The sequence below is a fragment of the Tympanuchus pallidicinctus genome, unplaced genomic scaffold (assembly GCF_026119805.1).
Source record: "Tympanuchus pallidicinctus isolate F22 unplaced genomic scaffold, pur_lepc_1.0 scaffold14, whole genome shotgun sequence".
In the NCBI taxonomy this organism is placed as follows: Eukaryota; Metazoa; Chordata; class Aves; order Galliformes; family Phasianidae; genus Tympanuchus; species Tympanuchus pallidicinctus.
The window spans coordinates 12,773,117-12,917,295 of NW_026294659.1; the positions used below are offsets into that span (position 1 = coordinate 12,773,117).

The following is a 144,179-nucleotide window of genomic DNA, read 5'->3' on the forward strand; positions in this document are numbered from 1 at the left end:
GCAACTTCCCAGGTCGAATTACTGACTGAGGACACCTAGTGGGATTTTGGTAGACATCAACGCCACAAACTTCTCGAAGCGACTGATTTATTAATAACCATTACTACCATTAAGCCTTTTAAAAACAAACAGTCAACAATAACAAAAAATCCTATACACATTAAAAAAATAATCAGTTACTGTTGCTATAGAAATATCCCAGAGTATTTTCCCAAATGTTTGCTAATCTTGGTCACTCCATCACACGCTCTTTCTGTTTCCTTTCCACGTTCTTTGCTCAGACTGCTATTTCTCAAAGTTTTAGGCCAATGGGCCGCTGTTACATTTTGATAGTGTTTCATGGACCTAAGCCCATCAGTAGAGTGGATAAGGACTAGCAAGCTCATCAGCACTACTGGTTAGAAGGGCACTGTGGCCTCAAACTAGCAGTGGAGCTCCAAACCACACGATGGGAACCAGTAATTAAAATTGTGGATGGGCAATACTTTCAATTTTTATCCATTTGTAATGAGTGGAATATTATTCTGTCAACAGTAAAACAGGACAAAACGAAACCTGGAAAAAGTCTTTTATTGTTGAATCACGGGAATAGTGAGTTCAGGTAGGTTACTGATGCAGGTGCAGTTGGGTGGGATTTTGCAGATGACACCATAAAAATCTGTTCACAGTTTCTATTGAGACAGGAATAACAAGCTAAGGACATTTTAGGATGTAATCTGATCCCTGACAGATTATTTTTTTTTTGTGGGCTGAAGCACTGTGGACTTCTTTGTGGTGAGCATTTTTGTTTGGGATTACAGCAGCGAGGACTTTGTTTTTAAAGCCAAAGTTAAATGCTGTGTTTCAGTGTGATTCTCAGCCTTCTTCCTGCTTCAGTCCTGAAACTGAACTTTCATTAGATCAGTGTTCTGGAAAAGTGATTTGGCTCTGTCAGAATATTGATTTAAAGTATTATCTGAAGCCATCAGACATGAGCAGCTAAACTAACAAACTTTATCTATTTCATTGCAGGTTTAATTAAAAAAATAATAATCCCAGACACCCCCTCTTCAATACCTGGTGGCTGTGCTCTGAGTACCCACACTGTTCTTTCACCTCACCAGATAGATCGTGCAATGATTGATAACCCAGCCTGTGCTCCAGCCTGCCCCTTAATTGCCTTAAATACCTGTTTCATCATATTCTCCCTGCTGGTTCCCATGTCTGAGAGGCAGGAAAAGCCAGGCAGCAAAGATGTGGCTTCAAAGTAAAATAGAAGCAAATAGAGACGGTAGAACTTCTTCCCACCCCTCCCAATCAAACCTAAGCATATTTCTGAAACACACTTCAATATAAGAGTGGACTGAATGGGGGAGGTGATTTCTCCTCCCTTATCTCCAGCGGCAATACAAAGCCAGCACCCCTCTGCCCCCCCAAAGTAGTATGCATCAGTCTGAAATACATCAGGGATAGAAAAGGGAAGAAGAAGCTGCCCTCTATTCTATATACTCTAATATATACTAATAGACTCTAATATACTGATACACTCTAATATACTCCATATACTCTAATAGAGAATTCACACTGGAAAACCTGGGATAATTTAGGATTTTCTTGTATAAAAACCAAGGAAAGCCAGTAGCTGAACCATGATTTAATTTCTGTCTTCATGAATTCACTCCAGTGTGCAGGAGAATTCACTTTTTGCATGAAGTCAAATTGCCTTTACTTTGAGGTAAGTGCTGAGTACAATGAGAGTCCAGGAGCCATCATGAACCCAGAAGCATGAGGAAGAGAGTAAGAATAGATGAGGCACCATCATGGCTTGCACACTGAAGCTCTATGTCTAGAAAGTGGGTTCATGTCCCTGAATATAAAGCAAGCACTAGATAAGGACACTGCTTCTTCAGGGAGTTGAAGGATGACGTATTTTCCATTCACTTGGGTGCTGGGTCAGCCTTTCTGAACCAGGAGATTTCCTATCTGCCCACGCTGTATTTGGCACTGTCTTACTGAAAGAATTTCCATTATCAGGCACTGATAAGAGGAATACAGGCTGTGCTGTTACCCCAAATTTTAATCCCTATTGAGAGATTCATATCATGTTATTAAGTGTGCAGTCTGTGCTAGGAAAATCACACACTCTGGTTGTCCATTTAGAAAAACAAACTGTGAAATTCACAGCTTTGGTAGAAAAAGCAGAGGTGAAATAATCTCATGAGTGCACAAATTAAAACTTCTAAGCACTGCTGAGCACTGTGAACACCAACACAATGCTGTTTCTCTGCAAGACATGCCTGTTCATGAGATGTGTGCTTTTGTGCTGAAACAGGCACAGCAGCAACATACCACTGCTGTTCTTCCCAGAACAGTCAGCTGATTCCCAATGACTTTAAAGCTCACCTGTAATTACACCACAATGCAAACCCAGACATCTGCTGGGTTATCTCCTTTTCAAACGCACTGTAGGCAATAACTCTCTAAAGCTTTGTTCTGGGTTATGTTAACAATCTCTGATAGAGGAACTTTTACTGTCCCTCTCCCTCTGAAGATTAGGACTTTTCTACCACTCTTGGTGTTAGGTAATAGGGTTGTCGGGGAAAGGGATTAAGCCTTGATCTGTCCCTTGTTCTGAGCAAGACAAGAATTACTGTATAAACAGTACAGCCCAATAAACAGTCAGCCCCCAGCCTCTTGTATCTACTTGGCACTGGGCAGGGTCCCAGCCAGCACGACCCTTGCCCCAAAATGTGCATGCACTTTAGATGTGGACTGCGATATGGCAAGATTATCAGCAGATAAGGAGCTGCTAGGAGGAGAGGTTTATCATAGTAAAGAACATAATACAAAGTAGTTTTCACAGCTGAAGATACCACTTTCCTGCACTTGCTCTGTAACCATCCCTCTATGTCTTACAAGTACCGTAGCTGGCCATAGCCCTGCATCATCAAGAAAGTCTCCTTACAGTCGGGCAGTTTTCTTCTCCTTCACAACGCTTCCCTACCTGGTGTAGAGATTTAAATACATTGCCAATTCTTACGATTTTATCACAACTGCCCCACTTCTTTTTTTTTTTTTCTTTTTTTCTTTTTTTTTTTTCTTTTTTAATTAAAATCCCAGCTCCCAAAGGCAAGTAATTATTCAAGAATCTCAGGTTTCATTAAAATATATATATATATATGTGTGTGTGTTTCCAGACCTCAGAAATGCTCAGGGAAAAAAAAAAAAAATTGAAAAGGAAAATATATTATAAAGGCTAAAAAACAGAAACAGAAAAAAAGGATCTTGTCATTCAGAAATAAGAAATGAAACTTCATTCCAAGGTTATTATTATTTTTAAAACTAATTATTACCTTCTTTTTCCCACAAAGAGGGAATAGGAGGTGATGAAGCTTGAGTCATTGTCTGGGACTACTAATATTGAATTTCACAGTTAATTTGACAAATAAAATCAGATTAGTATAAAGAGGTCAAAATCTCATATGAAGGAGGAAGGTTAATAATAAAACATGTTTATTGTTCTATTGCCTGTTATGAATGTCTCAGATTAATTGAAATTTAATTCTGTTTTGGTTTTGCTATTGTTTGCACAGCAAGAAGAGAACATCAGACACTTTACAAACACTGAAGGCTGACTTAACTGGAATACAAATACACGACCTTTATATAAGGGATGGAAGCTGAGCATTCTTTAATTACATTCTCCTATTGGTCCCAGGCTGTACCTTTTGCAAAGCTGAATAGCATTACAGTCACAAAATGCAGGCTTTGTGGAGCACTGGCACCAGAGGAAGACAGGCAGATTCAGTCCAACAATAGCTTTCCTGTTCCTACAGGACAGCTCGTGTCTTTACTGGCAAAGTGCTGAAGTGTCATCAATTCTTTGCATATGTCTTTACTCCCATGACCTCCTCTGACGGCGTCTTTCAAAGAATTTATTTATTACTACACCATGAACCTTTAGGAAAGGACACCACTACAGAGGACACCATATAAATAACCACTGCAGAGACATGCTGTCCAGAGAGGACCTGCAGATCACAGCTGAGAATTCAGGAAGCAATATCCCAGATGAGAAAGTGGACGAACAGGACTAGGTGGAGAGAATAAGGCCACAGACTGGTCTAGACATAGCTGAGTGGCCATTAATGAGTTTGGAATTTTATTTAAGTATTTATTTAACACGATCCACTGAAATGCCGCATTTAGATTAGATGTTGGTGGAAAATTTTTGCTGAGAGGGTGGTGATGCGCTGGCACAGCTGCCCAGAGAAGCTGTGGTGCCCCATACCTGGAGGCGCTCAAGGCCAGGTTGGATGGGGCCCTGGGCAGCCTGAGCTGGGAGGAGGCAGCCCTGCCCCATAGCAGGGGTTGGGGTGGGTGGGCTTTGAAGTCCCTTCCAACCCAAACCATTCTGTGATGCTGTGATTTAAAAACTACCTTAAAATCTGAACTATTTCAGTCCCATAGCAATGCAGTGTATGACTCCAATACTACAGTATGAGAGCAAATAAACACAAAGCTGGATAGATCAGAATTAAGCTCTCAAAGTGAGACTTGACTGAGGTGAACTTCCATCCAGGAACTTCCTAACTGAGGAGAAATTAATATTGCAGTCGCGAAAGAGAGCCACGACCTCCCTCCCCCTGCCCAGAGCGCTGGCGGAGCGCTGGGCTACACGCCACGTTCTGCGCCCGTTCTACAGGCGGGACGGTGGCGCCCCCTACCGGCCGTACTGCGCCAGACCCGGATGAGCGCGGGTGGCCCTTCGGGAAAGGCCCGTAGCGGAAGGAGGGGCTGCGGCTGCCCGGCCCAGGTGTCGGGTGTGGCCGAGAGAGCTCACAGGGGCGGGTTACCTGCACGTCCACCAAAAGAGGGGTGGCCAGCGGGATGAGAGGAGCGAAAGTCCCTCTTTGCCCTCGTGAGGCTCCACCAGGAGTACGGCGTCCGTGCCTGGGGACGGAGGAGGAGGGATGTGGAGATGTTGGAGTGAGTCCATAGGACAGCGCGAAGATGCTCAGAGAGCTGGAGCAGCTCTCCTGTGGAGACAGGCTGAGGAAGCTGGGCTTGAGCAGCCTGGAGAAGGGAAGTCTCCAGGGAGACCAGTGGCTTTGCTGCGTTTAGAAGTTTATAAGCATGGTCTTATAGTGATAGGACAAGCAGGAATGGCTTTAAACTGAAAGAGGGGAGATTTAGGTGGGATATTAGGGGGTAACTTTTTACTCAGAGGGCGGTGAGGTGCTGCCCAGAGAAGCTGTGGTGCCCCATCCCTGGAGGCTCAAGGCCAGGTTGGATGGGGCCCTGGGCAGCCTGAGCTGCCGGGTTGGAACCAGATGACCTTTCTCTTCTGTCTCTTCTGATGCAAGCCATTCTATGTTTCTATGATTCTATGAAAAGTTTATTGTTTGAAGAGATTTTCTGTCTTTTGTGGAACCATGTGTGTGTGATCTGAAACAACAGCTTATGCTGGTTCAGCAAGTGTTGGAAAGGACATGTGAAGCAATAGGGAAGCCTGTAAAAGTCGCAGCTGTGAGGAACTTTCCCATGTGATGGAGATTTAGGGGTTGGGCTCTGCACAAGAGAATGCTTTCAGCTGCATTTCAGATGAGCCACAGGCTTGAGTGGGGGGCTTTTACTGCATGGCAATTTTTTGTTCTATTATAGTGACCAGTATGAGCCTTTTGCTGGCAGGTGAACAAGTCCTGAGAACTTTCATTAGCATGGGGAGATACAGCCAGCTCCACTGCTGCTGTGCAAAATTTCTCCTGGTGCAACAATAAGTGTGACAGCTTGTGCAGATACAGAAGACAGCAGTTAGGAGGTTTCTGTGGCAAGTGACTACTGTGATGTGGCACTGCCAGCTGCCTCCCTGTTTCCAAGAAAACCTTGTGAAGTTGAAAAGCTATGAATTCTTCCAGCTGTGCTGAAACACTGTCCAAAATGAGAGACAATGAGAACTGACATCCCAAAGTAACAGACTGCAAGTAACTACACTGGTCAATAAAACCATATTGACTTTCGTTGATTTTTTGTCTAGAAAAAGTATGGGATTACTTTTGCTTAAGATCTGTAATCTTTCAGTACTGATAGGCCAAATAGCCCTCTTGTTTGAGAAGCCTTACTATGGGTAATGACTTAATTCCTCTGTTCTAGACTTGTTCAACATGAAGTCATTAAGGTTTCTTGTCGTAGCCTTCCTTTTTCTCTACACTGCTTCACAGTCATCCTTTTAGGTGTTTCTATCCCCTTAAACATGTCTCCCTTTTAATTCACCTCATCCTTCTCCACACAGCCACCTTACACATAACTTTATTCCCCTTGAACATTCTCCTCACCTTCAGAAAAAAAAAGTATTACTAATCCCTCTACCTAACTCTACCATCTCTGATGTTTCACGATTCTTAATGTCCAATTCCTCATCTTCTCCTACTCACTTTGCAATACCTGTGGAATAGAAACACATGGGACATAGGTCATTTAATTCTGAGGTAAAGAGTACTCCGCAGTTTAAGCAGATTTTAGTCAGATGAGGGCAGTGTTAGGAAACATGTTGGCTCCCAGTGCCACATTCACCACTTGTCCTCCCAGTGCTTACCTATCATGTTTGCATTATAAAATGATCCAAACTGAAAAAAAAAAAAAAAGAAAAAACTGATAAAGAAAAAGAAAAAAATTGAGGGATTTATGCCAAATCATTTCAGAGGTCTGGCTTATAGCAGGGCCATGCCTACAGAGGAAGCAGTAAGCTCTGTGGCCAGGAAGAGGGCAACCAAGGACAAGAAAATATTTTCTGAAGCAAAACTTCTCTACCAAAGGCAACATGATGCTGTAGCCCAAGAATCTCATGCTTCCTTTTAATCCTGAACTTTCAAATGTGATTGATCTGGTATTTAGAGTCACTTGCGCGTGTACATCACTTTTTTATCTGAGTCTCTAGCTCCTTTCCCTTCTCCCAGATCAGTGGCCACAAATCCTTAGGCCTACTGTAAAATGGTAATTTCTTTATCTGTGACAAAGGTAAAAATTACAAAGACAACAATTCTTGCCTCAGGATAGAGGTTGATGCCAGTCTGTAGCATATGATAAATATGTTGTGAACTTACTTGGAGAAGACGGACAGTGGGTCAACGGAAAGTCTCCTAGTCAAATCAGACTGAAAGCAGCGTTTGTCCAGGTAGAAGTTACATGTTGCCATCTACTTCCAGATGTGTGTAAAGAACAATTCACAATCCCCTACAACATATTTAAGTGTTGGGCAGGAAAGACTTCACTGTACAAAATGGTAAAGAAACTCACTTAGGTTCACAGCATCATGGAATTATAGAAGCATAGAATATCCCAAGCTGGAAGAGACCCACAAGGATCAAGTCCAACTCCATGCTCCACACTGCACCACCCAAAAATCAGACCTTACATCTGAGAACATGTGTCCAAACTGAACTTAGTTCAGTTAGCTAACTGAACTCCTGCACTGGGGGCCCACAGCCCTGGGCAACCCATTCCATGCCACCACTCTCTGGTGCAGACCCTTTCCCTAACCCCCAGCTGCCCTCCCCTGACACAGTGAGTAACAGAGCAGCAGAGAGCGCAGTGCTATAGAAGCTGGAGTGACTTGCTCTCTGTCATGATCAGACACATGGGAAGGGCAGACCACAGCTTTCCATCATCTGTTTGGAGCACTTCTTATCGCTGTAGGCTAATCTGTCACATTCCTTGCACCAGTAATTATTAATTAGTCTGGTAATGTATGATTAACTGATTTAAGAAATAGCAACGTCTCTTCAATAAAGCCATTCCTTTCATTTTTCCCTTTTACCTTGTACCTATCTGTGTGTTTCAAAACAGTCCTAAATCAAGGAAGCAATTGGTGCTTAAGCTTTTAGCAGCTATTAGATCAGTTTAGCTTAAGGTCAACCTTCAGCACAGTGTGCTTTTCTTACAGCATAGCAGCTACCTAGTGCTATTTCCTTGGAACTCAAAGAACTTTAAACGTACATCATTAATACTAACACAAACATAAAATTAAATAACAGTGAAATTATTAGCCAGAGGAATTCTTACCTAATAGTTTACCCAAAGGGAGAAAGTGGTATCTGTGAATTACAAGCAGGCAATTGATTAATGGTATCTCCTCAATGAAATACGGCACTAAGATCATTTCTCAGTCATTTCTCAGATAACGGCCTGCTGGCACTCACAGTACCTCTGCAGGCTGCACAGCTCCTATGTAGTTGCTAGGGAACTTGGCTGCAGCCTGAAGAGTGCAGCGATGCCCATTGTTCTGCTGCCATTCATCTGCTGCCGTGACACCATTTGGGGTTATAAACATTTATTCAGTTTGTGTGCTTTCTGAAGAACAATTGTGGATTGAATCCTCTTCAGCCTCCAGGCTGCTGGCTGGAAATGTGCATCAGACACAAATAAAAATGAACCCGTTTCAGATGTAAAATCTTGAAGTGATACTGAAAATAGGCATATATAAATATAACTCAGAAGTGGTTGATAGAACTGCTGGGGAAGTTACCTCGAACATGTTCAGTGACAGTCTGTGAAATTGCTTTTGCGTTTGAGAAACTAAAGTCTTGTCCCAAATCAGCATCAGCTGTACTTAGATCATTTCATTTAGACGTGGGTCTGGTGAGATGGATTACTACCAATAATTGGTGTGTGTAAAACCAGACTAGGCTCTTCCTGTTCTACTCTGACATCATTTCCTTAAGTCTCTGTCCTACAACTTCTGTGTTCTGTCAATTGACTGGTGTGGAAGGCATGCCTTCCAGCTTCTGTGCACCTGTGGCTTTTACATTCCACATCAACTTCATCAGCTTTAGGCTAAACAATGCTAAACTGTGTGCTATTTACCTGAAAGTCATAGGAGGGAGGTTACACTGGTGATTCTTCTCACTGTACTCCTTTGGCCTTTCTTTAAATGAGCCATATCAGTTCCTGATGCGGTGAGGATACCCCAGCTTTGCCAACACAAGAGCAGGGAGGAGGGATTCCTTCCTCTAATTGAAGATAATCTTCTTTATACTTCTAGACTGTGTTTATCTTTTTCATGAAGTTGTGTCATGGATGTCTGCTGCTCAGCTTTTGGCCTCCTGTAGCCCAAGAAGTCTTTTGTACAAAATTTGCCACCGTTTTGACAGTGAATCACTAAAAAAATGAAATTAGATTGTCACAAATAACAATGGTCTGTCTCTGTAACCCTAAATCAAGATATTACCCTTAGAAAAATAAAAGGAAAATTTAAAAAGCAATAGCATTCAATACTGATTTCAAAACCCTTTCTTATTAAACAACAAGCAGCAGCTGGAAGGCAGTTGACCTCATGCTAACATAGAAACTTAGCTCATGTGAAGTCATCTCCACTATAGGAACCTAAATTTAGGCACCTGTATCTGGAACCACATCCTACCCCTGTCTGCCTGTCCATCTATCTATGTCTAGCTGCTTTCCAAAAAGCCCGTTCCCCAGTCAAGGAAGGAAATCAGACTGATTTGCTGTGTAGAAGGCTCTCTGAGATTTGCTGATTTCAAAGGTGGGATTCTCTTTCCTTAAACCCAATCCTATTCACTCGGTGTGCCAACAGACTAAGCCGACAGCTAGGAAAAGCACAAAACCGGCAACAGAAACACCAGAAGGCTATGTGCTGTTATTTATACACACAGCAGCCCCATTGTTCTCACTGAAGACCCTGCCTTTTGTTCGAATCTGTTGAAATCTCAAATGCAGGTGCAAGGCGATGTGTGTGAAGGGCGGGGAAGTGGAGAAATGTAAATCCCCGATTAACCCTCTCCTCTGTCCCTACCCGGAATGGTAAGAGGGTTGAGGAATGAGGCTGCATATGTTGAAAGAGGAAGCAGAATTTATCACCTCAGCTAAGATTTAGTTCAATCAACCATTAAATAGGAGAAAATTCAGGTGCTACTCTTACCTGTAGAAGCTCTTCAGAATCACAGAAGGGGGAAAACATAGGTCTCAACGTGGTTACGTCTCCAAAATGCATGGGTATGGCTCCACACGTATCTGGGCAGTACCAAGGAAAAGAATCATATGATGAATTTCTATAGCTATTTTTTTTCATAATTTTTTGTTTACTGTTATATTTTTGTATATAATATTTACAGTTATTTTCTATAGCGAACTTGCAGTTTAAGACAGAGGGTTTTACTCATTCTTCTACTTCAAAGGTTATTAACCATGCTACTTGTTCTGGCAGTTGTGAGCAGAAAATTGAACAGTGCACAAGGAAAAGGAGAAAAATAGAGCAGAGCAGAGCCAGAAAGTCTAGTGCCAACAGTACAAACACACATGATAAATTATAATAAGATGTCACTAAGCTTTTTTACTCATTCTCCCGCACAGTGATTTAGATTGGAATTGAGGGAAAAACAATGGTTAGATGGATATCATATTCTCTTGATATAGAGCATTGTCTGCACAGTATTTCTGGATGAGAGGCACCAATATATACATCCTCTTGATCAGTAACTTCTTGTTGGCAGATTGGCCCCATTAAAGCCATGTAAACAGTACCACACAGGATTGTCTAACATGTACATAGTGCTGGCTGTGTACATTGTCAAGCCAAGTGAAGTCAAATTTCCTCACTCCCTATATTTCTTCTTTTGCTACAAGATCTAGCTATTTCACATGTATTCTCATATTAGAGACCTTTGTTATGGATATCTTTACTCTTACACCCATGTTTCTTCCCCTTGCTTTCTTCAGAGTCCATTTGAGTTCTAACTACAACCTCTTCCTTGTTTTCCACTGAAGTGGTAAGGAAAAAAGAAAGCTCAAGTCTTACCCTACTCCATTATAAAAGAAAACCTTTGCGTGCGCGCACACACACACACACACACACACACACACAAGCCTAGAGACTTGTCCAAATATACAGCCTTGTGTTTTCCAGTTACAGTTGTGTAGTCCACCTGAATACTATTCTTCCTCCTGGTGACTATTTCCATGAGCCCTTTGTTTAAAATATGTATTGTAAGCAAAATTTGTTCTGAGTAACTTGAGCTTTATGAGTCCCACAGCCCAGCATGTGATAGGCATAGTCTACTGGCTACATGCCAGAGAGGAACAGACTTGTGCAACTACTAATTATAAGATTATAAAATAACAGCAATCTGGTAGCTGAACAGCTTAAAGGAAATGCTACTATGCAAAGTTTGGGCTTATTCATATTATGAGGTATCAAAGGGCACCTTCAGCTCAGACTCTCTATTTTTAACTAAAAATATCCTTTATCACATTATGGTAATTTGCAAGAAAACCAGGCAGATGGGAGGAAGAAATTCTCTTCTTTATGACTAATTTTGAAATGATGTTCTCTAACATCAAACTTCAGACCAAATGTCAGTGTTGCAGGTGTCATATAATCTAATAATCTAATAATAATTGCAATGTACTTAGATTTTGATTTAGCCTTGTGCCAAAAGTAAGCTACTAGGTGCATTACATGCCTCTCATCCAGGCTGAACAGTTCCAGTTCCTTCTGTACCTCCTTGTGTCTGTCTCTGTGCTTCAGTACCTAGTCATCTCAATGGCCTATACTAGCTTTGTCCTTAGTTCTAAGTTCATGTCTTTCTTGTGCTGAGGAATCCCAAACTGGACACAGCACTCATGATGTAGTCTTACAGGAAGGAGTACCTCTCTGTGCTGGCTAGCTACACCTCTGTCAAAGTCTTTCTGAGCAGGGACAGCCCTGCCATTCAGCATATCAACCGCTCCTTTGGTGGAATGTTGCGGTGCCCTCTAATCCCATTGTAGAAGTCATAAACAAAGGCATAAAACAGTATTGATCCCAACAGTGATCCCTGAGGAACACTGCTAGTAACTGGTCACCGGTTGGACTTTGTACCACTGGCTAATTATGAACAACTCTTTGAGCCCAGCAATCCACATAATTTTCTACTTGCCTATCATCCACTTGTCCAATCCATATCTCACAAGCATGGCAATAATGCTATTGAAGAAAACAATTTAAAAGACCTTACTTAAGTTAGGAACATGATGTCCACTTCTCACTCTTCATCGACAGAGACAGTCACAACGTCACAGGATGCATTCAAGGTGGAAGGGTAGACTTTGTCCTCAGTAAATTCATGTTGCCAATCAACTTCTTGTCCTTCATGCGCTTGGATATGGCTCGTAAGAGGATTTGTTCTATCACCTTTCCATGGACCAATGTGGTGTTGATCAGTCTCTAGCCTTCCAGTCCTTGTTCTCACCCTTCCTGAGGATGGCTGTGACATTTGCCTTTTTTTTTTTTTTTTTTTTCTGTCATTTGGAACTTCCACTGTGATCAGTGACATCGGCCAGGTCCTCTGGCATCCTTGGATTCCTCCCATCTGGTCACAGGGACTCATGTATAGCTAATCAGCTGAAGCTCCCACTAATTCCATCAGCTTATGCTGTACAGTTTCACTCCCTCAGACTGCCAGGAAGTTCAAAAACCTCAGAGGTGGTTGCCAGAGGACAAAGCTTATCAGTGAGTGATAAACAAGGTGAAAAGAACACTGAATACCTCAGCCTTTTTTATCCTTAGTCGTCATGTTCCCATTGAATAGCTGGTCCACTTCTTAGTCTTTAATTTTCATTGAGTGCCCTTACTGAAACCTCTTTTGTCTGTCACTAGGTTCACCTCCAACTGATCTTTGGTTTTCCTAACCCTACCACTATATGCTCAGAAAATGCCTCTGCACTCCTCCTAGGTAGACTCTCCATACTTCCTCCTTCTGTGTACTACCTTTTTGTTTCTGCTATCTCCTTGAATTGGGAGCACTATACTAACATTTAGAGCATTCAACTATTTAACACTGGTATCCTACTGCAAGTTCATATGGCCAAGAGTCTCTTTGCATCCTAAATTCCTTTTGAAGTGAAATTTTCTGATTTTTCCTTTCCATTTTTGATTACCTTCCACATTAATTTCATTCTCTTATTTGTTGCTTGTGTCTTCGTTATAAGAGTCTTAATATCACATCTTCTTGATGTTTCATGACACTAACTTCAAGATTACATATCCTTGAAATTTCATGAAGTAATGTCCATATACTCTCTTGAATCTATACTGAAGTAGCCTAATTGCAGGGGATTGAAAAAAATGTATGCATGTTACATCACTATTAATAGATATATATATTTTAGAAGTTTGTAATGCTTTCCAATCTGAAAAGTCTTTAACAACTACACTTTACTATATACCAAAGAGACAATTCACGGCCTGTATTTTCAAGTATTGAATGCATCAGGCTGACAAATGAGAACTTCCTCAATTTTCCCTTTTAAACCGAAAAGAACACCACCTGCTTACACTTCTTTTTCCTTACCTGGAGTTAGTGTGGTGACCAACAGATTTACACGAGTTTTGTGGGGAAAAAAAAACAAGCTGGTGGATATTCAGAATCTGATTTTTAGATACGCTGAGCCACTCCTATCTCCACTGAGACTCTGTGGGCATTTGTGTTGTTAGTACCTTTGGACAGGAGGAGCTTGGCCAAAGGAGCTTGTCCTGTAAGTGTCATATAAGTGTGAGAGCAATGTCAGTTGCAATAGGGACCACATAATCCAGGGGGATTGCTCAGCCTAGCTAGTCACATATATCATAATTTGCACTTTTGGTCCTATAACCCTAGGGAGTTTCTGATCATGTTACTAAATGCAATTCTGGGGGAAGCGGCGAGTCCCAGTTAGAACCCTTCACCTCTCTCACCCCCAAATCCCATCCTGCAGTTCTCTTACATACCTGGAAACTAAAGCGAGGTCTCATTTCAATATTATCTAGAACTGTTATTATTCTGACTCTTGTGATTCATTCAGTTTACTTATATAACAGTATGTGTACATATTTCAAATGTAAACATGTTAATCAGAAGCAATAGTGCCTGATAAATCAGAAGCAATAATGCCTGATAGTTTAAGGGTTTACAGCCAAAACAAATGAAGTATAATGATGGGAATGGTAATACGCACTGTTCTCTATACATTACATTTTCAAATAACCATAAATCATGCATATGCCATTAAACTAAATCTGAATAACGAATATGAAAATCCACACCTCTAGATACAATTTTGATCATAAATTTCAATCTGTGATCAGGAGCTAGATGGAGGCAAAACCATCCTTTTTTTTTTCATCCTTTTGATTACCTTACCATGATACAAACTTTAACCTGATATACACTAATGCTATATATAATTTTTCACCTTTATGCAGGAAAGCTCTTTCAATGGGTAATATTGAACAACTAGAGTAGCATTGATTTTTCACTAAAGCCACACACTTTTGTTCTTCAAAAACATACACCTGTCAATGGATCTATTTATTTATCTACGTAGGAGTCAAACACAGAAGCTTTATCCCTTCTCTAGGCTTATTTTCACATTAAGCAAAATCAGTCTTCTTCACTTTATTAAAATAACTTTCTAATTTCTACTCCCATTGAATTGTTTTCTAAAACCTTTTTCATCTTAGATAAATATTAGTATTGATAATGCAGTCAATCAATAAATAAAATTGAAGAGAGAAAAAAATGGAGAAAATCTCACATTTTTTATTTAGGTATTTAAGAATGATCCAAATTCTATTAAAGATAGTGCCTCCAGCTATCTGGCTGGGTTTTAGTTTAAAGAGGAAAATCTGACTTTCTGAAAATCCTATTTCTGAAAGCCGAATCAATGTTGAGAATTTTGGCTCAGTTTCTCTTTGGGTCAAGCCCTTTCACAGTCACTCACTGTGCCCTCAGAATGATGGTGGTTTGAACGGCCCGTGGATTTTTGCTTACGTTTTAAGAAATACAATGTCAAATCATTTTCTGCATACCACCCATTTTCTGTATAGGATATACGCATAGCTCAACATAACACTGAGCGGCACTGTGCTGATATCACCCCACCGTGCCCCGAAGGGCTGCCAACTCCAGTCGGAGGAATGTCTGGGAGCTTATCTCTACCTGGAAAAGAATGATCTTAAAAAAAAAAAAGAAAGAAAGCAGAGGTTTCTCCAGGCTCACTCCATTGCCTTCTGCATTCCCCACCTGCAGCAGGGCTTGCCATATCGGCTGCACCTGGGGCACTGCCCCCAGCAAGGGGTCTTGGCTCACAGCGTCTGTTTGCACTTGGAAATTTCAGGTCTTAGAGCTGATAGCCTGAGCCACGTTGTGAATATTATCTCTACTTCACCTGTGTTGCAATTCAGGGCAAAAATGCTGCTCTGCAATCACAACCTTGTCCTTTTAAGCAAGATGTTCCATCAGATCAGTTGTGAATGGAAATGGTTATAAACTGTGCATCCATAGTGGGCTCTGTGAGGCTACTGTGAAAATGGGGGTATCTTACTTAAGATATGATGAAGAAACAAACTTGACTTTGAAGGAGCGATTGCAATTTACTTCCAAAGATGACAATAACAAATTACTTTGTGTTTGCAGTAGTCTGTGGTTGCTCATTGTAGTTCTATAATTGATCATACAAATACTGAAATATTATTTATATAGCGACCAAAGCATACTTGGCAGAATTTCACAACAAACAACAGAGAGCTCCTGATCTTAACTACTCTTTCACATTGGCAAGACACAGGAAGAAGTTGTTATCCTCTTTCTCCAGCATTCACTGGTGAGTTTTTATTATTGAAGTGCATTTTTAGGAGGTCTTGACTGTAGCAGTGTGATGATCTTGAACTCACTTGAACAGTACAGGAAAGAGGAGAAACTGCTGAGGTTGCTTGTTCTGTCAAGCAAGTCCCACCTCACAGTAGGTTAGTTGAAAAATAGGTCTCCTACAACCATCCTGGGAAAAACAACTTGAAGGAAAAAAAATGGATTATAGTTTATAAGCACGGAGTTGAATAAAACAGATAGAGATATGCCAGCAGCTGTTATGATAAGCAAATCACATAAAGCTGTCACTTTGTATATTGGGGATAAAATCACAGCTTTAACAGAAGTAAATTTTCAGAGGCAATTTAAGGATTTTTTAAATTGCAAGATTTTTAAAATTATTCTTTTCCTTTTTATTCATAGACATTAACATTTAGATGAATCATGGTGTTTCTCTTTGTGCACCTTGCCAGCATCTACCTCAGCTGAAGACTCAAGTCATCTGAAGACAAACTCCCTTTCACCCTTATAAGAGAGGGGAAATATAATAAATGGATAGATTGTTTGAAAAGCCTCAGTGGAAGATTTCTTCAAAGAAAAAAAAAAGAGGGAAGAAAGCAGCAGCTAACAAACAGAAGGTGTGAATGGAGAAGCCTCTTTTTTGTTAAGACAACCATGATGTGCAGAGAAGAGTGGGAGAGTGCAGGAAGGTGATTTCCAACAGCAAATCATGTCAAATCCTCAACACCTATTGACTATTACAGCATATCAGTACTTATCTCTAGCTGGGAAGTTCTTCAGTATCACCCGTCTTCAGTCCACTTGCTTATATGGACCTTAAGACCCCAAAACATGTATAATTTCCTACCTTTTCTTAAAAAAAAATAATTCCACAACACTTTGTCATCCTCTTGTTAATTTTCATTTTATCCAGGGGAGGTCTCAAACCACAAGCTGTACATAGCTCTTCACATTAATGTTTCTTAGTGGCTTGGAAGAACTGCTGAACACAAGCCTTGATGCTGAGATTAGCAACAGTGCCAGTCACAGGATAGCCCTTGTGCTTGACATGATGTTTGAGCTGGGATATGTACAAGTGGGTTGAAACTTTTCCTCTTCTGCCTCATTTTGCAAAAAGACAGCCACCAACGTGCTTTGCTCCTCTGCTATGGGCTTCCACAGAGAAGCCTCAGCAAGACTTGGTCCACCGTGGTGTGTGAAATGCAGCATCAGATCTCAGCTTTCTTAAGGGATGTGTTACACTGAAAAAAAAGCCCCAAAAGCTAACAACATACAGAGGCATGGGTGTACTTGTAGTAACATCTCACAACTCAGACAAAACTGTCTGACGAAAAGCTGTACAGAGATGTGTTTGGCAACTCTGACTTATGGTAAGCAGAATAGGTACATCATGCCCTAGTTTCTAGAAATCATGCTAGCTTTAGATTTGCTAACCCACATGAAAGAAAAAAGGAAAAGAAAAAAGAAAAAAAAAAAGAAAAAAGAAAAGTTTAACCACGTGACACAAAATAGCCGTTGTTTTGTCTGTTTTCCCACTCAGCGTTACTGAAACAAGTCTTGTAAGTCACCCTGTGGCAGACTGCTTTAAGCAATACTCCATTAAATATTTGTCAGATGAGGGTTGTTTGAAAAGTGTGAAAATCCTGTTCCAGCTGCCTGCCCTTTGCAGCTGATAGGTCCAATCTGCCTGCCCAAGAGAGCACTTATCTATCAGTTGGTCTCTGAAGAACATGGAAGAATTTTTGTAGTGAGCTCTCTATCTTCCATCTCTCAGACTATCCTGTTGGGACCTCTGATTCTCAGTTTCACCCTTTACGTAACTTTGAGTTCAGATGATCTGGAACAAAACCAAGCATGTAACAGGTTTGCTGCAGGCAAACAGGTGTCACAAATTCATCAATGATTTTCCCTGAAAAAAAAAATCTTTTTATGCAGGTTCTAATTGGAGTAGATTGAAGAGATTGGAGGAGGAGTTTCCCAGCTCTACAATGCAGAGGTCTGTGCTAACCCTACTCCACCCACCTCTCACAAGAACCTAGGCAGCTAGTGCTTGTCTCACGTGCAAACAGCCTGCTGTGAGCTGAGATCTGAGCCAGTGGGTCTTCAGGATCCTTTTCTTGCTCAGGTCAGCAACAGCAGGAAGGGATACTAACTTTGCAAGGATGGTATCACTGTGGTGCGTCTTCCCGATATACTTTTAGACACAGCTGTGTATGTTTCAACAGTGACTTACAGGTCTGACTCTTGTGCACTTCACTGCTATATTCAGTCTTCACCATGGACCACCTGTAAATGCCCACAGGGAAAATCACAGAATCACACAGAATCACAGAATTGTAGGGGTTGGGAAGGACCTCCAGAGATCACTGAGTCCAACCCCCCTGCCAAAGCAGGTTCCCTACAGCAGGTCGCACAGGTAGGCATCCAGGCAGGTCTTGAACATCTCCAGAGAAGGAGACTCCACCACCTCCCTGGGCAGCCTGTTCCAGTGCTCCGTCACCTCACTGTAAAGAAGTTCCTTTGCACATCTGTGTGGAACTTCCTATGCTGCAGTTTCCGGCCGTTTCCCCTTGTCCTGTCTCCACTCACCACTGAAAAGAGTCCATCCTTGCCATTCTGCCCCCAACACCTTGGATACTTATAGACCTGGATCAGGTCCCCTCTCAGTCTTCTTTTCTCAAGGCTAAACAAACCCAGTCCACTCAGCCTTTCTTCATAGGAGAAAAGGTGAACGTATCTGCCTCTTTATCCCATGGAACTGGGCTTTGAAACAAATCAACTTTGACAAATAGCAGGTTGCATTTGATCAGTCTTTCAGAAGATCTGGGACCTTGGCTAGCAGTACACAAAGCCCTTGCTTTGAAATGAATGTAGAACAGCCATCAGGAGTACAGTTAGGACTCACACTGCTGTAGGTGAACATATCACATAAGTAAGTAGATAAATATTAAGAACAAGGATGAAGTATATTGATCTCAGACTTAGCTGTGGACCTCTACACATCAAACAGCAAGTGTGAGGGAAAGAATTTCCCAGTATGTCTTCATAAAGTCATGAATCATAATGTATCTGACCTTCCATGGATATTTTAATAGCTTCCTAAAACAGGCCTAAGTGAACATCAGGCTGGGATGTGGTGTTGACATTCCTAAAGAAGTAGGTGAAGCAAATGCAGAGATGGATGGGAATGCCAGCTCTGCATTCATCTTCTCAATTTCAGGAAATAATTGTCAGAAAACCTGAGGGACTTCACAGTCTGCATCTCATCTTAGCTCAGAGATATGATAGGAGATATGATATGTCTGGATACGATAATGAAAACATCAGCAAGGGTACCACAAAAGTATGGTGGCTGCTTTGATCTGCACCAGGAAGGAGAACTCCTTATTCATTTGGCACAGATCTGTAGTCCTTTTTCCAGACCAGCTTTGAATAGGTCACACGAGATATCTGGTGAGGTTCTTTTAAGCTCACATATGAGATATCATTAGTAATCTGCCTACATTAACCATACAACGTGTGGGAGGGTAGTGGAAAGTTTTTGTTTCAGCTTTAAAACCTGACTGACTCCAAGCTCTCCCATAGCACTTCCATTGGCTAAACTAGGCTTTTTGCAGGTTGGCCATGTCCATCCACCAGCCTTTAAACCTAAGACAGAACATATTTGAATACATTTTGGCATGTTAAAAAGAAACCTACTTTATAGGTCTATTATTCCTATGAACATTATTATTCCCGGTAGAGGCTGGGAGGGAAGTCTCATTGAAGCCTGTGGCACCTTCCTAGGGGAATTAGCAGCAATTAATGTACATTGTACCACAATAACTTTATTCTCAGTATCTGTTTTATAGTTCACTAAAAACTGCCCTTTCAAACAGTACTTGTGGGTAGCAAACATTTCCTGAGTGGCTCAGTTGTCAGACTTCTATAAGTTTTATGCAAAAGCCAGCCAGGAAAATCAGGTTTCTGGCCCAGAATGCCACTAAAAAATTGCCTCAATGAGAAATAATTTGCAACTCTGTTCCAGAAGGAAATAAATATTGGCATGAGAACAGTATGTGCCACTTATGAGTGGCTATGAAGAGATTGTTTACGCATAACCAAAAGTTGTGGTAGATGAAAAACTTAACATGCATCAACAGTGCGTGCTCGCAGCCCAACTGTATCCTGGGCTACATTAAGAGAGGTGGTGAGCAGGGTAAGGGAGGAGATTGTCCCCTCTGCTCTGCCTACATGAGGCCCCACCTGAACTACTGTGGCCTTGGGGCCGCAGCATGAGAAGGAGTGGAATTGTTGGAGTGGGTCTAGAGGAGGCCACAAAGATGTTCAGTGGGCTGGAGCACCCCTCCTGTGAAAGCAGGCTGAGAGAGCTGTGCTTATTCATGTTGGAGAAGAGAAGGCTCTGGGGTGACCTAATTGCAGCCTTTTGATACTTAATGGGAGCTTATAAACAAGAAGGAAATCAACTTTTTACATGGTCTGATAGTGATAGGATAAGGGAGAATGGTTTTAAATTGAAGGAGAGGTGATGTTGGGAGAAATTTTTCACTGAGTCGACATTGAGGTACTGGCACAGCTGCCCAGAGAAGCTGTGGTGCCCCATCCCTGGATGCTCTCAAGGCCAGGTTGGATGGGTCCCTGGGCAGCCTAAGCTGGTGGGGGGCAGCCCTGCCCATGGCAGAGGTTGGGGTGGACCTTTAGATCTCTTACTCAGTGGAATAGTGTTCCTTACAGTTCCTTCAGTTGATGTCCACAGTAAGATGTAGCTCCTGACTTGGGCACTTTGGAGAGAGTAATCTAACAAAACTTCATTGTTCTTGTGGACATGCAAAAATATGAAATCTCACCACAAAGACTGCTATTCTTGCTCCACTCACAGCTAGCCAGGTAGCTTGTGTGTCCCACCTAGGTAAGAGTTTGAGCAAAGAGCCCTATTGTACTCAACACTTTTTAAATAGGATTGTCCCTCCCTCAGGAGTGAGGCACTTGCCTCTGGCTCACCCTCTACCCTCTTCCTTATTCTATGTTTAGCAACTCCGCTCATCTGAGGTAATCCAACTCAAATATTCTTTTGCTTGACTGCTTGAAAATGCTGTGGCTAATGATCATGAGGTCCAGCAGCACAGTGGGATCCATCTTTCCAATGCATTGAGTTCATCATAAGGTTAAATTAGACTGTGCCCCTCTCCAGCACCGGTATCAGCTGGCTTTCTCCATTCATTCTCTGTGCAGGGGCTTGGGTCAAGGCTGGCAGCCAAAAAGAGAGAGGAAACAATGCGCACCCTGAAGTCTGCATCGTAGCCTGGGCACTGCTGGACCTGTGTTGTCTCCCATTGAAGATAGGGCATCAGCATGGCATAACCCTGGCAGTGTATCTTGATATTGTTTCCTGGTCCCACTGGGCTCTTATTGATTTTGTAGCCTCATCATACAGTGCTACAGTTTTTGGATTAGTGCAGTTGGGTTGCACTGAAAGCTCACACAGTCAAATTATTCTGGGTGCACAAGGTGCAGTGGCCTCTTTGAAGTCTTTTGATAAGTAACTCAGTGTTTGACAGTCCGTGATTTTGTGTAGAATTGAATGACTAATGAGCTAATTTGTCACTTTTGGCATATCAAAGACAAATACTCTATGTCTCCTCAGAGAAATATCTAACAAGTGGTGTCTTGCTGAAGTACTGTCCTGAATTACTAGCTCCATACCAGTCCTTCTGGTAAGCATCATGGGCTGCTAAAGTCAGACTGTTTTGTGGATTCTTTGCCCTAAATCAATCTGGCAGTTCCCAACACTCACAGGGATATTTGGAAAAATTCATTCTCCAGAATAGTGGTCAGGAGTTAAAACAGGCTGCCCAGAGAAGTGCTGGAGTTGTCATCCATGGAGATGCTCAAGAAATGTTTAGATGTTGTACTTAGGGACATGGTTTAGTGGACAAATATTGGCAGTAGGTGGAGAGGGACTAGATGACCTTGCAAGTTTTTTCCAGCCTCGGTGGTTCTGTGATTCTATGATTCTATGATTTAAAGCATTGAAAATATTTAAAAAGCAATATGTTGTCTAGCTCACCTAAATATTACCATCATAAATGGCTTGTGCTGTGGGCAGGCGTTCAACCATGATTGTTTCTGCTGATCTTAGAGATTGTTGTGCTGTCCAACCCACAACCCTCTGTATTTATCTCCCAGGTCTGAACCTTCACCTGTTTCCCAACTTACTCTCCCAGCTCCTGTGCTCGTGCTCTCCTGATAAACCAGTCTCATCAGGACCAAGCTTGAAATGTGCAGCAAGTGGCAATGCACAAAGGCACAGAGATCTTGAATATCCACGAGCCTCAACCTGAAGGCATAAGTCTCTCTTGCCTCTGCACAGTCAGATTAAGTAGGGTTTAATTCCATGTTTTCAAGCAATAGGCACCTACAATATTCATGCTATGTTCAAAGGTGAGAAAATCCTTTTTGTTGTGCTGCCAGGGTAGTCAGTAGAACAAAGTTCACTGAAAACAGGGCCTGGATTAGCTTTGTATTGAAAATGCAATGAAAATGAGGAATAAGGTGATGCTGGCAATGCTAACAGTTGCAAGATGTATATAGGTACAGAGAAATTAAAAATAGATATGTTAATAGAAGAGAAAAATAAATGAAGATTACAAAACATCCTCTTCAATAGATTTTTGCAGTGTGCCTTCACAAAAAAATTAAACAGAAAGTGGTAATACAGTTCCCCCACAAAAATTTCAACCTGGTTGGTACAGATGTTTGCCATCTGTGGAATTAGTGATGTGACAGCAAAAATGACAGCATTAATCCAGTCCACATACAGGAGATGTCTTGTCTCACAGAAAATATTTTACTCCTCAGGTAAACATTCTTGCAATATTTTATGCATTCCTGAGTACTGCAGTTCCCATCTCTCTGAATGGTTTTCTAGCTGTGCAATTAGTAGCAGCACGAGCTTTGGGAAGGCAGCAGCAAGAGGTTAACACTGTTAGAGATGAGATGCTTTGCATACAAGACTAGTTGAACAGAATAGTGTGAGAAGTGGAATCTGTCTGCCAGCCTAGAAAGGTGCAAAGTGGTTGTTTGAATAACTGAACAAGATTAGAAGAAAGAGAAATTTAGTCTAACAGAACAGGCAGACAAAAGCAAAATGGTAGAACAAAGTTTGGGAACATGGAAGGTTGTCGCAAATGGGACTTTTCATAGGAAACTGACTGAGAAAAATAATTTTTAATGCCTTTTGCCTCTCTAGCTTCTCCTGGATAATAAGAATACGAGGTCTGAAATCTTGTTTAGTAAAGATAGGGATGGAGTCACTGAAAAGCAAAACAACTATTTATTTTTAATTTTTTTTTCTTACAAAAATATTACAGGAAAATATGTGCTGCTGAGAAACAGAACTTTCAAACAGCTGCATACAAGAAAACCTCCAAGCAACTAAAAAAATGTATGTTTTTCATTAGTCAATTATTCAAATACATACTAAAGAAAAAAAAGGAGGACAGAAAAGTTAGATTATCAAGTATCTACAATACGTGCAAATTCCAGCAGCTTGTATAATTTTCCAAAATAATATGGGCTACTTACTGTGATTTGTTTAGACATAAATTGTTTAGATGTCGTATATTTAAAGCACTGCTCAACAGATGCTAGAGATGGAAAATACCCAACATGTTAATAAATTTAATTTTGACAAAAATAATTTCTTAATGTGAATTTCATCTATGCTATCTCCATATATTTTTCTCCTTAAAGCGTGTACAGACAGACAGACAAGATGATCAAGATTTTATGAAGAAACTTTGCAGTCCCTGCTTGGTTAATGTTGTAATGAGGATCAGTGGTACAAAGTCACCACCTATAGCTTAGGCTTTGTTATTTTTGTATATTTATGGAAGCACTGCTTTCTCACCCAATATTATTTTATATAAAGAATGTGCATGGAATTGTAGGATCTCAAAGTACCCCAAGTTGGAATGGACCTGCAAGGACCCTTCTTGAGTCTAACTCTTGGCTCCACACAGGAATGTCTAAGTGTGTTTTGTGGTACCTGTACCCTGAACTGTTTTAAGAAAAGCAGCAGCGAAGATGCCAGTCCAAACTGGTATTTGTTTTTTGTTTTATGAGTACTGTTGCTGTTACCACAGAATTTTTGGGAAAAGATGTCCATCACCAGCAAAAACCTGTATTATCCAGCCCATACTCCTGTCAAAAGATGAGTTCAAATTACCTCCTGAAAATTATTCACCAGGAGATTGTAGGGTTGTAGAGCAGTTTGAAGACCTATGTATGTCCAACCAATGGCAGAGAAAACATATATTCAGCTAGCTTCTTCTAACTTTGTATTAAAATTTTCATACATATCTATGTGATTGAGATTTGATTCAAAATGTGTTAGAAAACAAGTAAGATGAAGTTTGGTAAGCAAGTAGTTAAATTAGCATAGGAATTTCCCATTCAAAAACTTGCTTGCTTAATGCCAAAGCATGGGCAATTAAGTAAAGGTAGAATTAAAGCATTAATCTTTCACCTCTCAGAGGAAAGTAGCAATGCCACTGTTCTCATTATTCACCAGAAAGATCTGCTTCCTCATGCCACTTTCTTAACTAAAGATAAGAAATATTTCAGCTTTGTTTTATTGGTGCCTTTAAACACAATTTTTTTCTACATAGACAGCAGCCAAGCAAATAGTTTTTTCTTAAGGAGTTAATCAACAACTGGATCAGAATAAACCAGTGAAGAGAGTCAAACCTAAACTAAGCATGACAAAGTAAGGTGAAGAAATGTGAAGATATTTTAGACATTAAAGAGGAAAATATAGCGAATGGTAAGACTGTTGAATGTGTTCTACTGCAGGTCAATAGTTTTTATACTGAGATGTGGAATTCTAGGAACTGACTCAGAATATTTCAGAAAACACATTTCCTCCATTCCAAAATCTACCTTTATTGCAAAGAGCACTTCTCTGAGCTACTTTAATTAAGAAAGACAACAACGACGACAACAAAACAGAACTGTAAAATGCTGTAGGAATTCTTTCTTCATAACCATAAAGTTACCCTGTGAAAACTCAAGGACAAATTATCCATCTGCTTCTGCAGAAAGCACAACTGACGAAATGTCAAGGAATGGCAAACCTCTCTCACCACGATTTTTTGTTCAGATTTACACCAACACAAACTTCAATCTTCTATTTGCGTATGTAAAATCCCTTTCTCATTATTGCAATTAAATACGCTTTTCCTGAGATAACTGTTGTCTTGCTGAAGAATATTTTCACTTCCTTACAGCATGCCAATCCGTGATTTACAGTTTTCTGACTTCGTCTACCCAGTTTATTGTGGAATTAAAACAATGTTCAATTGTTGATAAAAATCAAGTACTTATACCTGATGCGGGAACAGACCATAAAGGCTTGCCAAGCTGCAGGCAAGCAAAGGAGGTTTCATTTTTACCCTTTTGTAACTGCCTAACCAACAAATCTCTGAGCACTTTTGCAAATATTTGGTTCGACGTGAAAATAGCAGTAGTGCTTCTGATAATACTTACTTTTAATCCCCTTTTCCAGAGCAGGAAATGGAAGCAGGTAGAAACGAGTCAGCCAAAGTTCTGCAGCAAATCTGGAGCTGCGTTAGGATTGAAAGGGAAGAAAATCCTAACTCCTTCTTATTCAGACAGACAAAAGGTAATCCGTTTTGGATACGATTTATCTCTGGTTATCTCATGCAGGTATTCAGAAAATTCAGCTGATCTACTTTTTTCTTCTTTTCCTTTCCTGCATAGAATTGTTATCAAAGAAATGAAAATTGTGGAACAGTAGTCTTGCTGGATCTTTAAAACAGAAATGATCTGTTGATTTATGATATTGTGAGGAAGACTCAGTGTTTTCAAAATAAAATGTAATTAAATGTTCGGGTCAGAAAATCTGTTACATCAATATTAATTTTGTCTGAGGTTACACTTGGGTTCAAAACATCACTTTTGGTTTCTAACTGGACAAAAAAAAACCAAACCAAAAAACCAAAAAAAACCATGTTGTGGTTTCTTTTGTCCCCCCTTTCTGTATATATCAGCAAAACTAGCAGAGTTGATTCTAATTCCTATTAAAAAAACATGGTTCTGCCACTAACTTAAATCTAATTGCAAAAGATTTGAGTCACTTTCCTTTTCCAAATTCCCACTGAACGAAATACTTTAAAATGCAATTCAAGATGCATTTGTGTAATTTCTTATAAAAACAGTGAGATAGGTCTGCACTGAAACTCATGTTCACTAATGTATTCTTCAGGCAAAGTTGTGTTTGATGGCACAAGAGATTAACCTGGTTTAACTGGCTGAGTAGTTTGGATTTACGGCTGCTTGTACAGGTACAGCACAAAGCTAACAATCAGATCAATGAAAAAAAGGTCTCAAGAATTGGAAAAAAAACATACAATACATTACAGTTGTTGTTCAATTTCTATGCCATGAGACTACTGCTATTTTAATGCAGATAGCAAATCAAATTTGTAGGTCAGATTCTATTTTAATGGAGGAAAATGCAGCTGCTTTTACATTCTACACCCAGAAAAATCCAACAAAGAGCAGTATTTGATTTTTTATTCTCTTTTGCTTTATGTAGATAGACAAGGAACCCATTGAAATGCCATGCACCTTAAGGCAAGTCAAGGTCACTTATTATCCCTGACGGTTTCTTCCCTCTGGGAGTAAGCAAAGAATTTATCAACTCTGAGACTTTCTTTGTCTTGGGAGAAAGCGAAGCTGGGAGGAAAAAAAAAAAAAAAAAAACTAAAAAGAAAGAATGAAGAAGAGGTGATTTTCTGTTTCTCCATCTGTGTGGGGCTTGAAACTCCAGAAAAATTCTGTGACAGGCTGGGAAAGAAGTGAGAATGTTCCTAGGGCCACACCTTTGTAATCTGCAGTGCATGCTGCCCTCTCCTACTCCCAGATAACAGTAATTGGTTTCAGTTCCTGTAGGTTTTCCGTGTCTTCAGTTAATATGCTAATGAAGGAATACCTCTTGTTTCATGTGCTTTTTGGAGATGTCTCCTCATTTAGCTTGATTTTCAAATAGACTTAAAGCAGAGAAAATGTGTGTGTGTGTGTATTCTTGTTAATAGCAGCAGATGCAAATGTACTTCCAAAGTCAAAATACGTTTATTTTAAGCTTACTTATTAAATGACTAAGTTTCCAAGTTAGAAGAGGTGACTGATGTAGTTCTGTGGATGAATGTGTAACTGTAGCACCTCTTGGGAAGTGCTCTTTCTTTTTTTCAGAGCTCTTTCTCCTGATGTTGAAAAAGAAATACAAGTAGGGCATAATGAGATCCCCAGTGCTTAAAGCTGGGACGGGAGGACGAATCACAGAATTACAGAATCATTAATGTTGTAAAAGACCTCTAAAGTCACCTAATCCAACCAGCAGCCCATCACCAGAATGCCCACTAATCTCAGTGCCGCGTGCACATGGCTCTTGAGCACCTCCAGGAATGGTGACTCCACCACCTCCCTGGGCAGTTTGTGCCACGGCCTCACCACTCCTTATGAGAAGAAAATTTTTCCTAATTTGCAGCTTGAACCTCCCCTGTTACAACATGAGGCCATTCCCTCTTGTCCTGTCGCTGTTAGCTGGGAGAAGAGGCCGACCCCTACTTCACTACAATCACCTTTCAGGTGGTTGTAGAGAGTGATAAGGTCTCTCCTGAGCCTCCTCTTCTCCAGGCTGAACAACCCCAGTTCCCTCAGCCCACAAAGCCTGTGCTCCAGATCCCTCAAAAGCTTTAAGTCTGTGTCTTAGTTAATGGGGTTCCTTGGGAATGACTGGGATTTACTAGGCAGTAAACACTGTAATAAAGGTAGTATGGAAGGATTATCAATCGGGTTTTAAAACATCTGCTGGCAGTCAGTTTGCTATCTAAATGGCTTTGTCCAGCTTAGGGCTTAGCATTGAATTCATCAAGAGATAACTTTAATTCTCGTTCTGTTGGGTAGAAGTCCTCTGTGGTGGTCCCAAAGTGGTAAGGGCAAGCTCACCATGACATGCTGTAAGTAAGGACTCCAGAGCTTTTCTTTAGATAAAACTTCATCTCCTATGCCCTAAGATTTTTCTTAGACATTAGAAACATATGCAAAAGCTGACTATTATATGCTGAGTATTAACAGAGTAGGAAATGAACTATGAGGATGAATCACTGTGGGAACAATAAAAGTTATGGTCAACGGCCTTCAACAGTAAAGTAGAGGGAGGAGCCAAGGAATGGTGACGTTTTCATATGGACAGATATGCAGTGGGCAGTGCTGCCAGACACTTTAGTGGATCAGTTCATTCACACATTGATCCTCCACAAATGAACAGAAGCATCAACTTCTTTCCCTATAAAAACTAAAGCAAGCATCATCCCCTTCCCCACACATGCATAAGTGCAGAAGAGGAAGTGGTTCACAGAACACTGAAACTATTAAGTGTGAAAAAGATGTTTGGGTAAGAGTGGAGGCAAGCAGTGTCATGCTGGGTAATGCTGGGACATCTCCAGCTCTGGGCAAGAAAAGGTCCTCTGCAGGCATGCACCAGCACTGAAGGCCCAGCCCAGCCCTGGCTTGTGATACATTAATGAAATGAACGCTTGGCATCCAGCTCTGCAAAAGTCAGCTTGCATAATTAAAAGACATTAATGTAGACATATACACAAATGCGCTGCAGAAGGGGCCATGAGCTGGTCCTCAGCTGGAAAGGACAAGCTGAGCAGACCCTGCAACTTCAGGTGCCAGGAGGAGGGAGGCAATGTCCCCTTCCCACCTCTGCTGCTCTGTGTGAGTGTCCCTTTGACCTCTGTTAGCAAACTGAGTTAAGCTTGGAGAATATTAACCCAATTTCAACAACTAAAAAAAAAAAAAAAAAAGCCAAAAAAAAAAAAAAAAAAAAGCTTTTAGTATGTTTGAGAACAGAAACATCATCCCTTCAGTGAGACAGAAACCAACCTTCTGGCCAGACTGAAGCAAGAGAGAACTGGGGTAAAGAGGGAGTGCATTTGTCCCTGGCCAGCTCTGCCTTCCGTCTGTCTTCCCTCTGAGAAGAAAAGGTGCTAACAGCATTAATCAGCGGGCTGCTGGCGGGGGCCCAGGCCTTCCAGTCTGTAACTAAGCAGAGTGCCACTCATTGTAATGGGGCCCCACTGTATCCCCGCTATGGCAGCCCTCCTGGTATTGTGTGCAGTTCACTAAGCCACATGGCTCCCTTTCTAAGGCTTCTTCCCAACAGAGAGCACACTTGGCAATTCCCTGCTACTATGTCCTTCGGCTTAGTTGGTATAATCCCTTAGAAGTGGACATCATCAACTCATAGAGGAACCAGCATTTATATTTTACATCTCCCTTTCTCTTTACCTGCAGCCACTGTGCAGGGTATTTGGACAAAACCAAAGGGTGATCGCTGAATCACAGAATGGTTTGGTTGGAACGGACCTCACAGCTCAACCCATCCCATCCTCTGCTGTGGGCAGGGCTGCCCCCCACCAGCCCCACTCAGGCTGCCCAGGGCCCCATTCAACCTGGCTTTGAGAGCATCCAGGGATGGGGCACCACAGCTTCTCTGGGCAGCTGTGCCAGAGCCTCATTGCCCTCTGGGGAAGGAATTTCCCAGTAACACCTAATCTAAATCTCCTCCTTTTAGTTTAAAGCTATTCCCCCTTGTGCTACCACAAAACTAAAGTTCTTCTAAACTCTGAGGGTCATTGGCAGAGTTACTGTAGGTTAAAGACAAGAATGTGCCACACAGGTGTAAACTTCAGAGGACCACTGCAGATGTGACATGCAACATCCTTGTGTTTTGCTTCAGGAGAAATTAGAGGACTAGTTACTGCAACTGAATCCACACTGGAAAATCTCAGCCTCACTGACTCTTTCTGGGAGAACATAATCAAAAATTGCCCAACAGAAAGGCACAGCTGGAAAGCCTAAGTAAAACTTAAAGATCATGGAATCATTGAGGCTGAAAAAGACCTGTAAGATCATCCATGCCTACTGTGATATTTCAGCAAACACTGTTTTGTACTGAAAGATCTGGTATCTGAAAGATCAAGGTATGTCTGTCTTTAAATAAATATATATAGCTGGAAAAACACCGAAGTATGATCATGGCTTCTTGGTGCATCTGATGTCATTCCTCGATACACATCTGAACACACACACAACCCAAACATTTCTCATGCCCAACTTTGGTCTGCTCCCTTCTCTGCAATCTCCCTGCAGAGATGCTGGCACAGCTGTAGGTAATCTGGATGCATTGCTATAAATTCTCCATTTTCCTGGGGACTTTCTCAGTAACACTCTGAAGTTTTTGGACACTAGTGGTTTTTTATTTTGCGCTGGGGCTGTTTTGGCAGAAATAACCCAATTCGTTTGTAGATCTGCTTTAAAGGAGAGTCACCCCGAGCCATCAGAGTAATGTGACTACTGAGACCGCAGGCGTCTTTAAAAGCACCCTTTTATCATGTTGCTATTAAAAAGGAAAAAGGAAATTATTTCTGCAGCCCGAGCACGATGGGAGCACTCGTTATCACCTCCCGACCTACCCACTTCAGGGAAGGGCCGATAGCTCTCGTTGCTCGCTTCCCTGGGGCGTTTATTTTGCATAAGGGCGAGGGAGGAGAAAGAGGGGACGGAAGGAAGGCTGGAAGCCCGCTGCCCGGCCGGAGAATGGGGTGGGCAGGTGCCCGCAGGTGGATTCGTCGCCCGGCCCCTTTCAGCCGCTCCCCCGCCGCCTGACTCCTCCCCGACCCTCCGCTGCTGCCGGCTCGCCGTGCCGCGTCTGCTCCGCGCTGCGCTCCAGGTAAGCGCGGTGCTCCCCGCCCGCGGGGCCGGGCGGCTGGGGGGGCTTCAATCGGAGCTTGGCTTTTGGGGTGCGGAGGGTTCCGACGTGACATCCTCATCGTGCCGGGGGGCGGGGTAGCCACGGCTTCTCCCGAGGAGGCATATGCCGCGAGGCAGAATGCGGAGGGATAAGGTGGCTGTTCCGAGGTGTCAGAGCGTTGTCGCTCCTATGCAGGATAAACCAAAGCAGCGTCAAGTTCTGGGGTCTCTTCGTTGTGTTGCTGCTCTGCGGTTTCTTGTGAAAGTGCCAGTTTCTGGATACGGGTGTCATAGTTTATCCATTCAAATTTTGGAAGGTTGTCTCTGTTGGTAGATTCCTTCCTGCAGGAATCATATAATATTTTTAGATGTTACTGGGAAATTCTTTCACTGAGAGCTTGGTGAGGCGCTGGCACAGCTGCCTAGAGAAACTGTGGTGCCCCATCCCGGAGGTGCTCAAAGTCAGGTTGGATGGGGCCCTGGGCAGCCTGAGCTGGTGGGGGCAGCCCTGCCCACAGCAGAGGGTGGGATGGCTTGGGCTGTGAGGTCCCTTCCAGCTAAACCATTCTGTGATTCTGTATCATTGAGGCTTCCAGGCCAGAGCTTGGAGTGCTGTGCTCACCCCCCTGCACACTCCTTCCGGCGGTCCCATTGAAGCTCACACCTCTCTGCACCTTGGGTCTCACTGCAGGTTTGCAGGGCCGAGTGTGGGTCGGTGAACTTGACAGACTGCTCTCACACTGAGCCCTTGTCCTGGGTGTCCCCGTTTGCCCTGAGTAAAGTTACACTCACGCCTTCAGCGCATTACAAATAGCCAAAGGAAGCAGATTCGCCTACTGGGACTGGGTTGCATCGAGCGAGGCAGCGGAATGCGAGGGGTGAGACAGGCACTGTTTGGGGCATTGGTCAATGAAATGGACAAGGTTCAGGTGCTGCTACAGCTGTGCTGCTGTATTAGTGCTCGTCCCATGTTGTGAGCACATGCATTCTTAATTCAGTCTCTGGCAATGAGGGCTTCAATGTGGTGAATCCAATCCCCTAGCAGGAGCTGGCTTTTCTTCCTCTGATGGTGACAGAACACTGGAACAGGCTGCCCAGAGAGCCTGTGGAGTCTCCTTCTCTGGAGATATTCAAGACTCATCTGGACACTTTCCTGTGCAACTTGCTGTAGGGAACTGCCTTTAGCAGGGTTTGGACTCAGAGATCTCTTCCAAATCTCACCATTCTGTCATCTGCCACAGACCCCTTTGTTCACAGCTTCTCATGAGAATCGAAAAGTCATGATAGAAAGCTGCTGATCTGGGCATACACCTAAATATGTAAGTTTTGTTAGCTTTGCTACTTTTTATTCATTTTTCAGCAGCGTGGCTATCTCCTGCTAACTACGTCTGCAAGCTCAATCATCTGCAATTTGGATATGGCAAACAAGTGTTCTTGCAAGCTTCCCAGCCCTGAACCGCCAGCAAAGTCTCATTTCTGCAGACTGAGATGTGCATTGTGCTACTTGAAGTTGAGGTTGTTTGTTCCTCTGTGGAGGGAAGTGGGCAGAATCATAGGATGTCAGGGATTGGAAGGACCTCAAAAGATCATCTAGTCCAATCCCCTGCTAAAGTGGAAACACCTAGATTGGGTCACACAGGAATGCATCCAGGTGGGTTTTGAATGTCTCCAGAGAAGGAGACTCCACAAGCTCTCTGGGCAGCCTGTAGTACTGAGGAAGAATGCATCCAAATGCCAGGCAGACAGTTGCCGCGTCCTTTAGCAGCAAAGTGATTTGTGTGTGTGAGGTTCTGGGTGCTGTGGACACTAATCTCAGCTACAGCTAGTAACTGACCAAGCTCCACCATCCCAGCAAATCTGGTTGTTTGGACTCTTGCCCTCTCTTGTTCTGCAAACAGCTTTTTATAGGGTTATAACTCTTCTGCTGCTCAGTTAGACAACACCTTTTCTGCTTCTTTTCCCACTCCACAGTTCCTAACTTTTATTTTTATTTTCTATATACAGCCAGCTATGTATTTGTAATAGGCAGAGTTTCATAATAACGCTTTTTCATGGCATCACTCACAGTATGACTGCTGCATCCCATAGCTGCTTGGAATGAGACTGCTATGCCCTGAGCTTTATCTTGTGTAAGTGGAATGAATCTCGGTCTTCTGACCTTGGGAATACTGTTGTATCGTGGACTTCATTTGAGTTCCTGGTAGTGCTTATCAACAGGTACTGTTTTTTAACACCCGTTGATAAGTGGTTCTATGGCTTAATGATATTTTTAGGAGCTAATCTGGAATAGCTCCAAAGTTACTTCTTAAGAAATGTAGGAATGCCAAGGTTCAATTGTGGCAGAGACTTTCATGTTAATATTTGCATAGTCTTACATAGTTCTCTGCAAGGCCGTAGGGTCACTGAATATCTTGTGTCGGAAGGGACCTGCAAGGATCACAGAGTCCAACTCTGGGCTCCATACAGCACTACTCAAAATCAGGCTTTATGTCTGAGTGTGGTGTCCAGATGACTGTTTCATTTTTTTTTTGTCCAGGAAGCAAAGGTATAAACTGCACAGTATGTGGAAAGATCTTGTAAGTAAACTTGGAATTGTCTCTTTTCTTGTTTGTTGCCTGCCCCTTACTGTTACTGTTGGCTTCCTGTATCCACTGAAACTTCTTGGATGACGTAAAGCAGTTGTAATGGGCAGTTATATGTGTTATAAACACATAACAGTATGCTTCGTTTGTAACCTTGTCAATAAAAGGCATAACATGTTGACTTGTTCTGAGTTAAGGTTGAGCTTTGTGCTGGGATTATTGCATTGCCATTTTAATGGGTATGCTGTGTTTCTTTATCAGGATAACAAGGACGAATGTTTATTGCTTATGACTTGGTATCAGTGTTAGTCACTGCTTTATATGGATCATTTGGATGCTGTTATGCTTTCTCTTTTTAAAAGCAGATCTTTTCTCTATGCTTTTCATTTTTATTTGTTCTTCTCCCTTTTTCCTTGTTTGCATGCATTCACTCTAATGCGTGTTTAGCTATCAAGAACGAGTTTTGGATTTTGTTGCTTGCTTTATTTTTTTTAGTTGATGATACGTATAATAGAACTAGTCAAACAGCTACTAACATTTCTTGTTCAGGAAATGGCATTAGATATGTAGCGAAATAGCAGGGAAATATAGGAGGCATACTGTTGTCTATGTATCTCTGCTTCAGTAGATTTCTGGATTTGACATTTGGACTAAATGATCTTAGAAATCTTTTCCAACCTTAATGATTCTATTATTTATGGTGTTGTATTAGGATGCTTGAAGGTGTCATTCCGTCCTGTTGACATACTTGTTCAAGCATGGAAACAACTTATAGCTGTCTCTTTATGAAAGCTTGCAGAAACCAAGGTAGCTCATGGTGTTTGTAGAGCACTGCACCTCTGGAGCATGGTACTGCTCCTAATTAACAATTAGAACATGATGTGTAATAAAGAAGGAACGTTTTTCATTTCTTGCATGAAAAACCTATCAAACTGTAACTTTGTTTTACATATGCAGAAGTAATTTACATACATTTACTGAAAAACTTTTCTAAAGAAGTATTGGATTGAATTTGTCTGGCATGAATCTAGTATTTTCATTTTTTTTTTTTCCTATTCTGATATCTTTTATTGGAAAAAAGCTTATATATATAATTTTTTTTTTTTTTCAACCCTACTTACCCATGACTATAATGATAATGCTCCTAAGGCACATGTGAAAAAAGGCTGTGATATTTTGAGTAATAGCTGCCTGCTGCGAGTCAGTGTATTGCAGTGCATTCATCTGTATGCCATGTCAGCGATGGCTGTACATTTTGTACATATGATTGTCCATCATTAGAAATTATGGCATTATTTCTTTACTTCAGAGTTCTGTAAGAAAAGCAAAACTTGGTTTTTGGAACTTCTGTGATACAGGTGTCCAAACGCTCATTCTGTTCAACTTTGGAACAAACTGAAGGTTTTGAAACTCAGGAGTTTGAATGATGGTTCCTTTTCAATCCTTGGCTATACTTTTCCCAAAGTTGGAAGGTGCATACATGTGACCTGCAAGGCATTGCCTCAGTGGACTCTGTCTTTTGTTCAAGGCTTTGCCCTCCTGTGCCCTGTCTCTTGCACTTTCAAGTTGCTGCAGAGATGAGCTCCATCTCTGTTTCCTTGTGTGAGGGTCCCTGTTAACTCCCCCATCCCCTCTCTCCCTGAAGGACTTCTGAGGTTTATTCAAATGTACCCAGTAACCGTGCCATTATAGCTTGTCATATGTTTGTTGATGAGGAATGACTGGAAGGGGAAGGAAAGTATAGCTCTGTGTTCTGACTAAACTTTGCCTCATCCACATAGCTTTATAACACTTTTTATGTGTAATGTATTTAAATATCACGCGTGAGACTAAAGCAATGGACTGAGATAACACACCCATCCCTTCTGTCATTGTTGGGACAGGGACTGTTTCACAGGTCAATTTGTTTTTCCAAGGCCCAGCTTCCTTATCTATGAATCTGCTGCAGTACCCTTGGTTATTTGTAAAACATCCTGAACTACCTTAGTGATCCATGTTTAAGAAGACTAGATTATATTGTTATTGGATGTTACCCATCCGGTTGTGTTTTTTTTTTTTTTTTTTTTTTTTGCTTTGAAGCATGTATAATGTAGTAGGAATCCAGTGGTTTCATTGTAATCTCTTTTTAACATCCTGGAAAATAATTTTGTGGAAATATGTATACGACTATAACTTATCTTGCCTATGTTTTATAGTGTGATAATTGAAATTCTGTTATTATCTGTTGCATGGGAAACAGATTCACAAGGACTAAGTTGGGAGTGGTAGTTACAGTCAAGATAAGAAAAAAATCTATCTTGCTTAATTATTGTAAAAAAAAAAAAAAAAAAAGTGAGGAAGGCTGTCATCTGCCAACTGGCAAAGAATTTCAAATTGTGCTATAAAAAATATTTGGAGCTTTTTTTTTTTTTTTAAACTGTGATTCCTGTTGGCTTGCCTCAAAATCACGTAATATTCTCTTCTATCTGTTATTGCTAAACTTCTGTACCTTTTTTTCCCCTTCTTTTTCAGGCAACAAGGAACAGCAGTGTCTTCCCGCAAAGTGTTACTTGTTCTGTAAGTTTGGGCAGAACTGAGTTTACCCAAATCTACTATGAAGAAGTGACCAAGAATGGATGCGACATAAAACAGAAGTCATACAGACTTAGTCACCAGTTTTGATGAACTACTTACTGTAAGTAAGAACAAGACTTGTTTTCTCTTGTCTGCCATGCAAACATGAGTTCAACGGAGTGCTATTCTATTTATTTCTTACTGGTAGTACTAACAGGTGTATACCATGAACAGCCATCCTAAGCTGTTGTGAACTTGGCATGCTCTTTGGTGCTAAGCTGCTCTAGAAATTCACTTTGGAGATGTTTGCGGTTCAGTTCTGGGTGAGATAATGATCTACGTGCAGGCTCTAAAAGAACTTCTTGCCTCAGGCTGAGCTGTGCTGTGTCTTTATGCAACTGCTGTCTACTGCAGTGGCCTTCAGCAGAGGCCGTTCTGTGCCCATGCTCAGGGCTTGCTGGAGCTGGAAAGCTGGAGAACTGTATTGCTCAGCATGTGACTGAGCCCTTTTCTCTGCTTTCCCTCACGTAGAGTAACATTATGAGAAGTCTCTCTAATCATTAAAATGATTGCTTGTGGCGGTGTGTAACCTTCTTAGAAATATGGCAGCAAACATTGTTGCATGTCTTGTGTATCTGCAAATTGTTGGTTTTACCTAGCGTTAATGGTTAACTTTAAAATAAACTGCTATATGCTTGAAACACTGGATGCAGCTCTAACATTTGCACTGGTTTGGCTTGTTGTTTCCCCACTCTGTGTCTTTCCCCATTTTTGGTGTGGTGGCCACTGCACACAACCAACACGGAAGAGTGAAAACGGCATGGTTTGCAGGGCTACCGGATGTAGCATGATTAAATGAGTCCATTGAATTTGTATTTCCTGATGCTTTGTTTGAGCTCTTGTTTCCGTGTCACGCGCTTCAGTGATACATGAGTAAGTGCCGAGAGAGAGGCGGGAGGAGCAGCCGGGTGCTGACAGCAGGTGGAGGCTGACAGGCTGCTGGACATCGCCACTCCTGTAGCAGGAGCGGGCACCGCCGCCATCCTCTGGGTTTGCGTGATGCTCCTGTGGATGAATGACTGCCACTGTGTGATCCACTGGGTTGTATTGAGAGGCTGTTGAGATCCAGTTTCAGGCTGTACCTTCGTTTATACTCTCTCTCAAAAGACTTCCATATTTCTTTTTCCCCCTAATTCGGCATTTTTCTAAAGATTTAACTGATGAGAGAGGTGGACAAAGCTTTTTGGTTACAACCATTTCCGTTATGACCACTTCTTGTTTTATTATAGGTTCAGTCTTTACGTCTAAACACTTGAATTGTTTCAGGACTGCTGTAAAGGAAAGATGACCTCTACTGTAGTAAGTGAACAAAATATTCCTTTCTGAATTTTTGTTTTTGTGAGGTTGTGTCTCTTTACAACTATTAGAATGCTGAAGGATGTGCTGGTTAGTAAGTCTTTAAAGAGGTGGGTAGAAGGAATTCTCATGCTTTCTGCATAATGGGAAAGATACACTGCAAGACAGGTGTAAGAGGCTTGAATTAATTAGCATTTCAAGTGCTCAGATATTGATGGGACTAAGTTTATGCTTTTAAACCGTATGTTTGAGAGAGATTGGAATGGCTTCTGATTCATAAATCTCTTGCAGGATAAGTAGGCCAGGGTGTTTTGGAAATACCTCAGGTGTGCCTTGCATTGCCATGAAACAAAATGGCAAGTAAGCCTTTTTCTTAAACCTGGACAGTTGAGTATATAAGGGCTGTTAGTTGTCAACATTTCTTCTGATGATAGTATTGCCTGAACCTTGCTCCTTATTTGTACTGATGTTCAAGTGAAATGACTAGTGCAGCTACCTGGTAGGCTGGGTTTAAGAATCCTTTTAAGGTTGAATTATTTTGGATCGGGAAATTGATCTTGTAACATGCCTTCAGGGCTCACTCTGTTGCTATCTTTATTATTCAGAGTGTGAGGTATTACGCACATGCTGTAAATCTCTTTCTCCGTGTAAATCAGTGCGTTGGACACTTGCTTTAGCTAGGATTTTGGTAGGACAAGGGGGAATGGTTTTAAACTAAGACAAAGGAGGTTTAGGTTAGATATTAGGAGGAAGTTTTTTAACTCAGAGTGGTGACACACTGGAACAGGTTGCCCAAGGAGGCTGTGGTTGCCCCATTCCTGGAGGCATTCAAGGCCAGGCTGGATGTGGCTCTGGGCAGCCTGGTCTGCTGGTTGGCGACCCTGCACATAGCAGGGGGGTTGAAACTAGATGATCACTGTGGTCCTTTTCAACCCAGGCCATTCTATGATTCATTACATAATAGAGTTCTGCATGAAGGTGGCATCTTTAATTTACTTTGTTCTAATTGCACTCTTGCTTTTTTTTTTTTTTTTTTTTTTTTTCCTTTTTTACTCATAACGTTATCATTTAGAATCCACCACCGTACTATGAAAATCATGGCTTCCAGACAGAAAACTACTATTCTGCCAAGCCACAAGTAGGTGCTAATCCATATCCACAGTACTTTTCTACGAATGTTCCATCAGTGCCAACTTATATCCCAAGAGTTTCCAACCATCAGTCAAGCATTCCAGTAGCACCTCCATCCAGTTCGTCCAGGATGTGTTCATCAAGTAAGATTCGTTGGCATTTCTTCCAGAGTTAGACTTAATGTCTTCCAGAATAAGATAAGAAATAAAAGTGGTCTTTCCTTCAGATTCCTGTATTGAGAGAAACTGTGAGGGCTGCTTCCTCTCTGTAAATGAGGAAGTGGTGGCTGGCTGTTGTACCAGGAACCTGAACAATTTGGAGGAAAGGTGGTGAAATGGAGAAAAGTTTGATGAGCAAACACCACCAATTTTTAAATTCAGTAAAATACGCATAGCGCTTGTGACCATGCTGGAAATTACTTTATTTGTGAACCTAATTTCTCATTTTTATCCATATTTTCATTTCAGGTATGAAGAAAATTATAATAATTGTAGTATCCATTTTAATAGTCGTCGTTTGTGCAATTGCTGCTTTCTTGATCTGGTATTTTGGTAAGAATTATTCTTTTTGTTGTTGTTCTGAAAAGAAAAGATGTAGGGCTCTTTTAAAGTTAGAAATATAGATTCTCGTCTTTCATTTTATGTTGAATTAAAGGGCAAGGAAGTCTTTGTTACCTGTTTCATAAGAGATAAACTGGTGTGGCTTTTAAAAAAAGGCCTTAACTGTGGGATGTTTGTTTGTTTTTTAATAGTGCTACTATTGCTTTCCTTTCATTTTGTCAAATGAATACATTTTTGACATCAAATGATGCCAGTTTTTTGCCTCCTCTGGAGCAGCTGGCTTTTCTGGAAACCTACAATCTGTCTGGGAAAAGCTGAGGCAGTACAGCTCTATGTTGTAGTAGCTTTACTAAAGAGTAGCTTGACATCTTACAAGGGTTGGTGTTTTGGTGGATAGCTGGCATGTGATTGTGGGCAACTGATCCTACAGTACATTTAATTTGGGAAATTAGTACTATATATTAACACTGAAATGAAACTGTATTCTAAATTCTAACTTGGCTTAGCTTCAAAGGAAGGAGATGAAGTAAATTCATATGCCTTAGCTGCTAAAGTTAAGGTAAATGATCAAGACGTATTTTACTTTGGTAATATGGGACCATACTTAAAGCTGAACTAGTTTGCCTATGTTTATTTGCTTTTGTGAGGCTTTTGATGCAAGTGGGTTAAAGTTGTGTGTGCCCAGTCCAAGTAACCACCGTAAGCTGGAACACAGGTGACATGTTGAACTTGGGCGTCATCTCCAACCGGAATGACTGAGCTCTGAAGCTGGGCTGCAGCAGTTATGTTTGGCTTACCCAAGTCGATTTTGTGATAACTTAATTTCCCTTTCAATTGAATAATTTTTCTAAGAAAATTGAAGAACAATTTGCTATGTTGTTAAGAACTTCTCTGTTCTCTATGGGAAGGGAAAGGAAAACAGAAGGTAGTTCATTTAAAATTATTAGGCAGCCACTTTGTGTTCTTAGTTGTTTTTTTTTAAACTCAGATTTATGCAGGGTGAATGTAGTCTTGTTTTAAGCAGGACTGAAAACAACAAGGTGTGATTAATTTCTTCTTCTCTGCTTCGTTGGTGTGAAGTTGACTCCTTTCAGAAAACTTAGTAGAGCTTGTTTATTTGGGGGAGGCAATGGACAAAATTGTCCATTCAGTCAGCTGCATCAATGAGTTAATCTGACAAGTGATGTGAAGGACAAAGCAATAAATCTTTGATTGTGTTAGGCGAGGCTTTCTCCCAGCTCTGAGTTTAAGTGTTTGCTGGTGCTTTGCTCTATTAAACTGACGTGTTCCATAAGGTGAGAGTTGGCGGTGATTGCTTGAGGCTAAGCTGATGTTCAGTCTGATGACTTTGTTGCTCCTTTCAGTTGAGGATCGTTGTCTTGGATCCTTAATAGAGTGTGGATCTTCGGGAGTGTGCATTTCTCCCTCATTGTGGTGTGATGGAATAACTGACTGCCCAAGTGGGGAGGATGAAAACCGGTGTGGTGAGTACCAGCAGTCAAGCCAGCAGCAAGAGTTTTTGGTCAAACTCCTTTGTCTAAAGCTTGCTAAGTTACCATAGGGCCAGCTTAGGCTCAGCTGTATCTCTTAAATGGCTTGGGATGTTTGAATACATCAAATCTTATATCTGAATCTTCAGTCAGTTTCCGGTTGATTGAAAAGCTGAAGCAAAATGACTGGCTCAGAGTTGAGTTTGCTGGAGTTTTAATATTTTAAAAACAGCTTCTCTTTTTATTTGATTTGCATTTATGCAAATCTGAGTATGACATTGGCTCTGGAATGAACTGTTGTTGTAGAACTTCAGGTGATAGTATAGAGCTTTTTCCACATATTTCACATTCCTCGTTCTCCAAATACTTATTTTCAGTTTCACATCTGCTTTGTGTAAGAAGGGTCTGATTAGTATTTTTCCAACTCAAGAGCTGACAAGAAAAGCTGTGGTGAAGAGCTGGAATTGTGAGGTGAAAATGTCATCTGTTTGCCCATGCCAAAGGTCTGGCATTTGATGCTAGCACCTGTGTTGTGCTTATGCTGTTTGTGAACTCCTATCCTGTACTCCTATTCTGTCCGTGCTTCATGCAGTATTAGCTTTTACTGGCATGTGCTCTAACAGCTGTTCCTCTCCATTTAGTTGAATAATTAGTTTTTGGAGAAGCTTGCTCAGTCTGCTCTTTTACTTGAATTATTTTGCTTTAAATTCTTTTGCAGAATACACATTGGGGCATAGAAGATTGCTCCTTGTTATGTTTTTGCTCTATAGCACTTGTCTGAAGCAATTTGGCATATTAAGATATAATAGAAATAGATTACGTCAGATTATATTTTATTTACATGTAATACATGGCTGTGTAGGTAAAAGATGGAAGATTGAGTATTGCAATCTTCTGCAGTGTTAGAATATGAAACAGTTTTGAGAATAAGAACTGAAATGATGAACACTATATTGCATACTTTCCCTTAAAATTTCTAGTAGAAACTGTCTACTTGATATTTACTCACAATTTGAATAGAGGGCAGCATTAAATTAGCACCAGCTTATGCATACAAATATCATGGGTGGCAGAACCTTTAAACAGAGCAGTAACATAGTGTGTGTGGTGTTCTTATGTTTTTGGGATTTGTTCTTTTCTTCCTTTTCTGGCAGTTAGACTTTACGGACCAAACTTCATCCTCGAAGTTTATTCACCTGTCAGCCAAACCTGGTACCCTGTTTGTGAAGATGACTGGACTGATGATTTTGGAAAGATTGCATGTCAAGACATGGGTTACAGTGTGTAAGTCTAACCTTTGTCAGTCTTTGCAAATACGTGGAAAATTTAATATTCCCTTAAATCTTGCAGTTTTTAAGAATACAAATCAGAAACAAAAAGCAGTTCGTGATCTAGCTTTGTTGAACTCAAGCGGATCTAATTTAACAATGATAGGTGTTACAGAATCAAAATGGAAGGTTCCTCTGACAGGTGATGTGTTTCTGGCATGCATGCAGTAGTTACTCCATGGGGTCACTTGTATGTAAACTCACAGTAATCCTCCAAAGCTTGCTTCACAGTACCAGCTTGTTACAGTTGCCCAGTAACATCCATTCTGGCTTAATTTGTCATCAGTATTACATGGAAAGCTTTGATCTCCTGAGGACACAAATAACAGATGCCTGTGTGGAAGATCAGCACAAATGTTTGTGGCAAGAATGCTGTCCATGTTCTCCATGCACAATGCTGTAGCCTGAATTCTTCTGCAGTTGAAATACTTTATGTTGCCTGTCTCTGATGTGGCAAGTGCTGTCTTCCAGTGTGTAATGTAATGAGGGCAATTAATTGCCCAGGCAGATCTGGCATGTGCACAGGCTGCCTGCAGCACTTGTAATTAAGGACTCTGAACCAGCAATAACCAAAGTAGTTCTCAGACAGTAAGTCAACCCAGCAGCAATGCTGCAAGGCTGTTCCTCAGCTGGAAAGCCCTGCAGAGCAGCAGCATTTACTATCCCTGCGGCTGTCCCATAGAAATGTGTCTGCTAGAACTTATTAGACTTGAACTTTACTGTGTATGTAGAGATGCAAAGGCATCTCTTCATCGTGCCTTGTTTCATGAAGCTGAAGAGTGGTACCATGTACACATAATAGATAACAATATTATTTTAATCTACTAATTAACTGTCTGATGGGAAACTGAGCTTGAAAGATTTCTTTAAGAATCAGTCTCTGCTGCTAGTACTGCACCATTGGGTTCTTTCTGTGCTTAATACAGAAAGAAATTAATATTTTAGAATTGCCCTTGTCAGAAGCTGTGGCTTGGCACTATTTATTGTCATTTGAAAACCGAAACTGCTGGTTTTCTTACGATCTTTCTGTTTCACAGAGATACATATTACTATAGCCAAGGAGTAGCAGCTGATGTCTCCATTAGAAGCTTTATGAAGCTAAACGCAAGTGCGGGGAATACAGACTTGTACAAAAGGCTGCAAAGCAGGTATTATTGCTAAAAAAAATAATTTCTTTTTATCAAGAAATTCTTTTTATTTTTTTAGCTGTTGTAGGAGATATAGCCTGCCTAACAATAAAAGGAAAGAGACTTTGTTTTCAGTCTGCTTGCCGCAGCTGCTCTTCTCTGTATTTAAAAACACTTCTACTCTTCTTTTAAAAGTGTAGATGCCCTATCCTGTTCCTCTGTGCTCTTTGGAAGGTTGACATGTCAAAGTTGCATTAAACAAGTCTGAAGCCTCTTATTCGCAAACATGTAGATTGCTATACCTGAAAAGTTATTGTCTTACTCCCTTGTTGTTCAAATTCCTCTATGACTATTTCATAAATCAACTCAGTTTTCTCTTATGCTGTTCTTTATCTTGCTCCTCAATAGGCTTACAAGCCTTATGTGCTGCCTGGCTGTACTGTGGTCTGCGGTCTTCCATGTGACAGTTTTGGCGAATGCAAGAAACGGTGAAGGCCAGATGGGTATTGGTAGGGTAGCTGGAGAGAGTGAAGAAAGGAGGAAGATGAGCATGAAAGCAGGGCATATAGCTGGAATGGGTAGGAAGCAGCTGGAGGGTGAGGGTGAGCTCTGCCCACTGTCTGCTTCGCTGGGTGTCTTAAAGCTTGTTTGCTCTTTTCTATTTCTATTGCAGTGATTACTGTGCATCAGGAAATGTGGTTTCTCTGCGCTGCATAAGTAAGTATATGTTTCTCAGACTTCTACTTGTTGATGCCTTGAAGCACTCTGCCCATAAATCCTTTTGAATCTGCATGAATGATTGTTTGGTGGGAACGGTGACTCAATTCTGTGCCCAGGTTTCAGACTTTAAGGAGCAGAATGGCAGAGGAGACAAGGGGGATGTTAGGTCCCCAGCTTTGTCTTTATTGTTACATGTTCTTTTAAACAGCTTGCCCCATGATGAGCTCTGTAGTCATTGCTGTGCGATGTGGAGGGAAGTCTTTGGTGCGCTGACACATGGCCATCCAGTGGTCATCGCTGTTCCTCACCGCAGTGAGGTGACCCCTGGGTGTTGCCTGTCCTGTTGCATGGGGGTGTGTGTCTGTGTGACTCACCAAAGACATTCAAAGGCCATTCAAAGGCCAAAGAGTGTAACAATCCACCCTCTCATGGTTCACTTCTGAAGTGATGAACTGTGAGGCATAGCTTCCAATGAGGAGGGCAATGTGAAGGACTGGAGCCTTGGTCCACCCTGTCCCCATGAGTCCGAGCACCATAGAGCAATGGCTGGGCTGTGGCATCAGCTCACAGCAGTGCAGTGGATGTGGTCCGTGCTCCCTTTCTATTGAGCTTTAGTGAAGCCTGCGATGAAGAAACCACCTTTGAAACCAGCTCTCTCTAATGCGTGTCTGTGTATGCCTGACCCCTCAGAGTGCGGCCTGTCCACTAACAGCAGAGCCATCATGGGCAGGATCGTGGGCGGCAACATGGCGACGCTGGGGCAGTGGCCGTGGCAGGTGAGCCTTCATGTGCAGGACACCCACATCTGTGGAGGCTCCCTCATCACCCGTGAGTGGCTGGTGACGGCAGCCCACTGCGTGGAGGGGTGAGTGCCTTTATTTCCTCATGTCTTCATGCCGCAGGGGAGTGAAGCCCAAGCCAGTATTAACCATAGATGTATGTATACCTATCTGGGGAACACTTTGTGTAGGCTTCGAGGAGAAGGAAGGCTGGTATTTTGTCAATTTTTAACTTGAAAGCAGAAACTTGAAGGACAGTTAAGTGTATTTATGTTAAAAGGCAGCTGCTTTTATTGGAGGGAAAGCCCAGTAAGCAAAGACATTTTAACGGTTGGTTGAATCACAGTTTGAGGCTCAGCCAAGGGAAAATAACTTTGTCCTTAACCTTGAGAAAGGAATGTGAGCGTTTAGTTCTATGTGAAGATCTTATCCCTCCTCTGTTTTCTACTGTGTGCTCCATAATATACAAAAGCGTTAGGAGTGGTGACCAAGGTGTAGCTGGGTTTTAAGATTCAGGTTAAATTTGGTTTTCTTTGCAAAGTGGCTGTCAGTTCTGGGGGGGGAGTTCTCACACATATAGAAAGTTCTCTACGGAGCATGTGGGAATTGTTCTGGAGCACAGAGACTAATTAAATTATACCTAGTGAATGCCTATGCCTGATGTTAAAAACAAAAACAACAAAAACTCACCAAACAGCCACCTAGCATTTTCAAGATAAATTCCTTCACTAGATTACGTTTTTGCTAATTCTGGTTTCTGCTGCCCTTCCATGTTTTGGATAGCACACGAGTGATAACACTGACATATGAGACTTCAGAAATAACACCTTGATCCCTCAGTCGCTGAAATCAATAAAGAGGCTTCTGTGTTCCAGTCTCAGGCTATAATTTGCTGTGCTGAGTGACAAAGGGGATTGGCAGTGATACTTAACTTACTTCAAATAATTTTTGTACACTTATGAAACTGGAGTCAAGCTCTCCTGAAGTTAGATGGCCTGTACCTTGTCTTTTAGGAAAAAAAACAAAACAAAACAAAGCAAAAAAAACCCCAAAAAAACAACAACAAAAAAAAAAAACCAAAAAAATCTTGTGGTCAGTTTTTGTTATTACATTTGCATTACAGTAAAAGTCATGCTGCTAAAGTTGACTGATGAAGGGAGACTGGCCAAAAATAAGGCACGAGTTACTGTTTGCTTTTGCCTCCAGAAGTGGCAGTCAAATACATATGCATTCTTGGTCATGGATAGTAAAAACAATTCTTGGAAGGTTGAGTACTGTATCCAGTTCTGGGCTTCCTGGTACAAGAAAGACAGGGATCTCCTGGAGAGAGTCCAGCGGAGGGCCACAAAGATGATAAAAGAGCTGGAGCATCTTCTGTATGAGGAAAGGCTGAGTGACCTGGGTCTGTTCAGTCTTGAGAAAAGAAGACTCAGAGGGGATCTGATTAATGTTTATAAGTATCTTAAGTGTGAGAGTCAAAAGGACATGGCCAACCTCTTTTCAAAGGTCTGTGGGGACAGGACAAGGGGAAATGGCCATAAGCTGGAGCATAGGAATTTTCACACCAATATGTGAAGGAACTTCTTCACAGTAAGGGTGATGGAGCACTGGAAGAGGCTGCCCAGAGAGGCTGTGGATTCTCCTTCTCTGGAGATTTCAAGACCCACCTGGATGCCTACCTAGGCAGCCTGAGGTAGGGGGCCTGCTTTGCAGAGGGGCTGGTCTGGATGATCTCTAGAGGTCCCTTCCAGCCCCTACAATTCTGTGATTCTGTGGTTCTGTAAGCTGAATTTCTCTGCCAGCGAAAAAAATCTTCTAACACTTGTTTTTTTCTGTAGACAATTTTCTGATGCATACATCTGGACTGTTTATGCTGGGATTCTGAACCAGAATGAGATGCTGTCAACATCTGGATACAGAGTGCAAAAAATAATTTCCCATCCAAATTATGATACAGATTCTAAAGACAATGATGTTGCCCTTATGAAGTTAGAGACACCGCTGACTTTTACTGGTATGTATTCTGCTCTTCTTAAGGGGAGAAAAAAAAAAAAAAAAAAAAAAAAGAAAAAAAGCAGGGGGTAGTGAGCATATCTCTTAAAACTTCCGAAGTTGATCAAGAAATCCTTGTAGATACTTATGGGAAGAACAAAAGAATATGAGTAGTGATACCTTAATGTGCCCAACCAACAAAAAAACCCCAATGCTCTAAAACCAACCCAAAGCTCTGTTCCAAGTTCTTGATCAGATTCCTTGCTTTAAACTAAAAAGGAAGATTTAGGTCAGATATTAGGAGAACAGTGAGGTGCTGGCACAGCTGCCCAGAGAAGCTGTGGTGCCCCATCCCTGGAGGCGCTCAAGGCCAGGTTGGATGGGGCTCTGGGCAGCCTGAGCTGGTGGGGGGCAGCCCTGCCCATGGCAGGGGTTGGGGTGGCGTTGGCTTTAAAGTCCCTTCCAACCCAAGCTGTTCTATGATTCCTCATGTTAGCAGATGGGTAACAGTTTTTTAATACATAAAATTGAAAAGGGATTTTCTTAAAAGTGGGGATGCTTCCTTGTAAGCAGGCCATAGAAACTGAAATATAAAACATTACTTAAAGTACTTCATATATATACGTTCTGTGTGTGTGTGGGTGCTATAATTGCAAGTCCTGTATTTCAGTGCATCAGCTTAAACCGACTTGAAATATTCTGGAGGTTGTCTGCTTGCTAGAATGTTTGAAATCTTTTATTTCACCCTTCTTGTATACAGGCATTGAATCCCACTTGCATTAGTGATTATTTTCAGCAGGATTTTGCAAACAGGATGAAGCTAGTTGTTGGAAGAGTTTCTTCTCTGTCCTTGTTTACTGATCACACGAACTGTTGTTAATTGTTGCAGGTAGCCAGGTTGCCGGTTGAATAGAGCTAGACACACTAACTGCTCCTTCATCACTTTGAGGTCAGAATGCAGTAGTCCTCTAGGAAGGAGCAACTGCTTAGCTTTTCACTGCTGCCTGCGTTGCAGGGTATTGCTTAGCTGCAATGGGGGTAAAGTACAGAGAAAAGAGCACAGCATGTATGTACTTAAGGCAAATGCTGGTCACTGTGAGTAATGTCGTATCCACTTGTTTCGCATTATGCCTGGACATCTGCGGCTAGACTGTCACTGTATTTGCTTTGTAGATAATATACAGCCAGTTTGTCTGCCTAACCCGGGATTGATGTTCGAGCCTAATGAGGAGTGCTGGATATCTGGGTGGGGAGCAGAGTATCAAGGAGGTAAGCATGGCTCTGACACATTTGGGTCTTCTACACAGCCAGTCCTCTTCAGACTAGATCAATTTGTGGGACTTGAGAACGGAAAAAAGAGGCAATATCAGAAGGCTGAGAGAGCTGGGGCTGTGTAACCTGGAGGAAAGAAGGCTCTGGGGAGACCTGAGAGCAGCCTTTCTGTATCCAAAGCGGGGATATAAGAAAGAAGGGGACAGGCTCTTCAGCAGAGTCTGTTGTGACAGGACAAGGGAAAATGGTTTCAGACTAAGAGTGGAGATTTAGATTGGACATAAGGAAGAAATTTTTTACTATCAGGGTGGTGAGGCACTGGCACAGGTTGCCCAGAGAAATGGTGGATGCCCCATCCTTGAAGACATTCAAAGTCAGGGAGGATGGGCTCTGAGCAACCTGATGTAGCTGTAGGTGTGCCTATTCATTGCAGCGGAGGAGGGGGGGGGGGGGCGGTTTGCAATAGATAACCTTTAAGGGTCCCTTTCGTCTTGAACGATTCTGTGATTATATGAAGTTTGTGGTCTGGGGTAGGGACAGGGATTTGCTGCCGCCTAGTGCCGGACCGCGAAACTGAGGAGGACTTTTTCATTCATTGCTTTGTTCATGTGCTTTTAATAGCCCTACGGCTAATATAGTTGCTTGGGCTTGTAGTAGGCAGGTCCTTATTATCTTCACTTACAGTACACTAACAGCAATGCAGAGTAAATAACCCCTGGGAAAGGAATTTAAATGTCAGGGTATTTTCTGCATGACGGACTTTTCATCTTAAGCATCCATCCCTGAGTTTCTCATGATTTTATTTTGTCTTGAGTAATGCTAGCCACTGAAATTTGTAATAGGAATGTAACTTGATGGTTATTCTAATATTGTCTTTGTTTTTATGTGTTTTCATGCTTGTTTCAATTTTAGGTAAAACAGCAAGTGACTTGAATTATGCCAAGGTACTCTTAATAGAACGTTCTACATGTAATTCTGTCTATGTCTACGATGGCATGGTCTTGCCTACAATGGTCTGTGCTGGATATTTACAAGGAGGAATTGATTCTTGTCAGGTAATTATTTCTAACTAACACCTAACAGTGATCTGGTTGATCGTTTTTGTGCTCTTATTAGTAGGGATTTTATCATCAGTTAATTCCAAACTGATAGAACTTTTAATATGTTTCTAATTGACTGATATGACTAACAGTTTAGTTGGGCTTCTAGTTTATTTTGTGGCACATCCTGTAGAAGGGAGAGCTTTTTGTCATGCTCTGCATGGGGGCCAGTGCTGAGAGGCTGAGGCAGTCTTTTTATATGTGCTTCAAGGATGTTTGGTAATCTCATACTTGAAAATGAACAAATGCTCTTTGTAATCACTACATTACTGTAGCAGGATGCTTGTGAACAAGAAAGTCAGTAAAGTCTGTCTTGTTTAATGCTTTGGGCAAACTATTTTCATTCCTATGGCATATAGTCTTCATTTAATACAGTAATTGACATAGTGTTTTATTTTAGTTGCTCTCTTGCAACTAAAGCTCTTAACTTTAGCTCTTTCTTTTGAAATCCAACTCATATTCCAAGGGGGAATGGTTTTAGACTGAGACGGGAGGTTTAGGTTAGATATGAGGAGGAAGTTTTTCACTCAGGGGGTGGTGATGCACTGGAACAGGTTGCCCAAGGAGGCTGTGGATGTGCCATCGCTGGAGGCATTCAAGGCCAGGCTGGATGTGGCTCTGGGCAGCCTGGTCTGCTGGTTGGTGAGCCTGCATATAGCAGGGGGGTTGAAACTGCATGATTTTTGTGGTCCTTTTCAACTCAGGCCATTCTATGATTCACTGGTGGCCAGTCACTAACAGTGCACCAATGTTTTGTGCAGGGTGACAGCGGAGGTCCTCTGGTAACAAACAAAAACTCGGTGTGGTGGTTGGTTGGAGATACCAGCTGGGGAACTGGCTGCGCGAGTCCCAACAGGCCTGGAGTTTATGGAAATATGACTGTGTTTACAGACTGGATTTATAAAAATATGCAGGTAAAATGTTTCTATCTTTCTAAATGCCCCAAGTCGTGAAACTTGACTTTAATCACTTACTCCATTCAGTTATTCCATTGAGAAGCATCCAAGCAATTGATGAGATGGTCTGTCAGCGCAGCTAGAGCCTTTGTTTTTTGTTTGTTTTTTTTTTTAAACAGGCCAACAGATGACAACGCCATTTCTCATTCAGTGTTTCTGAGAACAAGAGAAAATGAAGCCATGGGTGCCTGGGATATTTATTCACTTTTACAAATGATTTTTCTCTTTGAATTTTTTTATTTTTATTTTTTTTAATAACATGAAGGATTGCACGCTGGATTATGTGCTGGCTACAGTGACAGATTTTAGTCAGTGAGGGAATATCACAGTAAGCACCTTTATTGATGGGGTGCCTCTCGGAAAGTCATTCTGCTAAATGCTTGCTGAGATTTTTTTTTTTAGCTGAGTAACTTTCACTTGGTAATCAGGTGCAGGTTTAAAATAGAAATTTTAATCACGACTTCAGATTTTTGTAGCAGGGTTCTGAGACAGTTGGTTTTGTGGGGTTTTAAATTAACTGTCAAGTAATGTGAATATTGAATCTCTGAGCTGCTGGCTGGCAATGTAAGAAGAAATGAATGTTTTTTGGTGTATATGAAGGGAAGTTTTCATGCACTATGTTAGTAGAGGCACAGGAAAAAAAAATACAAACTGTATATTCAGGTAGTTATAAATCCTCAGGATCACGACAGCCGTCATCCAACTCAGATTGCTCCAAGTAAGATCAGTCTGATCCTCTCAGTAATTAAAAGTGCTCTTCTGCCTCGAACTGCTGTGACTCCTGAAAGGGCAGGACCTGCCATCGCTCCTGATATAGGTGACAGAGAGGAACGCTCCAGAGCTGCAGCAGAAAGGAGGCAGCTGAGCATCCTGCCAGCGAAGTCCCCTGCCACGTGCATCCAGAGGATGTGATGCTGCTCCGTGGGGTGTGCTGCAGGCGGCAGACCTCTGGCTGCAGTGCCCGTCTGGGGGCTGGGTGTTCTGGATGAGGAGACACAAGCCTGTGTTTCTGCCTAACCAGATGAACTACCTCATTTATTAAATTTGGCTTTTAGTACTTTAGGGCTCTCTTTTAGGTATCTGCATGATGTTTTTAGCAAAATACAATGAATATCAGAGTGCCACTTCGACTAAGATTTGGAAAATAATTTATAATCATAGGACAGAGGATCAAAAAGCCATAACAAGTCACTTTTATTAAGAAGGATAATTTTCTTGAAATAAATGACGCTAGTTGTGTTGGTACTGAAATGCAATTACCTTGCATGGAAAAACTGCACCAAATAAAAAAATATATTTTTTTTTACAAATAATTTTCCTTTGTAGCAGTTTGTTTGTTTGGGATGTCTTGGAAGCAGTTGCTAAACTCAATGTCTGAAATCTTCTGAGAAGCTGATTCAAGAAAGAAGCAGCAGGACGAGAAAAAGCAAGAGGGTTATCTTGCTTTTTTTTTTTTTTTAACTCCAGAATTTCAGGTTCCTGAGTAAACCCAGGGGAATAGAGCTGGCTGGTCAGGGATACTAGATATCTTCAGGGGAGGGGGCTGCCAAAATCACTTGGGCTTATGAGATGGAGGTAAATGGGGAAGTTTTTAGACTGAAAAGCAGTGGGATGAGGGAGCTGCACCCTAATTTGTTGTAACTCACACTGCCCAAAGCAGTGTACCTGCCTGTTTTCTCTAGGGGTATTTTCAATAGCACATGATTGTCATGCGCCCCTTAGGGGATACCATGAAGCAGTTTATAAGTTTAAAGCACATTCAAAATAAAAATTAAATGTGTTTCAGTGTTATGGTATCAGGTTTTTATAGGGCTTGTGAGCTGCTGTGCTGCTAGTAGACGTGGAAAACTGTTGGTAGTGCTTAACACGGTTATAAATGCTGCATGCTCCAATGGGTTGAGCTCTGTGCTGCTGAAGTCAGCCCTCCCTTGCTGCCATGTTACAAAGAGAAGGCTTCTCTTGTAACCTTGGGAACTGCTTGTCTTGGGAGCTGCTACATGACAAACTGGAATAGGCACATTTTTTTAGCAGAATGCAGCCAGCCCTCACTCACTGCGCAGAGTATAGTTTTGCCTGTTAAAATCTCCTTATGAAAGAAGTCACAATTACGATGTGCAGTATTGTGCTTTGCACTGCCTTCCATGAAATGAAAGACAGCTTTTGGAAAGATTCTCCTCAGCCTGAGAAGGAGGAGATATCAGGTAGCATGCTATGTGCTGAGGCATCTTTTCAGTGTTCAGTGTCTTGTGGATTAATCTGTTACACACAACCCAATCCAGTGGTCTGGTAAATCCATCATCAACCCCAAAATCTCAGGCAGAGGTCCAGGCACCTAATAGAAAAACATCTTGGTTTTCTAACCATAACCATATAAGTCAGAGAAAAAAGAGAAATGAATCCTAACATCATCCTGTGAGTATACTTATCAGCTGTAGTTATTTCCCTTTAGGCTGGAACTGTTTCAGACACACTGTGAGCACCATCTTTATCTGCAGAGTTGGAACTTACCAGTGGTAACATGTTGCACGAGTATCTTTTTTGCAAGGCAGGCAATAGAACAACCACAGCAAAATCACAGAGATCTAGAAAAGTTATGTGATAGGATTTTTACAGTTTTTGGGTTCTACAGCTGAAGGCTCCCCATCCCTTAAAAAATAAAACCAAAACCACCTACCTCAGAGCTCAAGCTTTTAAAAAATATATTTTAATGCTGTATGGAAGACAAAGTTTATAATGAATGGTTGAAAGTGGGATAACATTTTATCACAACTACTGCAGTGGAGCTTAGACAAGGGTAGGCATATCAGACTATGGAAATTAAGACAGAACTAGACCACTAAATCATTAGAAAAATCTAGAAACTGGTATTAAAGGTTGCTGCATTGGAGGATTTTGCGAAGCTCCTCATTAATGCTAGAAAGCAAAAGCAGAAAAATACTTCTGAAAGATGAGGAAATCTACAGAGACTTAAAGTCTACTAGGTACTGGTAGGCTTTGTTGAGGCGACTAATTTGGCTGGTTAGTAACTTCCGCTGGTTAGCAGCTTCATGATCTTCCTGGAGTAAGTGGTTTAATTCTTCTTTTTCTTGCAAGAGATGCAACATTGAGATCTGCAAATAATCTCCAAAGTCACGAAGAACAGTAGAGAGGATGATCAGAGGAATCTGATTGCTCAGGCGTTTACTTGCTCCCTACAAGGAGGAGGGAAAAAAAAAAAAAAAAAGTGAAGACTTGCTTTCCTAAAAGAAGATAAAACGGGCCATAGGTGCTCTGTTACAAAGTGACTGCACACTTTTAAAACCATTAATTCCTTTTGTTCCTAAAAAAAATCCAGAAGTTAAGATTTATGGGATTGGCAGCTGTAGCTTTATTTTTTTCTCCCTCAGTGAACTAAACCCAAGGCAGGCCACTCCCAGTTTATCTCTCTCTGTGCTAACCTTGATAAGAATTATTCTGCGACTAGAAGAGCACTTCAACGTGAGTGTCTGGCTACAAATAACAGAGGTTCTATCTTCCTTTCTTTTGGTGGCATAGGACTTGAAGATGCCAGCAGCTAGATCAGGTAGAGGCATATAATATGATTTGGAAGTCCTAAAGGACTTAGGCCACCCATCTCCAGCAAAGTCTTGGTCTTTTCTGGCTTCAGATACTGCTTTAGCTCAGCAGCTGTAGATGTAAATCTTTCACCTACAAGGACAATGAAAAATACCAAAGACTAGATATTTAGTTTTTCTTTCTAGTTTGCAGAGATCTAGTCAAAATGGAGCAATTCAGCAGAATCAGCAGGGTGCTTACTGAGCCTATGTATTTTGTTATTCTGGTGCTAAACCTTACACAGAATCTTGACCTTTCTTAATTGACATGGGATCAGGCATGCCATTTTCAAATACCATGGACTTAAGAGCTCTAATCTGATTTCATCTCATGTATTTGGCTCCAAGTCTGCAAGAGCTGTGATGCCCTGGTATTTGGTTACTGTTAAAAAGGGTGTTTAGGGCATTTACAAATATACAACTATCCTTCAAGACTCTGTGGTATAGTAGAAAGTATCTGAGGCTGAAGGGAAGAACTTTATGCAATTCTGCTTTTGTCTTTTGCTCTCTGAAAGCTTCCCAATGCAAAAACTTGGAAGAACAGCCTGAACATTTAGTTGCAGCAATGTTTCGGAAACCTTTCTATTGAAATTGAACCACTACCTAAGTTAGTGCATTAATATTTAACTTGGTGCTTACTGAGGGAGTTTATGAAACAAAGATCAAAAGCATATTCTCATACTGTGCATTCTCTTGCCTGTCTTGCTCTAAAATGATCTTTTGTTAAAGCATCCCATTTATCTCCTTTTAACTTCTGAGCAGTATGTGATGTGGCATAGCCACTCTGATCTCTACTGAGAGCCAAATCCATTTTAACCAATTATTTGATTACAACTCGTCCTGCCCTCTGAGTTTAGAATCTGACAGCTCTTTTACTGGAGCAATAGGGCTTGCCATCATCCAGATGTCATTAATTTCTTATCACAGGGCTAAGGGCTCTTCCCCTTGCTTTCCTCTCCCCCAAGGCAGGTAAGTAACAGTCCTTTCATCCCCCTAGCTCTTGTTCCCATAGGAGAAGCCAGCCAAAGGGCATTGGTGTACTGCCTTGCAGTCTGCAGACTTACAGTGAAATAGGCCTTTGTGTGAGAAACCATTTCCAGGACAAAGCTGGGACCTTGACTTGAAGCAATTGCAGGACCAAGGTCTTTGATTTTTGTATTTTTGTTGATGCTTTCTGCCCGGGCAGCTTTTAAATCATCTGCGTAAATGTTATCCTGGCAGTATACAATTCTCTCCATTTTAAATTGAGTCAGGATGAAATTTTTCGCAGTCGTTGCTTGTCTGTCTGCAATGGAACCAATTCTGGCCTGGAAAAGAAAAGAACAAGTTTTGAGATGCTCAGAAACATCCCTCAGGGTGGTGAAGTGGATGTATTTGCACCTGCAACTTGCTAGTAGCAGCATTTGCTAATCTCAGGTTGGCCCTTGGTGCATACTTTGATGTTTTAGCTTCTGGTTCCTTTCCCAGGAAAGAGCAGAAAAATGTGGTGTTTGGTCCCCCCATGAGAAACAAGTGGGATCATGTCAAATCAAGTTTAACCCTGGTGCTTGTATCCCAAAGGAAAATCCCAAGATTGGTTGGAACAAGCAACAACAGCCAGTGATGAGTTCAGCCTGCCCTCAGTTTTTGCACCTGCTCAGTTTTTGATTGCTTTTGCATGCATTTCAGCTGAATCTCCTTCTTGAAGGAGGCAGTAGCAGCAGTACTGATGTGAGCTCCATTTCCCCTCCCACCATTCTCAAAAGCATGATTTCTTACCTATTGTCATCAAACCAGCCCTATCTAACCCATAGCAATCTAGCATCTAGATTAAAATTAAAATTTAATTTTTTTAAAAAAATTACATGTTTTTTTTCACCTTTTTGGTGCTACCATCTGCCTGCAGAGGCAATAAGCTCCTCTTTCATCCAAGGTCTCTTAAAATGCTAACTTAGCATTCCTACATCAGAATAAAATTTTTGTTTTTCCCTCAGAGTCTAGCAGAATCTCCTCTTTTCTTCCTTCCTGTAATTCTGTAATGTGATGGAAAGTATAGCAATAATTAGCACAGTGGCACAATCCTTGTGAGATTGTTCTCCAAATGAGAACAAGCCCAAATGCAGCAGCTGTGGATGCAGCAACAAAAGAAGAAAAGCTGCTTACCTTGGAAGTCTTCCAGTAAGCAAGGATCTCCACCAAGATAAACTGATCTCCACTGCCAGCCCCTAAATGAGGTCTGGGAAGGGGTGGATCCTAGCTCCATCCCTTCTGGTCACTCAGGTGCATTGCACCTGAGCTCCCCAGGTTGGCCCTGCCTTCCCACCAGGTCACTCCTTCAGGCTGTTAGTGTTTCTGCTACACTTCCTCTCATTGTGTTATGCCTGAAGACACCGCACCTCTCTGCTTGGCAGAAATAGCTTGTTTGGTTCCTGTTTATTTGTTCTGGGACTTCAATAGGGTTTGGCTGTGCAAGTTACACAGCAGACAGTTGTTGCATTTGCCTACGAGTTTCCCATCAAGCAGTGCCCTGTGTGTGGGTTGTTCTTCACGGCAGGCCTCTCACCTCTTCTTCAAAGATCTTTCCCAGAAAAGGTATTCAAGGGCATCCACCCAAAACCTAGACACCTCCAAACTGCAAAAAGGGATCTTCTAACTCTGTCATGGTTAAATGGCCTGCTCATTAGCTGCTACTGCCTTTGATCAACAGTGTGATGCCTGCCCAGGCTAACACTGGCTTGCCTTTCAGAAAGCAAAAGCACTGTGCTCTGAGGCTGCCCACATGCTAACAAAACATTTCAGGACTTAAAACTGAAGTTACTAAGCTCTTCATGGCAGCCATACCAGCTTTTCTTTGCACTGTGTTGTGTGCGTCAAGAATATGACCAAAATGAATGGAGAATGTATGCTTTAGATCTTGTCAACATTGCACCAAAAGGTAGAGTGTGCTTTCATTAGTGCCATTACAAACATGCAGTTGTTTGAAATGTCTTTATAAAAAAATCATAGACTGTCAGGAAATCACATTGTTGCATGTAATGAGATGGAATAGGTGCCATCAGCGTGGCTATATTTACAAACGTCATTCTGTTTTGCTCTTGAATTATCTCAGGTTTTGGCTAGTCCCTCACCTTAGCAGCTTTGTTTAAGTTCTGAAAATTAGCAAAATGCTTGTTAGCCAGCTGCAAAAATTTCTCTTCAACCATCCCTAAGGGAAGAACAGACAGACAAAACAAAGTCAGGTAAGAAAATGAGGTTTTTAAGTTGTTGTCAATATGAGGCCTGGAAAAACCACTGTCTCTCTGTGTTCATGCTAAAATAGCTGGGTATCCATCCTGATGTAAGGCACCTTTATGACCATACAAACAAAAAGGAATTTAGATCTCTAGGCCTGTGTGCATGAGTCACTAAAGACCACTCACCATGTCAGATATTTAATATCCCTGAGACTTCTTAGATAAAGCAATCTATGTGCTTTCAGTTTGACCAGGTGGGTCATCGCTTGGATGAGAGGCAGATGTGCCTATGTGGCCGAGTGGCCACTCCAAGGAGAGGGGCTGGTGCCTGTAATACAGGGCCCTGATTGGCACAGATGCTGTAGCTCTTTTCTAAAGCAAACATGGCAGAGAAATGATTGTGACGTACTATTTCCTTATGTGATACTTATGGGATGAGTTATCCCTTCCCCCACCCCCATTAGTCACTGTGCAATATATATACCCTTATGCAAAGAACTGGCAAAGAAGTTGGATTCCCAGTTCTGGTTTATGAATCCCATTAACTGAGCCTGGCAATATCAGCCAGCTCAGCTGGCACCAAATAGCATTCCAGGATACTATTTCTTTACAGTATTATGTATTATAGTTACTTTCTAATTCCCCATTCCCAGCCACGGGGAAGCGTACTAAAAAATTGTTAAGGTCATATGCAGAGATTTGAGGTCTCAGCTCTAGAGAAGGAATAATCTCACAGTTTGAGTGGGATTCACTTCCACATTAAGGCATCCCAACTGGAGCTCTTACTCCATTAATGATAAGTGGCTTGTTCTGGACACAAAATTACCAGGTACACCAGTGTCACCCATGTGATGGCCTTGTGTGGCCTGTGAGACGTACAGATCACTTTGTTCAGCATCACAACAGCTGGCTCCTCCAGCTTTGAAATTTGCTCTTTTATGATGTCCTCAAATATCCAGTAGCTGATAAAGCCCGGGAACTCCCATCCACGGTACAGGTGTTCATATTTGGACGCTTTACTGCATATGATTTCTTCAACTGTAATATTAAAATAACACTGCTTTACTACTAGGTTACTTCATAAATTTTTTGATTAAGAAAGAAGTCTCTTAGAAAATGCTCTTCAGTAGAACTCATCTTTAAAGCAACACATTTACTGCAGAAGGAAGTTGGCACTCATTGCTCAGTGCCTTAATTAGCTTACTCTTTTTTTTTCCCCCCCCTCTATAAAGTCATGTTGGTACACCATGGACAGGACATGAGAAACAATGACACAGCAGTGTCTGTTCTGTCTCCCTATAGTATTTGCCTCTGGCTGACCATTTGTCTACAGCCTGTTTATACCTATTGTTTTATAGCCACTAGAGATGTTGACAAAATAAATGTGCATCAAAGACTAAACTTGATTAAAGAGTTACTGCTTGACTAGCAAACGTTGCTATGTTATCTCCAAAAACAAAAAGGGCTACTCCTTACAGGGTTATAGTTATTGTAGACTTGGAATTGTTTCTCCCCCATCTTAAACAAGAGCTGAACAGAAGATGAAAATGCCAAAACATTAATGACAACAACAATTAATTTATAATGTAAGTATTATTTTTATTATGGTTGCTGCTGTTATTTAGAGGAATAGTTCAGAGCATCAGCAGTTAATTCTCTGCCAAAGCCAGTCTTTATTTTATTGCTTTTTTGGGGAGAAGTCAAATGATCTCTCTGTAAGGACAGTGATTTGCACAAGCTGGGTCTCTCTGTCCCTAAGGGCCAATGTGTAACTAAAACATTACTGCAGATTTCATCTCCTCCTAGATTATTATTATTATTTTTAAACAACAACATATTGATGATGTTGTCTCTTAATGTAAAAGATAGGGAATGGAATCTCTCAGATTTTCTATGCTTACCTTTGGCAGAGCTCTCCAGGACCTTTACTCCCCATGTATGAAACTCTCTGCGGATTTTTGGAAACAATCTGATTTCATTTCCAAACCAGGATTCCTTTCCGTACATTGCCTGAGAGATATCTTCATTAAACACTTTGATCAACTGTAATGAATCAAAAAGGAACACAAAAAACAAAGTACTGAAGCTTTATTTCTTCAGACTAACTTGTAGGTGTTCATTAAATCCACAGACATTTGATATCACAGACATGACTGAAGGCATCATTTCCTTGTATCTTTCATGCTCTTAGCTCTTGGTTGCTTGGTTCTGCACCAGAGGAACAGGCTGCCCAGGGCAGTGGGCACAGCTCCAAGTGCTGGAGTTCAGGAAGCATTTGGACAATGCTCTCAGACAGAGGGTCTGAATTTCAGGTTGTGCTGTGTGGAACCTGGAGCTTGTGGGCCTCTTCCAACTTGGGATATCCTGTGATTCTACTCAGGATACTCACATACTCAGGGGTCTACTCACTGAGACCCCTCAGTGACAGATTCCAGAATCTCCTTGGTCCATTCTGTTACCTTGCTTTCTTTAGAAGGGTCTGCTCTGCTCTGTAACTGAAGCAGTATTAATACTTACTCCTGCAAGGAAAACCATCTTCTCACGGTCAGTTTTGTGTATGCTTTGTGAGTACTTTTGTAGTTCCTTCTTTGCTTGTTGCAGCACATCATGTATTTGGATCTCCATTGCAGGCAAAGTTTTCTGGAGGGCAGACAGGAAAGAAGGACTCTTAGTTAGCCTGAACACGTCTGATTTTGGAATGAAACCAAAAATCTCTCCAGGAACAACTGGAATAACACCACAGGGGAAATATGACCATCATAGAGAGAAGGCTGGGGGCTCCCTGAGATGCTGGGATTGACATCACTGTCAGAAAGCAGAGGAGCTGCAGTCTAGGGCAAGACTTCACCTACAGTGGGCCAAAAGGTGTCTCATGACAGCTCATGATGTAAGGAGTATACCGATCCCTCCATTCCTAACAAATATGTGATTGAACTCAACTCTTTGGTTGCTTTATTTTTTATATAAGTTCACATTAATACAGATTTTTTTCCTCCTTCAGGTCCCTGTGCTTTAGCATTTTCTCTTCATGGAATAACGTGCTATTTATAGATATATTTGTATAAAATAATAAAAATAATATGCTTATATTAGTCTAATAAGATAATTAGCTCTTCCTTGGGATTTTTGAAGACATTTTCAGTTGGTAGAAACGATCATGTTTTAGAAAGCTAATGGCAGTAATTGTTACTCAGCCTATCAACAATATTCACAAACAAAAAGAAGCACCAGAAGCTGCTCGTGAAAAGGCAGGTGTTATGAGTTACAAGCAGATGAAATACTTTGCCTATCGTCAATTCTTCAGCTAAAGGCAAATCTGAGAACAGATTGCTGTTTTTGTTCTCTTCAAATCTCATCTCTATTTGTCCTTGGATTGTTTAAGGTTAAAGGATAAGCATAAAAATGTATGCATATATGCATACATTATAAGCATATATGTATGCATAAAAATTAAAAAAAAAAAAAAAAAAAAAGATGCTGAAAGGGAGAAGGGTTGGATTTTTTTTTTTTTTTTTTAAGATAGTAACTGATGCATATTTCTTAGCATGGCATCTCCATTACTTACAGCAATATGTCCCACAAGTTCATTGGTAAGCTTATTTGCCAAATGAGGGATAGTAGCCTTATTTTCATCCAGAAGAATGCTGAAAATAAGCAAACAAACAAAAACATCAAAAAACCTTCTATGTTATTTCTGCTTGTGGGAAGTATGCCAATTCAAAACACTTCTCACCTATTATTCTCAGTGATTGATTTGCTGCTAAGACACCTTATGGGAAAACCTGTGTCTTCAGCATAGACTGTGTGCTTTCTTATGCTGAGTTTTATGGTGTTTTCCAGTGAATAGCAATACTTCAGCACTTAACTGGAAGGGTTCATATGCTTACCTTGTCTTCATTAGGACTATTCTGGTCTTCTGAGGCTAATGCTTTTAGAATCACAGAATCATCTGGGTTGGAAAAGACCCTCAAGATCATCAAGTCCAAATGTAAGCCTACCTATCAACCCCCGCCCCATTGCTATATCCCTCAGTGCAGCATCCACATATGTCTTAAATTCCTCCAGTGATGGGGACTCCTCCACTTCCCTGGGCAGTTCACTCCAATGCTTGACCAAAATATCTTTCTAATATTTAATCTAAACCTCCTTTGTACAACATGGGGCCTTTTCCTAGCATCCTATCACTTGTCACCAGAGAGAAGAGACCAGTCCCCTTCTCCTTGTTGCAAACTTCTTCCAAGGTAGTTGTAGAGAGTGATGAGATTTTCCCCTCAGCCTTCTCCAGATTAAATAACATCAGTTCCCTCAGCCTTTCATTATAACACTTGCTTTCTAGCCCCTTTATCAGCAAGGTTTGTTGCTCTTAGAGAATCATGGAATGGTTTGGGTTGGAAGGAATCTTTAAGAACATTTAGTTCCAACTTCCCTGCTATAGGCAGGGACACTTTGCTCTAGACCAGGTTGCTCAAAGCCCCATTCAGCCTGGCCTTGAATGTCTCCAGGGAGTGGGCATCCACAACCTCTTCCAGTTTAAAGCCATTTCCCTTCATCCTTTTGCTACATGATTTGAAGTGATTTCAGTATATTTTGGGTTAGGTCCTTTCTGTGAGAAGTACCTGAAATGTTTGTGAGTCTCGAAGAACTGTCTCTCTTGCTGGATTGCAGAGGCCAAGGACAGATTGTCATTGATGTCCTGTTGCCCATGACACTTCACAATCATATAACCTTTTCTGAGTGGGATGACTTCATTTCGCATTATCTTAAGGACAGCCTCTTCGGTTCCTTTGTCCACCAGATCTGGTTTAGTAAGGATCCCTGTGAAGTTACCCAAAGAGAAAGTTAGTCAAGCACCGAAGTTGAAGATGGAAGAGGTGCAGTAGGACATCTCACAGTAAGAGTGGAAATGTTCCCTACGGTGTTTGTTTTGTTTTACATTAACTGCACTTTGTTTTGTTTTCTCTCCTAGAAAGCTTTCAGCTCCTGGGCTTTGCACTGTAAAACTCACTCTGCAGTTGGACTCTCAGTCCATCTTTTGCCTTGCAAACCTTTTCAACAGAGAGCAACAAGACTTTCCCAGCACTAACTCTGAGATTTTCGATTTTCATTCACAATGTGAATGCCAGCTAGACTCAAATTTGAGATATTTTAAGAGCTAGTAGATCACTTCCAGCTTTGTAAAGGGTTTATTTAGTCTGCTTATTTCTTCTTTTAGTAGCTTTGAACTAAAACTTTGAAGATTTAGCATGAAGTACACAAATCAGACGTTCGTGGAAATAAATGATTCACACTTTCAGCTTAAAAAAATTCTCACCAAGTGTCCTTTCTCCTGTGGGGTCCACTTCCTGAGCCATTTTCAGAGCTTCTGTTGTTGCAATATCCACATTGCATGGTACCACTACCAAAATGATTGTCTCTTTGCAGCCAATATATTTTTTAAGTAGCATTTTGATCTGAAATGTAATACAGTAGTAAAGAGTTCAATGAAATCAAATGCTTGCATGTAGGATGCGACCACTCCTAGCAGTACAAGCCACCACATGATACGTCACATATACTGTGAGTACCATTAAATGTTAAAGAATGGCATGGAAATGGGTTAAGAAAATAGTGTAGTCTCTTTTCCTACAGAAAGATAAACCCAAACATTTAATGTGAACAAGTACGGACTATTGTTATATCTGTCATGAAAAAATCATTTAAATTACATAAAATTTAACATCTGCTTCTAAGTAAAATTTAAACTCTTGTGGATAACATCTTTGTTTAGGGAAATATGATTTTCATAACTAATGTCAAAAGAAAAATGAGTTCTGATGCCTAGTAACACACCTCTGGAATGAAAGCCAGACTATAGTATAGTACAGTATAGCCAACTCCAGTGCATCACCCTCACAGCTGGCCCTATCTCTTGGAGTTTTATTTGCATTGCTCAGCATTTCTTCTAAAAGCCACCAGGGGAAGCATACAGATATCCTTTAATGCAGATACTGTTCACTTCAGAATGGGCCTGCTGAAATACTGTAAGGGATGAGAAAAAAAAATGACAATTGGTTCCCTTCACATGTACACTGTCAGCAAAGGATGACAGAGCATTGAGCTAGTGCTGATCTGCCTTCTTGCTCTAGGAGAGCTTACAAGAACTCAGACATTTCACTTTTGCCAAGCATCTCCACAATACTGAGAAAACGCAAACTATTTGGGATTTATCTACACTCCAGCCTGTGTTCAAGCCTATGGGCATGGAGACATTGCTGTGTTGGAGACCATCTATCTGCAAAACAGGGTCAGTGCAGCTGTGTTCTTCCCTGCTGCTCTGGCAGGTGCCTGGGATGGCTCACCTATGCCAGCATGGGCAGCTCCCTCCTGCACAAAGAAAGACAGGAGGTCTTAGTCCTCACTGTTCCTATCAGCACTGCCTTGCCAAAAAACAGATCTGTCTGTTTGCTAGTGTAGCTCTTATAATGGCTCAGAAGCCCAGCATAATAATTCCAGACTCCTACAGCAAAGATTTGCATGTAAGATAGGCTACAGAAGAGAACCTTTGCATAAGTTGGCAGATAAAACTGACTGTTACCTGTTGACCATTGTTTTGTGGCTGGTTCCCCATGGCCACTCCGGCAATTCCAGGAAGATCAATTAGTGTCAGGTCTGGGACATCCGGGGACCAGATTTCAAGGGAAATTAGTTCTCCACTAATGTTACCATCAGTGCCAGCCACTGTATCTTGGGCTGCAAGGTGGAAAGAGGAAAGCAATGAATACAGGCTTCGAAGTCTGCGTTGAAGTGTAGGTGAAGTGGGAATATGATGACTCCAAAAAATATCTACTATCACCTAAATTTCTTTTAGGCGTGGCTTTTTTTCAGATCTAGACATTAATGTAAATCCATTTCTGCAAAAAACCAAAGGGATTTCACACAATAATTTTTGTGGAGTGGAAACTGCAGTATTTTACAGAGCATATACTAATGGATTGTCATACACATACACAAAATACACATAAATAAAACATCACAAGAGCAAGGGGATAAAGTATTGGTCAGCTGCAGAAATTATTCCTCAGCATCAAGGTACTCTGTAGACTTTAATTTTTAGCTGCCTTTAAAGACCAATAGGTGTTACTCTATATTCTCCTTGCATTGATAGTGAGGTTGACAGATAAACCATTTTTCCCCAGGTTGTGTATCGGCAATCATGATGGAACCAACAACACCATGTGGAGCGAGAAAACTCCATTATAATACTCATGAGAGATTCTATCAGCTGTGTAATTGGCCTACTCAAATCATACCAGTTTCTTTGCAGTTTGTGAAGGGTATGTTGAAAACTATATTGAAAAACTAACAAAGGAACATTATAATAGAATCATTAAAGTTGAAGAAGACCTGTAAGATCATTTAGTCCAACCATTCACCTACACCAGTATTGCCCACTAAACCATGTGCCTAAGTATTACATCTATACCCTTAAACACCTCCAGGAATGGTAACTCCAATGCCTCACACCACTCTTTCTGAGAAGAACTATTTCCTAATATCCAACCTGTACCTCCCCAGTGCAACTTGAGACTATTCCCTCTCATCCTATCACTGTTACCTGGGAGAAGTGGCCAACCCCTACCTCACTACAGCCTCCTTTTAGGTGGTTGCAGAGAGTGATAAGGTCTCCCCTGAGCCTCCTCCAGACTGAACAATCCCAGTTCTCTCAGCTGCTCCCCATCAGACTTGTGCTCCAGGCCCTTCACTGTTTTGTTGTCTTTTTCTAGACACGTTCCATGGTCTCAGTGTCTTTCTTTTAGTGAGGGTCCCAAAACTGAACAGAGTACTCATGATGAATATGATGAATAGCAATGTTGTAGAGCTGTCCTAACCAAGGAAATAAGAACAAAACCACTTTCACATTTAGGGCAAGTGCTTACTACACTTTGGGTGACAAAATATTTTCTCGTACTGCATGAAATACCATAAAAGTAAAGCTGTGGCATGGCAGTGCATGAGGCCATGGTCACAACTAACAGAAGCTCTGTATGCCCTCCTCTGCCATCTTTCAATTTTCTCAAAAATTATAGGCTTTCCTGCCACAGACACCACATGCATTTTCTGAGCATTTGAGCTGACATCATGAACCACTGAGGGCTTTGCATGCTTACAGCTTGACAAACTTCCCAAACAAGACAAATAGCATCCAGCTGAGCACACAGCCTGAGCTTTTGTCAGATATTGTGGACCATCTTCTTCACTGAAGCAATAATTAGCACAACTCTCTTGCAATGACTCATCTTCTTAAGCTCTACATTCAGTTCTTGGTGGCTGTAATCCCATGTGTTAGTTTGAGGACTGTTTCTCAGCCTAAGAGAAGGAGAGAAAGAATTCAAACAAGATTGAGCAAGGGCAATACACAACTTACCTTTTCTTATTGCTTCCTTCACCTCTGAGGCATTCTGGAGTTGTATTTCCATGTTGCTGTAATAAATTACCCCTTTCCATTCTGATGGTGGTGTTATTTTTTTCATTTTGAGTTCCAGAGGACAGCGAGTAATGACATCTGCAGTAGCACCAAAGACATAGGTGACACAGTTGTTATGTACAATAGACTGTGTGAATGGACTGGGTGATGTGTGCAGGGTTGCCTAATACTACATGGAAAGGCACATAAAAGTTTGAAGAGTCAAAGGGCTCTCATCTGACTTCCTTCTCTGTGTCAGCAGGACTATGTGAGGTCAACCATGGCTTGGCCAGACAATTTTACCTTGCAGGCCTCCAAGAATGGAGATTTGTTCTTCTCTGAGTGACCTGCTTTAGTGCAAGTCACTGCATCTACATCTTACGAAGGCAACCCTATTCCTGGACTTGAGGTGCAGACTGAAAGCCTAAAGGTGCTCAGGTACTGCCAACCAATACAGAACTCACAGAACTTGGGTGTGTGGATATACATGTACATACACATGAACACACGTAGAAAATGAATTGTCCTGAGCAGTAAATACAGTCTTTGAACAATCTAATATTCAAGGCATGTGTCTGTAAGCAAATATCTTTGTACATTTTCTGCCAAAAACAAACATTTCTGTAAGAAAATTTTGATCTAAAAAGAGCAATGCAGAAACAAATTTCAAAACTAATCTTGCATATGGAATCAATACATTTTGCTGGGGAATACAAAGAGTTAGCTGATGCTGCTGCCTTTCTGCCTGCCAACAACTTGGAGCAAGTATGTCACATTATATACTTCTTATTTCTCCTCCCTTGTCCACCCAGACTGTGCAACTTGTTGGACTGACACTGAAGCATCCCACCTGCATATCCATTTCTTCTACTGGAAACCAGAGATAGGAAGGCTTCTGGAGTCCCATGATTTATGTATAGCTTCAGTCATAATGCTATCTACTCCTAAGCACCAGGGGGAAAAAAAAATAAATCCCTTCTACTTCACCAGTGTCAAATTCAGATGAAAATAGGAGAAGGTGAATTCATACCACTGTCCGTAAGAAGAGCAACGCCAGATAAAGCTTCAAGGACAGAGCTTTTCCCAGAGTTCTGGTCTCCAATCACTGCGATCGCAGGCAATGTCAGGTCGTTTCCTATACCAAGCATTCTCAGGCTGTCGACAAGGTCAATACAAGGTCGGATCTTTTTGTCATATTGGTTGTGCAAGGTGTGTTCTGCTGCCTGTTGGAGTCACACTTACAATTAATTTGAAGGTAATTTTAAAATAAGCTGCTTCCAGAAACAAAAAAATAAATATCAAAACAACCCATCCATCCAAAACAATTACAAAACACTTTCTAGGCAGCTTTTCCAGCTCTTCATTCTCTAGTAAACCTCATGTACAAGCACCAGCCTGTACTTCATGTCACTGTCCATCCTTGCACCTTCATGCTATAAACAGATGGATATACTTATGATTAACTCTATTGAGATTGGCTCAGTGACTGAAACAACCTTGGTAAAAATAGTCAATTTTCTAAGCTGTCCTGAAAGGTGAAAAGTAAAAAGAGACCTCAACACTAAATGTGCTTTGAATATATGTATTTTTAATAACTGTCATTTCCTTTCACTCATACAGATGCATGGAAGGACACACATGTAAATAGAGACTGGCCACAGCGATGAGATAATTTAGTACAGAAAGTTCATTAGATGTTTTTTGAAGCTTGAAGATCTAGTTGGTAATCAATCGCCAAATCATTCTGCTGTAGTGCCCTTAATCACAGAATGGCCTCGGTTGGAAGGGACCTCAAGGATCATGAATCTCCAACCCCCCTGCCACATGCAGGGCCACCAGCCTCCATACATGGTTAAAATCTGTAGTTCACATCTTTCTTTGCCAGATCCTAGCTGGCCACCACCATCAGTTCTGTCTAAGAGTCACCTATGAAAATATTTCTGTCAGATATAATAAAAAAAAAACAACAATTTTTTCTTTCAAGATAAGAAAGATGGTACACATCTCTGCCAGCAGGTGTTTCAAAACACCTTGATACTTTGATAATTGATCACTCTTTCATACTACCTTTATCACAGTGTTTACTGCCTAGTAAATCCCAGCCATTCTCAAGAAACCCCATTAACACAGACTTAAAGCTTGTGAGAAGTCTGGAGCACGGACCTTGTGGGGAGCAGCAGAGGGAACTGGGATTGTTAAGCCTGGAGAAGAGGAAGCTCAGGGGAGACCTTATTTCTCACTACAGCCACCTGAAAGGAGGGTGGGGTAAGGTGGTAAGGTGGAGCCCAGCCTCTACTCCTAGGTAATAGTGATAGAATGAGAGGGAATGGCCTCACCAGAGGAGGGCCAAATTGGATGTTAGGAAATATTTCTTCTCAAAAACCATGGTGAGGCATTGGCAAAGACTGCCCAGGGAGGTGGTGGAGTCACTGTCTCTGGAAGTATTTAAGGAAAGGGTATAGATGTATTACTTAGGCACATGGTTTTGTGGGCAATGTTGGGGTAGGTGGATGGTTGGGCTGGATGATCTCAGAGGTCTTTTCCAACCTTAATGATTCTATTATAATCTCTGTATGTTAAATATACAACACAGATTATTAGTAAAGTTTCTTTATGTTTCCGTTGAAGGTAACAGTAAGTAAAGTAAGTAAAGTAAAAACATTAAGTTAAAAAATATCCCAGATTTTAGGATTCCCATTTACTGGTGTTTTCTAATTGTTCCTAATGAATTAGATATTTATTACAGGTTACACTGGCTGCTAGGCTGCTGCCATGCTGTTTATCACATGAGCAGTTTTTATGCCAGCAGATTAACAGTAGGCACACATCTTCCTAGCTATGCAAATGACTTCTTGACACTGATCCTAAAAATTCTCCTCTCCTTCGACCTAACAAGTCCCCAAAGAGACAGAGGAATTCATTTTGAGTCGCAACGTAAAACACGGGTGAGTTTGGAGAGTATCTGTGCTTTTCTCTGCCACCTGCCTTACCTCATCCTTGTCCTCTTCACTGTCATTCTGCTTCTGGGACACTTCCTGCTCATGCCCAGGCTTTCTGTCAGTCAGTTCTGGTACAGAGGAAGCCATCTGATTGCTACAGTCTGGTGGCGGTGGTGGAGGTGACCCAAAAACGAAACGTAAGGAAGGTGGTTTGTTACTATCCTGCTTTGGGATCTGATTGGCACATCCAAATGGTTTGTTGGAGTTTGGGATCTGACTGGCACATCCGAAAGGTGTGTTGGAGTTTGGGATCTGACTGGCACATCTGAAAGGTGTGTTGGAGTTTGGGATCTGATTGGTATATCCAAAGTTGAACCCTGCACCGTTCATGTTCTGCTGTTCTTCTGGCTTCTCTATGGCTTGTCCGTATGTACTGCACCGAGCAGTGATTACTATCAATACCAACCACTCTTGGCAGACTCTGAAATCAACATTAACCATAGCAGAGAAAAATCAGAACAATGTTTCTACCTCCTGGTTCAAGCCCTTAACAGAGATTAAGAACCCAAATTCTTCTCAAATTACTAAGATTGATCTCCAGAGGAAAGACTTGAAACACTTCCCACGACGTCACTTAAACCTTTTTTGTGTTCCCCAAAAAAGAATTTGACACAGGATATTCCCAAAGTATTCTTAGTCTCTCTTATGGAGACTAAACAAGAAATTTTTTGGACAGGGTGGACGCAGTGGTTTCACAACAATGGCTAGCTTAGCTCCACCACGCCACTCTCTCATTCCCCTCCTCAACAGAACTAGGGGAGAAAACATGATGAAAAAAGGCTCCAAGATTGAGATAAGGACAAGGAGATGACTCACCACTTACTGTCAAGGACAAAGCAAACTAAGCGCAGGGAGATTAATGCAATTCCTGTAATATAGCGTAACAAAAGCAAACTAAAATCACTTTTCCCCCACCTGTTCTCTTCCACCTCCTCCCCAAGCAGCAAAGATGTCGGAAAAATTTCCACTCAAGTAGAAATGTTTTTCTCCTAGAACTAAAACATAGCATCATAACAGACACTGAAGAAAACAATTCCATATGTACTGAAACTAAGGCAGACCCTTAAATCACAACTGAATATAGAAATTTTATGGATAAGTCTTTACACTTGTTCTCTTTAGAAACAATCTAAGAGCAATCAAAAGCAATTTAAGAGCATTTTACCTTGCTAGCTTGCTTACTGAAGAACAAGGGGGAATGGTTTTAAACTAAGACAGGGGAGGTTTAGGTTAAATATTAGGAGGAAGTTTTTCCACACAGAGCGTGGTGATACACAGGAACAGGTTGCCCAGAGAGGCCGTGGATGCCCCATCTCTGGAAGCATTCAAAGCCAGGCTCAATGTGGCTCTGGGCAGCCTGGTCTGCTGGTTGGTGACCCCATTCATAACAGAGGCAGTAGCCTGTTTCTCCAGGGAACTGGACACAGCAGGTCAAGGATGGCCTGGGTGCCTGAGAGCAGTCTCAGCAACTGTGTTGCTAATAGAAGCAGGATGAAATCTTACCATAAGACAAAGAATACCTGTTTACAGTGCTGAACCAGTAGGGGGTAAAGGGGTTAGGTCAATTACTGAAAGGTGTGAAATACAGTGCAAAACAAACAAACCAATCTGAAAACAGAGAATAAAATTCAATTCAGAAAAACAGCAGAGAGACAGGCACCTGGAGGATATTGGCACATTGATTTTACTGAATTACCTAGGACTAGGGGACCAAAATATCTGCTAGTCCTAGTGGATACATTTACTAGTGAGCCTGTTCTTCGGCTGAATTAAAAGTAAGTATTTTGCACTTTTAGCTGATGTCAATATGGAGAGAGCACATAAAACATAAATGATACTTTAAATGTGCAAAACAAGTTTATAAAAAGAGTAATTCCTCACTTCCTACTCAGTCCAATTTATTATTATTAATACTCCTCTCTCCTTTAACCAAAACAACAACAAAAAATAGACTGTGAGAAAAGTGCTTTATTTGGACCAGCAACAGAAGACAATTCAACTACTTGGGGTGGGTATTGGGAAAAACTTCTTCCCTGTAAGCATTCTATCATCACCACAGCTGCTGAGACACTGCTGCCATGCTGCTTTCCTTGAACTGTATCTGAAGGCATCTGCAGTCTCCTTGCCAGCAGCTGCCTGCCACCCCACAAGAAACCTCTGGGCAGCCTGACCCAGCTGGGGCCGCATGGATTGCAAACTACCTGGCAATAAGTAGCCTTGCTTTTCTCTGGCGGCCCTGGCTTCACTGCTCTGGGAGTAGCTCCAAAACCAACCACCAAACACAAAGCTGCGGTGCTGAGCATGCAACCCCTTTTTGTCTCCCAAATATCACTTGTGTTAGTTTGCGTCCAGCCAGAACGGGACACAGACTTCTACCTGTCACACTGACCAGAAGATATCTGTGTAATCTCTACAGCCTCTGAGCTGTACATTTGTTAACACTATCTGAAAAAAAAAAAAAAATAGCAGTGCAAAACTCATAACACTGTACATGCAAACTGCTGGCCAGATTGTGCTGCTGACACCTTCAACTATTAAAAGCAACAAATATAGCAATTAAAAATCACATGGTTATTCTTAAAAGAAAGTAAAGGAAAGGAAAAGTCATACCTGCCAGAGTCATGCAGCAAGGAGAAACAATTAACTGCATTCAGCTGCTTTGGGTGCTTTTCTATGCACAGACTCCACCTACATGACGTGAACAAGCAGAAACGAAACTAAAATGCTTTCATGCTTGGAAATAATATCCTGATGTGTGTTTCACTCAACATCCTCATCCACTAGCCAATTTTCTTCCCAGTGCTTTGCAGAACCCAGTAACAAAACCACTCCAGTGCACTGCTACCCTCCTCATCCTGTAGTTTCTCCTTCTCCTGCAGAGGAATCAGAGGACAAATAATACTGCTGATGAGCAACAACCCCTTTACTTTTCAGGCTAGATATCAGGGAACATTTATTTCCAGAAAAAGCAGTAAGGCAGTGGCACAGTCTGCCCATGAAGGTGGTGGAGTCACCATCTCACCATAGAAACGTTCAAGGACTGTGTGGATGTGGCACCAAGGAACTTGGTGATGATGGGCTGAGAGTTGGCCTAGGTGATTTTAAAGGCCTTTTTCAACCTTAATCATACTATGAACACTGAAGGAAGACCAATACCTTTCAGGCCATTTTCTCTATCCTTGTGTTCTGTTCCTATAGACTATATGGAGAATGGACAAGATCTTGTGAGAGGCAAGGGGAAAGACATGATATAGTGGTCTGAGAAGTTGCCTCCTGCAGCTCCTGGCCAGTAGTAGAAGAGAAAAAAGTACCAACTCCTGCTGGGTCACCAAGGACAAACAGCACTGCAAGCGGGGACACTGCTACATTCAAAATCTTGTTTATGGGCAAAGAGGGATTATTTATACCCACTTTCTAATATATGGGCGATATAAAAATGTATATTTATCATATTATACTGGAAATGTTAGAAGTAACAAGAATCATTATTAGTCTAGCTCTAATTACTACCGAGAAGCAAAGAATAAAAATACTAATAGAGTGCTTATATACAGACAAAGTCACAACAATAGCAGTAACAACTAAATTCTAACACTTCTTGGCATCTCTGTTCTTTCCTGCTCTTATGCTTGCTCATCTATTTCTCCTCTGTGTTCCCATGTTGGTGGTTTTGTGCTGGTGTTGGGATACTACAGTGAGCGGGCAGCACCTGGAGTCCTTCACAGGGGGAAATACGATAACCACATTGATTGGGTTCTTTTTCCCATTGCTTCCCCATTTCACTTAGAGTCACATCTATATGTTTGCTAGCACATATTTACACCTTTCTCTGTTTTCACTAGTACATAGCTTCAGATTACATCTGAATTCATATATGCAAATGGTAGTAAATACTGTAAGATGTTATTTCCTAGTTCTGTTTGTTTTCCCTACAACCTGTTTTGTTGTATTCCAGTCTGAGAATTTTAATTTTAGTTATTTTTAACTGAGCATTAGTGAACTGAGATTCCATTATAGCTGTGGGATTCTGGTGTAAAGCCTGTATCCCATCTCTTACCATCCCACATCTGCATTCCTCCATGTCACGGCCCATCTCTCTACTTCTCCAGTCTTCTGCTGTCTGTACTTCTTTACATTGCATCTCTGTTTTTGGAGTTGTAAATATCTTTCTGTTTGTTACTGCTTTCAGTATAAAACTATGGTAGTGCCACACAAAGATAAAGAGCAAAACAAAGTAGAGGTAGACAAGATTCTCCTGGTCAGATGGAGAAGCTGCTATCACTGCTTAATGAGGTAGAAAATCTCCAGACAGATCACAGAAGCTTCAATACAGAGCAGATCTGACAAGCTCCAGTGCTGAGACCTTGCAAAGGCAGCACAAAAATTGTGGCCTGTGGCTGTCAAAAGTAATACCAACTACAAAGCTGCACAGTTACCACAGATTGGAGTACTCTACATCTTCTACATTTCGGGAAGCAAAAAAAAAAAATGTCTGTGTCAGCCAGGTGTGGTTTTACCCAGAGGCAACTAAATGCCACATGGCTCGTATATTGGGCACCCGCAGTGGGATGGGGGAAAACATTAGAAAGTGTGGGAAACTTTGGGTTGAGAAAGCTTAGAAACAGAACAAATAAAATAGGAACAAAAAGGATGAACAGAACAAATGATGTGCAAAGCAATTGCTCACAACCAGCCAACTGATGCTCCACCAGCTCCCCCAGTTCTGTTGTTCAACGTGACGCCACGTGTTATGAGACATCCACGTAGGCCAGAGTCAGCTGTCCTGGTTCTGTCCCCTCCCAGCTCCCTGTGCCCCCTCAGCTCCTTCTGGCCAGGTGATGTGAGGAGCTGAAATGTCCTCGGCTCTGTGTAAGCACTGCTCAGCAACAACTACAACAAAAGTGTGCTATCAACATTATTTTCATTCTAAATCTAAACACAGTACTATACGAGCCACTATGGAGAAGATTATTCCAGCCAAAACCCCAAATCTTCTGCTCCAGAAACACATACTTTACTGTTGCAGAGCAGCTCTAATCACAGTGTGAACATCTGCATTGTGAAACTCACACTTGCGTTCTCTAGAAGTACCATATACTCTTAAAACTACAGTAAGAATAATGAAACAGTGACCAGCTTCCACCAATATCTTATCCAAGCCTTACCATACAATCTGCTGTACAGCAGTTTTTGGGCTCAGCAAAACACAAGTAGAGATGTTTAATTTCACCTCCAAGCAACACTGTCCCAATCTCTAGGCTGTATCTACCTTTTTTAAATGAGAACCACAATAGAGACTGGGCAAGCCCAAAGCATCTATCTCTATGCTCTTTGGAACAGGCAGAAAAATCATATCAGAGCTGCTAATGTAAAGTTTGTATTTGACTCTACATTTCCTATGCTGCTCAATAATTGCTCTGGGGTAAAAACCACAGCCAACACCACCACAAAACATCCACAGCAGAAAAGTGAAACCAAAACTTTTCATTTTCTGGCAGTGAGGAATCACTGTTGCTTAGACATCATTAAGATATGACGTGAACAAGCAGAAACGAAACTAAAATGCTTTCATGCTTGGAAATAATATCCTGATGTGTGTTTCACTCAACATCCTCATCCACTAGCCAATTTTCTTCCCAGTGCTTTGCAGAACCCAGTAACAAAACCACTCCAGTGCACTGCTACCCTCCTCATCCTGTAGTTTCTCCTTCTCCTGCAGAGGAATCAGAGGACAAATAATACTGCTGATGAGCAACAACCCCTTTACTTTTCAGGCTAGATATCAGGGAACATTTATTTCCAGAAAAAGCAGTAAGGCAGTGGCACAGTCTGCCCATGAAGGTGGTGGAGTCACCATCTCTAGAAACGTTCAAGGACTGTGTGGATGTGGCACCAAGGAACTTGGTGATGATGGGCTGAGAGTTGGCCTAGGTGATTTTAAAGGCCTTTTTCAACCTTAATCATACTATGAACACTGAAGGAAGACCAATACCAGAAGCAACGGTTGCCAGTGGAATGGAATGGAAAAGATACCTATTATTTGATTGGTATTTCTGTCTCTGCCTTCTAGCTGGATTGCAAGAGATCCATCAGGGCCTGAAACACTTTTCATTCTCTTAAATGGAGAGATAAAGAAGGGTGTCTGTCCTGGCACTCTGTTCCTTATGGGACTGCTTGTATCATGCTTCCACTGAAGGGTAAAGGGAACAGTAGCTATTTTTCTAAGTGCTTCTATCTGAAGTGTCTACCTAAGTGGGCAGGGGACAGGAAGGCCTATCTGGATGCTTCCCATGAAGAATGCCAACAGCCATGTGCTGCTGGAAGAAATGGTTGATGTGGACCTGTTGGCTCTGTCTCAGCTGCCAGGTGTGGGGTGCCAGCAGCCAGCCAGGGCAGCAGCTCGGTCCCATGCAGGCAGACACAGGATAAGCACAGCCACTGCTTCCACTTTCTGTGTTGCTTTGCTTTTGAAAATACCACGTCAAGCCCTGAGCAGCACTGCAGGCTACAGGTGATACTTTCCCATTCAGCCGGCATTCTCTGCTTCAGAAGAAGAGCAGTTCCTCTGGAGGACTTAGCCCCATTTTTTGGTGAGGACATCCCATCCTCTGCTCATCACAAAGCACCCAAGTCTCCTCCACCTACCGTGTTTAAGCACTGTGCCACGAACGGAGGAAAACAAAACTGACAGTCCAACACCGCATCTTATTAGAAGTCTCTATGTCTGGATGATTCAGCTGCATCTCTGAGAAAGCAAAAACCCAGTGAAGCTGAAGAACACTGTGTGGTGACTCATGCTGCAAAGGGCTCTCGGTAGCTGAGATTTGATTCAGACCACCAGCACGTGACTCTTACGATTGCCCATTCATAGAGAACGGAGCACTGTGAACTTGCTTCATGGGGACTGGCAGACAAACCAACCTCTTTGCAGAAAGAAAGGTACCAAAAGCTTCTTTGGGAATGGTTAGGTGAGGCACACAAAATACTCCCAGTTAATAGGAAGCAATCATAAGCACTCTGGACAAAATATGTCCTGATACATTCCCCACACAAACCTATGAACAGTATCTGTGTGATCTGATGTAATGGAAAGAATGATAACAATGCAAAACATTGTACTTGGAATTGGTGTTCCTGTTCCTGATACATCAGAACAGTTATCCGCTGACAGGCATACAAAACTAAATGTCCAGAGCATTCTATCAAAGAAAGGCTGCTTGGGCAACTGGGTAATATCCTCACCTCAGCATTAAGCAAGGACTTCTTTGGCGTTGTTAAGGTTTGCAAGCAATTGCAGGAGCAGTAAGGCAAGATGCTGCTGAGGCTTGGTAATGCCAGAGCTACAGCCCTACTTTGCTTTTTACCTCCAAGGCGTAGCAGCAGTACACTTGTGTTAACTGCTGAAAAGAAACTGATGTTGGCCTGGGGCCCTCAGCACAAGAAACACGCAGAGCTCTTGGAACAGGTCCAAAGGAGGGCCAGTGGATCAGAGGGCTGGAGCACCTCTCCTATGAAGAAAGGTTGAGGTAACCAGGCTTGTTTAGCTTGGAGAAGAGAAGGCTCCAGGGAGACCTTTTTGTGGACTGCCAGTACTTGAAGGGAGCATATAAACAGCAGGGAGAACAGCTCTTTATGAGGGTGCATAGTGATAGGACAAGGGGGAATGGTTTTAAACTGAGAGGAGTTTTAGGTTAGATACGAGGAGGAAGTTTTTCCACACAAAGGGTGGTGAAGCACTGGAACAGGTTGCCCAAGGAGGCTGTGGATGTGCCATCGCTGGAGGCATTCAAGGCCAGGCTGGATGTGGCTCTGGGCAGCCTGGTCTGCTGGTTGGTGACCCTGCACACAACAGAGGGGTTAAAACTCGATGATCATTATGGTCCATTTCAACACAGGCCATTTGATGATTCTATGATTATGATATGATGTAAAATTTAATTGTAACTGACGCAAGATCAATTGTAGGCTGGAGTAGAAGGTAGTGAGTGTCAAACTGCAGAGTCCCATGACTGCCACAGAGCCTGGCATCCTCAGATTTGCCTGCTATTATTACTGTAATTAATTATGTTGGTTTTTTTTGCAATTCAAGCAGGCAACAAATTTAAAGGAATAACTTTTGAGCCAGTAACATGAACACTGCCCAAATAAAATAGTGATCATGTAAAGCTGTACACTTAAGAAAATAAACATACAGAAGCCTTATGTCTTAGCAGTGATCTGTCTGATAGGAGTGCTGAAGAACAAGTGGTTAGATCCCTTTAACAGCAGCACAAGTGAGGGGTGATTTAGTCACAGTGCTATAACACACATAAGGAGCCTATACAGAGTACTGCTTCAAGTCTCCCAAGGAATAAGCTCTGAAATATCTCCAGAACTCCAGACAGCTGTGGCGAACTTGGTCACAACAGATGCCTGTGAACTCTTTTTTTTTTTTTTTTTTTTAAACTGAAGGAGGTATAAATAACTTTTCTTTAGTGTTAAGTAGCCAGTGACTGCTAGCAGACCTTGAGTTTTCCATTCAAATTCCTACATTTCAAGAATGAGGACAAATTCAGGATGTGGCACGACAGTTCACATGCATTTACCATCGCACTTGTAAAACACCAAAATGAACCCTGTGACCTACAAAATGTGTAGGATGAACAAGCAAAAGAAGTATGATTTAGATGTAGAAAAATACTGAAACAAGTATGTAAGTACTCTTTTTTTTTTTTTTTTTTTAGGGGGGGTGAGGTAGTTATCTAAGGGATCCCATTTATGATCTTTCTGCTTCTCTCCTTTCTCTTTTGAACTTTGACTCTTTCTTGTGAGGAACTATTTTACGTTTTGTTTTTGCTCCCTTTAAACGGTATAAGCCAATTCTGTTTCAGAAAAAGAAGTCTTATTGTTTACACACAAATTCAAAGTCTGACAAAAGCCGATCTCTGTCAGATTCACATTTTGGTCGAAATGTTTTTCCATGTAGTGCTCTCTAGGCTGCATCTGTACACAGTATTTAAACATCTTTTTCCTGTTCTCATCTCTAGCTTAGGGGTTATTTTTCCAATTCTGAAGCTTCTTTCCCCAAGGGGCTATCTCTAGGCACCATTCTGGGGACCCTTTTCCCCTGTTTTCGGGAGCTGCTATTACCCATCCCTCCAGAAAGCTACTGTGAACTACCAGCTCACAGATTATCACACCCTGATTTTCAGATTTTGGGCCCAATCCCTTTGGAGTACTACACTCCTATCTCTCGGATTAATAGGGGTATACTGCTGGCACTTCATCAAGTGCTGTATAATCAGTGAATATATAGATGCTATAGTTATGAAATATACCAAAGAGTTTGGCTAAGCAATTACTATACCAAAAGAGAATAGATAGAATGCTTACCCGTATCCTAGGCTTGCTGCAACACTCTCCAGAAGTGATCCTTCCCCACTGGTAGCCAGCTCTTAAATGGGTTTAGGAGAGGCGCAGCCAGGCTCCACCCCTTCCTGCAGCACAGCTGAATTGCCTTCACCTGTGCTCCCCTGGCTGACTCAGTGCTCGCCTCAGGTGATCAATCAGAGGTTCAGGCCGTGACTCAGCAGTTCCCATACACATGCACAGAGCACCGTGCACCAACAGCTCCCTCCTGAGACTCTTCCTTTCACCATCACAGCCCCTTCATCCATCTCTGGCCGTGCCCCTCGCAGGACAATGGAACCGCAGATCGGGACTCTGCACTTGCTTTGCACTGAATTTGCACCTCAGTTGCACACACTCAAAGAGTCTCCACCGACCCCCAAGGCAGGAATTAAATTCCCTTACCTTGGCCGTGCACAAAGTTATCAGGTCGCAAAGGCCAGCGCCCGTGCCTGCCTGCCTCTTGGCTTTGTCAGAGCCTGTCCCTTATGTAACAGCCTCGGTTTCTTATCGGCTGTCCCAAGGTGTCACCCCACCACCCAGACAGGACTGCTAAATCAGCAGGGTGCACCTATCCTGTTCAGGACAGTGGGGGAGACCCCTGGGAGGTGATAATTATCCCAGATGACCCCCCAAATTGTTGGAAATATCCAAATAATTTATCAGGATGGTATCTCTGATAAAGCAGCTTTTATTCGCAATTGCAATGGCGGGCCTCCTGCAAGCAGGAGAGCACACAGAAAACAGTGTTGCATCTTTTATGCCTTATTGCCCGACGCTTATCTCTTTCTCCCCTAGTTCCTCACTGGCTGAGTACTTTATGTTCACAATCTTCTCGACGCTTCACTAAACATACAAACAGTGGACAAACATAAATCTTCGCTGGCTAAGCATAAACTTTTAATTAATTAACTAATTAACTTCTGACCCTTTGGTCATTACGTTTGGTCATTGTTTCTGGATATCTGCTCGTCTACCCTTGCATAGAGATAAGCTCGGAAGGAGGACAGAGGGGAGTATCTTGATACCTGCCTGTCACATCCCAAGCTTCTCACAGAGTGAGACAGTCCGGCCTGGTGTAGAGGCACTACCTTCTTTGATGTTTGTTAAATCTATTTTTCTTTTGCTGGGAGTTTCTTATCCTAACAGAACAACCCTACAGTATGTTTTCTAATCCCTAACACTATACCACATTGTTTGGAACATTTAACAACTTCTTGCAGTTTTGCAAGAAATAATTAATCACATAATTCAGTAATTAGGTCTCCAAAAGATGCTGCTAACGTATACAGTATTTCTAATTTTTCGATCTAAGGATAAGTTACAGAATACAAATACATTATGTTCTACTTCTTCAAACCAATTACCCTTTTTAATATCTAATGCAGAAACAACATCCCATTCCCACACGTTAACAACGTTATTCCAGATTGTTAACATTACCAAAACCAGCTCAAAAAATATAGTGGCTTCTTCTGAAGAGAAGTTACCAATAAATAAGTACCAAATAATTTATATTATATTATATTATATTTATATTTTATTTTATATTATAGGTTAGACTAAGTTTTATGTTAGTTTGTAAGGGGAACCAAAAGGAAACACACGTTAAAAACAAGTAACTAACAAGTCACTGATGACAAAGTACAATCACTTTCAATAACCCTGGTATTTCACAACCAACTGTCTAAGCACTGTAATTTCAAACCAGAGCATTTTCTTACCACTTGCATCAAAAGATCGATTTGTTTTCAGATTAGAGAAAAACCTCACAAATGAAAGCAAGAGTAAAAACTGTATCTATGACTTATTTTACAAATGCTGTTCAGGTGCTTATTGGGCTCTGGACGCAAACTACCAGAGTTATATGTTTAAAAATATAGAAGAATCTTTGCTAAGGAGGTATGGATTTGTTTACATCAGGTTTCTTGGGATACAGCCCTCTATCTGTATTTCAGCTGGCCAGCCACTGTATCTATTCTTCTTACTATCAGAGTGGTTTATCTGTTAAAAATAAAACAAAATGAAATGAATCAGTATTTGTGTTTACTAAATTAGTTTGTCAAACCTTATACAACATAAAAGAGAAACGGAAGCTGAGGGGTATGTTAGACATCTTATTCAACATAATGGGTGAAGATTCCACCGATTTCTCTTACACTCTGCCTAAGAAATCCAAAGATTCAAAGTCTCAGATCTAAAGCAAAGAATAACGACACATTAGAGAATTTGCTTTGAACAACTGAGGCTGATCCTGAAGTTACTACAGATACCCCACAAGATCTGCACCTAAAGTTTACATCCGAGACAGAGACAAATAAAATTGAAAATAAAATGAACCTGACCTTTTCTCTTTCGATATCATCTGGAAGCTTGAAGCCTTTGGCAGCTATAAAAGCCCAGCTTGACCTGAACTTCATATTTTGTATTTCTTTACTTCCCAGAGCTTCTACTAACTTTTTGGCATTACTTTTCAACCTAAAAATAAAAAAATAAAAAATAATAATAATATGAAAAAAAAAGCTGAAAAAGAACACTTTGGCTTTATAGTGAGGAGTGGCTGGTGGAACTGGGATTGTTTACCACACTGCCCTCTACAAGTAACTGAAAGGAGATTGCTGTGAGGTGGGTGCTGGTCTTTCCCTCAGTTCACGAGCAATAGGACAAGAGGAAATGGCCTCAAATTTTTATCAGAGGACACTTGGGTTGTACATCAGGAAGAAATTTTTCACAGAGAGGGTGGTCAAGCAATTTTTCACAGAGAGGGCGGAGCAGGCTGACTAGGGAAGTGGTGCAGTCCCTATCTCTGGAGGCATTTAAGGGATATGTGGATGTGGCACAAAGGGACACAGTTTAATGATAAGACTCACGAGGTCAGGTTGATGGTTGGACTTAATGATCTTAAGGGTCTTTTCCAATCTAGATGAGTCTATAATTCTATGGCTTACATTAGTAGGTTGGCACAAGAAACAATTAGAAGTTAAAAACTTCCCGAGTGCTGTCTTACTAGCATGCCATTAAACCTACAGACCAAAATTATATCTTTGAATTCCTCTTCTCTACATCCCTGATGTCAATACCATCTGCTTGTAACAATGCAGCAGAAAGAAATACATCTCAAACACTGAATTTGTAAAATTTGACTTTTTATTCCTTTTCAAATGTGGACAAAAGCTTCAAATGTTTATCAGCCAAATGATTAAGACTGTCCCTGTTTAATTATGGTATCATGACTTCAATCATAAGATTTGAAAGGACTTGAAGAATCAGGTTAAGATGTGAGAAGGAATGCAAGCTAGGTATGTTCTAATTAGAGCTGTGGATACCTTTTTAATAAAAGGTTGTGATGCAGAGATAATAACACTGCCCTTTATGATGATAACTGGTGCTTTTAAACAAGCATGATGCTCTCCTTCCATCTTTGGAAGCATCAACATATATGACTTGAGCAAGCACTGAATGTATATATAATCCAAACTTTTAAGAGAGGAAATGACTATACAATGAAATGAAACACTCCTTAAAACCACTGTACAACAGTGACTGCCAGGCTATTTGTTGCTGTGTTTCTCAGCCTGTCATGAATAGTTTCCTTACCGGGCGCTTCCATCATCATGAGTAACCATGAAAAGCAGGGACCCTTGTGGTGCACTTTCAATGAAAGCCACCATCTCTTCTGAGTGGTCTGTTGAATTAATTACACAACTGGTTACTCCTTCACACACGATCACATTCCACCTACTTTCCCTTGCATTCAACTTCACTTTTTGACCTTGCCTACTCAAAATGAGACCTATTTAGGCAATCTTTCCATGCACTGGCACAGGACTTGCCTAATCCTTGAAGATGCAGAAAGCTGCCAGCTCTCACTGAAGACCAGAACAAAGGTCGATCTATAATTCCCAGCTGTAAAGAAAGATACTTCTGAACCTCTGAAAACAGATAACATTTACACATAAGTTGAGATTTTACCCTGCATAACACTCCACCAGCAAGCAAAACATGGAATAGTTCAGAAGTCACTGATACTCTGTGCCTTTCTTTTGTGTGCAGACTACCATGCCAACTGTAGATCTAAGTAACACACCCCACCGTACATCCATTTGCATTAAGTGGCAGTCTATTTGCAGCACTAAGATATCTATTTATAAGGCATACATTATTTTCTATAGAAAGTAAGTGTATTATGTGGCAGTAGCCTTGGAGACATTGCAGTCCATACACCATATAAAAATCTGAAGCCCCATGATTAGACCCAGTGTGATTTCTGTTCACGCATGCAAGGTCATAAACATTCTTAAGTGGTGAAAGAATTGGCTGCAAGTGCCTCATAGCATTCTGTTTCTTCTTAGTAGGAAGTACGGTAAGGTACCATCCTAAGTCTGGAAAATGTATTAGAAGCTATTCTTAAAGTAGATCTTCTGTTTAGCTACATAGTAGTGTAGAAAGACTAGCTTATTACTTATTATGATTTTGCAAGTAGAAAAGAATAGAACAAAATGTATCAGAAAAAAGATTTTGCTGAATAGATGCAGTATCTGGTAAGTGCTGTCCTTTGCCAGACTGAAATAACGGAGAAAGAAAATAGCAACTAATCACAACAAACATTAACTAACTCAACCAACAGAAAAAAAAGCCCCACATCTTTTCAGGAAAAGTTGTTGTCAGAAGATCTGGCTATTGAATGTTTAAATGACTACAACTGCTGTTTGTTTCTAAGTGATCTTCTTCAATGAAGAAGCACAGTCACTTAAAGACTAGGACAAATATTTTAATATGTTTTTATTGAACACTGAGATGTTAACAAAAGCTTTGCTGCACTCTTTTCCCTACCTCCTTTCCACATGTCAAAGAAACTGGCCGATGTTAGTGCTCCTGTTTCATCTGTAAGAAAAGATTGAAAGTACAAATATGAGCAAAAACGGTTACATTTATCAGCATGCACACCATTTTCAGCAAAAGTGAGACATCTCTAAGTTTTGGTATTATTGTGCTTCCAATTTTTCGTTTGTATTTTCAAATTGGAAGAAATATAGAATAATGTAAATTTGAGATTCAGGGAAAACATTTTGTGTAGTCACTGCTTGTAGCTGCAGCCAGCTGAAAAAATTGTTCTCAAATCACTTCTGTTGCAACACAGACCTGCAAACTGTCAGAGAGAAATCACACTGGAAATAAACAAATTCTTCTTTAAACAAAAGCCTGAATCTGAACACTGCTGATGACAAAACCATCATTATTTTTGTTTTAAGGAAGAAATTCAGTTTACTGTGCACATACATACATATACTACATTAGGTCACAACCATACACACAGAAATTGATTAAGCCTGATTGTATTTGAATGGCTCCATTCTGTGCAGTGTTTCAGATTCTTGTCTACGTTAATTGAGCCCAGCAACTCAAATAAAATCATGAAGGTTTAGACAAGGCTAAAATCTTGTTTAACAATAATGAAACAAGGAAACTGGAACAAAAATGTTCTGTGATCAAAACCAACTTTTCAGTGCATCCCTTGCTTCCACTCCCCCACAATATTTAGCAATCATTTTTCCAAGGATCCATCATTGAATGCATTGCATTTCACCACCATACCTATTCATCTAAGTTAAAATGGTGCATGAGACCTGGAACAAACTACAGCATCAGCTTTCCAACAGCTTCTATTACAAGCACTTTAATATTAATCAAGCTTCGAGTTTGTTTTTCTGTCCACTGACCAATTCTAGAAAAGGAAATTGTACCTCATGCAGAACTGCAATTCTCAATTACTGTATATCTTTTTATTTGCTTATACTGATTATGGACATGTTTCTTTCATTTATCCAGAAGACTATTTCTCTCAAGCAGTAATTTGTCCTTCTTACATTTAACATGAATCAAGTTGCAATTTCTCCTTTGCTTCCATACTAGCTACTAAAAACACCCCAAACGTTTGTTTTTTTAGTCATCACAAAGGTATGCCTCTAACATTTTTAATCTTACTTACAATTGACAATGGCTATGTTTATACCTCTTCCAGCATTACCCTTTTCTTCACTTATAAGCCTGGAATTGAAAAGAAGTGCTGTATCAGTAGATTTCATCCTTCCAGAGACTCTGATTCAGATTTACCAATGCTAAGCCATTTCCTGGTGTTCAAACTTTTTCATTTATCTAATTCAAGAGCTAGTAGTAAGCATGTTACACCAGTCCATTTCCTTCAAAGATACTTAATGAGTTCTGCAAAATGAACCAGATCGAGAAAGTGCTTTGTACAAATCCATCCAGAAAGATAAAAAAGAAAAACATAACAAATGTGTGGGTTCATTTTTATGATAGTAAGCCATGTGGCTGTATCTACTTGAAAGATCACTTTAAGGATTTAAAGTCACTTTACTTGTCCGATCTGAAAAAGGAGGAACAAACCTGCCTTTCAGAAGGTGCTGACTACTCAATATATGTCCTGAGTGACTAAAACTAAATATCATAATTGAAACCAACAGCTGAAAACAGCTTATCTACAGGAATAAAGACAATAACCTGAGATGTATGTATTTAAAAAAAAAAAAAAAAGTTAAATATTATCAGATATATGCTGATGTTTACCACCAATAAAACATCAACATACAAGTCTTTTGATCTAGGTTTAAATGACTCAGACGACATGCTTCTCAAAACCTACATCTACCTATCAATAAAAAAGTTGAGTCAGCCCAGGATATGAGAGAAAGCCAATCAAACAGACCAGATACTGAGCAAAGGCAAGTATACTACATAGAAACTACAGTGTCTGTGAAAGGAAAATACAACCTTCTGCAAAAACAGTACAGACCCACACGGCAGCAATGTGCTATCCCAAAGGCAGAACACACAAGAAGAGGAGAAAAATTTAAAACAACTTTAAAAAACACATTTATAAGCATATATTCAAAGTCACTATCTCCACGTTATCTTTAGCTCTTCAGTGCTGTTAAGTCTCTACTTTAGGCCAGAGTTCCATGGAAATGAATTGTCTCAGTTTGAATCATCACCATAAAGCTCACCAGAATGAAGCAGAGAAGAATTTGTATTTAAGATGGAATTCAAATCATGCTGCAGAAGGAGTGCCATAAAAAGGAAAATAGGAACAGGAGGAAAAACTCACTTGTTCCTAAGAGACCTAGGGCATACTTACTAACTGAAAAGGGAATATACGGTGACCTTTTTCTGCATGTAATTTTACTGAAGAGGTCTTTTCTTTCCCTAGGAGCTTACTTGCTAGTGAACCAAATGCAAGATCCTTTTTTATACTACAAAGTATTGACGTATATTAAAAGTCAGTCTGGTACTTACAGCTCATCCTCAAAACAGATTTTAGCCAGCTTTTCTTTGCCACCACCACTAAGAATCCGATAGGCATAGCTCCCTGGTGAGCAGGGAGACCAGTGATCACACTTCTGCCTTCTGGGGAGTGGGGCTACAACAGCAAAGATGAGGAAGTCTTCCTGAGTGCTACATAAGCAATTTCTACATGGAAAGAATCACTTAGCGTCAACACGTTAATATTTAAGCTCACACTTATATACACAGAGGCCAACACTGTCAGTTTTCCAGTATTGTGGCAACATTCTCACAGATTTGCTTGGGTTTTGGGTTATTGTTGGCTTTCAAAACACTGCTGGGTAGAAGAGCTAACTTGCCTAGAGAAAATAATTCCATATACTTTCGATTCAAATCAGATCATACTATTTTGTACTATTTCTATTAAAGGTAAACAAAGGCTGTGTGGATAAAGAATTCCTGCAGATAGCTTGAAGCTGACTGTCACAATTCTAAACATTTTTCACACAATAACAGTCATAGAATGAAAAAAACATTAAGTCCATCAGATCAGAAGGAAAAAAAAAAAAAGAGAACCACATCACAAACTTTGGCTAGTGATTCCACCAGTTACGGAAACTCTAAAAAACACCTAAGATACAGTCAAAGCTTCAGCAGCAGCTTTGCAAATTGCTTATGCTTACATGCTAACAAACAAATAAGGTGTTATTAGATTACTAGTCAATTATTAATATTTGCATTCTGGCAAATGTCAGATGACATTATGTTTCTTCAAAATAGTGCATAAGTAGTCGTCCAGATTTACACTAATTAAATGAATTCACTTTATCCATAGAATCATAGAATCACCAAGGTTGGAAAAGGCCTAAAAGATCATCCAGTCCAACCATTCACCTATTCCCAATAGCTCCTACTAAACCATGTCCCTCAACACAACATCCAGCCTTTCCTTGAACACCCCCAGGCTCGGTGACTCCACCACCTCCCTGGGCAGTCCATTCCAGTGCCTGACCACCCTTTCTGAAAAGCAATACTTCCTCATGTCCAGCCTGAATCTCCCCTGCTGTAGCTTGAAACCATTCCCTCTGGTCCTAACAACATCCAAACAACATCATTCTTATAATAGCTTGTTAGGTAACAAGGGGACAAAAGGTAATGGCCTTAAGTTACACCAGGGCACGTTTAGGTCAGATATTTGGAAAAATTTATTCTTAGAAGAAGGAGTGCTGCAGTGGCACAGGCTGCCCAGGGAGGTGATGCAGTCACTGTCCCTGGAGGTGTTCAAGAGCCGTGTGGATGTGGCACTGAGGGACGTGGGCATGGTGGGGGTGGGCTGGTGGTTGGACTGGGTGATCTTAGTGATTTTATGATTGTAAGCCCTTTTTAATTTAACAAATAAATAGAGAACATTAGATAAAAGGAAAAAAAAAAATACAACTACATACCCCTCAACACTGGTTTCTTTCCAATGTCTTGAAGATAAGCTATAGATGTCAACAGTGTCTCTTGTGATAAATGAGCAGCAAATAAGTATCCCAAGTACCAAGCAAACAATGATGCCAACAAGAGCCCTGATAACTTCACAAAATCTGCCAAGAAGAAAAACACAGACATAAAGATGTACCCATAGCAACACACACACACACAAAAGTATTTTCTCTGGCACTGCTACAAAAACGGCTATTTTTTTCTACCACTGTGTTAACCTTGCCTTTGGTGATATGGTGACAGAGCACTAGCTGCACAATCATCTCTCACAATTCCTTTCATCTTGAAAACTTCATCTTTGAGAAGAAAACTCACCCCCTGCTCTGCACCAGATCCCCTCAACCCATAGTTATGATACTGCAAGGAGACATGAAATTCAATTCAAAAATTAGTACCAGATATCATACATGACTATATAGGTTGCATACAATTACTGCTGTTTTTGTGTTATGCGTAGACACTAAAATAATGGTTTAAACCACAGGTGTGCAACCTTTTCGGACTACTTGCATCACACTAAGTGAAGAGGAATTGTCTTGGGCCACATATAAAATACATAATATATATAAGTAATAAAGCTAATTCTAAACTAATGACCTTTAGTGAAAATAACACATCAGTCTGGTTCTTGGCAGTCTTAAAATCTGTTCTCAAATTTATTGAAATGGACAGCAAAGCTGTGTATTTTTTGCTTTTCACAGGACTGTGTTTAGCCAACGTATCAAAATGCATATGATTATTTTCCCATAATCTGTTAGCACAGATTGCACCCTCCCCATGCCCTGGTTTTGGCCCCAGCAGTGTGGATCGCACATTGCTGTGAGGCTGTTTTGAGTGATGGATGTGTGTCTGGGGCCAGGCTGGGCCTCTCAGTGGGGCAAAGCCACCACCATGTCAGCATGGGGCAGTGGCCGGCTGCAGCGCAGGCTGGGCCATGCTGTTGCAGCACAATCATCCATTTTCACCATGCCTTCCCCTCACACTGACTGGCACAGCCAAGGAGGGCTCAAAAACTCCACTTTGCAGGCTCAGCTGTGCAGAGACCAAGTGACAGACATCACTGATGGGTACTGGTGATCCCTGAGCCGAGCTAGTGAACCTGCCAATCCCAGGAGGCAGGGTCCATCAGGATGAGCACACTGAAGACACATTCCTTATTTAGAAGGGATACATTACCTGAGTTATGATGTTAAACAGTGAAATATCACAGTGGAATTGGGAAACCCTGGCTTTTACCACCGTTAAGACTTCTGTACCTTCTCTGCTTATCCCCTCTGTAGAATGAGGTCATATTCTTCACTCGTTCTCCTCAAGTCTTGCTTTGCAAGTCTTACCTCTTTCACACTGACTGCCTGACTTGTCTGCATCTGTTAGTGCAGAATGGACATGATAGTACAATGTGCCCATTCTGGAGGCTCTGCTTACGTTTATTCACACCAAAAGGAAGTTTTGATATTTATCTTGAGAGTAGAATTTACTGCCTCAAGTTCAGTTTATAATACTACACAAAGAGATCTTCTCTTGTACAAAGCTTTGACTTCTCTAGCCTCTGTATCAACTACTGCATGATACTGTTCTTGTATTGTACCTAAAAAAACTCCACCAAAACACACACACAAAAATAACAAAACTCAACAGAAAATAGTTGTAACACTAACTCTGAATATTACTAAGAAGAATCACAAACACACCCTATTCTCCATAACAGCAACAGAACTAGGAAGTCCTCTGAGTCAGAGGTGTCAGCTTAACATCTGAGCTACAGTTGTACTTCAACATTTGAATCTCAGTGAGGGGCAGTGCAGATCATTATGAACATTTGAAGTTTTATTTATACAGTTTCTCATCTTTTTTATAAATAAAAACAAACAATAAGGACAGTACATCATCTTTTCAAGATGGTCTAAGCTCTTAAGATGTTCTGTGCCACTGTATTTAAGAGTTAAAGGATTATGACAGAGAAAGTTATATAACAGGAATCTTCAGAGAGAGAACACATTTTGCCATTTGCAACATTTGCAATATTAGGCAAAGGGAATTCACAGAATCACAGAATGGTTTGGGCTGGCAGGGAGCTCAAAGCCCACCCACCCCAACCCCTGCCATGGGCAGGGCTGCCTCCCACCAGCTCAGGCTGCCCTGGCCTTGAGTGATGGAGGGATGGAGTCCAGAAAACTGTTGTAGAACATTGCCAGTGAACTTCTGGCTTTGCCACTGGCGATTCAGAAGCCAGTGGGGGACTGCACTGAAGGCACCAGTGGAGTCCACTGGGTCTTCACTTACTGAAGACACATATACCACGCATATTATAAATTCCCCACACAGAAATGCATAAAAACCCATAGCAGCTAAACCATACACTCAAACTGAAGAGAACTTAAGACTTGCTACAAGCAGCACTCATAAAATGAGAAGCTGGGTCTACATTCACAGAAGCAAGGCTGCGCTCACGCTGAGCTGAAAGGTTGTGGTTCAGCATGGCTGCAGCACTCAGAGGTGTGAGGGAACCGCATGCCACAGAGAGGCGCTTGGCCTGTGACAGGCAGATACTGAGCCGAAGGGGCAGAGAGGCATAGGAGGATGAAAGCACGTGGAAAGATGAAGTGGTGGTGGAGAAGGGCACGTCGGGAAGACCTCGGAAAACACCTGTCCCATTTTCCAGCAGCTCCGGTTCCTTTCTGCTCAGGTGCTCACTCGTACCTTGGCAGCAGCGTAAGCACAGCACACCTCTGTTTGTGCTTAGCTGACCTGACTGGCGCTGCCACGCCTCACCAACACATACCCGCTGCTCCAAGGCCGACATTCAAGGGGAGAAAAAAAAAAAAAAGGCACCTGGAGGCTTGAGATTAAATTCTGCTGATCGAAAGAAAAAACAAAAAAAACTAATCCGGCGTGGATTCGCAGTATGATGCTTCCCAGAGGCTCGTACCGCAGGCAGCTGACAGCCGGGGAAAGCTGCGCTCTGGGAGAACCAGACAGAGGAACGCTGAGGGACTGCTACTCACAGTGCCGCCTCTGCCACATCGCTGGGACCGGGATGGGCCGCCCACCCCCTGACCGCCGCCGTCCCCCGCTGCTGCTGCTGCTGCTGCTGCTGCTGCTGCTGCTCCTCCTCCTCCTCCTCCTCCTCCCCTCTCCTCCGTTCTCCTCTGACCGCAGGCACTGATCCCCGTCTCACCGGGCCATCAGCCGGAACGGGCAGGGGAGAGGCCAGTTGTCCGCGATGCCCCGCCTTGGCACGGCCCCGCGCCGCACCCTGCTGCTCCGGGCTGTTCGTTCACGCATGGGGAAAAGTGTAGGTTTTCCTGGGCTGACAATCTGACCTTAAGCAAGCCTTGCTCCGGTCATCAGGCGTTCCCGTGGATGGTGATAGTTGCCGCCACCATTTTCTGAGGGGGCTGTGGGGTCCTGCTGGCAATGGGGCTCGGTCCTGGCGATATGGAAGCCTCATGTGTCCTTGGCAGGGGCAGCAGAGGGCCCGATGCTCTGAGGGCAGGAGAGGACTATGAAACAAACTTCCTTTTGAGCTTGTAAAATACAGCTGTACCTCTAATCTAGAAAAGCCTCCAACAGCTCAACTGTTCAGTCTGGGCAAGAGGAGGCTGAGGGGAATCTCATCACTCCCCACAACCACCTGAAAGGAGGCTGTGATGAGGTGGCGTTGGCCTGCCAGGTAGCAGGAATAGGACAAGAGGGAGTGGCCTCAGGTTTTGCTGGGGAGATTCAGGTTGATATTAGGAAATATTTGTTCTCAGGAATAGCAGTGAGGCAGTGGCACAGGCTGCCCTGGGAGGTGGTGCAGTCACCGTCCCTGGAGGTGTTCAAGAGCCGTGTGGATGTGGCACTGAGGGACGTGGGCATGGTGGGGGTGGGTCGGTGGTTGATCTAGGTGATCTTAAGAGAGCCAACCTCTATGATTCTGTGGTTCTGTAATTCAGTCATACTGCATTAGACAGGGTGCTAGAAGTTATTATCTGGAGAAAGAAAATAACTTGCTTACAGGATTGAAGGCAAAGCTTGTGCCATACAGAAGTCCATCTGAGAAATAATTTCACCCCAAATCTCAAAACCATTTTTTTTTTCTTGGTTGAACCCAACTCAGAACACAATATACAAGTAAGGGGTTTTACCTGGTGATAGTGTTATCCAAGAAGCAGATGCATAACAACAAGTCAGTAATCACACACTCAGGAGAGACATTTCTTATTTAGTTCAGATTTGTGCTGATTTGGGTGCTGAGTAGTTCCCTACAAATCAAACAGGACTATCCATGCTGTATTTATACACGAAGCTTGAAAAGTCATTAGTTTTTCCATCTTCTTTATGATGACTGGTCAGTAAGTTACATACAGTTATAATATCGCTAACAATCCTTTTGCAACTGTGCATGTCAAGGGGCAAATAACAAAAGAGTCTGTGGGAGTGATTGTAATGATGGTATTTCAATTAAAAGTCTCTTAGTTTTCCAGTTTTCTTGCTGAATTGGCAATGCTCCTAAAACATCCTGAGTAATGTGTTCCTCAAGGCCTACTTGCTCCAGGATGTCCTTGGTTGAAGGATGTTAATCTGTTTAGGGATGTTTAATTGCCCTTTGCTTGTCAGTTTAACATATACAAAGAACATCTTCAGCTGGCTAAGTTTTTAGAGCCTGTCTTCAACAATGGCGTGGCTCTACATGGTTTGTTAGCTGACGGGACCTGTGCTTTAGCCAAAACCATGAGTAGGACCTCACTGAGGCCTCCTTGCCCCTCCAGTGTAGCACCAGATGGCCCTACCATGGGCACCAGGCCACCAGAGTGAGCTCTTGGTTCACCTTTTCCTGCTGTGAGCTGTGCTGGTGCTGAAGACAAGGCATCGCACACCATTGCCTGGATATTCCCTTTCTGATGGGTAACTTGGTCAGTGCCTGGCTCTCATCACCTTGCTGAGAAAATGGACAGCTCTTCTACTTCCAGTGTAGGGCAACAGCAGGAGTGTGGAACTATAGCACAGTGCTGGTGATGCTTGCTTTCTAGTTAGGAGAATTGCCCAGCTGGAGCTGCACATCATGGGCTTGCTGGGTTTTTAATATTCCGTTTTCCAGTAGGCTTTGTTAATAGGTGTTTGCAGGTCTGGGAACCTCATCAGCACCTGTCAGTTCTGATTTTGGCCTTTCTGCTAGGACATCTGTGAAAACAATGGTTTCCAGTCACCAGAGAAGAGGCATTTTTTGTCTTCATCTGCAAGTCATATAAAGGTAAAATCTGAAGGAGTAGTTGCTGCTTGTTGTTAGCAAATGAAAAGCAACATTAAAACCTAGGTGTGTAAATAATTTAAGTGGTAGCATGGAACAAATAAATTTAAATGGAAAGCATAGAGCAAAAAGGAGAAGGAGCTATGAGTGGGCAAGAAGGAATTAGAGACAACACTGTTCTGAATTAGTTTTCCAAATATATAATATACAGTTATTTCTGTAGGAAGTGTTACTCTAAGATGGCACATGAGAAAATAACATCTGTTAATAAATGACTAAAACTATGACAGGGGATATTTCTTGTTTTTAAAGTGAAAATAAGGAAGCCTTAAGCCCCAAATGCTGCAGTTAATGGTGGCATCAAAATGAAAAATTCTGCAGATTTTATTAAAACAGTGAAAATTCGCTCGGACTTGGGATAATTTAACTTTGCAATACATTTATTGTATGACCAGCAGTTGGTCGCAAATTTCACTGATAAAAATTTCAAGCCTTTAGGTGCTTTGTCACCACTGTGACAAAACATCATTAGCAGTTGGTGTAATTTGGGTGACAGCCAGTTTACCTGCTTTTAACCAGAAGAAAAATGTGTCAGTTTATTGCTTTTTCATTACTGCCTAAACTACACCAAACTATACCCGGGTGTTTGCTACAAAACAGGGCAACACTTTCATTGTTCTGGTTGCCAAAGCATAGGGATCCAGCGGTCTCTGTCTGAGGGGAGAATTTTAAATGCCAGACAGCTGGGAAGCTTAAATAAGTTTTACTTCAGGTGTTTCAATACTGTGTCTGTGAAAGCAGTGTGATACTTTTCTCTCTAATGAAAGTATTCAAAGATAAGGAATGCAGAACACTTCAGAAATATAATTGTTGGTATTCACTCTTCTGCCACTCATCCTGTAATTTGAAAGCTTAGAAAAAAAAATTCAAAACATGAATCTTTGCTTTAGATGTTTGTGAGGAAGTGAGACCCTTTGATGATAAGCAGCAGCGCAGGAAATCTATTCATGAAACAAACCACTCCAGCAGACAGTAAATGAAACAGATGTGTGTATGGGCAGAATGCCTATGCATGAGGCCACAGTTAGTAGAGAATGTTTATGGGCATTTGGTAATGGTGTGAAATGGCAACAGAACAAGTTCCTGCCTGCTCTTTGAGTGGTGGTACCTCCAGAGTTGCTTTCTGCACCAATCTCACTTGGCCAATCTGCTGTATGTGTCATCCCTGTTCTCACAGCTATTTAATTTCAAAGTTCTCTGCTCATCCACAAATGGCCAGTGGTGTATTTTTAATCCTCCTAGGATGAGGTACAAAGTGCAAAGCAGAAGAGCAGTTCTTTAAGCTGCCATAACTCAGCTGTATTTCACCGTGTGTCTGTGCCCATAATTCAGATAGAATCTCAGTATCTGAAATTGTGGTAACATGAAGAGCAACGTGGAGAAACAGCAACTTTGGTATGTATTTTAATATAAGAATATTTATTTCTAGTAGACCTGGAATGTCTGCAGGAAACGGAAGCTTTCAGATATTGTGTGGATATATTGCAATGTAAACACTCCCAGAAATGCAAAGCCATTTCCAGTAACAGATGGCAAAAAGTGAGCAATGATCAATTCCAGTTTATAAGCTACAAAACCTGTACAACTAGTAAAGCTAGTTCCAGAATGTTGCTGAATCTATTTAAAGGTTTGCTTTATACCTTATGTTGTGTAAGGTGGGGCATTTTTTCTCTGTTTTCCCATACCTTGTTAATCCAGAGATTCACAAGGAAAATAGACTCAAAACTCTTCATCTAAGTAGATGGGAATCAAAAGTAGATCCAAGTAGATGTGCTCTTCAATCCAAGTAGATGGGAAAGCCTCAATACTTTGTGGGCCTAAATCTAGTTATCTTTAATAGTCACCTAGATTCCATGTTACAGGAGAGGAAGGAGAAGGGCAAAATTAGAGGAAAAGGAAAATCCCTCCCTTGAAGATGGATGTTTTGATATGGCTTTGCACAGGGTCTCTGTGATCTGTTCTCTGGAAATGCTGGTGTCAGTGCAGTCATGAGGCCTACAGGTCCCTTTCGTGCAGTCCCATGCAAGTAAACAAGTGTGTAAGCCCACTCAGTCCAGCAAATACTTACCATAGGCAGCTGGTCCCTGCTATCAGCAATCCCAAGGCACTTGTGGCTTGAAGACATCCTGTGGCTCATCCTGGAGTATGTCCTCAATCCATTCTCTCTGCGAAGTTTCTCAACAGAGGCTGATCTGCTGTGCCAGGCTTTGGTCACCTGAAGGCAAGGCTGGAGGTCTGCAGGAGCAAAAATTCCACAGTAAAGCCAAGTCCTCGCACACACAGAGGGAGAGCTGGATTTCTTTCAGATCTATCTTGTGGAAAGGAGGAAGAGAGAAAAGGGATATCACCTTACCTTTGGGACAGGATGGCAACAGATGTGGATGGTCACAGAAGGGTTGATGCTGCAGGACAGAGTGGGAAATTGGTGGGTACAAAATAGAAGGGCATACATGAGCAAACTGAAGGCTGTAAAAATATATCAGCACTTAAAAATCACAGAATCACAGAATGGCCTGGGTTGGAAGGGACCTCAAGGATCGTGAATCTCCAACCCCCCTGCCACAGGCAGGGCCACCAACCTGCCCATTTAATACTAGACCTGCCCAGGGCCCCATCCAACCTGGCCTTGAACACCTCCAGGGACGGGGCATCCACAACCTCTCTGGGCAGCCTGTGCCAGCACCTCACCGCTCTCATAGTAAGGAACTTCCCCCTGACATCCAACATAAATCTTCCCTCCCTCAACTTAAAACCATTTCCCCTTGTTCTGCTGTTATCTACCCTTTCAAAGAGTTGACTCCCTCCTGTTTATAGGTTCCCTTTAGGTACTGAAAGGTTGCAATGAGGTCACCTTGCAGTGTTTTTTACTTCAGGCTGAGCAAGCCCAGCTCCCTCAGCCTGTCTTCATAGGGGAGGTGCTCCAGCCCTCTGATCACCTTTGTAGCTCTCCTCTGGACCCTTTCCAACAGCACTCTGTCTTTGTTGTACTGCGGGCTCCAGGCCTGGACACAGAACTCCAGATGAGGCCTTACAAGAGCAGAGTAGAGAGGGACAATCACTTCCCTGTGCCAGCTGGCCACCCTTCTTCTGTTGGAGCCCAGGATACCATTTGCTTTCCGAGCTGCAAGAGCACACTGCTGGCTCATGTGAAGTTTTTCATCCATCAGGACCTGCAGGTCCTTCTCTGCTCTCAAGGACCTTTCCTTCCAGCCTGTATGGATGCCTGGAATTCCTCCATCCCGAGTGCAAAACCTTGCACTTTGCTGTGCTGAACCTATTAGATTCACCCAGGCCCACTCTCAAGTCTATTGAGGTCCCTCTCAATAGCAAAAATAATCACACCATAAAATGTGAGGAGTTGGGAGCAGCCGCTGCCCCCCCTTCCCCTCCTCTTTATCTAGTGAGGATGTATCAAGCTGTAGCCCAATATGTAATAGGAATTTACAAAGCTAGCTGAAGTTAGTATTACCCTTTAGTGCACCTTTTAAAAATGCCTCCACCAAAGGAAAAGATATACTTGTGCAGTGCACTTCAGAACTCTTCTGGGTACCTAAAAATAAAGCAGTTGAAGGAATGCAATACCTTGTTTATTTATAAGAAATAGTTTCATCTACCTGCCGACTGTAAAATTAATTGTGCTAGTATTTATGCATGAACTGTCAACACAAATTCCTGTAGTCTTTACAGTAACCTGCATTTCTTAGGAAATGCCCCTGAGTATCCTAGAAAAACAAGAGATGAATCCAAGGCGTAGGCAGTAGTCATCTCTAAACTTCTAGAAGGAAAAAAAGGCATTTATTTGTTTTTAAAAAGAGTTTGTTTTGGTGCAGAAAGACATTACATATTAAACATTCATAAGAATTGCATGTTGTCCCAAAGAATTAGATTGAGTTCTTGAATGGTAAACCTTCACATATTTGTCTGTAATGGAGTGCACTGATTAAAAACTCCCTGTTCTTGCAATAAATTCTTACTCTCACGTTGCACACAAACATAGAAGGTGTTTTGTTTAGATGGGTCACCTTCAGTGGGGAAAAAAAGAACAAGAGAAGCGTGAATGATTGATGGTTATTAATATGAGTCAGATGGCTTTACAGATTTGGATTCAGTAGCCTGAAGCACAGAGAGTGTTCTGAAGATGATGGTGATTTCAGATGCACAGGAGAAGTTTAAACAAGGAAAAGATGCAAACTTGTATAGTACTGCTGTGAGCAGAGCTGCGTCATAATAGGTTGGCTGCAGTAAACATCAGGACAGTAATGAGCAAAACCAGACAGCTTTCCAATTTGTGAAACAAAACACCACGTTAAGCAGTTTGCACTAATCTGTCTTGCTTGACCAATCTCCTAAATTTATTAACATGTGTACAGCATTATACCTTTAAAAATAACTTTGGGCTTAAAAAGAGTGGATTTTAAAATAAGACTTTAGGGTAAGGGGGATAGCACTAAATGATCAGGACGCTAAGGATAAGGTAAGAAGAGAAAAACGAAAGCACATCTACTAGAATTCAACCAAATGGAATTTGCTGTGAAGAGCCTCAAAACTTGTATTTGAAAAACAAAACGTGGGCGCCACCTCCTGGGGTACCGGATACAGAGCACAAAAACTCTGCTGCTCTTCACTCTGCAGAGGCGAGGAAACAGTGCTGCCGTCTGAGCGATGGGACATTCAGATCCTATGCCTTCTTTTTTCAGAGTTCAGGACAGCTGTCCCAGATATTATTTCAATCCATTGCAGGTGATCAGACGCTTCATCTTTTCTAGTTAATTGTTTCCTTTTGCCCAATATGGAAACATACTGATGAAAATTTGGATCAAGAACATCTCAAGTTGTTTGAATGTAAGCAGGAAAAATCCCATTGGAGCTAGACATGCCTACCTCCTCCCCTCCCTGCTGGTTTCAGGTGAGTTCTGAAGCAGTTCTGCTTTCTTTTTAGAGCTAGAGCAGAGGACAGAATTGAACGTCTCAAAGTACTCAAAGAATTTGGATGGATACGATTTATTGGCTTTGAAGTTCATCTTAACAGGATTTAAAAAGACACAGTGGATGAGTTGAAAGAATTAATCATTTATTTTAAGCAGCGGAAAATTTGACTTTTACATAGTGTTTATCTGGAAATGGCAAGGCCTGAAAGTGCCAAATACCGACTTTTGGAAAATCCAGTAATGAGGCTTGCTAGTAATTGGGATAGATATCCTAATATAACCTGAATGGAAATAATAATAATAAAAGAGACTGTACTCCTTTTTTCAAAGTATTGATCCTGTTTTCCATTCAGTCAGTGTTGCCTCTCATCATCTGATGAGGTGAAGATTTGCCTCTACTACATGGAATCATTTCCTTGATGGTGAAGACCTTTCCATGCTTCCTGAGGAACCATCAAATAACAGCTGATGTAGTGAGAGCTGTCAAAGATTTCTATATCTCCATTTAGTTTTTATTTTTTAATAAAAAATGGGAGTTGGTTCAGATAAATCATATCTAAACTCAACCTTGTGTAGTTTTATACACACACAGAGTATTGGCTAGCGAAGCAGTTTTCCCAGGATGTATTGCAGTAATCCATGCCTGGGTGCTATCTTGAAATCGTCATTTGTCATTTCAGTATGCCTCACTTGAACCCGTTTTATTTTGCCCAGGATTTTCCAGGGGACACCTGTGTTGCAAACACAGCCATTTAAACACTGTTACATGATTAGCCTCTCACAACACAGGATAAACATACCCTTCAGGGTTTGACATAGCTATGAGAGAAGGTACACTTCAAACAAGAATACAATGGTTACAAACAATGCAGTTTATTCAAGTATTTTACCTAACTACACATCGCTGTAAAATCAAGTTGAGTCGCTCAACTTGAAAAAGTAGAAGTTTCTCATTCAGAAGGAAGAGCCAGAAGTCACTAAGGGATTGACTGTAGTTCATGGCAATACAAAACCAGCCAGGCCTTCCATTAGGGGCCGTCACCTGCTTAAGGAATGGCACTCTCACAGCTCTTTGTAGTCCTCCCTCCACCCCTGTATTTCATAAGGCAGAGAACAAGGAAAAATATGCATACATGTCAGTAGTTTCCAGTGTATATTACCCAGAGGTCTGCCGTGGGTTATGCAGCATTCATTGAGCTACACTCAGTTCAGTATTTTGGGAAATAAGTCCAAGAAGGAAGGAGAGTGCTACACCAAATGCTTTCCAAGCAATCTGGGGCAGTAAGTACAAACCAGAGAGGAACACCAGTGCTAAACTTTGTCCAAGTGAGAAGTGAAAGAGTCCAGGAGCTGTACTCAGAAGTGTAAAGGGGTTCTTTGCACTCTGTCAAGTTCTGGGATCCCTTTCACAGGTGGAGTTTTGGCTCTAATTCTCTCCTTCCAGGCTCACCACCTGACTGCAACTATTTTCAATCCAGAGTTAACTTCTAAAGCTTCACAAAGTGCTTTAAAACAGATCTGTGAAGGGTGACCAAGAAAATGGTATCTTTTGTTAGTAGGTTGAATTTTGGATACGAGGCTTTTTTGGAACTTCTTTTGGGGGAAGTAGGTGTGGTGGTCAGAGACTTTCAGAAAATCAGAAGATTCACAGACAGTGAATTAACAGGACAGAAGTTAAATACACTGATATGAAATGATTATCACTGGCTTAAAGCATGAGAGAACACTCAGTGTTACTGAATGCTCTTACTTAAATGCTGAGAATTACCTTCTATGTTTTATGCATATGTATTTTACAGTTAATCTAAAATTTCCAACATTTCAAAAGCTATATGGCCACTAAGATCCAGCAAAACCTAAATGTAGCAAACAGAATAAAAAAGCAAACTGACTGTACAGTGGCTGATGTCAACGTGTTTTAAAGTAACCCATTTTGTTACTTACAAATGGGTGAGAAATACCACTAAGTGCTTTGTTATCTGGAGAGGGGACTATTCAGTAGCAGGCCAGTGATCTCACTTAAAGATGACTGCACCCTTTTTTCACTTATGGGTGGATAATTCCCAGTAATAGCAATAAGCACCACAGAGTGCCCTTTCCAAAATATTCAAGCACATGTTCTCTTACCAAAAGCCAGATGATTAGCTGGCGTGGTTGCATTTACAGCAGCTTTTCAGCAACTGCAGTTGCTTTCCTATTCTTCTCTACCGAGGAACCTCAGCCTTGATCTGAAAGTCTGGCAGAAGATTCTGTGATTTAGCATCTCATCCTTTCACAACCAGCCAGCCTCAGTTCACCTTTACCCCTTTGTCAGTTAGTGCAATTCTTAGCAGTAGATTTTGCACTACGGGTTCACTCCATTCAGGGGTTTGGCTGAAGGCAACAATTTTATTTCAGGTAATGTTCCTGAGAAGAAATTAACAGGACTCCAGATTATTCACAAGACTGACCTAAAATCTAATTGGACTCCAGAAGCCAGAAGATCTGACCGCCTCTGAAGAGTGCTCATATCCCATTGACATCTCCTTTCCCTTCGCTGAACAGCAGCAGGAATTTCACCACCCAGAAATGAACGATTTGTCAGTCAGAATCAAGTTTGACAGCAACTATTGTCTTTGTAGATTGCCCAGACCTTTCCTAAAAGGATTAATCAGTTATGCTCTTAAAATTTTTAATGAAGTGGAGTAATGGGTATCCTACTAATTTCTCTTTATTTTCTTTGCTTTCCCTTCAGTCACACCAGCTTCCTTCTTGATGAGGAACTACTACTGCTCATGTATATGAGGCTCATGTTGGAGGTCAGAATATGGCAACCAACCAATAGAGTTGTTGAGAAACCTCTATGGAACCGAAAGAACGTTTCAACGTTTCAGGCATTCTGGATTATTAGACAACGAAAAAAACTACTCTGTCTTTTAACAAAATGCTATGTTAAGAGGAAAAAAAAAAAAAAAGACTGGAAAAGGTTAGTATACAAATGACTAATCCTTCAGTGAAACAGAAATTCATATGCTGCAAGTCACTGAGCAGAATCTTTTGATATCAACTGATAAAGAGTTAAGTGTTAAGAAACTGATCTGTTAACAAGAGATAGCAAAGCCAGTAGTACTGTAATTGCCACACATTAACTTGCAGAACATCAAAGCTGAGAACTGGAATTGCACCCTGCCTGATATATTGCATTTAAGTTGGTCCAACTTACAAATCCTTAAAACAGAACAATCCCCTGTACCTAACTCCTTTTACTGAATCTGAAAAACAAAAAGCTTATAAAAATTCTTCATGTTTTCTTCAGCTCTTAAATTGAGCCAAAAAAGCCTATGATAAAATTTCTAAAACATGCAAGGCAGTGGGATATAAATAATATATTCCCATGCCTGAACTCAGGTTTAACTATTGTACTCAAATCACGCATCTTCAAATCCCTAATGACTGAACTGATAGCATTAATTATCTAAAAGGCTGTATCCAATAAAACATGGCTTTCTGACATTTTCATGGTACACGATATTACATTCACATTAGGAGAATGCTGGTTCTGCAACAAATATTGATATGTATACAAGAAATGATTTAGAGTGCTGTGATTTAGAGTACCCTGTCTTCCATAATAAATAGAGAATATATCCCAGCACCATCTTTATCCAAAGCTCTGCTTGTTGGCTTTGGTGGTTGTTTTCTTTCTTTCTCTTTTTTTTTCTTTATCTTTTTTTCTTTTTTCTTCAGGTATGATTTAATCTGATTTCTGAAGTTTGTTAACGGGAGTATAAAATACCTCACAGCACTCTCCTGTAAAAAAATACACCAGGGGAAGCGATCTCTGGTAAGACATACCTGGTAACACTGTAGTCTATCTTTGTGTTTCATCTTTCATGGAAAATGCTCAAGAGCATTATTTTTCTTAATGCGCTGTAGGCTAAAAAATCAACCCTCAAGGGTTTCTATTGCTCTTCTTGTTGCCAGAGCAACAAAGCAATACTCACCTGAATATCTGCCAATGTAAGTATCAATTTACAAGCTAAGATGAATTTTCTGCCGCTAGCAGATGCCACTAACAGCATTTTACTATAAACTAAACTAAATTTTAGTGGCAAGGGATGCCATGAAAACTCAAGAATATATTACTATTTCATTTGTCCTACTTGATTATTGCTCATGTAATTCAAGCATTTCTATTAAAATGTCTTGACCAATGACATTCAAAACAAATGGGTAAAACTGAAAGGCTTTTACATCAAATTTTCTACACATTGTTAAACAACTCAGAACAACTCTAGCTTGTCATCAGAAGCATACCAGAAACCTTTCCCAATGAATTCCTTCCTAAAACTCCTTGTGATGAGGAGGCAGGAGGGGAGAAGGAAACAGAAGTTAACGTATTCAGAGAACATACAACAGTTGGTGCTTTCTGAAGTGAAAAAGGGCTCACTGTTTACTGCCGTATCAATCCAAACATGCACAACACATTTCTGCTTGAAACAGGTGACAAAAGCATTACTTGTATTACTGTACCATACAAGAAGGAATACAAGTTTGAAAAGGTTTGTTAACGCGTCAAACCAAACCCAGGAGGACTACGTGGAACTGAATCACAGAACTAGAAATGAAGCAAAGTCTTTTGCTGTAAGGAAAATCCAAAGAAACGTTTTGTTATAAAGTGTACCAAAAGACCTGATTAAAATTTAAGACATGAAGTAAACAGACATGAAGAAAGAGACATATGGAAAGTATATGAGGCAGAAAAAAGCACCTAAACTCTATTTCTTATGTTCCTTGCAATTGTTTTTCTCCATTTAAAAGCTGAGAGGCAGAGGAGGAATGAGGCAAATTCAAAACTTCCTCCCACTTTCAACTCTTAATTCTAAATTAAATCATTTTCAGATGTTACATCAAAACACGAATCATTTTACCTTATGCAGTCAAGCAGTTCGAAAATGCAGGAATTAAAAGGGAAAGTTTTTAGCACTTTTAGTTATGAAGTGATATACACATTAGTTTAAAAAACAACGGTGCTTTATTTTCACACATAGTATGCGCACCTCTGTAAAAGCACCATCCTGAAGAAAAAAGAAATATTCACTTATTCCCTGCAGAGTCAGAAGCAAAGGCAGTGTGAATCAGAAAACTGCAGGAAGGGATTACAGGCAGAAAAATTTCTGGACGAGGGATTGGGAGATTCTGAGCTAAGCTTCCTTTTTTACCACTTTCTTTTTACTCGTAGATTTGTAAACTGCTCTGCTATTGAAACGCAAAGGATTTTTTTTCTGTTATTTTTCAAAGAGATAACTTGTTATCATTGGAATGTTCAACAATGTGTTGTTTGTCTGACAAAATACATGAAAAATTGTTCTGTCTGCAAAGAAAATACTGTGTTGTGACCTCAGCATTAAGATGTATGCTTGCACAGTGGAGGTCTGGTCAAATACACTCCTTCCTGATCTCTCCCACTATTGTTTCCAGTCTTACTGCATGTTTGTATTCAGATAGTCAGTCCAGAAATTTTTCATTTGCCTGTCACACCAATGAAGCTAAACTAAAACCCCCAACTGCTGCTCATGTTTAAAAACAAGCCGGCGTTAAGATCTTCACAGTCTGTCCATGAGGAAAGACTTTTTTCTTGATTTTCTACATTGCTGAGCTCAGCAAAAAATGGGTTGTCTTTTTTGTTTTGTTGCTTCCTTTTTTACACACTAACTAGAAATAGGAAAAGACACAAGAGAACACGGATCGTAGATTTATAGGATCTATCTACACATATGCAACCCAGCCTTTTCTATATATCAGTCATCCTGAATTGAACAGACAAACAAACAAACAGCCACACAAAACCCCACAATCGGGGGGAAACTGAAAAGCTTTTTTATGCACCGAAATGGAAAGTTGTTAAATATTAATTTCTCTAATATCAACTACTAAAAAGTGCAGGAGTTACATTTGGTTGTATGGGATGTCTCGTGTTTTAAGACCAGTTCTAAGTTACATGTTTACCAGTGGCATCATCCTTGTGAATTAAGAGAGGTAGTCTTGTTTTACGCTAAGGCTGAACAAGTTTGTTTTTCAGTTTTTACCTCCTCAAACTATTTTGCAATGACACCTGGGAATGGCGACCCCTCAAGTGGCAGCAGACATCTTGAGGAACAAAAACCCAAATCACCATTTTTCTGGACCTCACTTGCTTTAACTGCTGCATGTGTTTGACCTTTCTCCTTCCCCCACACCATAAGTACAGCTTCAAAATGAACTGATGTAAACACAATGCGGTATTCATTTAATGTGATTAGTAAGAAAGATTATTAATTTTTTTTCTCTTTTTCTACAGTCAGATCACTTAGAAAATTCTGATAGCTTGGTTTTGTTTTTTTTTTTTTTTACGAAAGAGGGATGGACAGTTTTGTTCAGATAGTGGAAGAACATCATGGTATAAGGTTCTTCTTCTTAAAAAAAAAAAAAAAAGGTACTATTGTGAGCATAAAGGCTCATTGTACTGTAGTAGCAAATCCAGTACCGTAGCACTTAAAGAGAGGTGGTTAACAGTGCTTTGGTTCAGAATCAGTGTTAGAAAATAAAGCTTAAAAAGTTATGATGCAGAGTATTTGGAGGGCTTTCCACAACGATTTGTAATGGATGTAGAAAGGACTGAGGCATTGGCTTCTTCCCCTTGGCAAAGTACTTTGTCCTTCATTCTGTTGAAGTCCCAGGTTTCACCATCAAGTTTCTCATTTCCATCGATGTCGCACCAAGGAGGATTCATCGTTGACCACGTCATTGTCGGTGTAGCGATGCTGGCACCGTGGTGGAATAAGCAGCAGGATGATCAGTATGAGGAGGATAATCCCACACAGGCTCATGAGAGCATAGGAGGCAATCCACAACACTGGTTCATGGAAAGTTATGCTAGAAACGCAGTTGCTTGCAACATCTGTGGTTGTGAAAGGGCCTTCAATCTCAGACACTGGAGAACCATCAACCTCTGAGAAATTATAGAAAGAGAAGCATTAAGTCTATAAGACCATTTAAAAGCAAGTAACAAGATCTAGCCTAAAAACCTATACAACCCTCTCCATCATCATGTATCTCAGCTCAGTCATTTTTAAATGCTTTTCTTATTGCAAATTAGAATGCTGGTATTCCACAGATATAAAATGGGAATCTGAGGCAAATGGAGACTATGTTACTCCCACATCTACATAGGCTATCAATGAGAGAGCAGAACTTTAACTCAGGTCTCCTATTGCCAACTTAAAGCCCTAGCCAGTGGATCACGTTTTCATTCTGAACTAACCTTTCAGAAATGTCAGTCTAATGAGGCTTAAAAAATCCTACAGTACCAGTACACTGTTCAGGGCCTGGAGAGTTTTTGTGTGTTTCTGGCATTTGCAACAAGTGGGACAGAGTCAGAGGATTCTTACATCTTCTGTATTAGCTGCCTCCTAAGGATTTAGAGAGTTATATGCAGGTTCATTAGCTTCACAGATACTTTAGAAGACCATATTCTAGGCAGAAAGCAGCACCAATAGCCTTGGGAGCAATACTGCTGAGATGAAAATCAAGAAGGAAGGGGAGGTAAAGCAGGAGAGCTTGGGAACATCTGCCCAGCACAGGGAAAGAGTGAAGAGGATGGTCAGTGCCAATAGTGAGGAGTTTGGACATGATATGTTGGGCAATGAGGAAGAAGCTAAGAAGCAGATCAAAAATGGACAGGACAAAACTAAAGCAAAAATCGTGGAGTGCCTCGGCAGCTGTTTTTGAGCAGCCATCCATCTTGGTACAGCACAGGTTCCTGATTTGTTTCATTAGCACCACAAGCCGCTACTTGTTAAACCAGTATTTGCTGGAAAGGGTTATGCTGTCCATGGTTGTCACAGTAACCATGGCAAGCCAGCAAAGCTCCCCTGAGCTGTGGATGGGGCTATGTGTGTTGTAAAGGCAGAGCAAGGGAGTTGCCTGGGGCAACAAAATACTCAGGGCGTTTTGTACCTGCAGGCCTGTAGCTGGGGAAGGACGCACCTTCTAGCATGCTTAGGGCAACTAGGAGCCTGCAGTCAGTGCTCTCTGTGCATTTTAACAAACTTTCCAAACAGACATCATCTGCTTTTCTACTGAAATATTCCAAGACTCATCTGCATATTTCTCGTAAAGACCTCAGTTCTAAAGTTCTCGCCTCATTTCTTGTTCATTTTACATACAGAAACACACTTACCAGACCTTAAGTGGCCCTGCCTACTGTAAACATTGCATCTCCTTTACACGTAGCTTTGACAAGTCTCATGAAAGCACGTTTGGAGAGATTGGCATAAAACATCCTTGGGAAGAAAGATGGGGGATTTAGTATTCAGTTCCCAGCCTCCCATGATCTCATATTATTTAAAGGTTCAATTCTCACTAGAATTAATTCAACTTATGGTAGGGCACTAAAGCAGAAGGCTGTTCTGCTCACTCACAATCTTGTCCCTGGTGACAGGTAAGCTTCCAGGAGAGTCTGGACAGCTCACTCATCTGATGGAAAACATTCCTCCCATAAGAAATGTCAAACCCAGGAATTTTCTCAGGGATCACTCGCTGAACCAACCCTTTCTCCATCTGCAGATGTGGGAAGACTTCTTTGGTGGCGAAACAGTATTAGAGAGAGCTGCATGAAACCTGAGGCTGCATTCACAAGCTTTCTGACACCAGTAATAGCCAAACGTGCTCTCTCAACTCATCAGACCAAGATAAAGCAGCCCTCTATCATCAGCATGTCTTTGCCAAGACACTGCTGTTGCACAGACACTGTATGGAAGCTGCACAGGAGTGGACAGAATTGCAAAAGTCTACCTGGAAGGCCTGTGAAATCTACGTTGTTCAGAGACCACATATTGTACTTGCCCTGCCATGCAGTTATTTCTCATACATATCTCACTGTTCTTCTCCGCCCCACATTTTGTATGTCTCTGTGAAGCCCTGCAGCAAAACCGAACTAAACCACATATATTATTAATGTGAAATGTAAGGCATAAGGATTACTATTTAGGAATTCAGCATTTTGAAAAGTGAAAAAATGAAAAAAAAAAAAAAAAAAAGAGCACAATTTTCCACCTTGGAGATAGCTAGCTCTGAAAATAAGCAGTCCCTAATTACTTATTATTTGATTCGAATACAATAACTACTCCTTATAAAAAAAAAGCAATACAAAATTATTGCTGCAGTGGCTGACATTTGAAATTACATTTTGAGAATGTTTGATAGCAGCATAGACTCTGCTTTTTTCCTTCTGAAAAGAAAACTTTCCCTTTACCCTCTTCTACTCCGAAATTGCAAGGAAATAAAAAGGGAGAAATTTGCCTAAATTGTTCAAATATACCCCTAACATAAAACAACAGTCACACAACCTATTATACGTTAGCTGAATTGTGATATTTTGGCTTTTTTTGTTGTTGTTGTTGTTAGAATACCTGGTGATAGCTACCTACACTCATTTCTTGACCTTGAACAAATGGGATTTCCTACGATATTGATGATCACAGGACAAAAATGCTATCTTATAATATCCCTGTAGAGCTCAAAGTTATGAAGGTCTAACAATCTTTTTCACTGTCTTGGATTTTCTGGAAAGGAAGCAACCTGAAGTGAGACCAAATATATCACAGAACTGTGAATTGCTGCCTGGTAGGGACCTTTGGAGGTCACCTAGTGCAGCTTCCTACTCAGAGCAGGACTGTCACCATCAATAGATCACGTCAGGTGCAGCTTTCTTTGTCCATCCAAGCCTTGGAAAACTCTAAGGATGGAGAACTCGTGATCTCTCTGGAGAACCTGCTATACTCCTCTCCTGCTGAAGGTTTCCAACTGTCAAAGTAAACATCTCAGGATATAACTGGTAGGTGTTGCCCTTCATTGTGTGTTTTCACTTGCATTCTCTCTTGACTTACATTTGATGCCCACCATAATCTCCACTTCTTTTTTCCAGAGGACGGCTCTTCAGCCAGGCCCCTCTCAGACTGTACCCACACACGATGGTTTTCTGCTGACGATGCAAAACTCCACAGTTCTGTTCACTGAACCTCATGAGGTTCCTGGTGCTCAGTCCTCCATCTTAGCACGGTCATTTTCGCTTGAAGCTCTGTTAGCCACTGTGTTCACCATATCAGCCATTCTCTCAAGTTTAGTGAATGAAAAAGTGGTGAGGCTGCATTCTGTCTCATCACATTTTAGTGTGGAAGTTATTTATGATTGTGGTGCTTGGTGCATTTCTGCTCTTAAAAACATCTAAGGCTTGTTGCTATGATTTTCTCACTTACTACAAAATAACAAGAGGTGTAATTCTACTCAATGCTGAGGTACCATCAGGTTGCATCACTAATACTATCTAAGTGATTCAAACATTTGGTCTCAAGATGGAGCTCAATCCAAACCCCTTCCTAGTCATCCTATAAATACTACTTATCTCTGAAGTTAACAATAGACAGTTTGAAACAACTTGAAATTAGTAACAGTCAGAATAAGACTTAAAGGAAAAAGAATATTTCCTTTCTTGCCACAATGGATTAGCTTCTTGCTTTCTAAGCTCTCCTCACTCTTCAGTTCTTGGTAGATCCTGGAGAATGAAAACAGGGCAAGGAGGACTGTGGGATAAGTCATTTCTCATTGCTAGCCATTCTAGCCAACAGAAACGTGGAGCTTAGTGAAGTTGAGGGCTTTAGTCTTAGCTTTTGTTCCCACTGTTTTTTCTTGTTTGTTTGTTTGTTTTTTAAATTCAGCATATATCTGTTTAATATCTCACAAAAGCATGGGTTTAAATTTAGTGTTAATGCACTACTGTAAACAAGAAAGCACAGCTGATTATAAAGAAGCACAGCAACACTGAACAGTCTTTTCTATTTCTCTACTTCTGAGGTTTTATGCCATCGGTAATTCAATTTAATTTATGCCATGAACAGACTAAAAAGCTCCAAATAAATTACATTAATATAGTTGCTATGGAGGACGTGGCTGGCCTCCACAGGAAGCCAGTTAGGCAGCTTAATCTCTCACACTGCACTGACTGCTAACCACTCATAGTTGTGGTTTTCTGATGAAAGTAGTGTTAAATATGGAAACCACAAGCTGTGAAGAAGTGAATTCAGAATAACTGGCACATCTAGCAAAATGTCATCTGCCCCCCATGAATAAAGTCTGACAAATCAGTATATCTTGTCTCAGTCACTGGTTTGCATCATCTGATTCTTCAAGAAGCATCAGGTTCCCATGATGTTATGTTAGACTTATGCATGAAACATGGACAAAGAAACAAGAATTAAATGCACTCTAACACCACCTGGGGATCATCGTGTGTCCATGTTAATGCAGATCTGGATTTCATTTCTAGTCAGAAAGCTCAGTTCTACTCTAGAGAGGTTAGCAGAATTAACTGCACTGACCAAACTCCATGCTTCTGTGTAGCAACATTAATTGTGAAAGTGAATAGTGAAAGTGTTACTATGGTTCCCAGATTCTTTTTTCTCTACACAGACATGGCTGTTAAAGCAACCCTTATGAACACCAGCTGGCTCGCTCTGCCAACCTGATGTTGGTCACAGCATTGAGTCAAAATGCCCCTTCCTCTTTCCATTAATGGCTGCAGCATAGCAGCCATTATGCTATGACTGAGGCACTTCTAGGCTTGATAAATTGCTGTTAGGAAGAAAATGGAGGAATGACAGGCAGAAAAACCTGCCCAGCAATATTTGTGTAGTTACACTCTCCTTCCAGATGCATTCAAAATGTGTCTTTCATCACTGTAGGGTATCTCATAGAGTTCTTCACTAAGCAGCCTGCATCAAATGTCCAGCATTTTTTTCTTTGCAAGCTCAGAGACAACAATTTTGAACCCACTAACAATATAGAAATTAAAATAAATAAATAATTTTATAAAGCTTTTAGAATGCTCTGAATCTACAACTCAGCTAGTCTCTTTTTCCCCTCAATTACCTGGTCGTACTAAGCACTCAAGTACTTGCTGCCCTTACATCTCTAACATAAATAACGGGGATTGAAGTGGCAGTGTCAGTCAATACTCCTTTTCCCATGCAAATCACAGATGCTATGTTTTTCAAGGCATATACCACTTGTATTTCGGACAGACATTTGCATATATGTACACAGCCTTTTCTTTTTCTCCCACTTTTATGTTCACGTGGTGCCAAAGCAATGTCTCATCAGCAGTGGGAGGAAACGCCAAAATTGTAATTGTTTTTAGCTGCTTTTGGTAAGATAAAATAACACAAAACAACAAGAAAGTTAGCCAGATAACTGCGAAATCTGCCAAAAACGATCAGCTCTTTTCTTCCCATTTACTCAGCAGCTAATGAAAACTTCAATGACTTTCTACTCACACTGAGCAAACAACGTGTTTAGAACCAACACAGACATCACAAATCTTAATTTGAGTACCATTTTCATCTTTGCTCTGACAATTTCTGAAAGGCTGTAAAGGCACAATTTGTATTTAGAGAAAAACATGAGTAAGGTACTTCACTGCCCAGTCAAGTAAAGAATCAATTTATCTGCAAATTGAAACAGGACTGCACACATGAAGCTGCATTAAAAACAGGGACTGATCTGTGTTAGGGAAGCTGCACGCACAGATGGGTGTCTCAGTAAGAAGTTCCTATCTCAGCTGGAAGAATGCAGCTAAGATATCCAAATTGATGCTGATTTACTTCATACCAAAAGACCTTCTTTTTTCACTCTTCCTGAAATCTGAATACTTTGGGATTGCTAAAAAACATACTTTACTGTTAACCACACTTTCATACCTTTCCCCATTATGTAAAGGACAAAGGTCTATTTTGAGAGTAGCAATTGTTTCCTCACTCACCAGTTCTGCACAAAATATCCTTCTTACCTGCACATGGACTCACTGCAAAGCCCACTCTCCTCTGAGCTCTGTCAAAGATTACATAGAAGCCTTCCATGACCGTAGCACCAATAACCAAAGCATTTGTGGAGGAAGAGATCCCAAATCGGTAGCACTGCAGGTTCTCTCCTATCCCAAGGATGGGTTGAATGTAAAGCTATTAAAATAAGAAAGAAAGAAAAGAAAGACAGAGTGTAAGAAGGAACACCACAGAGTACTTACAAGACTTTTTTCAGATTTTTATAATCAAACACTCAAATTCCACTGGAAGTCAAAAGTGAATAGCAGCAAACAGACTTCTGTACATTTAAATCTGATCACAGCTTACATGCATGTAAAAGCTCTTGGGAGCCCAAGCTTAAATTTGAACACAATCATTCACTACGTGCAGAGAACCTACAAGTTCACAAAACCCACTTCTTACTGTATGTAACACACGGGGAGAAAGAATTACACACGTACACACGTAAGAAAGAATTTGGAACATGAATCCAAATTATAGAAAAAAAATAATATTTAAAACAAAAATATCAGGATAAAATTGATCCAGAAAGCATTCAGTGTTAGCTCAAAGTTCTAGATTCGTACATTCAAGCCACATTTTACCTCTTTTCTCCTGGGGGAAGATGAAAGATTGACATTCTACATGATCAATAAAGAAAAAGCTTATCATGAGGCTTCACTATATTTCCAGTTAAAATGTACTTAAAAATTCATTCTCTTATACACTTCTGACCATTCCCTGAGGTAAAAGATTGTATTAGTAATGTTAGAAGATACTGGCCTATATTGCAATCTGTACTGGGGTAAAAAAAAGCCAGAGAGCAGAAATAAAAGTGGCACAACACTATTTTCTAAAAGCTAGAATGAAATATGAATAAAAGATAAACCAACCAAGTTATATGAACTGGTGAAGAGATTACACAGGCTCCTTGCCAAGAGTATCATTTTCAGGAGAAGTGCTCCAATTCAGAATGCCGTGAAAAACAAATCAATTTCCTTCTCCCAAAATTAGAAGATCAAAATGAATAGGAACACTGTATTGATATATAATAAGGCTAATGCTCAAGAAAACAAATCAAAACCTACTTATTTTTCCTAACAGTTTGAAAGAATCATTTCCAACTTCATGGGCTGCACTCTGAAGGAAACTTTTCTATTTGGCTTTGGGAGTTGGAGTTTCTTCTAATACACAAGTTTCTTTGTTATTTTTCCTACTTAAAAACTGATCTTTAAAAATGTCATTAAAGAAAATTCCCTTGCATGTGCTAGGCCAATTTTTATTACCATTTTTAAAGAGCACATGCCTTATAATAGTAAAAATACAAGCAACACTGAATAAACAAAGAAAACAGACCTGCGGTAGGATAGAGATCCGAAATGACCTGCTGGAGTTCTCATCCCTCATGTAAATAGAGAGTTTGGGAAATAAGGACCAAGGTCTTTCAGTTTTATCCCAGCATGCAAGTTGTGAACCAGACCAGAAGCCAGAAGAGAATTCCTGTATCTATGGAAAAACAAAACAAAACAAAAACGCGATACATACAGATTACATGCATTTTGATAGATTTTGATAGCTATGACTGAATGCTAACAATTAAATAAATAGTTTTTGAAAACACAAAGTAAATACAAGCAACATGAATATTTGATGGGATTGCTTCTCTTTCTCAAACACACACAGTTTTTTACTCAGCTTCAGGGTTTTGAAGCCAAAAGGTATGCCAAAATCTTCCAGCATCCAAGAGACTCAAGGTCTGCTACTCAATGAAAAGAAACACATCTCTATCTCTCTTGCTGCTCTGTCACTCACCACCAGTATGACTTGATGTGCTTTTGAAATAAAAGTTGATTAGCAGCGTTTCTTAATATAGCCATGACATAAACAAAGTGAAAATTAAACCCTTCCAGAGCTTCTTCACCTAAGATAACAATCTTGCCTGGAGTTCTTGCTCCCCAAAGCAAACAAATTTGATGTGCTGCCAGATCAGAGGAAAACATTATTTGCATGCAGCGCTTTGTGTTGGCTCTGACTCCACAATGAAGCAGCATACAAGCCCATATCTTATTATGCTGCTGTACAGCCAAATTATCTCGTACAGGTGCAAAAGGTGGAATTCAGCCTCTCTACCCCACTCATTTATAATTATCTGCGATATCGATTATTTTGCAAATATCAGTTCATGCATTATTTATATGGCATTTTGCAGGTGACAAGTATTCACGCACACCCACCTTCTTGCCAATGAAATAATTAAGGTTGTATTAGAGACGTTATATTTCCAAGTGCTCATCTCTGTTCTTGGGCCAGCAAATGTACATACAAACACAGCATGAGACTTTCACAGCCAGCTTTTACACTTAACTCTCAATGCATGCATCTTTTGGTATGGAACCAAAATGCTCTACCTCTCACAGCAGTCCCATGTCAGACCTGCTGAAAACATACCACTCTCTCCATTTTGCATTGCAAAGTGGAGCTTGTTATCTGAGAAGAGCTCCCAGGCAGCACCCAGACTGGACAGACAAAATCCATCAAGTGCTCTATTTTAAGTGCCTACTTTGATTTTCCAGTGAGGCTGCTTATTACATTGTATTTCCTTTGCCTTACTTCTGTATGCTGAACAAATGCATCGGGAGGCATTTGGCTTTATGATACCTAAAAGGTTATTAAAATAAAGATTTTAGGTTAACTTGAGCTTTCCCTTCTCCAGCTTACTGACTTTGCATTACTTTGATGATGTGAGAAGACATGCTGTTCTGACTTCAGCTCCATGAGGTACAGTCGCTGCACCTTCCCTGCAACTCATCTCTGCTCATCTGCCAAACCCACCACTCTTCAGACCTTCCAACATCAAACCGCATCTATAACTGCCCCCTAAAAGACTTCAGACCAAATAAGGGCATTTTAAAAAACTCTCTACAGCATTAAAGAGTGGAAAGCTACAGACTTCATTTTTTTTTTTTAATGCAGTTGAATAAAGGAATGGTACATAAGCAGTTATGCCAATAAACCTGAGCGGGCAATAATGTCATGCTGGGAAGCAGGTAACAAGCAGCTAGGAGCAGGAACTTGTTAACCTACTGCACCTGTGGTCAGAGGTATCTGACTACAGCAGCTGGTTTTACGTTTCTGTGATAAATAGCTTGCCAGAAGCACAGACCCCAAAGCAAAGTTGTCATGCCATTGGTACAACTGCTGCATGTTCCCATTTTACTAAAATAACTCTGACTACTCAAGAAACTAATCCTTACATCTTGTTAACGACTTTCTTATTTAGTAGTCTATCTCCTTTGTTTAGAGCTGTGCAAATAACTTCTGGTGTGTGTGGAGACAAAGGGATACAACAACAAGGCCCTTGAAATTAAAAAGAAACCCTGTCTGGAAGAGTTTGCTTATGCATTTTTAATAGGAAGAACAAAAATCGTTAGGCAAAGTGAGAGAGTGGTTCCCCTCTAATGTCTTATTGATCTGGCTGCTTACTTGGCATGTGGAAAGCCCGTGTTTGAACATCCTCCTGACTCGCATCAGGGAAGAGTATGGAGTGCTATGACCCACTCCCCAGGAGGATGCCATGCCCACGTTACACAAGCTCTACGGTAGGCTTCCTTCAATTCCCTCCCCCCTCATCAGCTGCAATTGTTACAAATCGATACTTAAGCACTTTACAAAGAGCAGAACTTTTAACCAGGGAAACTGTGCTCTGTAAGATAATTTGTATATTTATTTTACACACCAGACAACTACAGGCAGTGAATAAACTCTTCATGCCAAATCTCTGCTTTCAGTCAGGAAAAGGGTATCAGTCTTGAACTACAAGCATACAGGTAAGTATTGCCTGTCGGACAGCTGGCCAATAGCTTACTTATTACATTTCCTGTGATTTGCACTTCCTACCACTATATCTTCCTGAAGCCACGACACAAATATTCAATTTGTTCACATCAAAATATCTGAAATTTATTCCTTTGCTTTAACCTCCCCAATGTTGTTCACTGTATTCAAAACTTATGAATAGCTTTTGTTCACTAGAAAATGTCGCTTCAGTTACTCTACACTCAGATAAATCCACCATGTCCCTGCCCTACTTCTAAAGCCTACTCTATTTCTAAAGAAAGATGCTTTAAAACATAATTAAATAATGACATTCAAAAGTATCTTTTTTGATATGAATAATCCTGATGAATTGCATCCATTCTATGCAGCAATCAAACCTATATTTGTAAAGTAACTGCTTGTAGTCGCAGGCTCTTCTGCTTTACAAACACTCTGTTTTGAATGGAAGGACTGATTTTTGGACTCTTAATACCTTCAATAGAAAAATATTGAATTAAGTCCGTATTTCTGAATTGCTTAGAGCAAAATACTCAGTCTCCACACTATTTCTGGCGCATTTTCACATACGCACCTTCTGTCTGGATTTAGACCTCATTTTTCCCACCTCCCTTCCTGTTCTCTCGTCTTCCTTTCCCTTTTCTGTTTCCATCGAATCCATCCATAATTTCTTAACAGAAGTACACCAGGAAAGATTCTGATCCCCTCAAGTCAAAGACCCTATGACTTACAAGGCAGACAAAGAAGATGACAGTCCTTTCAACGTTCAAACAGTTATTTAACATGAATTTAACATTTAAAGCAAAATAAATGGCATTAGCTTACCAGGGATGTACGAGCTATTGCTTGCACGACAGCACTGAAGACTTTCTGGGGCAGACGGAGGAGGGTGGTCCCACTGTCTACTATTGCCTTATCAGCATTGTACTAGAAAGGAGGAAAAAGGAGACAAATTACACACTTTAGTTGATGTCATGCAGATTAAACTGTCTCATAGCAATGACAAGGTTGTTCCTTTTTTGATAGCTGACTTCATCAGCTGGTATGTCATACCTTTCAGCAGTCATAGAATCATAGAATGGCTAAAGTGCCTTCATGTTTAGCACTGACAAAGGGTAAGCACACTGAAGCACCTGCATGTATGCCTAAGCCCTGCACTGAGGTCTCTGCAATCATGCAAAGTACTCACTCACTCTAGTTCAAATGTCATATAGGAGCTTGCTTTTAATGACTGTTGTTTCTCACTTAAAAATGATCAGAGAACATGAGTCCTCTTTACACGTCATGTTTGGTACTGACTCAAGAGTACGGAAGCCAAATGCACACCTTTCTTTCTCATCTTAGGAAAACCACAAGAACACATACAAAAGCAGCTACAAAGAAGTCTGAAAATTTCAATCTTTCCCCTTCAAAATCTGTAGATCCTTTAAAAACTATGATTAATTGCAAAAAGAAAGGCATGCAACACTGGCAGTCATTGGCATTAATTACTTCCCAGCTATGGAAAGTACTAGCTAAGGCAGCAGGATTAATATACCTGAAGAGTGATGTGTCTATGGCATAATCAAAAGACACAAGGAAACACACACTATAATCTTTTCAGGAAAAGATCATATGGGAATTAAATTCCAAATACATTGGCTTCCAAATACAAATTGCTGCCAAACAGCGCTGAAAAAAAAGCAAACAGGAAGAGCACTGATAGGCAACACCTGCCATTTATCCTATACTCAGGAACTTCTCAGGAATTTCTGAAGAGGGGAGAAAAATGTTAAGGCATTTGGAAACACTTTTTAGCATATTTGCACCATAAATATGCAATGGTCAGCAACCCTGAGAGCTACCCTTGAAAGTAAGTAGGTGGGAGGCACAACTAAGAGGGCCAAGCAGTAGCATAAAAACATGTAGAATTCCTTTCTTATGGATTTCCATGTGGTGTACAGTGTACACTCAGCATGCAGTAACTTCTTGCCTTCTCAGTCTTGCTGGTTAATATTTAACAGAGTACCAGTGGCAGCTCCCTGCCTTCTCAGTCCTGTTCTGCCAGCAGCATGGACACAGCTGCAATGCAATACTGGACAGATTCTGAGCGCTCAAGTGAGAGGGACAGCTTTTTCCTTTCAAGGAAAGGAGTAGTCCCTAGTGACTGTTACAAGAAATGTTCTGCTTCCTAGAAAACAATTAGGAGACGAGAGGGCACATGGTTCATCAACACATTCAAAGAATTATGTGTTCTCAGCAAACCCATAATCAGTTAACTTTTTATCATTCTAGCCTTCACCTACTACTCTTCTCCTAAAGTTTTGCTGGGAGATTTCTTTAAATCAAGAAAGACATGATGCCTTTTGTAGTATTGACTGGCACACTATGCGGATACGTCCAAGGTGAAAGCAAACCACGGCTCAGAAGAGTGACAATAACAGGAAACTTTCATAACACTACTAGATTTTTAAGTGAGTTGTTTTTTGGAAACAGCATGTATAAAACAGTCGGTACAAGGCCTCCTCTTCAAAACACGTCGACTGTTTTTTAGGACTGGAAAGAAAAGCAAATACAAACATTCTTGCTAGAGGCTCAGCAGTTCTGCATTGCGAGCAATATAATAGGGAGGCATTTGAATAGACCTTGTTCTGCTTATTAAGTAGATTGAAGAGGGCATGATTCATTTAAAATACTTTCTACAGAAATATGACTTTTGTATTTTGTGTGGCAATATGTTTATGCTCATAGTCTTTTTATTGTTAATTTTATTTAATATGTATGAACTATAAAATCTTCAGAACTATCACATTCTACTGATTTCCAATGAAGAGGACAAGTGACAGCTAAGACAGGGTGTCTAATGAAAAGAGGGCATGAAAATCACCAAACTAAAATCAAAACATGAATAGCAACAGGCAACAGGAAGAACCAAATGAAACACACACATACACACATATCCTCCAGAAAAACATAAAACAGCTTTGGAACAAAAAAATCCAGCAGCACAGTTTTATTAGACTGATCCAGAGACAGCAGAAAATTATTTCTAATAAGAACAGAAAACATAACCATGAGGAATAATAATTAGCAAGGCTGACGTGAACAAAATTTAGTTTTCATTTCTTTGACCATGGGACTCTGTTTGAGAATCAGCATCTGTGCGGGAGAGATAGGATGCACCCTAGCAGGGCAAACACATTTTTGCCAGGCTGACCTTGTAAAGAGGGCTTTAAATTAGGAAGGACTACGATAGGGGGGAAGCAACCAGAAGCCCAGTAAAGGAGTGATGCATAGGCCTGCTGAACAAGTGACATGGAGTGATGTGATAGGGTGGGATCACAAAGTCAACGATACGGGTCTTGAGAGAGGTCACATCCAGCACTTGCAGGCAAAACAAGGAAATGCCAACGTGGCAACATTATGGAGAAATTATCAAAAACATTTTCTAGGGACTTAAAATGTGTGGGTGCCCCTCTTAAGTGCCTGTACACTAACATAAAAAATATGGGAGTAAAAAAGATGAGTTAGAGATGTGTTTATCCTTGCAGGGCTTTGATCTTATTGGCATTGGGGGGATGTGGTAGGATGGCTCTCAGGACTGCAGTGTTGCAATGGAAGAATGCAGGCTCTTTAGGAAGGACAGGTAGGGGAGATGAGGAAAATATGCTACCCTCTAAGTCAGTGACCAATAGGAGTGCATTAAACTTGGCCTGGAGGATAGATGAGGAACTGACTGAGAACAGATGGGTCAGGATTAAAGGGAAGGCAAGCAGAGGTGACATTATAATGAGGGTCTGCTACAGGCCATCTGATCGAGAAGAATAAGTGGATGAGGTTCTCTACGCCCAGATAGGAACAGCCTTTCATTTGCAAGCCCTAGTTCTGACTGTGAACATCTATTACCCCAGGATCTGCTGGAGGGACAACAAAGCAGTGCATAAACAATCTAGGAGTTTCCTGGACTGCACTGGTGAAAACTTTATTCTCCAAATGATAGAGGAGCTTTTTGAGAGAGGTGCTCCACTGGACCTCATTTTCACCAACAAGGAGGGACTGGCAAGGAATGTGAAGCTCAAGGGCAATCTTGGCCACTGTGAGCATGAGATGATGGAGTTCACCATCCTTAGGACTGTGGGTAGGGCACCCAGCAAACTCACAAACCTGAACTTCAGGAGAGAATATTCTAGCCCCTTCAGGGGTCTGCTCAGCAAAATACCACAAGACAAAGCCATAAAGGGAAGATGGGCAATGGACACAAACTGGAATACAAAAAGTTCAATCTGAATATCAGGCTTCTTTACTGAGCATGTGGTGGAGCAAAAGAACAGGTTGCCTAGAGTGGAATTTCCTTCCTGAAGATTGCCCTTCTCAGAGTTCAAGAAACATCTGGACAGTGCTCTCAGAAATAATGATTTGATTTTTGGATTGTCCTGTGTGGAGACAGGAGTTGGACCCAGTGGTCCTTGTGGCTCCCTCCAAATCAGGATAATCCAAGATTCTGTGATGTTCAAAAGCCATCTGAACACCTGATGGAGGTGACACTGCTTGAGCAGGAGGTTGGAGCAGATGACCTCCAGAGATCACTTTCAACCTTAACCATTCTGTGATTCTGTGAAAAGTGAACTTCAAAAATAAAAAAGAAGCATGAGCCTAGACAGTCTGGGAAGCTTCCACAGAAAATACCTGCCTACTGCCATCATGAATTATGTGCTTAGATATCTCCAGAGTTCATTGCAAAATATTCTCTTTTCTCTATTTGACCAGAACTGTTTTAAGAATCCTTTGGTTTGATTTTACAGAGTGTTATAGAAAGTCTTCTTAAATCAGTGCAGTATCTTCAGTTTTTAGACATCTGCAGTACATCTGAAACTAGTTAAGGGGTTCAGCCCTTCCAAACCACAGCAGCTTTATTTTCAGCGAACTGTTGACAAAATAATTGTAACTTGGTTCTTTATTTACTGCAAGTACTATCAACAACTCTGAACTTCTCTTTCAAGCACTTTTATCATGTACATGCCAAATATATATTTTAGCATGGACGTACATTTCACATGGTTCGTTCATTTCCTTTCAAAGTTACTATGCAGTCTTAATTCTAAGAGGAGCTTGCAAGGTCAAAAACGATCAGTTGGATGCTTTTTTTTTTAAAAAAAATATGTTTTATATAGACAGAAACAGATTACTGCAAATACCTCTCTGCAATCCAATTCAAGATTCTGTCCTCCAACCTCCAGCTTGAGAATTTCAACCTGATAATACCACTCCTCTTTGATAGGTGTGTACCATATATTACCCTTGTAGAGACTTGGTTCAATGCCACCTAGAACCTGAGTGAAAATGGAAAGAAATTCACATGCTTAAGAATGACAGGTGTTTACCTTTGGGGTAAGTACAGGAAAAAGGGGAACGCTTCACTGTGATACAGAGGGCATCAAAATTTTAATTGAGCACCTTTTCCAGTCATTTTGCTAACAAATTCTTTACCAATAATAAAGAAATTTGAAACATTCAGAAATTAAGAAGATACTGCTTCAGTACACCAAAAAATCCTACCATGGGGCAAATTTCCAGCACTTTCTACAAATTCACACTGATTTTCTTACAAAAGATCTATGTTTCAGATCAAAACCATGTTTTCAGTTGTTTAATCTAGGCAATGTACAAAACCGGGATGAAATAGTAAAACCTGTATATCGTAAATTCACTTTATCAGATCAAAATAGCTTTAATACTGCTTAACAACAATTCACTCACATAAAAGAGGGAATATGATCATCATGTAATTGCTATCATCATTAGCTTCTGTCAAGACTTACTTTGAAGCTTGTGACAGCGTACCAGACCATCATGCTTTGAACTCTACTAACCTAAGTTCTCATAGGCATTATCTATCTCAAATGTGTTAACATTTACAGTAGCACGTGAATTTACAGCAGATTATTTGCAATTAACTCCTGTGCTGATATGCTTATTTCAGCATAAGAGTTATTCCAAATCATTACCTCAAATAAACAATATCCAGTACTTTGAACCAGTAAAATGGATGCAAAAACTTCCCTGATTAACGAGGGGAAGACCCAGTTCTCAGATTTTATCCTTTGCTATGCTGTCTACAAAAAAGACAAAGAGCCTTGATGCCTCTCCCCCTTTTCACATCATATAAAAAAGTACTTTCACATTTTGATAGCTGAATAGAGGACCACTCAGCTTGAGAAAGGTAGCACAATCTTCCCTGAGGAAATACAATTGGTGAGGAGGGACACCACAATTTTTTTTTTTTCTGTGTTAAAATTAAAACTTCAAATGCAAAAGTTTATTCAAACTCAAGAGATTAAAAGACAATAGAGAATGAAAATAACAAGATGCTTGAGTTTTGCCTAAGTGCTTAACTTCACCTCAAAAAATTATAAAACATTTTGTACATTTAACCACTAAATTTGGTAGTAGGATAATCATAGAAAAAAGGGAGAGAGTTTAACAAAGATGCATCTTCCCTCTCAGATTGACAGATACCCACAAGACTACCTCCGTTGGTACCACTTCCAGAAACAGGCAGTCCAGCACCACACATCTGCAAGGAGAAAATGTTGGGGATCTTTGCCTGCCTCACAAGAGAATCAAAGAACGTCTCCACAGAACTTGAAGGCTTGAAGGTGTAGAAAAACAGAAAGAATTGCAGAAGTATTAATTACAAAGTTTCCTTATAGTAATGAGCAAGTCATTTAAACAAGATTACTTTTCACAAGTAAACTGAATTTCTGACAAGCAAGTGATGAAAATCCTAGATATTATGTATCATTAAAAAAAAAAACCCAACACCTGTCATTTCTCTCTCTCTCTTTTTTTTTTTTTTTTTTTAAAGCAGTTTTAATCTGCACCAGTGTCAAAGAAATCTCTAAAGCATGAGATTATTTTCCAACTGCAGTTTTGGAACTCAAATACTTATTTCAGTTTCAGGTAAAAGCTCTCATCAATACTTTCTGTCTGGAAAAGGATTTCAGTTATTAGAATGCTCAAATGTGGATTTCTCTTTCCATCTCCTATGGTTAAAAGGACAGACTTTAAAGTGTGGAATTGCAGCTTTTAAACATAATTTAATTCTAATGAACTTTGAATTTGATGGCTTTATTTCCTCTTCTTTCTTCTTAAGAACTTTATATTCAAGTTCAACTGGTTAATGACTAGCTAGTTCTTTGCTACGCTCTATGCCATACTTGCCTTTGCCTTGAAGTACTACAATTTCACTGCAATTCAGATTTCTGTGCAGTTACATCTGATGACAGGCAGGTCCACTGATTAGCTTGCGAGGTGCCAGCTGCTCTTACTACACAAAGCATAGTGCAGCCTCAGAAGCCAACAACACTGAAGTCTTCAGAAGAGGAGAGAACTAAATATCCTTAACACGCTATTTGCCCAAAAGCAGAGTCTTAGAAGCAGCTCCTCTTTGTCTGTCTGATGACAATGTATGACAGCAGCTGAGGTAAAGTCAATAGAACGATCACACAGCTCTTGAATAAAGCATTTTAATTCCAGAGTTGGCAGACAGTTCTGAATCATCTGTTCTAAATGGATACATCTCAGTTTGTGAATTTCTCAGACAGTTCTGTGTAGGTTGAAAGCTATGACTGTGTAGCGCAACAATTACAATGTCAGTTTTAGATTACAAGCTTATACATTTTAGGTTTTAATTTAAACTTCTATCTGAATTTCTTACCTCATAAGAACAAGATGTATTTGGTTATATGTTCACGAAAACATGGTAGCTAACGTTTGTACTGAAACTATCCATATATACCTTCTATCTCAACTTCTACTTGATGAATGGGGAATGTCTTAGAATGAACTGCCAGGGGCTTTTACAAAAGATTCAGCAGTCTGCTGACAAGTCTTGAAGGAGAATACTAGAGCACTAATAAATGCTTTCTGCACATACACCAGAAGCCTTATAACTGTTACTCCTATCCTCTATGTATTACAAACTCTTAAAAAGTTTATTTATTCCAGATGCGTTAAAATTAGAACCTTCATCATCAGAAAAGCCTAAATCCACATATGAAACTGGGATACCATCACAACCCAATTTATTCTTTCAATATTTTAACAAATCTGAAGGATCCTTAGGATAGAGTCATTGGAAGGGATGAATCTCATGCTGACAGATCATCATCTGCCCTCTTTAATATTTACATTTCTATTTATTGTCATTGTGAAAGATAAAAGCTGGGGAAAAGATGACTTACCTTGGCTAAGGTGTCATAAGCAAGACCAAGAATTCCATGCCATTTAACCCCTGGTAAGAAGAAATTCTCCGATTCAAGAATGGTAGCGATGTTGATGGTGTAGCTGCCATCAATCCCCTTTGGGATAGTAATGACATCTGTGCCCAGCACTCCAGTCCAGCTTCCTTGGCTATACTTAACTGTGACTTCGATCCCTTGTGATTTGTATGTACTTGACCTTTAAAAGGAAAAGATACAATTACGTGTGAGCTGCTTAATTGCAATCCAAGGCACCAGAGCACTGCCCAATCTTCATTTTTCACAGATAGGAAAAAGAAAGTAAAATCTGTAAAGTCAATCACGTATACATACAGAAGAAGGGGGATGGACTTTAAAGGAAGTAACAGTCAATTATAATAATAATTAAAAGCAAACCCTTGAGCCCCTACCTGAAGCCTTAAATGACTCAAATTTCCTCTCTCATTTTTTTAAATTTAATGTAAGGTTTTGTGCCATCTAGAGCAATGTGTCTCTGACTCAAACTTGTCCATCAAAATAGGAGCAATAATTTTTAATTGGAGATGGAACGTACTAAGTAGTGGTAAGAAATAAAAAGCTTGTGAATTCAAATCTAAAATTGAAATACCAAGATAACCAGATAGCTGTAGACTAATACCTCATTAATATTATCAAAATTCCATTTTGGATAAACGAGAATATTACTGTGAGTTAAGCAGTAAGATACACACTGAAATCTGCAGTCTGGCCTGTCCATAAAGAAGTTAATAGATCTGGATTTCACTAACAAATGATTCACTAACTTGGAGAATGAAAGGGAGGATTTCCTTCTAGACCAAGATAACAAAAGCAAAGGAGCAAAGAAAATAAACCCTGGGTAGAAAGCTTAGCAAAAACATTACAAAAAAACATGAAATTTTTCATTTAAAAAACCTGCAGTATAAACATAGCAACTACCCTCCATCTGCATCACAAATAAGGAGCAACAGAACACCTAGATAGATCCCTTACAATCTATTTTTGGTCCCATTCCTTGGCATGCAGTTTCTCATCCTAAAGAGAAAAATGACCATGCTTACTTCATCGGAGCAGACTTTCAGCTTGACAGCCTTTTTAAAAGTAAATCTAAAAAAAATTACATGCATGTAACACAATAGAAAGTAGAAGTCATTTATCAAGTGCGGACAGCTTTATCCGCCCAGCCTTAATCTAACAGCTGCTCTGACAGAAGCTGCCGTGAAGCCTTGAAGTCCTTGACTGCAGTGCAAGAGATGAGACCTCACTGACAAGAGCTGACTTGGAGAGCTGCTTCTTCTGGCCTGTGAGCTGCCACAGAAGTCTCCTCAGCCACCTTTACCTGAGCCAGCCAGAAAAAAGATTGGAGAATTTTTCCTGCCATGGCAAACACCATTCAGATGGGTACACACATACTCCCACCTTTTTGAGCACACACACCTTGTTGGGCAATTTCACCAAATGCCCATGCAAGTGATCCTCCTTCCAAGTTAATGGAGGAATAAGAGGCCAAGCTATAATCATAGAATGATAGAATGGCCTGGGTTGAAAAGAACCTGAAAAATCATGTAGTTTCAACACCCCTGCAGAGAGCAGGGCCACCAACCAGCAGACCAGGCTGCTCAGAGCCACATCCAGCCTGGCCTTGAATGCCTCCAGGGATGGGGCATCCACAGCCTCCTTGGAAATCTGTTCCCAGTGCGTCACCACCCTCTGAGTGAAAAACTTCCTCCTCATATCTAACCTAAACCTTCCCTGTCTCAGTTTAAAACCATTCCCCCATCCTGAGTAGCTCTTGATATTCCCAGTGCCTAGCCTTTCAGAGAGCTTCAGGACTCAGTGGCTTGTAACATTCAAGACAGTAGAAATAAATGAGAAAATAGGCTGCACTGATTATATTTCAAAATGCACAAATTCCAGAGTTACTGGCACTTACTACCTGTATCTGGTCATTTCTACTGCTGTTTTAGTGTGCTTTGTAATTCTGCTCTTCCATGACGTTTAAACAAAGGGACATCTCTGCTCAGTCAGGGTCTTCAGAGCATTACTGTGATACTGGCAGTACATTTTATAAATCAAAACAGAGTCTGAATAATTAGCAACATAAGAGAAACCTGTGGGAGAACATAGAAAAGGAAGGGAAAATACAGGGCTGGTCATGTTGAAAAGTGTCTGGCTGTGCAACAGAAGAAGAAACATCTGAAACTAGAAAGATAGGTGAGTACTGGAACAGTAACACAAAGCCAGTCTGCAAGTACAGACTCTGCATGACCAGCAACAATAGCAGCACATATCTGTTCTTCCATGAGCACTAATAGGCTCGTGGATTGAGCTCTGGAACAGGATACAAAAGGACTGGGCTCATCACCCAGTACTGTTGATTATTTCTTCTGCACAAAGGCAGACAAGTCACTTCCTCCCCTCTGTGCTTCCCCTCCTGTAGAAATGTGTATGAGGATGTTCATCGCACTGGCAAAGCACACAAATGTCACACTGAAGAGGAAGCCTTATTAATTATTTCAAGGAGAAAAATTCCTAATGTGGGAGGGATCTGACATCGTCCTTGTGGCAGTAATTATATTCTGTTCTGCAAAAACATTTCCCGCTACATCTTATTGACTGTAATCAGCCCATGCTTTTCCAACTCACTGATCCAAAAGAAGAAAATGGCTTTAGAGGTCAAAACTAGAGAGTTGTTCTAATTCACATGCAGAAAGTTTTAAAATAAATGCACAGCACATCAATTCCAAACAAGCCATTTTGACTATGAAACAAATACAAGAAATCCAGCTTTTTCAGTGGGATGGAGTTGTCCTGGTTTCAGATAGGACAGAGTTGATTTTCTTCATAGTATATGGTATGACGCTAGGCTCTGGCTTTAGGAGAAAAACAATGTTGATAATGCATCGATGTCTTAGCTGTTGCTAAAGAGAGTCAAGAACATTTCAGTTTTTCAGCTTCACACACTGCTCTGCCAGTGAAGGGGATGGAGGTGGCCACAAGGAGCTGGGAGTGGTCAGAACCAGGACAGCTGATTTAAACTGGTCAAAGGGTATAAAGGGTATTCCATACCATATGATATCACATGAAAAAGCTGAAAAAGCTATAAAAGTGAGGGGAGTATGCCAGGGGACTTCTGCTGCCAGGGGACTGGCTGGACACTGGTTGGCAGATGGTGAGCAATTGCTTTATACATCACTTGTTTGTGGTGTATGGCTGCTTGCGGGGTTACACCACAAGGGTGTTTCTTTGCATGAAAAAGGCCTACCAGAAGGTCCTGTGGTACTACCACTCCTCTCACCCTCTCCTCAGCAGTTAACTGTTTTCTCTCCAGAGCAGCCAACAGAAAATTCTCAGACCTTGAATGGCTCTCCAGTCTCAGCTTAGAACTCTAGTAATGGGTTCATTACCATATGTAGTTAATCTTCAATACCAGCCTACAGCACTGAACAAAACATAGTCAAAACATTATTTCTGTGGTCATTCTACACTTAAAGGAAGCTCAACAGAGCTACAACAAAACCACTGTGCATAAAGCACTGTTTAATTTTGACCTCACCAAACATGCAACTCCTCCTTCATTTCCACCCATTGCCACTCTGCATAAAACAAGCCTTTAGATTTTCCTGTCTGCCCTTTTTTCCCCCCCTTTTTTTTTCTGAAGAAGCAAATAATCTTTACAACCAGCAATGGCAAAGAAGAGATGGAAAATGGCAACTGACCAAAAGATCTGAACAGATGTTTTCATTCCCTCCAGTGATAGATAGATGGCACAAGACCAGTGATTCAGAGCCAATGACTTTAAGACAAAGTGAAAAAGAATACTGAGCAACCAACCTAGTTGTCTACAGGCTATTCCACAACATAAATTACTAATTTTTAACCAAGGAGCCCATCTAATTTGAAGGGGTTCCAGAACAAGTTTCTAATTCACCCTGAACCATAAAATATGCAGGGTACACAGCCAAATTTGCAGGACCACAATGTAAAGCAGAAGCTTACTTTTGCAAGCAGGTATATAATATATATAATAATAATAATATAATATAATTTATTGCATAATCTCAATTTTTTTTTCCTTGTAATTTTCTTACCCCACCTAACTCTTGAGCAGTTTTTTCTTTAAACTTTAGACTGTGAGGCAGTGGTACTTACACTGAAATAAAACTGGATACCAGTGCTGAGTTCTGACAGCCCATGTATGTCATTCTCTTATGCGCTGTTACAACGCTAAGGCTGATTTAGTTTTAAGTCTGAAAACCACTTTATAAATTTGTTTAAGTAGCTCTTTTTATCACAACTAGCATATTCAACAAAAACTACTTATTATTTTGAATAGTATGAGAAACAAATGCCATAACTTTTTTTTCTTTCCAGTTTATGAGGCCACTTCTCACAACATTGTATATCTTGGTGACTTATGAAGTGTGAACATCAATGCCAGAACTTTTCACAGCAGAATTTTCTAAGAGCCACTCAAAAACCCAAGTTGTTAACGAATTCATGAGAATAGCTCTGCTTGTTTTGTATGGAAAACCTGAGATAATTAAACAATGCAACCATATGACAAGAAAACATAATATGAGTAAACAAATTGGTTACAAAATTGCTCAAGGAAGGTTGTTCTGAACAAAACACATGCCAAGTTCCTCAAGACTCTTGAAACAAAGATGATACCTTTCCTATGCACTCTCCCCAGTTTCTGTTCAAAATCAATCACGCATTTAATTTAATATTTTGATCATTTGAAAAAAATTAAAATAAGATGTTGGCAATTAGGAAATTCATACTTATCATAATGTTTCTCCAACACAATATTCTAATAAGTGTTTACTTCTAACTCAGTCCCAGTAATTTTACTAATATAACAAATTACTAACCCTTCTTTTCTCTTGCCTTCAATTTCCAGTTTATGACTTTGATATGAAAGCACTTTATGATGAGAAAGGGAAAAACTACAGAAATAAGTATTAGATGAGAGACAATGTCTTTATTTAATTTTGAAGTGTCCTACATGGAATGGAAGAAAAGTGCACACAAACTATTTGCTTCACTTGCACATGGGTAAAGATCACACTGGAGTCATTTTACAGACCTGACTGACATAAAAGCAAGGCTCCTGCCTACCATTTATGCAAAATCACTGAAAATTAGGGAAAGTGATCTGATTGCCAGGAAAAGTCTAGTCTCAAAAATAGATGAGCAATGAGCCTATAGGCCCCGTGATTTCACCTCAGCTCAGGAAGAGTCACAGAGAATCGCTTGCTGGAATCCATTCCCAAGCACACAATGGACAAGAAGGTAAAAAGGGACTCTGTAACTCTGCAAGGAATTTCACAGGCATACCACATGTGAACAACTCCAGTGCTTTCTACACCAAGATGACTGGCTACACAGATGAGGAGAGATCAGGGGCTGTAGCACGTCTTCACTTTAGTCAGACTGCTGACGCCACCTCCCACAGCATTCCCATTTAGAAGCTGAGGATGTAGAGCTGAATGAACAGACCAATGGGTGTCTGAAAATGGGCTATACCTCTAGGCCTAAAAGAGTCAGTGATCAATGGCTCAGTGTCAAGCTCATGACATATAGAGTGCATGACATCAGTGGGGAGAAAATTTTTGTGAAGAACTGACATGATGGACAGACTGCATCCTCAAGCAGATTACCACAGGACACTACCTTAAAAAGCGTGCTGAATGGCAGAGCTTGAATCCAGGGCAACTTTGAAAAATGGGAAGAGTGGACCAACAGAAACTTCATTCATTCAACAAGGAGAAGCATAAAGTTTTGCAGCTCAGGTGAAACAACTCCACACACTGGGATAGGCTGAGAAGCAACAGAAAGGGATCTCAGTTGATGGTGGACACCAGAATAAGAGCCAGCAGTATACTTGCACTGTGCATATAGCAACTACAACAGACTGCATTTGGAGAGCAACAGTCAATATATCTAAGCAAGTTTATTATCCTTTTCTGACCAGCACTGGTGAGACCACAACTGGAATATTGTAGCCAGCTGTATGAAGCCAGTTAAACAGGCATGTGGAGAAATGGACTAGTAGAGGGCTGCCAAATAGGTCAGGGACCTCAAGAAAGGACCTATGAAAAGTTAAGTGGATCTTGGCTTGTTTTTCAAATGAAGCTAAAAGGAGAATTCATAGCAGCTTACAACCACTTACAAGATGGCTACAGAAATGACACAGATAACTTCCTTTGTCAGGGTTAACGTCCTTTTGTTAAGTACAGTTTGGATATTGTGAAGCATTTCCTCTACAGGAGAACATGGCACATGAGTGAAGCACACTGCCCAGAGTTCATGAATTCTCCACCCTCAGAGGCTTACAGGACTTGGCAAGAATCAGCCATGGTTGATCCATTCTAGTGACAGCCCTTGCCTCAGTGGGAATACGTAACAGGTGACCTATCGAGTTTTCTTTCAATCAGTATTTAAATGCCTTACTGATTACAGTGAGGCCAAGATGTGCTCCAGCTGACATTTATGCCTTAACTACCTGAAAGGAAAGAAGCTTGATGTAGCTGGGTTCAAGCGTGCTAATGGCTGCACTTCATTCTGAGCAAATTCCAGTTCTGCATCAATCCGACCCAAGCTAGGAACTGCTATCACAATTGCTTGCTGCTATTACTGAATTCAAATCACTTGGTAAAGTACCCTTAACTCTGCAGGGCCTAATTTTCAAGGTTTCATCATTAATTTTGCATCAAAGTTCTAAAAACACAATGTACACAGAGAACACTGATAAGAGGCTGTAACCTTCAAGTGATTTCATAGCATTCTCAATACACAGTTTCTGTTGTTGTTGCTGTTTGCAATGCTGTGTGGTTCTTTTAAGAGAGGCCTTGCCTGTCCAGACAAAGTAACATCACTGAAAAGAAAAGTGAGGAGGAATACTTCAGCTTTTAGTTCCTGACAATTCAGTTTTCTTGTAATTACAGCCGCTACCTATGGAAAGGGATAGCTAGCAAGTAAAATTCTGCAGTAGCACAGAAATAGTATTCAAGTGCTAATTCTGGACTTTTCAGACCTATGTGAAACATCTCTACCAACAGCTGAATATGTGACAGGAGGTATGGTTATTCTACTGGGCAGCATGGAAATACTGGCTTTGCCTCCATCACCAGTGCATCTTATTAGAAAAAAAAAGCAACACCCTGTGGTAAAACACATGAAGAGATAAAGAAAATGTTGATGTTCTCCTCACTATCAGACCATCAAGTAATTTTATCTACATGGTCAGCTAAAGATAAGCACTCTGATTTGTAGAAATGTACCTGAAATAATTGAAACTAGAGAAGGGCTAAAAGGAAAGATGAAAGGAGGATGAATTATTCGTACAATGCTGTGTTTGGCTGTGACTAATGTCAGCTCTTGTTAAACAGCAAATTTTGTGTGTAACAGGCACTAAAATCTCCAAGTCGTATCTTATTAACACCCCAACTGGGCCTATCCCAAACAGTGACTGCAGACCTCGTCCAAATTAAACAACAAATTAGTTTTTGACTGATTAATTTTGGTTTTAGATAAAATGTCAAGCAGTAGATAAAGTTAGTGTTAGTTATTGTTTTTAAACAAAAGGAAAGTAATTTTAAACTTGTAATTCCTTCCAAGACCATTTGGACAAGAAACTGGTTGAAGTTGGTGTGATCTTGCAAATAATTTTTACACTATAATCTTCCTTTTTGCTCAGCTCTAATTAGCACAGGGCCCAGATCTGTTTTGCTGTCATTATTTCATCACCAGATCATTTTGCTGTCAGTGGGAACATTTGTGATGTCAAATGGTGGACTCTGCACTGGGGACAGCTGACCTTCTGGTTCAGGAAGAAAACCCTCTCAGGAAGAAACCCACTCTCAATGGGATGTCAGAGAAGCCCCATGAACTTCCTGATCATCTTCTTATGCATCGAGTAGTCAGAATCTCAAAGACATCCTATCCCACCACTGCGTGCAGAACAGGTACTTACAGCTCTGTATTGAAGTAGGAGGTGACATCAGGATCAGGCACACCTGCTACAGCAAAATTACTGCTCCCAGTGTCAACCAGAATATTTAACTGCCGAAACAGAAGAAAGGAGAGGTGGTTTTCATATTCAACTAAACAAACAAAAAATCATCAAAGCTTTTTTGTCTAAACTACCTTTAGTTTAAAAATGAAGGTGGAAGCTGCTCTGAAAAAATAAATACAAAGTGTTAACCTTTGGGGAAGACACGTTGCTTGTGGACCCTCCAGAACAGCTGATTATAATGCAATGCTTTAAAATAGCCATGGTTGTGGAAGGGAGAACACCCACCAAGCCCATATTTGCATAGCAAATGAATTTATGGACACCTCAAACTTCTTTTTGGCCCAATCCATGTGTGTCAGCAACCTGCCTTGTCTAGGACACATACTGCTTTGTGACCTGTTTAAAGCACTGCTTGCTGTAGGGCTGATGAGGTTTCTAGGTGAGGGGGCTGAGTGCCAGTCAGGGCAGAAATGAGCATAAACCTGAAGTTTGGAAAGCATAAGAAGAAATTATAACTCCTTCTAAGCAGCAATATACCCTACCACAATCTTCACTGCCTGGGAACAGAAGGCCAGATTTATAACACAGTGAAAAGCACTGACTGGAAGGCGGCTTTAGAGTGGGCCACTTGTTCAGTTAATTGGGAGGATAATTTATGCCAAAAATTGACTAATAAACACAGAAAAAAATGAAATTCTGTCTTTCTCCATTTGGCTCAGGTGACCAGTCTGGTTCACCACAGCTGTGGGAAAATGCTTGTACTAGCAAAAAGCAGAAGGTCACAGCTGTGAATTTGTTGAGATGTGGGATCACCTTGAAACTACAGCTTGGAGTGCCATTAAATGATAATTTAAGCCAGAGACTGTACCACTACCAAAACTGGTGGTCATGCTTTTGCCGGCTCTTGGCTGTATGTTTCCCACGGCTTCTTGGCACAAGCACTAGTAACCACGTGGCTGTGCTGCAGATCAGATCAGTTTCCTCACCTACAGTTACAAAAAATTAGTCATCTATCAACTCAGACAGCTACTTGACAGGAGATGGTAGGAGCAGATACTAGAAAATGGTGATCGCCTCCTTTGGTGTCAGTGTGGTCTCAGATTGGCCCCAAAATGACTGTGAAATCATGCTCCAGGCCACAGCAGACACCTGCACCTATAACAATGTTAAGGAATGAAGAATTTTCCAATAGGAGGGAGAAATCAGGACTGGTTTGCCAGTGCTTTGAATAAAACTTGAGCTCACTGCTTCTGTAGCCCTTGTCAGTACTTAAGACTCAAGACTGAGCACCAAAAGCAGATGTAGGAAGGGTAAGAAAGATACAGTAAATGAGCTCAGTGTTGACAAAAGAGGTGGAGAAAAAGGATCGAGTTCAGAAAGGAGCATAAAGAGAGAGGAGGATAAAGCATTTGGAGAAGACACGCTGAATACTTCTTTAATAGATTTTACAATGAGCTTAGACCAAAAAAAAAGTGTGAGCTGATGTTTGAAAACATTTTTGGTTTGCACATGGAAAGAAAGGAAACAGTGGGTTGCCCTTGTTTGACCTAGCTAATGCAATATGGTACTGCAGAGATCTGAAGAAAACAAACTCAAAACCAACTAGTAATGTGTGGGGCTCTCTTTTGAACTACATGCACTTGTCACTGGCATTCCCAGTCCTAATCATGCAAAAACGTTAAGAATAAATATAAATAAAACCACAACCTTAGTCAAGTTATTTACCTACCTCACTGCATCTCAGATTTTAGTCTAAGTGGAGACAATACATTAAAATTTATTTTGTAATCACACACAAGCTAGACAGACTTTTAAAAACAAAAGGAGTTAAAAACAAAAGGAGTTTAAGTTCACCTGGCTTCAGGAACTGAGGCTCTGAAAGAAAATGAGAACCTCTGAGGCATGACTTGCAATAAAATCCACAGTTTACTTCATACATTGTTTTGCTGAGATTAAAATCTAACATTCTGCCAACTACCTATGAAAGTAAGAGTTATTCCTTTTTTTTTTCCCCCCCCCTTTCCCCTCTGGGATAGAAATCATATCAAAAATAAATAACAAAGAGCAGTTACAATGCATGCATCTATCAGGACCAACAAAAGTTGCCTCAAAGGGGTGCTGCAGGGCTTAAATTAATTAGCATTATCAAGGCAGTCCGGAATGTTTGAATAATGGGCACTGTATATCAGCTGCATAAATACATGTAGGTGTTGCCCTAGCCTCAGTAATATGCATGACGCTGTACATGGAGGAGGACTGGAAAAAAAACCACGTGAACAAAAACTCAATCATTAACTAATGGCACATATGAAAGATATTTCTTTCCTCCCCACCTTGTATAAAATGTTAACATCACAGAATTTGCAAATCACTGAGAAAAAGGGCAAGTTTACTGCCCACAGGACAGAGCGAACCAACATTTCCAAAAGCAAACTGATACCCTCACAAGAAAGAAAAACAAAAAAAAAAACCAAAAAAGAAGAAAAAAAAAGCAAAAAAGAAAACACAAAGACAGCTAACCATGCAGGTTCCAGCCCACTCGGCTGCAGCCGAGCTCACACGACAAATCACTATTGAGGCTGACATTCCTGATCTGCATGTTTGTGCATAATGAGACGCGGGCGGCCAGGGCAGACACAGATTTATTGTGAACCTCACAATGGCAGCAGTGATTAACAGATCATTTTGGGGTGGGTATAACTGACTGAGCACTCCTTCTCTTCCCACTGCCCTTTGGCTCTGAACTTTCTTTAGTGCCTCCCCATCTCATTAAGAGCCACTTTCATGTTGTTGCTGCCAGAGCCTGTGTTATTCTGTGCCAATTCTCTGCCAGTGTAACAGGGATGCTGGGCAGCTTCCAGACCAGCTCTGGTGAGTCACAGGGCAGCAGACAGAGTTCTTGAGGCCCAGGGCCTGCCCTGTTCCATCTGCAGAGGTCATCTGGGCCCATATCACAGCAGATGGAAGTGACAGCTGTCACATTTCACCATCTTGCTTGCCAGTGAAGCCTGAACTCCACAGCTCCTCAGCTTGTCCCTTCACCTATCTGCAGCAGAAAAAGAAGGCACTGATGCTGAGGGAGATCCAACAGTGGTGGAAACATTCTCCTCAATGACCTCCTGGCAAAGCACCAGACACCAAGAATCAAAGCTCTCCTTGGCTGGCAAAGCAAATCCACTGGATTCACGGCAGCCACCTTGAAAGAATCATGTCCTATCTCTTACAACTGACTATTTAGCCATTGCCATGTTTTTTCAGAAACTGTTAGGTGATAGCCAAGATCAGAGAGGCATGACTGAATAATCCTGAGTTGGAAGAGACCCACAAGGATTGCTGGGTCCAATTCTGGGCTTCACACAGCACTCAATGTCTGACAGCACTGTCCAAACACTTCCTGAACTCTGGCTCATGTGGTTGTGCCCAATGCCCTCTGGTGCAGACCCTTTCCCTCTCCCCTGACACAGCTCCATGCCATTCTCTCAGGTTGAATAAGGCTACAAAGCAGAAAACTCCCAAATGCTGCTGAGTTATCACATGCCTAGCATTAGAAACCATGTAAAACTCTTTTCCTTTCACTTCCTGAAGCACAAAAGGAAAGCCTACCATTGTGGGTTGGTTTTTTTTTTTTTTTTTTTTTTTTTTCCATTTCCAAGTTCAGCTTTAGACCTATACAGCAAACTTAAAAGCCTTTTTTTTTTTGCCCCAAAGGTCACCTGTACTACAGCTGTTGGACATGAAATCGGTACCTCATATCATACCTGGAGATTAGTATTTTGTGAAGAGTATGTTTCATACAGAAGCAGAACCAGTATGATTATAAATAAAAGATTCACAGAGGTGCCTGGGTACAGACCGAGCAAGACAGGAACATCTACTTCTGCCATGAAAAACTTACAGCTGAAATCTGGCACCCTATCTACATGCCATTGAGTTCCAGTTAAAAAAGGCCAAACAACTCAAAACCTGTTTACTGAAAGTCAAGAACACTGAAATGCATCAATAGAGAGGCAGAAGTCTCCTTAGGCCATATATCTCATACATTGTTTTTTACTTTGAACGGGTGGAGAAGCTGAAAAAAAACCCACAGTTGTAATGATTCATTTCAAGTGGAAGTCAATTGCATTGTCAATACTTCAAGGATCTCTCAAACTTTCCAATGCTTGATTCAGTACCAGCATCAAATAACACTTACTCTATACTCACTCAACTGCTTCAGTAATTTAACTCATCAATATGCCTTTAGGTTTTTTTGTTTTTAAGTTTTCCATTGCCAAATATTGTTGTATTTTGGTATCTTTTTTTCATTCAGCAAAGCTTCCTCTGTCTTGATTCAGGCTCATGCCCTGCCTGCTACTGCAAGTGCTGTTAATACAACATCATCAGCACTAAGCATTATCTATGTCTAATTTAACTGTCTGGTCAGAAGAAGAGCAGTTTGCAAAAGGCACAGTGCATTCAGAAAGTGACTTCACTATCCCTGAGTAGGGACAAACCTTGTCTCTGTTCTGAACTACACTATATTCAGACTTAGGGAAGTGTTCCTTTCCTGTTTTAGCTTGAGGTCAGAAGTTTTCGGTCATGTTCAGAAAAACACACAAAACCAACCCCACGGGCTGCACGGTGCATAACTCATTTTTTTTGAAACAGTTCTCCGTGGGGGTTTAGCATCCACAGTCTTTACCAGGTGTGGAATCCTAGGGCTTGCATGCAACCTTGTTGCACTGTTGTTTCTCTGGGTAACCCACACTGACACTGCCATCATCTTCATCCCCATAAAAGACTGGCCTGTGGAAAAGCTCGGTATAGATTTTCAAATTAACAGACCTGAAACTTTCAGATTAAACAATGTAGATTCTTCATAGAATCATAGAATGGTTTGGGTTTGAAGATACCTTTAGGGTAACCTAGTTCCACCTCCTCCACAATAGGCAGGGACACCTTCATCTAGACCAGGTTTCTCAAACCCCCATCCAGCCTGGCCTTGAATGCTTCCAGGGAGGTGGCATCCACAACCTCAAGGGCAACCTGTTCCAGTGTCTCATCACCTTCACAGTAAAGAGTTTCTTTCTAGTATCTACTCTAAATCTACCCTCTTCCAGTTTAAACCATTTCCCCTTGTTCTGCCACTACCTGCCCTTATAAAGAGTCCCTCCCCAGCTTTCCTGTAGGCCCCCTTCAGGTACTGGAAGGCCACTACGAGGTACCCAAGAGCCTTCTCTTCTCCAGATGGAAGAGTCCCAGGTCTCTTAGCCTGTCCTCATAGGGGAGGTGCTCCAGCCCTCTGATCACCTTTGTGACCCTCCTTTGGACCTACTCCAATAGCTCCATGTCCTTCTTGTGTTGGGAGCCTCAGAACTGGATGCAGTACTCCATGTGGGGTTTCACAAGAGAAGATTAGGGGGGCAGAATCACCTCCCTTAACCTGCTGCTGGTTACACTTCTCTTGATGCAACCCAGGATATGGTTGGCCTCCTGGACTGCAAGCACACATCGCCAGCTCATGTGGAATCTTTCATCAATCAACACCCAAAAATCCTTCTTCTCAGGGCTGCTCTCAAGCCATTCTCAGTCCAACCTCTGTCCAATCTGTGCTTGGGGTTACCCTGACCCAGGTGCAGGACCTTGCACTTGGCCTTGTTGAACTTCATGAAGTTGGCACAGACCCACCTCTCAAGCCTGTCCAGATCCCTCTGGATGGCATCCCTTTCTTCCAGTGTGTCAACTGAACAACTCAGCTTGGAGTTGTCTGCAAACTTGAGAGTGCACTCGACCCCACCATCCATGTCGCCTACAAAGATGCTAAATATTACCAGTACCGGCACTGATCCCCAAGAGATGCCACTCATCACTGGTCTCCACCTGGACACTGACCAGTGACCGCAACTCTCTGAGATCCAGCCAATTCCTTATCCAGTGAGTGGTCTGTCCATCAAATCTGTTTTTCCTCAATTTGGTGACGAGGATGTCATGTGGAACAGTGTTTAACACTTTGCACAAGTCCAGGTAGATGATGTCAGTTGCTCTTTCTTTATCCAGTGACACTATAACTCCATTATAAAAGGCCACCAAGTTTGTCAGGCATGACTTGCCCTTGGTGAAACCATGTTGGTTACCATCAATCACCTCAACTCTATTTTCTGTGTGCCTTAACATGGCCTTCAGAAGGATCTGCTCCGTAATCTTGCCAGACACAGAGATGAGACTAGTAGTAGTTTCCTGGATCTTCCTTTTTTTTTTTTCCTTCTTGAAAATGAGGGTTATGTTTCCCCTTTTCCAGTCAATGGGAACTTCACCACACTGCCATGACCTTTCAAATATGATGGATAGCAGCTTGGCAACTTCAACTGCTAGTTCCCTCGCAACCCGTGGAAGGATCTCATTGGGTCCCATGGACATGTGCACCTTCAGGTTCTTTAGATAATCTTGAACCTGATCTTCACTTACAGCAGGCAGATTTTCCTTTTCCAGGTTCTTGCCTTTGCTTTCTGCAGCTTGGATGGTGTAGCCAGAGCCCTTCCTGGTGAAGACTGAGGCAAAAAAAATCATTAAGTATCTCAGCTTTTTTTTTCTCTCTCATGATCAGGTCTTCAGTTTTCTTCCAGAGAGGACCCATGTCTTCCCTGGCCTTACTTTTATTACTGATAAACCTGTAGAATTTCTTCTTGTTCCCCTTTATGTCCCTGGCTGATTTAATTCTATCTGGGTTTTAGCTTTTCTCATCCGATTCCTGGCTGCTCAGACAACTTCTTTGTAGTTCTACCATGTAACCTTGCTTCCACTCCTTATAAACTTTCTTTTTGCACTTAAGTAAGTCCAGGAGTTCCTCGTCGATCCACAGAGGCCTCCTGACATTCTTGCCTGCCTTCATTTTTCTTGGGATGCACTGCTTCTAGGCTTGGAGGAGATGGTCCTTGAATACTTATCAGCTTTCTTGGGCCCCTCTTCCCTCCAGGACTTTATCCCATGTCATCCTGCCAAGAAGTTCCCCAAAGAGTTCCAAGTCTGCTCTCCTCAAATCCAGGGTTGTAAGCTGGCTGTGTACCCTCTTGACACCCTAAAGATCTTAACATTTACCATTTCATGGTCACTGCAGTCAAGGCTGCCCTTGAGCTTCACGTTACTCACCAGTCCCTCCTCATTGGTGAGGACAAGGTGCAGCACAGAACCTATTCTCATGGGTTCCTGTACCACTTGGAAGAAGAAATTATTATCAACACATTCCAGGAACCTTTTGATTGCTGGTGCCCTGCTGTGTTGTACTTCCAATAGATATTGGGGTGGAAGAAGTCACTCATGAGGACCATGTTTTGTGAACTTGAAGTTGCTCATAGCTGTTTACCGAAGGCCTTATCCATTTAGTCTTTTTGGTCAGGAGGCCTGTAGCAGAACGTCAGTATGGTGTCCCTCTGCCAGAGGGGAGAAAGGCACTACAGAGGGACCTGGATAGACTGGATTGATGGACAAGGTTAACTGTATGGGTTTCAATAGGGCCAAGTGTCAGGTCATTTTGGCCACAACAACCCCAGGCAACCCTACAGGCTTGGGGAGGGGTGGCTGGAAAGCTGCCTGAAGGAAAGAGACCTCGGCGTACTGATGGACAGTCAGCTGAATTTGAGCCAGCAGTGTGCCCCGGTGGCCAAGAAGGCCAATGGCATCCTGGCTTGTATCAGGAATGGTGTGGTGAGCAGGACTAGGGAAGTCATTCTGCCCGTGTACTCAGCTCAGCACTGGTGAGGCCTTACCTCAAGTACTGTGTTCAGTTTTGGGCACCTCAGTACAGAAAGGACATGGAGATGCTGGAGCAGATCCAAAGAAGGGCAACAAGGCTTGTGAAGGGCTTGGAGAAAATGTCCTATGAGGAGAGACTGAAGGAACTGGGGCTGTTTAGTCTGGGGAAGAGGAGGCTGAGGGGAGACCTTATCACTCTGTTCCAATACCTGAAAGATGCTTACAGAGAGAGCGGGGTTGGTCTCTTCTCACTGGTGACAGGTGACAAGATGAGGGGAAATGGCCCTATGTTGTGCCAGGGGAAGTTTAGGTTGGATATCAGGAAACACTTCTTTACAGAAAGGGTTGCTAAGCTCTGGAATAGGCTCCCCAGGGAGGTGGTTGAGTCACCATACCTGAATATGTGTAAAATCCATTCGGATATGGTTCTCAGGGACGTAATTTAGCAGAGGGTTGTTAGAGTTAGGGTAGTATGGTTAGGTTGCAGATGGACTTGATAATCTTTAAGGCCTTTTCCAACCTGAGCTAATCTATGAAGCCAGTAGATCCAATGAAGAAGGACTCGTAAGACACTGCAATGAAAACTATAAATGATCATACCTTCCCTGGGATATCTACTTGACCCAAGGGCCCATCTTTCTATTCTTCTATCTCTCTTCCCCAGTAAAGAGTGAACATTACACGCTACTAACGTTCATACACCATTCACAATCTTGTCCTGCTGTGTTTTCATGATTTCTCCTACACATATGCTTAAAATAGGGTTCACAATCCTACTCTGCTTGATGGAGTATGCTGCACAGTAAGCTATCACAAAGTAAAAACATTTTCTGTCCACATTTAGAGACTTCTAAATTGGAAGCATCCCATTACTGGCTCGCTGAGCTGCTGCCACATACCATGATACACTGGCTTAGTAGAAATCCATCCCGTCCAAAAACCCCTGAAACTGTAACATGTCTTAACTCCCTCTCTTCTTTTGTTCCACACATACTAGGCCCTACAGAAAATAATTTCCTAGGCAGTACTTAAAAAAAAGTGCAAAAAAGTGACATGGGATTAGCAGCTAGAAATCATTTGGGTAACAGTTCTTTTTTAAGCTGGTTAATAGATAGGAAAATTAGTTGCCAATTTAAATACTGCCTCATTTAACACAACGATTCCTAATTACATTATCAGCCCATCTGGCAAGAATTGCTTAGAGCCATCGTACAAAACAGAAAACTCTAGCAACTATATGCTGTGTTTGCCCACAGTTATTATGTGTAATTATCGGCATAGATTGTCAGTCAGCTTATTTCAGCAATTTGTTTCTACAAATTAATAATGTTACAATATACAGTGGCTTTTTAGGCACAGTTACCATACACTATTTTTGGTGTTATCCAGAATTAGCACTTACAGCCTACTTTCTAATAAATTCAGAAGACTAAGCTTTAATGTGGATTGTTCATCTCTTCCTTTTGAGATAAAGAAATAAAACCTAATTAAAACATGAGTCAGAGGAATCTTTGGAAGTGTGTCTAGATACAAGTCCTGAAAAGTTGCACATAAGCCTGAGAGCCTCTGTGATGAACAATTTCTGCTTATAGAATGATGTATATTTCACTGGACAGACAGGACTGAAACAAAAAAGTGTGTATCTGTCAGTCTGTACAAAAGACTGGCACACTGCTGCTGAACACTGGAGCAAGGACAGGATTCTGCAATTTTTCATGGCTCATTAAGCAGTCCCTAGACTTGAGCAGCACTGCACCACTTCACAGAATCACAAGACTGAGGTGGGAAGAAACCACTGGAAATCACCCAATCCAACCCCCTACTCAAGCAGGGCCAACTACAGCAGATTGCCCATGTCCAAGTCCAGACAGGTTGTGAATATACCTAAGGAGAATCTAGATCCTTTCAGGGCAACCTGAGTCAGTCCTCTATCATCCACACAGTGAAGAAGTGCTTCCTGACAGTCAGATGGAACCTCCCATGTCCTAGTTTGTGCCCATTCCCAATTGTCCTAGCACTGGGTTCTTTGCATTTACCCTTCAGGTATTTACACACATTGATGAGACCTCCCTGAGCCTCCTCACCTCCAGGCTGAGCAGCGCCAGCTCTCAGCTTCTCCTCACAGGAGAGGTTCTCCAGTCTCTTCTTCATCTTGGTGGCACTCTGTTGGGCTCTCTCCAATATGTCCATGCCTTTCTTGTACTGGGGACCCAGCACTCCAGGTGTGGCCTCACCAGGGCTGAGCAGAGAAATACAGAATTTTACTCAGCTGTTTGACTGACTGTTGCATACCACTGGTGACACTGGAGAAATTCCCTACCCAACTCTGTGGGTTGGACCTTATCACAGTTCACCTTTGTAGAGAATGAGGAAGTGGGAAGCCCACAAATTATGTTGGATCCAGGAGGAGAATTTCCAAGTATTGCTTTGAGGAAAACCAACTCACAGGAGTCGACAAATTCTTTGCTACTTCTCCTCTAGAAAGGCTTAACTGCCCAGCTGAGATAAGAGAGATGGTGCAAGAAATCAAAATGGCAACGCAATTATGGATTTTCTAATCAAGTTTGTTAAGCAGGTGGTGCCCATGTTGTACTGCAACGTCACGCTTTGGGACACAGGAGGAAGTGAACTATAGAACCATGAAAAGGTGGCCAAACCAGACAGTCAAGCATATTACTAAAGACAATTCCTGCTCTGGTGAGAGCAGAAGTCTGTCAGAGAAACTGTGGTCTGTTTGTAGGTTATGAAATAAGCCGGAGAACAAATTGTAAATGGAGGCTCTTCAGAGCTGCCGTAGGTCAAGTCCACCAGAATTTGTTCAGCATTTTCTGTCATTTCCCCCCATCACATACCCAAATATTGTCAGGACCTGAGATGTGATCCCATATTTATATAACCTTTACCTTAACTCTACCACCACCTGTCTTCCAAGACACTTTTCTATCACTAGCTACCATCACACCTGCATTGGGCTGACAGAAGACAGAGTCTCCTGCCCCAAATCTTTTCATGATCTGAATTGCTGGGTCGGGAAAAATCCTTTTTTTCTCCTTGGAAATGTAATAATTTCTTTCTTTGCCAGAAGATGAAAAGTACTATCAGGATTAGCCAATCTTTCCCTGTTTAAGAGAGCTGTGTGCTTCTGTAGTTGAGATTTGTATTAAAAACACAAATGTTAAAGATGACTGATTACTCTGAAGTATAAACTTGCTAAACTAAATTGTGACTTGAAATATGAACATCTGACTCTGGGACTGATGAATAGTCATTTTGAAGAGAAATATTACAGGAAGTGCTTTATATATATTATCGTTTTGACAATAAGGGAAGGCTATTATGGTTTAAAGAAAAAAAAAAAAAAAAGCCAATCAATCCTGGTAACAAAGGAAAATATCTATTCTTCATTTCTGCGCCCTCCTTTCCACCATTTCCTTCAGTTTCCTCAACATTAACATTCTTCCTGCACACACTGTCTCATGTGGTATCTTATTTTTCAAGCTGGAATTTATTTGCTGTGTCTAGATTCATCATACAACACATCCATCCTATTCATGTTATATGAACATGCTTCGCTGTTGAACATGAGCAATTACTTGTTTATCTTAGTGCTGTGTGAATCGTAGCAATTTTGTCTCACTGCCTTTTCAGAAAAGATTGACCTTTTTTCCCCTCTTTTCTTCCAGATAGAAGATCCTCTCCTGTATCACTGACTTGGACACCGAATAGCTGACAAAAATGTGTGCAAGACAACTCCCTCATTCGTCAAAACAGCTATACCTCAACTGAAGTCATGCCATGTTCTAGATATTGTGTTTCAAGGAAAATCTGGACAACTCAGAAGACTTTCATGAACAAAAATCATCTATAGGTCTAGGGATACCTTCCAACACTGGAAGGCTTGAACTGTGCAAGATTGTGGAAAACTGTGATTGTCTTTTAACAGAATGTAAGCTTATTGCACCTTCTCCAGCCTTTCCCACTGTAGGCAGCACTGCATCATCTTTCACTTGTAATGTGAAGTTGACAATTAGTTGTTACTAAGAACAGTCTGATGTCCTTACAAATTTCAGTGAGGAAAAAACATATATTTTCTATATTTATGCTAAGGATGTTTGTGAATTCAAAGATTATGACATGCTTAAATAAGTGTAAGATTAAAAAAAAAAAAAAAGCCACAACAAAACATAAACATATCCCGAAATGTAAGAATGAAAGCAGAAAACATCAGGCATTTACATTTTAAGTATGCAGAAAGCGCATATTAGACCAAAAGCAAGTTTCTACCTGTTAGTAGGTATACAGGAATTAAATTCATCAATTTTCCACTAATTACAGTACAGCACTGAGAGAAAAGAGAAGTATAGACTGAGTACCACCAAGACTAACACTCCTGTCTTACTATAAGGCTCACTAGGCATCCCAGTGCCCATTCAGCCTTGATTTAGAGCAATGGGCATCTGAGCTTTGTGCCACATCTGAAGTAGTGAGCATCCCATCCATAGCTCACTCCTTCCCCACTGAACACAGAGTCAAGGTGTTGGAGAGACAGCTATTAATTCAGTAACCCACAACTAACAAGAAACAGAAGAAACGCCTGAAGACTGTTTCAACCAGCAGCTTGTGAATGCCATGACAGATTTAAGTCACCTTCTGAACCTGAACCTCATTCCTGCTTTGAAACCACTAAGGGTAGTTACAGCAGAGCAGGCTTGCTGGGCTCTGCTGGGCAGGATTCTGAGCACTGTGGAGCAAAGGCCAGCCATATGATATAGCTATGAGTTCATGGGGCTGTATGTGCTGAACATGCGCTGAACAGAGACCCAGGGAAAGGAAAGAGGAAAGAGCTTATAGCTCTTTAGTAAACGGGAGGGCAGTAGAGATTTGGGAAGGACTGCACAGCTGTTTCAAAATACAGGTACACCCACCAGCCATAAATGGTTTCACTGTCCCCAGCCAGCTCCTCCTTAGCATTACGCACTAATATCCATGTGCTTAACCACAATTCATTCCTGAAGTAAAGAAAAACACTGTCAAATTGTTTCAGTTGACCTGAAGCTAAACTTTCCCTGTAAAACAAATACCTCACTGAAAAAAAAAAACAACCAAACAAAACCAACAAAAAACCATCCACCTCACGTGTCTTACTTTAGACATCTGCTATGTCTGTTCTGTCTACCACTATTTCTTAGAGCATGATACTTCTAAAAAACACAGTTCTATGTCAAACATTTCAGAGGGTTATTTTGTTTTGTTTTAGAAAAAAAAGAAGAAGGAGAAAAGAACTCATCATGCTAATATATTACTTTTCAGAATATGAAGAAGGGGTTTTTGCTTTGCTTTTTTTTTTTTAAAGAAATGAAATCAGTAAGCCTACATTAATGTATTATATGCAGTGAATTATTATAGTCAGAAGCTGCATACAGTTTAGAATTTCAATTTTCCTAGGCTTTCTGCTCTACAAAATTAGCTTCCAATTTATTTTGTCAGTCCATCCTTTTCTTTACTTCTATTGTTCATTAGAATCAGAGAAACTGCTGTCTGAAAAAAGAAATTGCATTCGTATTTCTTTTTTCTGCCTACCTTCAGAAGTCCTATACTCTAAAGAAACCCACCTCCCATTGCAGCATCTGTAAGATTGAAAGTTTTACACATTTACCAGAGCCAAGCTACACCAAATAAACTGAAAGCCTGCCCCAGCTAATCTGACCTTCCTCATGCCGCACATACAAGCTTCTACACCATGAGTCACTGCCCATGTTTACTGTGACAGTTGGAAGTATTATAACTAATCAAAGGTCACATTTCAAACTTCAACACACCTAATGAAATCCATTCCTAACACTCCTGAGTATAGACTAGGAGGTATCTCTCGCCTCAAAAATATTGCTTTAAGTCTTCCTTTTGTCAAAGACAAGATCTTTGAGTAGCAGGCAGAGCCAGCAGCAGCCTAAGAGGAGAGCCTCTGTCTCACTTCCATACTTCTACATTTGCAGGATGGTAGTGAGAAAAATCCATCTTTTAAGAATGCTGCATGCTCGACCTGATCTCAAAAGCCCTTTTCCCTCTCCTCCCCCTGTCAGTTCACTCCTGTAGCTACACGACTCTCTTCAGGTTTTTTTTCTCCCTGTCAAGATGTTAGTTTCAGAGACGGGTGTTTGTTAGCAAAGGTTTTTCAAAGCCTGAAGAGCTGCACAAGGAAAGGTGAAGGAAGGACAAGCCAGACACATCAGGCTGAGTTGTTCTCCCCGAGCAGGCTGCCCTCACCCAGGTGCTGTACTCACACAGTATAGCCGCTCACTGTAACTTTCTTCCAGCTGTACCTAAGGACTCCTACAGAAAAGTCTCACTCATATCTTTTCTATGCTTTTCATAGTGCAGGACATTGAATGCCTATACAGTATATTCCACCCATTCCCCTAAAACACTGTAACAAAATCATAGCAGATAAGCATCATTTTTCTTAAAGCAATCTTCATCTTCACACACCACAACAGTGAAATATATCTTTCCAAAACACTAAAACCAATGGACACGACTACACGAGAATGCCCACCTCACTGCTCTTGTGGAGTTTATGGTTGTGAAAGCAGCCTCTGCCTTCTGAAGGCCAGAAAACTAGGCTAGCCGGTGGTCATGCACTGGCATTCCTGAATTAGCCAGGATCATGGGACACAGGGAGATCCATACATGAACACCCTCCTGGAAACACTCACTATGCAGCTCCCTATATTTCAAGTCATAACCTACGCTATAAAAATGTCACAACTTGTTCCTCAGGATGGGACTTCCAACACTGCTCCATTTTGTTCAGCCTAGGAAAACTTCTACAGTATGGCCAGATAGGGATGTTTCCGCCTAGACAGATAACCACCATCACTTAATTTTACACAGCCACTGGGTTGTTGCTATATCAATGACAAGGGACAGGACTGGATCATCTGCTGCGGTCAAGAAGAAAAGAGGGAAGACATCACACCAGGTCCAGCTGCGACAAACAGAAGGACTGCAATTTGGCTATTCAGACTGCATTCACTGCTACAAAAGCTGTGCCACATCTCTGGAGAAAGCTATTGGGTCAAACTGCTGACCATTGCTCTGTGCTGCCTTGATCAGCCATGGGAATGTATGCAAGTAGCCCGGGGAACGTACACATGCAGCTTCAGGTCTCTGAGCACAAACAAGGTGACTCAACTCTATTGTTTTTACTACCCTGGTAATTATTACAGGGAATGCAAGTAATGGTAGTCTTCTGCTCCCCATTCCACCTGACCTATTTAGGGTATTATCATGAGCAGAATTTGATTGTTATCATGGGTATTTACTGGAATCATACAGTGGACTTCAAAGGCATACACAAAAAGCAGCTTTCCAACTCATAAGACTGGGAAGGACTGTTTGATTGAAAATAAAATAAAAGAAAAAGCTTA

The 144,179-nt window shown here is 41.1% G+C and overlaps 4 protein-coding genes and 2 long non-coding RNA genes across 10 annotated transcripts in view; 2 read left to right on the forward strand and 4 right to left on the reverse strand.

The window, feature by feature from the left end:
• The window catches only part of LOC128076517 (uncharacterized), a 13,391-nt gene extending 864 nt beyond the window's left edge, over positions 1-12,527 (reverse strand). Inside the window, exons 1-5 of one of the 4 annotated variants that reach the window (XR_008204414.1) lie at positions 11,991-12,527; positions 9,917-10,008; positions 8,041-9,135; positions 7,083-7,212; positions 1-35 (exon numbers count right to left, since the gene is read on the reverse strand). The exon at positions 1-35 is cut by the window's left edge and continues 864 nt beyond it. This is a non-coding gene — a long non-coding RNA (uncharacterized LOC128076517). Of the gene's footprint in view, positions 36-7,082; positions 7,250-8,040; positions 9,136-9,916; positions 10,009-10,792; positions 10,841-10,904; positions 10,961-11,990 lie in introns of those variants that run through there. The other 3 variants (XR_008204412.1, XR_008204413.1, XR_008204415.1) reach the window with 3 other exon arrangements.
• A 12,204-nt stretch (positions 12,528-24,731) lies between these two features.
• LOC128076441 (uncharacterized) lies at positions 24,732-26,959 on the forward strand. Its single transcript, XR_008204383.1, has 3 exons — positions 24,732-24,815; positions 25,186-25,302; positions 26,243-26,959. It is a non-coding gene; the product is annotated as an uncharacterized LOC128076441 (long non-coding RNA).
• Positions 26,960-30,308: 3,349 nt separating this feature from the next.
• On the forward strand, positions 30,309-50,715 carry TMPRSS2 (transmembrane serine protease 2). Of its 2 annotated transcripts, none has more exons than XM_052673945.1 (15): positions 30,309-30,444; positions 35,558-35,720; positions 36,889-36,958; positions 38,028-38,229; positions 38,554-38,637; positions 40,011-40,130; positions 41,291-41,420; positions 42,502-42,612; positions 43,265-43,308; positions 44,002-44,176; positions 45,929-46,104; positions 47,256-47,351; positions 48,267-48,409; positions 49,216-49,368; positions 49,530-50,715. In XM_052673945.1, the coding sequence occupies exons 3-15, from the start codon at positions 36,944-36,946 to the stop codon at positions 49,539-49,541; spliced, it is 1,461 nt and encodes a 486-aa protein (XP_052529905.1). In that variant the 5' UTR covers positions 30,309-30,444; positions 35,558-35,720; positions 36,889-36,943; the 3' UTR covers positions 49,542-50,715. The 2 variants fall into 2 exon arrangements, with proteins under 2 accessions (XP_052529905.1, XP_052529906.1); XM_052673946.1 differs by lacking the exon at positions 30,309-30,444 and adding an exon at positions 33,018-33,040.
• A 1,377-nt stretch (positions 50,716-52,092) lies between these two features.
• LOC128076382 (interferon-induced GTP-binding protein Mx-like) lies at positions 52,093-70,525 on the reverse strand. The gene is made up of 14 exons (XM_052673944.1): positions 70,268-70,525; positions 67,649-68,078; positions 65,689-65,881; positions 64,620-64,757; positions 62,790-62,944; positions 61,527-61,665; positions 60,832-61,030; positions 59,781-59,859; positions 58,733-58,855; positions 58,117-58,258; positions 57,095-57,253; positions 56,111-56,187; positions 54,068-54,310; positions 52,093-52,601 (listed from the first exon to the last, which is right to left on the reverse strand). The coding sequence occupies exons 2-14, from the start codon at positions 67,985-67,987 to the stop codon at positions 52,368-52,370; spliced, it is 2,220 nt and encodes a 739-aa protein (XP_052529904.1). The 5' UTR covers positions 67,988-68,078; positions 70,268-70,525; the 3' UTR covers positions 52,093-52,367.
• A 6,807-nt stretch (positions 70,526-77,332) lies between these two features.
• FAM3B (FAM3 metabolism regulating signaling molecule B) lies at positions 77,333-88,990 on the reverse strand. Its single transcript, XM_052674169.1, has 8 exons — positions 88,840-88,990; positions 85,792-85,935; positions 84,359-84,482; positions 83,034-83,092; positions 81,878-81,928; positions 80,642-80,729; positions 79,390-79,522; positions 77,333-79,048 (listed from the first exon to the last, which is right to left on the reverse strand). The coding sequence occupies exons 1-8, from the start codon at positions 88,856-88,858 to the stop codon at positions 78,959-78,961; spliced, it is 708 nt and encodes a 235-aa protein (XP_052530129.1). The 5' UTR covers positions 88,859-88,990; the 3' UTR covers positions 77,333-78,958.
• Positions 88,991-96,177: 7,187 nt separating this feature from the next.
• BACE2 (beta-secretase 2) overlaps positions 96,178-144,179 on the reverse strand; it is a 56,932-nt gene continuing 8,930 nt past the window's right edge. Inside the window, exons 2-9 of the mRNA XM_052674025.1 lie at positions 128,983-129,071; positions 120,987-121,203; positions 119,264-119,392; positions 117,939-118,073; positions 113,590-113,691; positions 110,287-110,436; positions 108,918-109,086; positions 96,178-103,025 (exon numbers count right to left, since the gene is read on the reverse strand). Coding sequence (XP_052529985.1) covers positions 102,772-103,025; positions 108,918-109,086; positions 110,287-110,436; positions 113,590-113,691; positions 117,939-118,073; positions 119,264-119,392; positions 120,987-121,203; positions 128,983-129,071 — 1,245 coding nt within the window. The 3' untranslated portion in view covers positions 96,178-102,771. The remainder of the gene's footprint in view (positions 103,026-108,917; positions 109,087-110,286; positions 110,437-113,589; positions 113,692-117,938; positions 118,074-119,263; positions 119,393-120,986; positions 121,204-128,982; positions 129,072-144,179) is intronic.

Coding starts and splice junctions, on each gene's coding strand:
- LOC128076382 (XM_052673944.1), bottom strand. CDS start 67,987: ATGAACGGTGCAGGGTTCAACTTTGGATATACCAATCAGATCCCAAAC. Junction 61,031..61,526: donor CACAGGAGAAAGGACACTTG/GTGAGAATTTTT, acceptor GTAACTTCACAG/GGATCCTTACTAAACCAGAT. Junction 58,856..59,780: donor AACTTGTGGGACATATTGCT/GTAAGTAATGGA, acceptor TCTGCCCTCCAG/AAAACTTTGCCTGCAATGGA.
- TMPRSS2 (XM_052673945.1), top strand. Junction 38,638..40,010: donor TTTCTTGATCTGGTATTTTG/GTAAGAATTATT, acceptor TGCTCCTTTCAG/TTGAGGATCGTTGTCTTGGA. Junction 47,352..48,266: donor GGGAGCAGAGTATCAAGGAG/GTAAGCATGGCT, acceptor TTTCAATTTTAG/GTAAAACAGCAAGTGACTTG.
- FAM3B (XM_052674169.1), bottom strand. Junction 83,093..84,358: donor ATCTGTTTTGAGGATGAGCT/GTAAGTACCAGA, acceptor TTTCAATTCCAG/GCTTATAAGTGAAGAAAAGG. Junction 79,523..80,641: donor CATGATGATGGAAGCGCCCG/GTAAGGAAACTA, acceptor TTTTATTTTTAG/GTTGAAAAGTAATGCCAAAA.